Source organism: Schistocerca americana, chromosome 8 (genome assembly GCF_021461395.2).
Source record: "Schistocerca americana isolate TAMUIC-IGC-003095 chromosome 8, iqSchAmer2.1, whole genome shotgun sequence".
NCBI lineage: Eukaryota > Metazoa > Arthropoda > Insecta > Orthoptera > Acrididae > Schistocerca > Schistocerca americana.
This window is the reverse complement of record NC_060126.1, coordinates 232,054,492-232,198,670: the sequence shown is the minus strand read 5'-3', so window position 1 is coordinate 232,198,670 and position 144,179 is coordinate 232,054,492. Positions and strand designations below refer to the sequence as shown.

Below are 144,179 nucleotides of genomic sequence, written 5' to 3'. Positions count from 1 at the left end.
ATGGACCAATTTTGTTCCAATTTGAAGGTGCGGCCTAAAACTTTTCTCTCCCCTTGAATTTCGAGTCTCAAGTTTCAGGTGCGGCTTAGATTTGGGAATTTTTTTTTTCCTTGATTTCGAGTCTCATTTTTCAGGTGCGGCTTAGATTCGAGTGCGGCTTAGATTTGAGTAAATACGATAACTTTAACCCATCCATTTCCCTTTTTAAATTTTCTAACCTACCTGCCCGATTAAGGGATCTGACATTCCACACTCCGATCCCTAGAACGCCAGTTTTCTTTCTCCAGATAATGACATCCTCTTGAGTAGTCCCCGCCCGGAGATCCGAATGGGGGACTATTTTACCTCCGGAATATTTTACCCAAGACGACACCATCATCATTTAACCATACAGTAAAGCTGCATGCCCTCGGGAAAAATTACGGCTGTAGTTTCCCCTTGCTTTCAGCCGTTCGCAGTACCAGCACAGCAAGGCCATTCTGGTTAGTGTTGCAAGGCCAGATCAGTCAATCATCCAGACTGTTGCCCCTGCAACTACTGAAAAGGCTGCTGCCCCTCTTCAGGAACCACACGTTTGTCTGGCCTCTCAACAGATACCCCTCCATTGTGGTTGCACCTAGGGTACGGCCATCTGTATCGCTGAGGCACGCAAGCCTCCCTACCAACGGCAAGGTCCATGGTTCATGGGGGTAGGAAGAATGAAATAGGTATCAAAAAAGGCAAGCAATGGAAACTTGATCTGGCAGTTGCAGGTGAGACTGTTCAGGACCGTACACAAATCTGTGAAGCGTTTAACAGTCACTTCATAAATCCGTGTAAAACTAATGAACTTTCACTGCCAAACATGTACCCTGCTTCCAGTCATAAAGTCCTAGAAGAATTTAAATTCTGTAGGCTTGGATGAAATTCCTATAAAAATAATAAAGGCAGTCACCCACAGTATATCCTCCGTCCCTTATAATGAATCAATCTTTCAGGGAAGGATGTTTTCCTGATAGACTGAAGTATGCTGAAATATGACCCATTTACAAAAAAGGCAGACACGATGAAGTGAGGAATTATGGACCATTCTCATTGTTATCAATATTTTCCAAAATATTTGAAAGAGCTGCATGTAACCAGATAGTTAACTATAATAATCTGCATAATATTATCCAGAACAATCAGCATGCTTTCCAAAGAGGACACTGCACTGTGCAAGCCATTAATAAACTTATTAAAAAAATTAGTAGCAGTCTAGACAAAAATATGAATGTATCAGGCATCTTTTGTGACCTAAGTAAAGCCTTTGTCTCTCTAGGTGGCGTTGCTTTGACACAGATCACAAACTACTACCTTGCAAAGCTACAAGCATATGGTTTTCATAAAAATTCGCTGAGACAGATGTCATCTTACCTATTAAACAGGAAACAAAGAACAGTAATAGAAGAAACTGGTAAGAGATTCTTCTCAAGTTGGAAAAGGACAGAACAAGGTGTGCCACAAGGATCTATCCTTGGGCCAGTATTGTTCTTGTATTATATAAATGACCTGCCGACTAACATATATTCTGACAATATTCTTTATGCGGATGACTCTACAGCAATAGTCTGTTGCAAGAAAAGTGAAAATTTAATTAGTCATCTTCAGCAGTCTTTGGCTGAAACTGAGGCCTGGGTGAGAAATAATGGTCTGGAATTAAATCTAACAAAGACACAAATCATTCACCTTAGCACAAAACCAGCTGTACAGGATATACTAGAAATACCATATGAGGACAATCACCTAGCCACCACAAACTATACCAAATTTCTAGGTGTAATGCTGAACAAGAATTTATCATGGACAGACCCTGTATAAGCCTTGTGTCACCATCTAAATAGTCTAATATTTGCAATGAATGTTATAAGCAGTGTAATAGAAACACCAGTCAAAAAAGTTGTATATCATACATATTTTGTATCTGAGATTAGATCTAGTATAGTTTTCTCTGGTAATCAAAAACTTACAGAAAGTCTTTAGGCTACAGAAAAAAATCGTTAGAGCCATGGCAGGTGCGGAAAAAAGACAATTGTGCAGACCTCTGTTCAAGGCTCTTGACCTTAAGACTGTTCCTGGCCTCTATATCTATGCGACAATTAAGTTTACTAAACAAAATCCACAACTTTTTGAGGATAACCTGTTTAAGCATGATTACGAAACAAGAAACAACTATCAGTATAAGTTACCAACTCATAGGGTAAAACTGCTGGAGAAGACACCTTACTATATGGATATGAGGCTGGGAAATAAAGTCTGTTTAAAATTTAAAAATTATGAACTAGAAGAATTTGGACATCATTTAAAAAATACCTAGCAAGTAAGTATTATTACAGTGTAGAAGAATTTATGACTGACTGTCTCAAATAACTGTCCCTGATGTAACTTCATTTTATTCTGTCATGCTAAAAAAATATTTTAAGTAAATACTTATTCTTAATTTTACTTTATTTGCAACATGATTATTTTAAATTATTTTGTGGTACTTAAAATTACAAAATACCTGTGATTATTCTGTATACTTACAATTAGAAGTAGCTTTAAACTGACGAGTCACCTAGGTCCCAATCATCTGATTGTATATAACGTGTTATGTGACAATAAAGCTCCTATTCTTTGCTGTTCTGGTACAGATGATGCAGATTTTTCAACAATAGAGGAAGAACTAAATACCCTGAATCAACTACAGAGATACGTGTTAGTCCTGTTAAGAAACCGTGGTCAGTGAAGTCGAGTCACAAGCTCTATGCATCAAGAAAGCGCAGAGCAATTACTAAAGCTATGGATGAATACACTACAGCAAAACTGACCACACTCTTCAAAGTAGAAATTCCACTCTTGCACCTCTTGCCAGGAATTTTTCACAAATATCAATTCAGCTGTTAAATATTGTGCATCCTACAGTGAAAAGGTGCAAGCTTTAACTATTATTCCAGAGACATTTTCAAAGAAAACAATTTTGAACCACATTCCATCAGTATCAAAGTACATGGAAGACAAATCAAGATGTGTGAGGTCTGTAAAAGGAGTCTTTGGAAGACCAGATCCCTATTATGGTCATCCTGGAGAAGCAGCTCAAGTTCAAATAGTGCAGTCTTTTTATCTGGAAGATAAATGGGCCTGTTCTCGCCAGAGTGCCAACAAAAAAGTCACTATAAATGTAACAGTTGAAGGTACAAAAGTGGTGAAAGTGAAGAGGTACATGACTTGCAATAATAAGGAAACTTTTTCAATTTATAAGAGCAACTATACAACTTCACATAGCGGAAGATCAAAATTTTATGCACTACAACCAATGTGGGTAGTTTGACACCCATCTAGAGATGTCTTTTTATGTGTGTACTGCATGAATTTTGGACTTTGTGTGGTAACTTTGAAGAACTTACTGGAGCATGTGACATATGACACCTTGGTTGGGTGTGTGAAGTCCTTAGTAATCTGTGACATAAAGCTAGAGACTTGTTTGTTTGAAGAATGTGGTGACATCCCTGGAAAGGGAGGAGCTGTCTTTACAGACACTTGGCCTGGAATACACAGTAGATAACTCTGCAGAAATTATATATGCGAGATGGGAGGAAAATAAATTAATTACGAAAACTGTTGCCTTAGGAAGATATAGCAGATAACTCTGCAGAAATTACATATGCGACATGGGAGGAAAATAAACTAATCAAGTTTCATTGATGAACTTGGTAAATGGTCAGTGAAAGCAGTACTACATCAGCAGTTGAAGAAATTGCAACAACACACTACAGAAGTGAAAGGGTGTGTACAGGAGGAAGAACTATGTTTGGTGCTTCACTGTGATTTTGCTGAGAACTGGTGCGTAATTCTCCCACTAGAAGTAGAAGGGTACCATTGGAGTAATGACCAGGTTTCAATTTTTACAGGAGCGACATATTTCCAAAACAAGAACACAAGTATTGCAGTTATAAGCGATGACACAGGACATAACTCAGCACATGCTTTGCTAGCAATGTGCAAAATTCTTCAACTGCAGACAGGAGCAGAGATATCATTATTTTCGATGGTCCTCCTGGTCATTTTAAAAATCGTTACAAGCTGTTTCAACTCTGTAAGTTGTTTGTGCCAACTGACTGGGTATACAGTGCAACTGATCACAGGAAGGGGCCTTGTGATGGTGTAGGAGGCCTGCTGAAGCACCATGCTACAAAACATAAACTTTCCAGACCAAATACAGCTGCAATTCAGAATGCTGAGGATTTTACAAGAGTCGTGAAATCTTACACATCCACAGCCCTCATTCTTTTAGCCAAAAAGGAAATCGAAGAATTCCATTAGCAGTAAAAAGAAAAATGGTCCAAACAAACTACTCCTGCAAAAGGAATTAAGAAGACACAGTTTTGGACCCAAAGTGATGGGCGAACTCATATTGCTTGCACTTTAAAGAGCAAGAAATTTTGTTCATTCGGCCAACACCTCAGAAACAGCAGGATAATATTCAAATTCACAACCTTAGAAAGGGGATGTTTGTGGCGTGCCTGTATGACTGTAACTGGTGGACTGCAGAGATTGTAGACACCAGTTATGAGTTAAATGAAATTGTAGTGAACTTTATGCTACCACATGGACCAGCTGCTGGATACAGGTTTCCAGCTGAAGGACAGGAACAACGCCATCAGTGCTCACTTCCTGTTCACAATGTTTTGAAGATTGTAAGTGCTCCAGTTCCTATTGGTTCAACAGGAAGGCATCACTCTATATCAAAGAAAGATACTGAAGCAATGGAAGACATTTTTAGTTCATTGACTGTCTAATTTCAGTACAAAACAGAGTGCATAGATGTTGTATAAATTGAAATCTTTAAGTATTTGGACCTTTCATATACATTTTGGAACCATTTAAAATGCTTGAAAAATAAGTATTTTACTCATCTTTCAAAACTGAAATAATGTTAAATAAGGCTAGGTTTTGATTTTCATGAGCCTCTTATGTGATAATAAAACAGGTTTTACGTATGGCAAAAATTTCAGTTGTTTATAAAACCTGTTCAACCTTAAAGTGGGAGCTCTCCTTTTCAGGGAATGTAGAACTATACGGTACTAATCAACAGAAAAAAAATCAAAATTTTATGGATAGGCATTTATAAATTTTTTTTTCATAAATTATAAAAAAAAAGTTCAGAACGCTATAGTAAAAGAACTTAGATAAATAAGTCCAAATGGAGGATTTCATGGTGATCATAAAGGAATAACCTTTAAATTACAAAGAAACCAACAAAATATCTAGAACTGTTCCAGAGGTACAGCATTTTAAATTTTTTTCAAATTCCGTATCTTCAAAATGGTATGCGCAGTGCCATCTTTGGAGGGCTGTTATCTCGGAGCAGAAATTTTTTTGGAGATAACAAAAAAATGTGCGTTCCTTACTCAGTCCTTCATTTTAACATATGCTAAATTCAATAACATCCGATATTATGAAGGTAAGATCTTTTCTTAACCTGCCTGAATTGATATGGACTATGCCAATAACAGAAATTCTTCTAAGTAAAGTAAAGAGTTATCAATGTGAAACTTCCCAAATGTGTTTTCAAATTTTACTTAGCTGTATATCAGAGATTTTATATCACTGGGTAAATGATTTTCTTTTAACTGCATGGGCTATCAGTCGTGATAATTTATCAAGATTTGTGTGTCTGTGTGTGTGTGTAACAAATAATGGTTTTAAATTTTTCTAGAGAAAGTAAAACAAACCACTGAAATTGCAAGGATCTTGAATAAATGCTTTTGACCTAACTGAAATTTTAAGTGATTAAACTTATAAAAGAAACATTTCAATCAATAGTATTTTTAAAAAAATGAGTACCAGGCAAACATCCTCCAATCCTCTCATTTGCTTAAGTAGGCCATCCAACAGAATGGTATATTAACAAGCTATGTATCTTGACAGGATCACATTTTCTCCTCTCCCAAAAGATGTCAGTTTCAGTTCCCTAAAAAAGCAAATTGTTTAAAGTTATGGAAACTTCTGATTTGCGAAGTATTCTGCAAGGTCAGCATGTGTCTTACTTACAGACTTTTCAAAAATAAAATAAAATTTATCTTTGTGAAGTTAAAATCACAAAAATGAAATACAAATGATGTACATAGCATCTAATTTCCTAAAGAGTAGTTTGTAAAATTTGCTTTTGTGCATATCTGTTAACTGTCATTTCTATGCCATCTCAGTTTTTCCATCACTAGTTGCAAAGAATGACAACTTGGCAATGTTACTCAAATCACCTTGATGAAGACATAGGTAAAACATAGAGGTAAAGTCTCCAGCACAAGCCCTAACCATACTATACCAATGTGGCTGCAGGTAAAGTGCCGTCCTATCCAACGCAACGCTATGAGGAGAATTGGCCGGACCCTCACCCCAGCTGCCCTTTTCCTTGTTTTGACAGCAGACTAAGAGGATCTGGGGCTGTCCTGGATGGACTGGAATAAGAAAAAATCTCTGCCTCTATCCGGAATCCAACTCAGGACCTCAAGGACTGGAGACTGATCCTCTACTTACTAGTCCACCTGGGCTTTCATGAAGATATTGGTTTGTAAAATTAACTTTGCTTTTTATTGGCCTGCAAACTAAATTTATTTATTTGTTTGCCTGCACAGCAATCATTAACTTGGGTCTTTTTTAACATCTGGTTGTGTTTCCTCGATGAAATTAGTCACAGTTTCTTGCATGCTGTGGAACATGCAGACATTGTCTTTCATTTCATTAGATGTAACAAAGATATTTAATTAATCCTTCACCATTAGTATTTTTATATTAATTATAGCATGATATACAGGCAAGAGTCCGATGTCAAATGGTATCACTGAGCTTCATCCTGCATGGTTAAAGAATGATTTCCACTAAAGCGCATTGATAATGTTGCAATGTTTACAAGAGATGATTCTTCAAGTGCCTAATAATATTTTGATTGAGACTTGGCAATGCAAGAATGTGGAACAAGTTTTTCCAATTACGATGAAAGACCCTCAATAAAGTCAGGGATGTTAGTAGTATATGAGATCGTATGTGTTACTTTCTGACAATTGAAATTTATTGATGAATATCAGTAGTTTCACCTGCAGTGCAGGTTTCAATTTCTTTTTTTTCCCCTAGGGAACACAGTAGCATTCCTTTGGGAATGTAGTCATGGCATCACTGTAACATGCGTGCAGAGGTCAGGTTTGCACATACAATTATTTTTGTGAGAACTTTATAGTTTTCTTTAAATGCCGGTGTGTTTGTGAGAAAAAATATGTTCTGTTGAGTGGCGCAGATACATACTGATGGTATTATTAATACCTGCTAAAACAAACCATATGGAGTGAAGTGAACCTATTTTAGAACAACCCACTTTAATTCCTTGATATTCACTTTGAAAGTATGAATAAATTTTAAGTAAACTGCCTAAAATCAACTATTTTTATCTACATCTTTTTGCTTGTGCTTTCAACATATTTTACACCTGGTAAATCTCCAGACTGTTCATTACTTTGGTAAAAATTTGTCATTAAATGAATTAATTCAAGTTTCATACTCTCTCTTCTTTTTAGACTTGGTTTCATTAAGAAAGTTTTTTCTTTGAATTAATTCTGTGCTTGCCATGCTGAGTATTCAGAAACTTTGAAACTAAATTTGTATCAACTTTGTGGTGTGGTGTAAATTGTTCCAAGTGTTATCATCTGTCAAGTTGACATCCCATTACAATATGTAGCTTGCAGATATTCAGATACATGGTACTTTGGGATAGGCCTAATCACTGAATCAAATACAACAGAAAATGTTGTTACCATATAATTTCATTGATACATTCTTCAGGACCTTAATCATTTGTTTACTTGTGTTGAATGTCCTATAACACTATCTGGAAGAATTTACCAGTTTTCAAAGGTGTGTATTTCCTCTATTCAGAAAAAAATGCTACTGTTATACATTGCATCTATTGTATTTAATGCTGTTTAAAAACTGAATTAACTAGAGCCTTTCATATACTGTTGGTTGAGCATGTTTCTTTTATATGTTATCATTTAAAATTTCATTTATGTCAAAGGTCTGTTATCCAGGAACCTTGCAATTCAATGGTTTCTTTCAGGTTCTCATGACAAAATTTAAAATTATTATCTGGTACTAAGACAACAAAAGATCAAAAAACATTAATTTTATTTGTCCAAGTGACAGCCCATGCTTTGAGGGTTATTTTGGAAAAAAAGCTACAGATTATCCTTTCTCTTAATGTGACATTCAATGTAATGTAGAACCATGTTTTTTGCAAAATAAAATGTAGAAATATAACTATATGTTTTTCCTACTTTGGTGGTTTTGCTTGAGGATATGAGGTATTTTTTTTGTGGCCCATAAACTATAGAATATGCCACCTAGCTATGGATGAGGGGGAGAAAAATTTAATTTGTTTTGAAAATATTTGCAAGTGTAGTTTTGTGCCATCAAAATTTAAAAAACAACAAAAGTTCTATGCTATGATCTGAAAACAAAGTGACAAATGCTAAAATCTGAAATGGTTCCTTACTCCCATAGGGAGAACAAATAAGCGAAGTTTCATCCAAATCTGAGATTGTGGGTAAGATGACCTGCACGATTTGATGTGAACTGACAGCAAAAAATATGCAAAAAACAAACAGAAACTTATGATAATATATCACATTTCATCAATGGATAGCAGATAGCATAATAACTAACAAGAGAAGCAAATTTGTTCAAGCATTCCAAGTTTCAAGGATGTACCTAGTCCCAGCCAGGGGAGTGCAGTTCCCACCCACCATCTTTCTCCAGAACAATGGAAATATGCTCTTCATAAACTGAATCCAAATCCTGCCATGCCACACAGACAAACATATTAACTTGGTATGAGCCAAGACAGCCATTTATGGATAATGATCATTACGAAGTGTAACAGTAGCAGTTTGTCATAAAACCTCAAAATCATGTCACCATTCACTGCCATTCTCCTTACAATTGAAAAGGTCAGATTACTCAGAGTAAGAGTCCAGTAGTGTTGTAGCTTCAGTCTCTAATGATTTTTCTTATGATAATCAACAATTTAAAAAATACTAAAACTGTAAATATAGAAAAGCCGTCGACTGGCAGTGAAGTGTTATGGCAAGTAAAAATTCATATAAACTATACTCCCTTAGCTAAACACATTGGAAGTTGAGGTCCATATTATAAATTAGTAGTGTTACTGTGTTTGGTGGTTAATAAACAGTTTTCAAATGATTCTGAGCTTTATTTAGTAAGAAATTATGATTCACTTCCTTCTCCATTCTTCATCTTTCCCAACGAATCTCCCACTGTCAGATCCCATGTACACATCTGCCTAGATGTCTTTAACTATTTGCACAGTTCAAGAGATGTATTGGAAATACAGGTAACTGATAATCCAAATAAATACATTCTGAAAATAATAACAATTTATGTGTAAAAGACATTCGAGATATGAAGAAAGAAAAGGCCACTGGAGGTGATGGTGTTTCAATGGAAAGGGTTAAAGCTGGATAAACTTGAAAAATTGTTCAAAGAATATTTGTGAAAGAATTCAGTGCTCCAAAGTCGGAAATAAGCTGAAATAATTCTACTTCACAATGAAAATAAAGAGCCACATTTCGCAATGTATTATGTTCACTAAAGCAATTAATCAGGAAGAGAAGTATGCTGGCTTTATAAATGGATATGAGGACAATAGGCCATTTGAAAATTATGAAAGAAGTCAAAGAGTGAAGCAATGAATTTGAATTACCAGTACTACCAGTATTAAGATACAAAGGTCTTGAGAAAGCTTATGAAATTCATACTAACAGCCCTTGAGAAATAGCGTATTTATTCAGAATGTGTTAGTATAGTAAATATGTCAATGCTAAAGCTTCCATGGGACATCATTAGAATGGAGGTCGATTCTGTGTGTCCGGAGTGGAGCCCATATTTTGAAAACTTATTCTTAGCAGTCTTAAACAACGCTTCTAGATTCTTAAACTGGGAAAATGAAGACAAAACATGTGTTAATGGAATACACATGACCACCTTCATTTTGCTAATGACGTTGTACTGTGAGTCTCTACGGCAGATAAACTTCAGCAACGAATATATGAACTTGCATGTTTGAAAATAGGCCTGAAAGTCAGTTATAACAAGACTAACATAATCTACAAGTACTGTTACAGAGCCACTTAATGAGTTTTTATATTTAGGTCAGTTAAAGGTAATGGACTGGATGGAAAGAAAGGCCTAAGCATAAAGAGTAAAAATGGTGTGGTATTATTTAGATAATGTAATAGACTTCCAATCTGATAAAATAAACATTGTATATTACCACGATTTTGACCTGGTACATTGACACACAGGTTAATGTAAAAACCATTCAACAACTGTTTTCGTCAATATGCATTAGAGTACGACAATCCAACAGATGTTGAATATTTGACATTAGCATGAGGAACCTTTTAATGATTTGTTGTCCAAATCATTAAAAGGTTTGACGTTGGCATGAAGGAGCAATATGACTGCATATTTCTTAAAAACATAACGCGTGGAAAAGTCCAGATGCGCCGTATTTGCTGAAATGGATATCGGATGACTAATGATTAATGTTTTCTCGCGTTTCTCAATTCATCGGCTTTACATCTCGGACATTATTAACGTGAAGTGCCAACGCGCGAAACGGTATACTTCTGTCACTTTTGGACGAACGAGCACCCAGTAGTCGGGCAAGCATAAGTGCCGGGCAAGTTGGTACGGTATATATATGTAACTTTTAATAACACATTATTAGTAGGGCCTAAAGACCCATCTAGCCCACTTCAACCTCATGCCTAAAAGTGACAATTGTTGTCCGCCATCAATATCGTTAATTGAATACATCATAATTTGCCAATGAGAAATGTTACGTCGCATGGTCGATCTGCTACGGAACGACATCGTTTCACATTGAAGAAATTTGAAATGTAGTCATGCAAAGTTACTTACGCCATGGTTTGAGGTAAGATAGCTGGCAAGTCTTCGACAGTTTAAAGTAAATTGTAAAATTAAACTAAATGTTTGTTTTTCCCGTTGCTACGGTGACAGTCAAATAAATGAAAGCCGATAACGTTCAGAAAATACAACACAATTCGAATAGGGTACGGTACCCTTGTTTGTTGTAAGACACGACCTAACTTTAATGCCATATGCGTCAGAAGCCTCAAATTCCGTTCATACGAAAAACCAGGGCTTCTAGCAGGTTTTTTTAACCTTTAAACGGCACCAATGCTGCTAGAGATACAGTATTGTCTCCGAGTACAGCATTTATGAATGGCTAGGCTTTTTACTGGTACGAGGTACGTATATCACAATACTAATTCTGTCCGCTCCTTCTTACTACGCTGTTTTATAATTCATAAATCGTCACTAAATAAGCAAAACCATGACACAATTTACGCTAGTCTGAAATAAGTACGAATACGTACTTGTCTCTTCATCTGCGTAACTATTTGTGTCTCCAGAACGACACGTCGTATGTCAAATGGTCAATTTTTAGTTTTTCGAGCAATTTCACTTGCACTGTTCCTAGTTCAAAATGAAAAGCCGTCACCACAAACTAAGGAGCTCTACCTACGCTACGACAATGGCACCATTACAGTACACAACAATGATACGCTTCAGTAACAATATCAACGTGCAGGCTAAACCCTGTAGAGGGTTCTTCCACTCATTAGGGTTGTTCTCATGCCACTCTAGAGATGGGTCGAACTCATTCATTCAGCCGCGGCTACGCTCGCTTCGCCTAGGTCGTACAATAAAGCTTCGTAATACTTCATAATTTTACCAACAGATGGCCGAACTATGCAGTAACGTGCACGCAACGTTTTACGCTCTTACAGCGTCTGAGTTAACTTAAAATATAGCATTGTCGAAGGGGACAAAGGGATGATAAACAGAGAAGCCTGTCACATACAAAGAAGATATTACATTTAATCTTCCTCGACATTTTCTCATGAAGCGCCCAAAAAAGTCTTTATCTGCCAAGTGAAACCTCATTTGTTGTATTCATGGACTGAAAACTAGGGCTACCAACGAAGTGCAGTCCAATTTTATGTTCCTTTTAAAATTTAATCCAAAATAGAATGAGTATGTTTACCACTGTCACAAAGTCTATATACCTACGTTAAGTAATTATTCAAAAGTTTTTCTGTAGATTTTATTTTTGTTGATAATAATAACCCTCCAAATTCAAAACGTAAACTGTCACCTGTACTCACTGTTACTATTTCAGGTAAAATCCCTCTTTATTTTATTCGGAAAGCAGTTTTTGTGTCTGTTCACCCTTATACAATGGCTAGCAACCCGCGATCGCGTAAAAGTAGGGAAATTTGGGGTTTCTTCGCCGATTTAGGTGATGGGAAAGCAAAGTGCAACTGTTGTTCTAAGTGTATTTCAAATAAAGGAGGAAATACATTTAATCTAGCCAGTCATGTTCGAGTGCTGCATCCATCAGTGTCATTGTCAGTCAGGCGCTTAGCGCCCCCTGCTCCTGCATCTTCCGATATTTCTTGAACAAATTACCCTCACAATCCGGAACCAACATCAGCAATTGCCAGAAGCGAACAGCAGTCAGTGACAGAAAATAACAGTATCACTTCATTACCAGGCAGCAGACATCAATATCACGGAACATTACCTATGTATTTTCCGAAACGTCTTTCGAACAAAAGAAATCAGGAGATAGATTTCGCACTTCTGGAGACTGTTGTAAAGGATTATTTGCCCTTCATCATAGTGGTAAGCAAGCATTTCCAAAGTTTTGTAGGCAAACTGAATGGTGCTTACAAAATGCCAGCTCGGAAGACCATTTCCAATACACTACTACAACAACAGTACACCATGAAAGAAATTGTGAGAGTCAAAATTAATTCCGCGGAAGCGGTTGTGCTGACAATGAATGGGTGGACCTCAACCACAAATGAGAGTTATTTGTCGGTGACATCACACTACGTTAAAGACCTGGAGCAGGCGTCTTCCCACCTAGAGTGCTTTAAATACGACGAAAGGCACACGTCAGAAAAACTTTCCGAAGAACTGCGGCGTGTCACAAGGGAATGGGGCATTCAAGAAAATGTCGCGTGTGTTGTTAGCGACAATGCTGCTAATATTGTGGCAGCTATAAGACTTAACAGCCTGGAAACACATCCCCTGCTTTGCACACACACACACAATTTAATTGTTCAGAATGGGCTTCTGCACATTCAACCCATTCTGAGTAAAAAAAAATGGTTGAATTTTTTAAAAGAAGTTCGCAGGCCTGCATGAAACTGAAAAAGATGCAGGAACAGTTAAAAGAGCCAGTTCTGACACTAAAACAGGACACTGTTACAAGATGGAATTCAACCTATGATAGATATGCTGCGAAGAATAATCGAGGTTAAGAATTCCCTAATGACAGTTATCACTCTGAATTATCTGGATCTTCCAAATCTGCAGAGGAGATTTCAAGTGTAACACAAGCCTGTGACCTGATGAAAATTTTCAGAAACTGCACTGAGGAAATGTCAAGTGAAAATGTTGTCACTGCTTCTAAAATTATACTCCTTAGTCGCTCGTTGAAAAAATGGTGTTGCACGTTTGTTAATAACACTGAAATTCATGTAAACGTGCAACATATGGCCGAAAAGTTAGCTGAAGACCTAAAACGACGATTTCGAAATATAGAGGAAAATTCCATTTTCTCAGAAGCAACTTCACTGGATCCCCAATTCAAATTACATGGTTTTTCTGATAAAAATTCTGCTGAGAAGGTGAAATTCAACCTCATCAGGCACTGTAGAAATTTGTGACGAACACATCCACTACTACTGCAACAATCTCAGTTCCAAACACTGAATCTACTTCTAGTCTCTGGCTCGAATTCGATGAAGTGTTTTCCAGGCTCCAGAGTAATCCACACCCGAGAGCTGCTGCTATACTGGAAGTGGACAAATATTTATAAGAGCCCCTGCTACAGGGACAAGGCAATCCACTTCGGTGGTGGTCTGAACGGCTGTCAGTATACTCCTCGCTCTTTGAACTTGCAAAAATACGACTGTGTATTGTTGCAACCCCCACGCTGTGTGAAAGAGTGTTCTCGAAGGGAGGACACCTTGTAACAGACAGAAGAAATCGCCTGACAGGAAAAAAGTGGAACAAATCATGTTTGTAACCGGAAATCTCTGAACATTCGCCAAATCCGCTGATGTTTATTCATAAATATATATGTATTTTTTTAAAAATTTAATTAGGACAATCCTCAAATTGACATTTAGTGTAATTATTTCAATAATGTGTACGAGATAAACATTCCAACATGAACGATTATCTTTCAAGCGTGGATTCCACGCATGCTTCAGTTTCAGACTCATAAGGTAAGCATTTTATTTTCATGTTGGCTGTGCGTGCTCGCACAGCCAGCCACTTCGTTTGTATCTTTAATATTCATTTGTCTGCAAGCGCTGCCAACGGTAGGCTATCCGTAGACGTGAAGTATAACTGCACAAATAGTCACGGGTAATGATGGCAGCACTGCAGGAAGCAGCTAACGTTGCCTTCCTCTCGCCCCTCACCGCCCCAGCCCCTCCTAAACCTGTCGTTCCCCACAAACACCGCGCGATTCGTCGACAGGCAGTAGAGGGAGGACTGAAGTGAATGGAGAATGAGTGACGTACCGCCGATGTAGTGGAGGAGGGAGAGTGGAAGGGAGTTAGTGAACCCAGAAAGAAGTGTGGAGTGTGCTATCTGTGAAGAAGAGTTTGAAGTACCAGTTCATTGAAATTGAGTGGTTAGTTCACACTTGAACAACTCATTAACGAGCTCCCCATCACTATGCCACTCGCACATGGAGCATGGGAAGAATAACTATCCAAATGCCTCTGTGCGCATTGTAATTTTGTCTTAGCAGACGCAACAGGAGCAAGCTATAGGAATATTCCTAGATTGCTTACTTTGTACAGGTCTTTGAGATACACTCATGTCCAAAAAAAACGTAAAACCTTGAACGACTAGAGATAAGACGTTCACATTTACAGGACATATACATCAGTACATCAGCATGTTCTGCTGAAATGATTTGCATTTCAGTCAAGCATGTGTCCTGTTGCCTAGTAGGCACAGTGTCCACCATGAGCTCTGATAAGTTGTTCCATGTATGATGGAATTGACACGTATGAGGTGCGAACGGCATTATGTGTTATAGCCACCCATTCTGCATTCACCTGCTTCCAAAGTACATCCAAGACCTCCTACGATACGTGGTGGCCTTGGTTCATCGGTGATGGCTGGCATTGGGTCAGGTCACAGCACTGCACCTGTCATTTCACCATATCCCACGTATTTTCGATTGGTGACATGTCTGGTGATCTCAAGGGGGCAGCGCAAAAGGCTAACATCCTGTGACACCAATAAGGAACATGTTCATACAGCAACATGTAGTCGTGCATTGCCTTGCTAAAAAATGGCATCTAGGGTATTGTGCAGAAAGAATATGGCTATGGGCCACAAGATGTCATTCATGTAGGTCACATTGGTCACTGTGTCCTGGAAATGCGCCAACTGTGATCTGTGGTTGTAGTCAATAGCACTCCTCACCATAAGGCCTTGAGATGGTGCTGTATGTCTTATGCAAATGCAGTCTCTGTGGCGCAACTCTCAATGTCTGTGGCTAACCAAAATGCGACCGTCATTTTCAAACATACAGAGCCTGGATTCGCCTGAAAACACTCTCAGATGCCATTCCTGTCCACTGCCGTCGAACATGTTTCTGCATATTCATCGAAGGTATGGTATGCGGACAAGTGGACAATGTGCATGTAACCCATGCTATAATAAAAGGTGACAGACTGTTGCCACTGATAGTGTGTGATGTGTTCCACTGTTTCGCTAGAGTCGAGGAGGATGCAGATCTGTTCTGCATTGCCATTCGAATCAGGTGTCGATCTTCTTGGGGAGGGGGGAGGGTGCAATCTCAGGCTTCTCATTGTGTTCTACGGCCTTCTATGAATCATTCTGCACACACCTGTTGCAATGTCTAAACACTTCATCCCAGATGAGCAGCAATTTCCCAGATGGATGCTTCACCTTCCCTCATGCCAATAATGCTCCCTCTTTCAAACTCACTGATTTGACGATACAGTTCACGCATACGACTGCGACGCTTCCTGCACGTCTGCTCAAGTCACACCGATCCATTACCTTTGATTTACAGCAACAACAAGAGCAGCGATGACGATGTTGACATTGAAAGCGAGGCCCAACTTGTTTCATTTGCTAATCTTTCTGCAGAACATACTAATGTACATGTCTTGGAAATATGAACGTCCTCTTTCTAATCATGCAAGGTGTTCTGTTTTTTCTGAACATGAGTGTAAGCAGGCCTACGCTTTCGTGCAACAGTTATCTGTCTTCAAGTGTTTGCCAGTTCAGCTTTTTTATTAGATTTGTGGCGTTCACTGTCCTTTATTGTAATCGCTCAGTATCCCCTGTTAGTCAGTTTTGGTATCGATGCCAAACATTTGATCAGTGTTCTTGGGTAGGTCACACTAGTGACAGATGAGAAATCTCCTTCTTAGACTGGTTGCATTTACCCAATATCCCCCCAATGAACTGATGTCTCCCATCTCCATTGCATATGACTGAACCTATGTAATCACTCGATTTCATATGCCCACAAATTCTTACACATAGGTCTATGTATTAGATGTCTGATTCCAATTGTGACTAGTTGATGTAGTCAGTTGTTTGGCTATCGCAAACAAAATAAAGCAGAACTATCTCAATATGCAGCTACTATGAAGGGTCCCACACATCACATCAATCTGTTACATGTGGCATCGCTGCAGCCGGTCGCTCACCTCAACCGTGCCACCACGACCATAGCCACATACACACACACACACACACGCACGCACACAAGATGGAGTCATGGGAAGTGGCAACGCCACGAAAACAGCCTACTACCAAAGTAGTACCATATCCAGTGAAATACGAACTGTGATCGTCTTGACCGTAACTGTTGCAAGATGATAGTTTTCAGTGGTGTGTCGTGCTGTTTGTGGCGAAATAACGATTTAATAAACTTTTGGAAATGTTCGCTCGCTGTATGTTTTAGAGTTTTCTGTGCATTGAAGTTGTTTAGTAAATTTCGTCCTTTAGTTGTCAGCTGACATTTATTATTGTTTCTAGTGAAACATTTCAGTAAAATTTTCATTCAGTGTTTTAACTTCGTAGAGTGTTCCAGTAACCAGTACGTTTTGTTGGTATTGGTATTAGTGGTGGTGTAGTACTGTTCATACAAGTAGTTGCTTTCTTAGTAGACAGAGAATTACGAGACCGATGTTGTTACTTCTATAAATAGTTCCACCGGTGTAACTGATCTTAGGTAATGTAGACGTATAGTTCTTTTCAGTAACTGTAAACTTTTACCATGAGTGAGAAGTGTGGGCTCTGTGATAGGTTTGTGAGTAGTGGGTTGCAGTGTGGGCTTTAATCAAAGTATTTTTATTAGGGGGAATGCAGTGGGGAAGCCAGTGGGCATTCTAGCAAGATCCACTCCTGGGAATGCAGAATCTGTAGTAGAAATAAGAACAAGAGGAACAGAAGCGTAAGATCTCTGCTCTTCAGGTGCAGTTACAACATGCAAAGGAGGAACTTGGTGAGCTGAGGAGGGTGAGGGGTGGTGGGAAATGAGAACTGGTAGCTGGCAAGAGGGCAGATAGGAGGAGGTATTTGGACAGTTACACTTTGCGTATATGCAATAGATTTGATCAACTGTCAGAGTTGACTGGAGAGGAGCCTCTTGTAGCTGTAGATGAAGGGAACATGCAGCAGTCCCCAGCAGTTAGGAGGCCTAGGTCAGTTACAAAGTCTAACAGAAAGAACAAGTTTCTGCTGCAAGGCATTCTGCACGGTAAAGGTGTGGGCCAGCAGTTGCAGGAAGTGTTGGGGAGAGTAAGTACCAGATCACCAGCATTGTGAAGCTTAGTGCAGGGTTCGCTCAAGTGACTGACTGAATAAGGGAGTTATGTAGGAATTTTACGAAGGAGGATAAGGTAGTGACAGTGGGTGGAGGAGGGAACAGTCCTGATGTTGTTGTTGTTGTGGTCTTCAGTCCTGAGACTGGTTTGATGCAGCTCTCCATGCTACTCTATCCTGTGCAAGCTTCTTCATCTCCCAGTACCTACTGCAACCTACATCCTTCTGAACCTGCGTAATGTATTCGTCTCTTGGTCTCCCTCTACGATTTTTACCCTCCACACTGCCCTCCAATACTAAACTGGCGATTTCTTGATGCCTCAGAACATGTCCTACCAACCGATCCCTTCTTCTAGTCAAGTTGTACCACAAACTCCTCTTCTCCCCAATTCTATTCAATACCTCCTCATTAGTTATGTGATCTACCTATCTAATCTTCAGCATTCTCCTGTAGCACCACATTTCAAACGATTCTATTCTCTTCTTGTCCAGACTATTTATCGTCCATGTTTCACTTCCATACATGGCTACACTCCATACAAATACTTTCAGAAATGATTTCCTGACACTTAAATCTATACCTGATCTTAACAAACTTCTCTTCTTCAGAAACATTTTCCTTGTCATTTCCAGTCTACATTTTATATCCACTCTACTTCGACTCATTTACTACTTTGAGTGTCTCATTTCCTAATCGAATTCCCTCAGTATCACCCGAGTTAACTCGACTACATTCCATTATCGTCGTTTTGCTTTTGTTGGTGTTCATCTTATAACCTCCTTTCAAGACATTGTCCATTCCATTCAACTGCTCTGCTAGGTTCTTTGCTGTTTCTGACAGAGTTACAATGTCATCGGCGAACCTCAAAGTTTTTATTTCTTCTCCATGGGTTTTAATTCGTACTCCAAATTTTTCTTTTGTTTCTTTTACTGCTTGCTCAATATACAGATTGAATAACATTGGGCACAGGCTACAACCCTGTCTCATTCCCTTTCCAACCACTGCTTCCCTTTCATGTCCGTCGACTCTTATAACTGCCATCTGGTTTCTGTACAAATTGTAAATAGCTTTTCGCTCCCTGTATTTTACCCCTGTCACCTTCAGAATTTGAAAGAGATTATTCCAGTCAACATTGTCAAAAGCTTTCTCTAAGTCTACAAATGCTAGATACGTAGGTTTGCCTTTCCTTAATCTAGCTTCTAAGATAAGTCGTAGGGTCTGTACTGCCTCACATGTTCCGATATTTCTACGGAATCCAAACTGATCTTCACCGAGGTCGGCTTCTACCAGTCTTTCCATTCGTCTGTAAAGAATTCGAGTTAGTATTTTGCAGCTGTGACTTATTAAACTGATAGTTCGGTACTTTTCACATCTGTCAACACCTGCTCTCTTTGGGATTGGAATTATTATATTCTTCTTGAAGTCTGAGGGTATTTCGCCTGTCGCATACATCTTGCTCACCGGGTGGTAGAGTTTTGTCAAGACTGGCTCTCCCAAGGCCGTCAGTAGTTCCAATGGAATGTTGTCTACTCCCAGGGTCTTGTTGCGACTCAGGTCTTTCAGTGCTCTGTCAAACTCTTCACGCAGTATCGTATCTCCCATTTCATCTTCATCTACATCCTCTTCCATTTCCATAATATTGTCCTCAAGTACGTCGCCCTTGTATAGACCCTCTATATACTCCTTCCACCTTTCTGCTTTCCCTTCTTTGCTTAGAACTGGGTTTCCATCTGAGCTCTTGATATTCATACAAGTGGCTCTCTTTTCTCCAAAGGTCTCTTTAATTTTCCTGTAGGCAGCATCTATCCGACCCCTAATGAGATAAGCCTCTACATCCTTACATTTGTCCTCTAGCCATCCCTGCTTAGCCATTTTGGACTTCCTGTTGATCTCATTTTTTAGACGTTTGTATTCCCTTTTGCCTGCTTCATTCACTGCATTTTTATATTTTCTCCTTTCATCAATTAAATTCAATATTTCTTCTGTTACCCAAGAATTTCTACTAGCCCTCGTCTATTTTCCTACTTGATCCTCTGGTGCCTTCACTACTTCATCCCTCAAAGCTACCCATTCTTCTTCTACTGTATTTCTTTCCCCCATTCTTGTCAATTCTTCTTTTATGCTCTCCCTGAAACTCTCTACAACCTATGGTTCTTTCAGTTTATCCAGGTCCCATCGCCTTAAATTCCCACCTTTTTGCAGTTTCTTCAGTTTTAATCTACAGTTCATAGCCAACAGATTGTGGTCAGAGTCCACATCTGCCCCTGGAAATGTCTTACAATTCAAAACCTGGTTCCTAAATCTCTGTCTTAGCATTATATAATTTATCTGAAAGCTGTCAGTATCTTGAGGCTTCTTCCATGTATACAGTCTTCTTTTATGATTCTTGAACCAAGTGTTAGCTATGATTAAGTTGTGCTCTGCGCAAAATTCTACCAGGCGGCTTCCTCTTTCGTTTCTTACTCCCAATACATATTCACCTACTACGTTTCCTTTTCTCCCTTTTCCTACTGACGAATTCCAGTCACCCATCACTATTAAATTTTCGTCTCCCTTCACTACCTGAATAATTTCTTTTATTTCATCATACATTTCTTCAATTTCTTCATCATCTGCAGAGCTAGTTGGCATATAAACTTGTACTACTGTGGTAGGTGTGGGCTTCGTATCTATCTTGGCCACAATAACATGTTCACTATGCTGTCTGTAGTAGCTTACCCGCAATCCTATTTTCCTATTCATTATTAAACCTACTCCTGCATTACCCCTATTTGATTTTGTGTTTATAACCCTGTAGTCACCTGACCAGAAGTGTTGTTCCTCCTGCCACCGAACTTCACTAATTCCCACTATATCTAACTTTAACCCATCCTTTTCCCTTTTTAAATTTTCTAACCTACCTGCCCGATTAAGGGATCTGACATTCCACACTCCGATCCGTAGAACGCCAGTTTTCTTTCTCCAGATAATGACATCCTCTTGAGTAGTCCCCGCCCGGATATCCGAATGGGGGACTATTTTACCTCCGGAATATTTTACCCAAGACGACGCCATCATCATTTAACCATACAGTAAAGCTGCATGCCCTTGGGAAAAATTACAGCTGTAGTTTCCCCTTGCTTTCAGCTGTTCACAGTACCAGCACAGCAAGGCCATTTTGGTTAGTGTTAAAAGGGCAGATCAGTCAATCATCCCCTGCAACTACTGAAAAGGCTGCTGCTCCTCTTCAGGAACCACACGTTTGTCTGGCCTCTCAACAGATACCCCTCTGTTGTGGATGCACCTACAGTACGGCTACCTGTATCGTTGAGGCACGCAAGCCTCCCCACCAACAGCAAGGTCCATGGTTCATGGGGGGGGGGGGGGGGCACAGTCCTGATATGGATGGGGAATATGATGTAGGTGGTGACCTGATAAAGGTAGCTACTCAAACTGGTGACACTAATGTGCTTTTCATGTATCTTTTTCAGCATTATAATCAGCCTCGTCAATGCAGCTGTTAGCCTTGTTAATATGAGGCTGGAGAGGGCGCTGGTGGCAGAGGCCATAGTTCACGTTTCAGTGGTGCCCTTTGGGTCTATCAGTAGATTGGGTTCACTAGGCATGGCCTGCACTTCAATATGTATGGGAAGAGGAGGCTGCCAAAGCTTATAGGTGACATTGTAGTGGGTGGTGATGGGATCACTCATTGAAAAATTCTTGTAGTAGTTGTTGTTAGAGCTGCAATTTTTTTAGACTGAAGTCAGCTGATAGGTACACCTGCTTAAAGGAAGTCCCTCTAACTAAGGGCTCACCTTCAGAGGCCATCATGTTTTCAAGTAGAGAAGGAATTAGCATATTTCATCAATATATAAGTGGTATTAGAGAAAAAGTTAGTGAACTGCTTATAGATGTTGACTCAGAAATTATTGGTATAACAGAGCACCACTTAAATAATTTGACAATTCAGAGGCTCCTTTTTCAGGATACAGATTAGCTGACTGTTTTTCAAGGAGTTCCAAGTGGGGTGGGGGAGTGGCTATGTACGTGAAAAACGGTATTCCATTTGAGTCCATAGATGTAGCAGGGCACTGAACTGAACAGATATTTCAATGTTGTGATGGCCTGATGCAGACTTTGTGGTTTTTTTGTTTGTTTTTTTTTTTTTTTTCAGCTAGGGCACAGGGAACAGTAGCACAGCAATAGACAATATTTTTATTCACTCTTCATTGCTAGATGGGCATTCTGTTAGTAAAAGGGTGAATAGACTTTTAGACCATCATGCACACATTATAACAATAAAAGGCTTTTGTACTGAACAATTGTCACATATACTTACATATTATATAGGAAAGTTAATCCAACAGCAATATAGAGCGTTTTATACATTGTCAAGGAACAAGAGTGGCTGGATGTTTGTAGTGGCGGTAACATTGATGATAAATATAAAGCTCTCCTTAACACATTTCTCGCGCTCTTTGACAGTTGCTTTCTGTTAGGATGTTCTACATGGGGCACTAGCAGTAATAGGCAGCCTTGGTGGCTGACTAGTTGGATAAGGATATCATGTAGAACAAAGAAGGAATCATATTAAAATGTTGGAAGTAGTCACAATCAAGCTACAGTATCCCATTACAAACGTTATTGTAGGGTGCTTAAAATGTTATTACGAAGGCTATGAGTATGTGGTATGCAACTACACTCCTGGAAATGGAAAAAAGAACACATTGACACCGGTGTGTCAGACCCACCATACTTGCTCCGGACACTGCGAGAGGGCTGTACAAGCAATGATCACACGCACGGCACAGCGGACACACCAGGAACCGCGGTGTTGGCCGTCGAATGGCGCTATCTGCGCAGCATTTGTGCACCGCCGCCGTCAGTGTCAGCCAGTTTGCCGTGGCATACGGAGCTCCATCGCAGTCTTTAACACTGGTAGCATGCCGCGACAGCGTGGACGTGAACCGTATGTGCAGTTGACGGACTTTGAGCGAGGGCGTATAGTGGGCATGCGGGAGGCCGGGTGGACGTACCGCCGAATTGCTCAACACGTGGGCCGTGAGGTCTCCACAGTACATCGATGTTGTCGCCAGTGGTCGGCGGAAGGTGCACGTGCCCGTCGACCTGGGACCAGACTGCAGCGACGCACGGATGCACGCCAAGACCGTAGGATCCTACGCAGTGCCGTAGGGGACCGCACCGCCACTTCCCAGCAAATTAGGGACACTGTTGCTCCTGGGGTATCGGCGAGGACCATTCGCAACCGTCTCCATGAAGCTGGGCTACGGTCCCGCACACCGTTAGGCCGTCTTCCGATCACGCCCCAACATCGTGCAGCCCGCCTCCAGTGGTGTCGCGACAGGCGTGAATGGAGGGACGAATGGAGACATGTCGTCTTCAGCGATGAGAGTCGCTTCTGCCTTGGTGCCAATGATGGTCGTATGCGTGTTTGGCACCGTGCAGGTGAGCGCCACAATCAGGACTGCATACGACCGAGTCACACAGGGCCAACACCCGGCATCATGGTGTGGGGAGCGATCTCCTACACTGGCCGTACACCACTGGTGATCGTCGAGGGGACACTGAATAGTGCACGGTACATCCAAACCGTCATCGAACCCATCGTTCTACCATTCCTAGACCGGCAAGGGAACTTGCTGTTCCAACAGGACAATGCACGTCCGCATGTATCCCGTGCCACCCAACGTGCTCTAGAAGGTGTAAGTCAACTATCCTGGCCAGCAAGATCTCCGGATCTGTCCCCCATTGAGCATGTTTGGGACTGGATGAAGCGTCGTCTCACACGGTCTGCACGTCCAGCACGAACGCTGGTCCAACTGAGGCGCCAGGTGGAAATGGGATGGCAAGCCGTTCCACAGGACTACTTCCAGCATCTCTACGATCGTCTCCATGGGAGAATAGCAGCCTGCATTGCTGCGAAAGGTGGATATACACTGTACTAGTGCCGACATTGTGCATGCTCTGTTGCCTGTGTCTATATGCCTGTGGTTCTGTCAGTGTGATCATGTGATGTATCTAACCCCAGGAATGTGTCAATAAAGTTTCCCCTTCCTGGGACAATGAATTCACGGTGTTCTTATTTCAATTTCCAGGAGTGTAGAATAGCTAACTCACAGGATAAAATTAAAACCATGTGGTCAATTATGAAGGAAGTCAGCAGCACAAGGTCGGTGATATAAAGTCAGTCTGTAGTCAAAATATTTTTAAAAAATGGTTCAAATGGCTCTGAGCACGTTGGGACTTAACATCCATGGTCATCAGCCCCCTAGAACTTAGAACTACTTAAAACTAACTAACCTAAGGACATCACACAACCCCCAGTCATCACGAGGCAGAGAAAATCCCTGACCCCACCGGGAATCGAACCCGGGACCCCGTGCTCGGGAAGCGAGAACGCTACCGCGAGACCACGAGCTGCGGACAAAAATACTTCTGTTACTGATAAATCAGATATATGTGCAGTATTTAACAATCATTTTCTGAGTATTGCTGGTACATTAAATAAACATTTAGTTTCTACAGGAAATCATGTAACTTTCTTGGCAAATGCCTTTCTGAGATTCATGTCTGAAATACTCCTCTGTGATACAGACAAGGGGGAGATTGAGTCAGTAATTAAATCACTGAAGACTAAGGACTCTCATGGATATGATGGAGTGCCTAGAGAATATTAAAGTACTGTACTGCACAAGTTAGCTCTGTGTTTAGCCATATTTGTAATTTTTCCTTTAGGAATGGTCAGTTTTCTGAATGATTAATGTACTCAGCACTAAAGCATCTTTATAAAAAAGAGAGAAAGAGATAATGTAGACATTTTTAGACCTATTTCTTTGCCATCAGTGGTTGCTAAAATTATCGAAAAGGATAACTGATCATTTGATATCACATGATTTGATATCAAATGTACAGTTTGGTCCTAGAAGTCGTTTAAAACTAAAAATGCTAAATTCTCTTTTCTCTGTGAGGTACTGGATGAGTTAAACAAAAGGTTTTGAACACTAGGCATATTTTTTATTTAACTAGGGCATTTGATTGTGTTGATTACAAAATATTGTTCCAGAAGTTGGGCCATTATGGAATACGAGGAGCAGCTTGCAATTGGTTCACCTGTTATTTTAGCAACATACAGAAAAAGGTCATTATGCACAATGGTGAGAATGGCTGTGATGTGGGGTCTGAGTGGGGTACAGTCAAGTGGAGGGTGCCCCAGGGATCAGTGTTGGGGCCAGTCCTGTTCCTTATTTATATAAATGATATGCCCTCCAGTATTACAGGTAACTCTAAAATATTTCTGTTTGCTGATGACACTAGTCTGGTAGTAAGGGATGTTGTGTGCAACACTGGCTCGGTTTCAAATAGTCAGTTCATGACCTAAGTTCATGGCTTGTAGAAAATGAACTAACACTAAAGCACAGTAAGACTCATTTTTTACAGTTTGTGATACACAATTCAACAAAACTTGACGTTTTAATTTCACAGAATGGGCATATGATTAGTGAAACTGAACAGCTCATATTTCTAGGTGTTCAGCTAGATAGTAAACTGTCATGGAAACCCCAGATTCAGGATCTTGTTCAAAGACTTAATGCTGCCATTTTTGCTATTCGAATGGTATGTGAAGTGAGTGATCATTCGACAAGAAAATTAGTCTACTTTGCTTACTTACGTTTGCTTATGTCATATGGTATCATATTTTGGGGTAATTCTTCCCATTCTAAAAGGATATTTTTGGTTCAGAAGTGGGCAGTTCAGGCAATAAGTGGTGTAAGTTCATGAACCTGTTGTCGACTCCTGTTTATGAGTCTGGGTATTTTGACTTTGGCCTCTCTATATGTATATTCCTTACTAGTATTTCTTGTTAACAATATTAGCTTATTCCTAAGAATAAGCAGCTTTCACTCAGTTAATACTCGGAAGAAATCAAACCTGCATTTGGATCAGACTTCCTTAACTCTTGTGCAGAAAGGTGTGCAGTATACTGCCGCATCCATTTTCAGTAAGCTGCCACTCGAGTTAAAACATCTTAACAATAATCCACGTGCTTTCAAATCGAAACTGAAGAGTTACCTCATGGGTCGCTCCTTCTATTCTGTAGAGGAGTTCCTTAAAAAATTTAAGCTGATTCTTGTTGTGTTGTTGATTGCTATTACTTAAACCTATGTATTGACTTTTTTCGGATTCATAAACATTTTATTTTTATCTGTAATCACTTTTACGTCGTAATTTCATGTTCTGACACTTCCATGACCTTGCAGATTTGTTCCTCAATTTGGTCCTACTGAACTTGATGTGTAAATAAATAAATAAAATATGCAACACCTAGTAAACTATATAACTTATAAATTTTAGAGTGTAGCAATCAGTCGACCTTTTTTAGATTTTACTGTGCAAATCCAGATTTCGACTAGTAGCTAGCCATTCTCAATGCACTATTTTCTATTCTCAATGCATGTAAGTCCCTGTTGTTTGGGCGTCAGTCACAGTTCTTTGAATACTACTAGCAAAACACTGGATTTGCGTAGTAAAATGTAAAAAAGGACGACTGATTGCTGTTCTCTATAATTTATAAGTCACTTAACAGTCGCTGAGTGCATGCACTTTCTGAATGGTAGATAACCTGATCTAGTAAAATGTTTTCCCTAGACGTCCAAAGACCGTTGATCTATTTGTAAAGGCGAGTTTTCATACTGATTTGTTATTGTATAAATGATATTAAAAGACAGTGTGAAGAGGCAGAACATATTACATGACAAAACACGTTAGTCCAAGAGATGAATACACTAAGCAGATTCAGAAGGACGTACGCTGCAGTAGGTACTGGGAGATGATGAAGCTTGCACAGTATAGAGTAGCATGGAGAGTTGCATCAAACCAGTCTCAGGACTGAAGCCAGCCGTGGTGGCCATGCAGTTCTAGGCGCTGTAGTCTGGTACCGCGTGACTGCTATGGTAGCAGGTTCGAATCCTGCCTCGGGCATGGATGTGTGTGATGTCCGTAGGTTAGTGAGGTTTAGGTAGTTCTAAGTTCTAGGGGAATGATGACCTCAGATTTTAAGTCCCATAGTGCTCAGAGCCATTTGAACCATTTTTTGAACCATCATGACTGAAGACCACAACAACAACAAACACGTTAGTAACATTTTGTATGTTACAGACAGTTTACGTGTATTATTATCCCGTAAAGAACATTTTGTAGATGCCATACAGATACATTGTCCCAGTATGTACAAGCAGTTGTCATTACAAAAGGGATAAGAGCTACATTGTAGGTTTCCTTTCTCTAGAGATAGAGACACATATAGAACAATTCAGAGTAGAAGCTAAATAATTTCCAAGAGATCCATGGCCTCTGAAAAACATTTTAAAGAGGACATTAATAACAATTAGTACTTCTCAGGCAAAGGAGCAGAAGTGCCCAAGAACAGTTCCAAGTTTTTTTTCTGATCCACTACATTATTTAATAAAGACCAACAAGAAACAGAGTCTAAAAACCATAAAGAAAGAATACAGTAACGAGATCAAGATTTTCGTAAGAGAAAAAGGTGGCTTGAAAAAAGTTATAAAAGCTTTATAGACATGTGTGAAAATTAGATTTTAGGAATTGAGGAGCTAAACTATACTGTAAGAAACGATACATTATGTTTCTACAAGTTATTAGTGGAAAGAAGTCCATAAATTTAAACAACTGTGAAGATTGACTATTGTAAAATTATTTCTTCCTTACACAGTTCAGCTGAAAATAAGTCATATAAACCTTCGTTCAAGTAATCCCATACCTTATTCTTCTATTTTTACCTGTTACTTTTCTGATGAAGAAACTGAGGCGGCAAGTAACCATAAAATGAAGTATATACCAGTTTCAAACAAAGCCATACAAATCTTTATCCTACCACAAAAAGTTTAAAACGCTGAAAATGTGTTCACATTATGCATATTTTCTCGTATTCCATATTTTTTTTAGATTTTTCTTTGACCAATTGCTTCTTGATATACGAGCACCTGGAATGAATCTACCAAAATAGCTCATCACAAGAGTGTTCTTTGTCAAACCAGACGTATTACTGTTCACACTGAAGAAACATACTGAAATTTCACTGAATTAAGTGATAGTATAATAACATTACATATTACTTTGTGTGTTTTATGTCTAATACATGATGGCTTTAGAGCAAGCAATGGAAACTCCAGGTTGTTGATCGCAATTTGACATCTTTTAGATTTGTTGCCAGGGAAAAATTGTTTTTAACGTGTTATGTTTGTGTATATCATATATTGCGTGCTAAATTAGTTTTACAGCTGCACAATGTTTAGTTTTCATATACCATAATTTTCTTCATTTTTTTAAAAGTCCGTTCTTACACATTTGCATGGGAACAGTATTACTGATTCGTAATATGCACATATGTTACTCAAAGTGTTGAATTTATGTATGAGTCTATGTCACGCTCTGTCATATACAGAACTAGATTTTTGCATTGTGCACAGTGTTCAGTTACCGTTTTTCATAATTTTCAACACTTGTTAAATTTACGTTTGAAGATATTTAAATAGGAAGTTATCATTGATTTGCTCTTGTGTACACGTCTTAAATGCGCAGCTGGATGTGTTAGCGAGTTATTTTTAATCCACAACGAGACGCCCATACATGCCCAGCCGTCTGGTTGACAGCTGCGCGGTATTGTCGTATTGAAGACTCTGTGTTGTGTAGGGTGGCCTGTGCCACCACACACAAGCAACTTGCCAAGCAATTTCAACCAGTATAATGAGAAGTTCTGCTACAGAAAATGAACTGCTAAGTTCAGCATCTGTTGCAGTTGATATACAATCCCCATGAATATCTGAAAAAAAAGGAATGGGCATTGTAATTTATTAAACTTGTTTTTAAACTTTTTTGGAGCTGCGAATAACTTCACAGAATATATTACATTTTTTACTAGCGCCAAGTGGGTAGCGTTAACCTTGCCTGTATGCTAAAACAATTCGTTTTTCGTTTATTAGTTTTCAATTTCTTTTTCATTCGTTTGTCCTACAGTTACAGTACACAATTTGTTCTGGAATGTCGTCGTGTTTCTAGAAATGTTGTCAATAGCAACACTGTTTATTACTATAACTCTTGTTACAAAATGTAAGAAGAAGATTTAGATAAGATTAAATGAGAAGGGATTTGAGTGTATAGGTGTGATAGATTTGCTTGAATATTTAAATTAAAATGTTCACTTATGATAATATTATGGAACATCATTCTGTTCAGAAGTTAAAAACTTTGATAATATGTGTGACTATTTCATAAACGAAATCCAACAAATGGAGCACAGCAGGAATGGATCATTCATAAGAGCCAGAGGAGCCTGGCCCGTCCAAACCTGATATAACTTTATTCTACATATTTTTCAGAATCATATCAAATACTTAGAGTATGATTAGAGTATAACACGAGTTTGGTGTACTATTGTTGACAGACATAGCTGATATGCACAATTTTATTCTGAGCTGCCTGTAGTGAGGCCAGGTCTTCATGCTACTTCTCCGTGAATCCCTCCTCAGCCCATCCTTCCACATCCTTTCCCACCCCATTCAGACGAGGGCTAGCGCCCGGTGGCCCCTATTCGCTCCACACTTCCAGCTCCATAGGCTTCTCTCATAGTACCATGACCAAGACGTTTTCCTTTCTCCACGTCGTCCCTTGCCATAGTGATGCTTGGGGCCATTTAGACTGGGACCAGTGGACAGATCAGCTCACAAAACCCCCCTTCTTACCTGCCCCTCAGTGAACCTTGCTGTCTCTGTTATTTTGTCACTCTTCCATTTGTCCACACCTGTACACACTATATGGGGCCAGCCAGCTTGGGTCTCTAGCCCGTATTTTCATATCACCTTCTTGTACATCAATAGGAAATATTGCAAACAGCAAAAATGGTTATATATACGTAATGATTCGCATTCTGGAGTTGTGTAGTTGAAACTCAAACATGCATACAGTAATTTTATAATTAATGAAGCAAATTATTAGCTAAAAATCCCTTTAAGTAGGTTTCTTAATGTCTCAACTTGATGAAAAGAAGGTTCTACAAAAAGTCGTGGTTAACAGTGAGTGAAGAGAAACAAAAGTTATTTTGGTAGTATTATGTGTTATTTCCTGCTGAAGGATTGCTTACAATTGTCAGACCTGAGATCTAAAGCATTTCAGTGATCAAATTAAAACATATGAGGAAAGTCGACTACATATAAAAAATGTTAGCAAATACAAAATGTTTGGCTCCATTAAGATTGCTACTCAGTATGATTCAGTGTATAAAATGTCAATCAATATACTCAACGAATTAGATAAAAGTATATACACATATTAAACAGCATAGTAGATTGCTTTGTGGAACATATGAGTTAGCATTAAGTGTCCTGTGTGCAAAGTATAAGATGAACACTTAAACAGCTGTGTACATCCATCTGTAACTATCAGTCACACAATATACAAAATGAACTTTTAGATGGTATGTCTCAAGTTTACATTGAAGAACTGATTAACGTTATTAATGCTGCAACTTTTGTTTCTGTGCTGTCAGATGAAACAACAGATAGGCGCAAAACTCAGCTTGTCATTATACTGTGGTACATTAAGGTGAAGAAAGCTGTTGAAAGATGAAACATTCCTTTCCTCTGGCACGAAAGACAAAAACAAATGTTATGTAACAACAGTTCAGATAAATTCTGTTCTAATGTTTATTAACTTTATATCTGGGCTCCACTGACAAAAATCAGCATGAAACACTGGGCACAGTGTGTTGTGACTGTTGGTATGAATCTCCAGTCAGTTCTGCTTCCACAGCACAAGCTTCAAAATGCTAATCACTGCAAAATTCAGAGGGCGTTTATTATTTTACATCTGAATATAAATCGCAGCTCTGACCTACATTTTACTTTTCAGTGTAGTTTATGGTCTCTGAATAACTATAACTGCTAAAGTAAAATCTTCCTCAACATGGACAAACCAAAACGAAACAATACTGTTCAACCACATTTAATATACAGAAAAAAGTTGCAGCCAATTGCCACACATCGCTGTTAATCTGTCAGGCAGTCATATTACATGCATGAAGTGCATACAATCCATCATACTGGTTTCTGTGTGATAAGCGACCAGTCAACATACGAAGTGAGTGCTCAACCATAGTGAAGGATTGCTGCAAGCTGTCGCTCGTGTGTGAAGTCCTTAAAAGTAGTTGCATTTTGAGACTGTCCTGTTATTTTGTTTGTGATATAATGTATGTGTAAAAGTAGTATTATATTGATATTCTCCCGTTTTAGTTTTGCAGTTTTTTTCCTAGCAGTGATCAGTCAATTCTCTACAACATGGAAATGTCATGGTTAAAAATTGTAGTTCAAGAGTCATGTATAAAATTTTTACAGATATTCAGTGCGCTAGATGAATTTTGTAAATGTCACATACGTGGCATATATATGACTTTTACAAAAGTGTCTTCTGCGAGGTCTTCAGATGAACATATATGGAGATGTAGACAGGAGAACTTACGGTGAGCTATAGAAAAGGTAGTTGGTTCAAAATGTTGAAGCTGAGTTAGCAAATCATAGTTATGCTCACCTGTTGTTTTTGTTATGAATATTCTGTTCCATTTGGCAGTAAAACGCAACAACCAGTTTAACAATTATAAGACTTGTGTGTGTACTTATACGACTGAGGGGTATTGGTGGGCTATAAAGTCTGATGTTGGGAGGGGTAAGACGAGATATTCTGTACTTCAGGGGCATTTGGGTGACAATTGTTGTTGGGATAGCTTTTCCAACAGGTTTTGTGTATTTCAAACCTTCATGAAAATGTTTAAGATTGTATGTTGTTAGTTTAGTGTGGGAGGATTTTCTGTTTTTCAATTTTTTCTTTTCAGTTTATGTTTTATGTTTTCTTTTATCCACTTGTTGTTTTTTTGGTTGTTTTTTTGGTTACTTGGCAGGTATGTTGTGGCTTGGTTTTGATTCGGAGCATTTCCATCGGTTTTGCTGGCTTCTATTGGAGGGAGAGGTTGCATTGCTTGGTTCAGATTGTTGGTTGCAGCTATTATGGAAACACGGGAGGGACTTATTTTAAGCATAGAATTTAGTTTTTCCATTAATGTGTTTCATCATTTTATTTATTATATATTGTGCTAATATTTGAACCGTTTTCATTCTCATTATATTTTCTGTGATTTTTCTGTTCTTGTTGGCAGCCTTGACCATTCACTCCTTTGGAGTTGCATGTTTCGTAGGTTGTTGTAACATATATATATTTTTTGCAGCATGTGTGAATTATTTTCTTTTCTGATACCTACTTATGGTGTTGATCTTCTTTCTACTGCAGAAAATAACAAACCTTGTAATTGATGACCTGAACTGACCAATAGAGGCCAGTTCTAGTTACAGATCCCTTTCTGTGGTTTTGTAATTGGTGTGTGCACTGATCTGTTTTATGATGTTTCTTTTTAGATTTGTAGTCTGTACTATTGTGAACACTAAAGAACCTTGTAACTGACAAATAGTTTTCACCTATTGAATTCTACTTGCCAACTCTGATGTCTCTTATATTTTCAATATGTTTCTGTAATGCTTTCACTTTACATTTCTAGTTTTTGGTGTTACTCTGTGCACGAATGTGAAAAATAGTGAAACAAGGAATAATTAGCTACAGTTGGGTATTTCTTGCTATTGGTTTCAAGAATTGCTGGTTACTGCATTTATACATTGGTACAAAGCCCCTATATCATACACTTAAATCTTTAGCCAATTAGTAATCCACACCTAATGCAAATGACACATAATAATGGAATGTAGAATCGACTATTACAGCGATACCAAATATGAAAAATCTTAAAGAATTCGTAGTACACATCTACTGCAATAACAGCAGTACAGAAGGCAACAACAAAACCAAATATCGTATAACAAACTAAGATGCATATCTACTGTGGAAACCCAAAAAACAATTAAGGTAACAATTCCAAGGTTTCGTATTTATTGCAGTAGTACAAAAACCAGCTACTGTTTTCTGCAGTAGTTCAGAGAGCAGCAGCAAAAATAGAAGTCGTACAACAGGCTCCTGCACATGCCTATTTCCAAAATAATAAAAATAATAAACCTTGGAATCGACAAATAGTTACTGATTCTGAGGGTTGTTAGTTTTCGCATCTTGGCAGTAGGAGAGTAGTGTGAATTCTTTCAGAATTTTCGTATGTGGCATCGCTCTAACTATTGGTTGCATGTTCCATTATTTTTTGTCATTTCCATTACGTGTGGACTGATGATTCAGTAAGGATTTAATTGAGTGGTATCATTTCCTGTACTACTGAAAAAGAGCGATAAATAACAAACCTCGGAAATGACAACCAGAATTGACATATATACTTGTGTAGTGCATTTTATTTTAGGTCCCTGTGTTGCTTTCTGCTGATTTCCTCTTAACGTCCTCCTTACTTTTCCTATGTGTCCAGTTTATTTCATTTTGTGGTTGTTGTCTTAGAATATAGTCTGTCCCTACCCTAAACCCACCAGTTTCTTGTGAAAATCCCATTAGAGTCAATATTTATTACTAATAATATTACAAGTTTGTGATGCATATTGTTATAGAGAACGTTTAAGGGTATCTGTGGATTTTTTGTTTACTTGGACAAACTTTAATAATAATTTATTTTACACATGTATATTTCCTCTCCTTTTGTTGCTATTTTCTTTTTCCTTATCTCGATTTCTTTGTAATATAATTCATGGCCACATAATTAATCACATGAACACTGTTTGTAAATTATTTAAGGTAGGAGTATTATATGTTTTTGTGTGATCCATTCATTTATTTACGAATAAGCCTCATTGCCTTCGCATATGGCCTTCGCATATGGCCTCCATGTAGTGCCTTTCACTTAGGTATGAAGTCATTGATTAAACCCAAAGTGGAATCAGACACTAGAAGTTATGCATATATCTGTGGTTACTGTTAAAATTTTCTCCAGTTCTGTAATACAATATATAAAAACTATTTTTGGAATTAATAATGAAGATAACATCAATTGTAAGCAAGTGTCGAAAGATTGCTGAATAAGTAAATGACATCCTTGCAATTACCAGTTTATATATATATATATATATATATATATATATATATATATATATATGTGTGTGTGTGTGTGTGTGTGTGTGTGTGTGTGTGTGTAATTTCTTCTATGAACAACGTTGTAATTTGTATATAGCTTTTTATTTGATGTGATACATATTTTATCTTCGTTAAATATTCTTGTATCGTATTCACACTAAAATAATACCTCTCATTTTATTCCTATATCTTACATTAACATTTTCCATCTCTGTAAATGGAGATACTCTGTACAAGCACTACTTTAACCACAAAATTTCATGTATTTATCCTCATACCTGATGATGTCATAACAGCTGAAAACTAGTTTGCAAAGTAAATAATAAATATTGTAGAATATTGTACCAGTGTTGTGTGTGTTTTCATTCATAATGGATATACATATACAAACAGGAAGAAACAACTGCAGATTTTGAAATGATAAACTGCTTGTGTAAACAAAACAAATTGTAATGCAGTATGTGAATTTCTTAGAATGAGCAAAACTTAAAGGAAATAGATCAAAAAGACTGCAACTTGTTCAAAGTATTTCTTAAGCTCTGTGTGTGTGTGTGTGTGTGCGTGTGTGTGTGTGTGTGTGTGTGTGTGTGTGTGTGTGTGTGTGTGTGTGTGTGTGAATTAAAAAGAAAACTATTTTTTGTTTTTTCTTAATTTTTAGTATTCTAATGCTATTAAAACATAATCAAAATATACACTAGAGTTTGATGAATGCAATAACAAAATTTCAAATGTAATTAGTTTGTTAGTTTACTTACTTCGTCTACTCGTTCTTGAATGTTAGGGCCAAATTTTCCGTATGGTTCTTCCATACAAAAAAAAAAAGGAGCATGATTCGAACACAGTAACTCTAGCGCGGTAGCCACAACCAGTACCGCTGCGCTACACTGATTTGCTCGGAATATACGTAATATTATGGATACACAAAGTGAGCAATGAACTTCAAAATAGATTTTCCCAAAAACCAAGACCCGCCGCTAAAAACCCGGATAGCCAGGTACTCAGGGTAAGTGCCTCTACAACATATTTGAAGAGCATCAAAATCCGTGATTTCCAGTATGGAGGGTCCCCTTGTCAGTTGCCCATGGCACCGGAGTCAGCATGGCTCCACTTCACTGTTGGTACCTTCCACAACGTCATTGACTCTCTCCCCGCACATCTCGCAGCGGTCCTTGCTGCAGCAGGGTCTTATTCACGCTTTTGACAGGTGACCACATTATGTGTTTGGACAGTACAGTAGCATAGGGCTATCCTCTTACTGTGTATACCGACAGAATCTGGCGTGAGGGCTCCCCCGTTGGATTTATAATTTGCAGGAGCCCATTCTCGCCGCCTTTCCCTCCAGTTTTAGCCCGTTTCTCTGATACTGTAGCAATATTCTTCACAGTCACCATTAAAAAGTGCTGTAACATTGGACTCCTCTTTTAAAGAGAGTTTCAATGAGTTTTAATAATATATCATTGCATTAAGAAACTAGTCGCTTCAGTAGCTCGGTTGACAAAAGAGTTAAGAGAGTAAACTGCACAGAACAATTATGTACTTCTTCGTCACAAAGGTCGTTTCGATATCTTGAACCGTTCACGGAATAGAACAGTTAGTCTTACTTGATTTTCTGCCTATATACTAACACTTACATTTCTAGAAATGTAGTGGTAATATGCCTGATTTATAGGTAGTTTCCAAAATAAAACTTAAGATTTATTTACTTTTTATTTTCATTGGCATTTTTTCGAGCCTTCGCCAATAACCTATATTCTCAAATCGAAAACGCCCAATACATCATATTTCCAGATACATACTGAAGAATGAAACAACACAAGGCAAGATATTTATTGATCCTGATTTGTATGTTATATTTGTGACATACTCTGCAGTATCAAATCAAAAGCATTTAAATATAAATTTATAATTTCCAAATACTTGTTAACAAATTAAATAGAAAAAATGTCCTCTCTGAAACATGAAAAAATCGTATGGACCTTTTTTATTTAGGTCTATGTTGAAAAGTACATATCCGGTACGGAACACAAGAGTTAATAGTAAATCTTTTCATGGGAAATGTAGGGTATCAGTTCTCATTCATCCATAGCAAAACGTGCAGAATGAAATGTTTAATGTCCCATGCGGGTTTTAACATACTTATCAATCAATAAACAGGTACAGCAGACAATTCACTTACAAAGAATGTTAGTGTAGGTAATGATGTTAACCCCACTAAAATGAAAATACATTGTTTCTGAGGCCAGAAAATGTAACACAAATATGATACACTATCACGAAATACAAATTCTCAGGCACTGTTATTATCGCAAGTAAAGCCATCTAATGAAGTTCAAGCAAAGAAAATCTTAGCTAATTGATACAAATATTTCTTAAATTACAAGAGTACACCCAAAAATTCTTAATTAATCAGCAGTGGAACCATACCATAAACAGGATGGCATATGTGATATACCTTCTAGAAAAAATTAAAAAATTCATTTGTGAAAAAGTTATCCACATTCTTTAAAAAAATTAATATTTGTGAACGCTCAGAATAGGCCAGCGAAAACCCAAAACCAAATCAGACACAGCTTTCTCTGATTTCTAAAAATAAACTCAGAATATCATAAGGCTTGATGAAATATAATGTAGGTTGAATCTAATATAATTGAAATTGACTGATCTCATCAACTGTAATTATACAAGTACTAGCTTAGTGCCCACTGCTTCACTTGTGTAGTCCCTATGGCCTCTAAAGGTGTTTTTTTGTTTTCATTTAACAGCATTTTTATGTTGTTCACAAATTGCAGCAACTTCTAAGCATTTCATGTTAATTAAGGCCATAAGCATTGTGTTTCCTTAGTGTACTTCTCACCGAAACATGATTCTGGTGGCTGGAGTCCCAAGTTGTTGTTAATCATGCCTTTTTACTTTTTATGAGGATATTTCCATAGCAACTTTCATTCCCTAACAAATATTTCTTTATATGTAATGGTGAAGAAAAATGCCAATTTTCATAAATGTAGCTCTAAAATATTTTTTAATGCAACGAAATATTTTCTTCAAAATTTTCATTTCTTCTTGCATCCCCTTAGGGGTTGAATTACCATAAAAAACTGGAACACATATTTTTTTTTATTTCTAACCAAGAAGTGAAATACCAATTGTCACAATTGCAGCCTAAAAATCCTTTAGTGGTTCTTTAGTAATTTTTTTTTTCAAGATAACTATCACCCGCTATTTCGTCCCGTTAGTGATTAAATTTCCAAAAATGCTGAAACACATATTTTTTATTTTCTGGCTGAGAAACCAAATACCAGTTTTCACAATTCTAGCTTCAAAATTCCCTTAATAACGACATACTTCCAAAAACCCTTTCATCCCCAATTTCACTGCTGTAGGAGTGGAATTTTGGACAGTCCCTTCTCAAACGATGTCTACAGAATAAACTTCACAACCCTCTCCTATCTTTGAGTTTCTATCCTTAAGAATTTCAAGCTTCTCTCCTTAGCGGTTTGGGCTAGGCGATGATGAGTCAGTGAATTAGACTGACCCTTTTTTCCCCTCCTTCCCCTTAGGAGTTGTATTTCCAAAAACAGTGAAACATGTGTTACTCATCCTTAACTGAGAAGCCAAATACAAGATTTCAAAAATTAATTTTAAAAATGCTTTTGCAATGAAATATGTTCATAAAATGTTTCACCCCCTTACTTGTTGAATTCCCAAAAATATTAAAAGACGAATATTTTTATTTCTAGCTAAGAACCTAAATTTAAATTTTCATAAATTTCGTTTTAATAATAATTTCGTAATAAATATACCCATGAAAAGTCTCATCCCCTATTTCAAACCATTAGGGGCTCAGTATTTGAAAACACTGAAACAGATATATCTTTATATGTAACAGAGAAGTCAAATACCAATGTTCATAGATGTATCTTTAAAAATACTTTATTAGTTCTTTAACACTGATATGTTTTCAAAAAAATCTTTCTTCCATTATTTCAGTCCCATAGGCTTAGTTTTCCAGAAATGCTGGAATACATGTTTCTTCATTCCCGACTGAGAAACCAAACACCTATTTTCGTAGGTCTTGCTTCGAAACTGCCTTAACAGTGACTTTTAAAAAAAAAAAAAAAACCCTTCATTCCGTATTTCACTCCCTTAAGGTTCGAATTTCGAAAAATCCCTTCTTAAACAATGTCTACAGCATAAGATCCACATCTTCTGCAAGTTTTATTATATATAGATCAGAGGCCTGTAGCACTGAAGAAACATAACATGAATAGTTTCTGAGTAATGATCAGGTGATTTTTCAAGTACACAAAACACATGGGGCTATTTTTAGAAATCTGTATGGAACTTTTTAGCAGTACAAAGCCAAGTTCATAATTGTATTAATTGACACAGGAATGATTTTCATAGCGAAATAAATAGTGATACCCTGCATCATAAAATTGTTTTGGGTCTGCCAACAATAATATTCATTGCATTACCTTAACAAATTGAGGAAATAAACAATTAAGTTAATTTAACTGGAAATGGAAACTGTTAATATTAATATTGTGTAACTTGTATAGCATTACTACATATATCAAATATTAACACTGATACAGGCCTAATATACTGTTAAAGAGTTTTGTTTATTTATTTTGTGTAACAGAAAAAATATATTCCTCCCATTGTTTCCAGTTTTGATTGCTTGTTTTCATTTTTCATACCTGACTAACTTGCTACAGTGATTCACGCGAAGCAAGAACTGTGAATGTATGATGTGTGTGTGTGTGTGTGTGTGTGTGTGTGTGTGTGTGCGTCAAACATTTTCGATCACTTATCACAACTATGAATTTGTGGTTTAAACAGTGCTTTATTCTTGAAAATCTATTATATCCTCAATCTGATAATAAAACAGGTATAAATATGTAAAGACTAAGCACCTCTTTTGCGTATATGAGTGGTTGCCCACATACAGGGATGCTGATGTGTGTATGCAGTAATACTAATGTGTTTTACTTAAGATGTTTCTAATCGAATAGACTTCATTCCCTTCAGCTACCTGTGTAGTAATTGGTTGGCGTTAGTTTACAGTTCACTGTGTATATCTAGCAGCATGTCTGTATACCTGATCAGACTCATACTGTATTACTTCCTAATGGGACACAAGCAGGGAACTGGAATTGAAAAACGCGCTCTAATTGTAGTTCTGTATCAGGGAGGCTATTCTAGAAGGACAATAGCAACAAACGTAGGCCTAGCGCAATCTACAGCTGTGTACACATAGTAGCAGTTCAAGCAGACTGGTCACAATGCCAGTGTTTTGTGAAGTGGAAGACCCCAGGTAACATCATACAGACACCACATTATATGTGTACAGAGTAAATGTCAGAGGACTCGTACCATATCTGAAATTCGTGAGGAAGTAAGTAGTATGTGAGCAGCTTCATTCTCTTAAAGAGGTGCACAGTAGTCAAAAGACCTTCATTACATAAGCAAAATGAGATGAAAAGATTGCAATGGCCACAACAACATGAAAGCTAGAGTGTGCAGCAATGGTCCAAGGTCTTGCTCATGAACAAACTTAAGTCTGAAGTATTTGGAAGCAATCGTCGAATGTTTCTTCATAGAATTTGGGGAAAATGTTTGAATTAGTGTGTGATGTCAACCGTGAAGGATGTTGGAGCGTCATCTTAGTGTGGGGACATTTTGTGAGTGATAAAGTTAGTAATCTAATGAGAATTAATGGAACATTGGAGAAGGAAGGATATGACAGCATACTGATCAAGAATGACATTCCATGTGACAAGACACTTGTTGGTCATGGGTTTATCTGCAGTGGGACAATGATCCCAAACATGCTTATGAATCGCTCAGAGGGTATGCAACAGGAAAGAGAAATGTGGAGAACTGAAGAATATGATTTGGGCAAGTCTGTCACCTAACTTAAATCCCATTGAACTCTTATAGTATGAACTGGATAGGGAGTTCAGAAAATTGAGCTTACTTAATATTGAAGATCTGCAGAATAATTTGCAGACAAGAATGAAATTTTCACTCTGCAGCGGAGTGTGCACTGATATGAAACTTCCTGGCAGATTAAAACTGAGTGCTAGTTCTGCAAGGTTCGCAGGAGAGCTTCTGTGAAGTTTGGAAGGTAGGAGACGAAGTACTGGCGGAATTAAAGCTGTGAGGACAGGGAGTGAGTCGTGCTTGGGTAGCTCAGTCGCTAGAGCACTTGCCCGCAAAAGGCAAAGATCCCGAATTCGAGTCTCGGTCCGGCACACAGTTTTAATCTGCCAAGAAGTTTCATATCAGCGCACACCCATCTGTAGAGTGAAAATTTCATTCTAGAAACATCCCAGAGGATGTGGCTAATGATCGGTTTACACTAGCAAGTTATTGCAGCAATTTACTTGCGCGGAGTAACTTGCCATGCGATTTGCGAGTGTAAACATGTCGCCAAGTCGACTTGCGACCGTAGCAATTTATTGCGGAAGTGGCTTGCTGCACCTTTTTCGCTTCCAGTTTGAACACCAAGCAAGAAATATCTGCAAGTAACTTGCAGCTTTTAGGATTTATTTCTATTTCCTGCAAGTAGGAAGCGCAAGTTATTGTGAGTATGTCGTCTGCATAACATTCATATTTAACATTTAACGTAATGTGGTGACTTAATTTTATGCAACCATCTTACGTATTATATGCAAACAAATTTCAGAAATGGAGGAGAAACGGGAATGGATGAAGCAGGATACAGAACATTTTATTGAAGCCATGGAGAGCTACCCCGAAATATGGAACGTGCATAACCGAGACTTTAAGGATAGAGTGAAGAAGATAAGCACATTAAATGAAATCTCGTCGATATTCGACACATCTGCGAAAGAAGTACAGAGAAAGTAGCATAACTTGGAGACACAACCCCTTTGCCACCTGCATCCACTCACTTGTTGTTTTAGGAATCTAGAAAAAGATGAAGTGTAATTATTACATGTTCTGTTTAAATAGCTTATCACTTTCCATTTTATGATCATTGGAAAAAAAACATTTTTATATGCATATCATTCTGCAAAATGCAGATTATTTCAATAAAAATTTAATTTCATTGTTTTGTTTTCACATACCTTCATATAATTTCCCCTTTCAATACGTTAAAAAGTGGCTCTACATACATCGGGTAAGGTCAGAGAAATCACGCTGACGGGAATATGAAACAAGTACATAGTATGAGTCTCCTACAAAGAAAAGATTTCAAAATTCAAACCTTTTTTGGTTGCATGTTTCACATAAATAAATGAAATGCCTATTTTATTCGTAGCTCACCAGTGGCTGTAAATTGTAGAGTGACTAGCAAATGTACCTTTGCTGAAATAGCAGTACGGAAGTTTGTGTCTCGTTTTGATATGACGGGCGCTATTAACATCAACAAATACTCCAGATCATTTGAGGACATTCTGTAAAAGTTTTCAAAAGTATCCATTCTCTTGATACTATGTTCTTGCAAAAGGTTATTATAGGCACCATTTTGCGATCTTCTCATTATCTCTTCTCTAACCCAAATACTTCTCTTTTTCTTTTTCACGTTTTTCATTACAATTACAATAGCTGCAGCAGATCTCAACTGCCTACTTGTCATTTTACACTTCGGCTGACACTCGTAGTGGTACTGAAAGCATATTTAAACAGTATCAGCAAGTCGTTGATGCAAGTTTCTTGCCAAAGAACTTGCGGAAGAATCTTGCTTAATTCTTGCGCTGCTGTGTAAACACAGCTGCAAGCAGCTAGCAATAAATTGCAGCAATAACTTCTGCAAGCGACTTGCTAGTGTAAATCCAGCTTAAGCCATATCTCCGCAATATCCTTCCTTCCAGGAGTGCTAGTTATGCAAGGTTCGCAGGAGAGTTTCTGTGAAGTTTGGAAGGTAGGAGAATTAAAGCTGTGAGGGTGGGGCGTGAGTCGTGCTTGGGTAGCTCAGTCGGTAGAGCACTTGCCCAGGAAAGGCAAAGGTCCCGAGTTCGAGTCTCGGTCCGGCACACAGTTTTAATCTGCCAGGAAGTTTCAATTTGCAGACAGTTGGACTGAAATATCTGCAAAAATACTGCAATATCTTATCTCCAGAATGTCAAGAGTTTATGTATCTGTTCTGAGGTGGAAGGATGGATACTTAGTTTGTACTTAATGACAGAGAGAGAAAATATTTTTTTTATCTATTTACTTTGTTTTTGCAGGAAAGGAACGCTACACTATGATAAAATTGTGTACAGGAAGCTGCCAATAGAAATTAACATAGACAATAACCTCATAAAATTAAAAGCAGCCTTGAAAGTGTGAAGGTAACTAATAATGAGAAACTCTTAGCTTCACTCAGTCTTGCATCCCATCCTTTGGTTGTCATCGTCGCTAATCAGATGAGGGTAGACTGCTCCATGATTGAGGTGTGTCTCTAATGACGATACACATGTTCTGCAAAGACAACCTCTGTTTTCCGTTGCTTGTAAGATTACTGTCAGCTCTTCTACAAAAATCGACCTATCTAATTTACTGGTGTCAGATTCTTGCCATGTCATACAGTCCCTTCATGACCGTAGTGCTACACAAAGCGTGCTGCGGCAGGCATCTACTCTTCGTTGCAGAGCTGCAAACGTGGGTGAGCTCCATCTACTCTTCAGCGCATTCTAAATGGTAGGGCTCATTGGGGTTTGAACCCCGGACCTCCTGCACCCAAAGTAGGAATCATATCCCCCCCCTTTTTTTGCCTTTTCTGGTGCAAGTGCTCTGCCAATATTTTTTAAGGACGCTCTCCGACTTTTTTTGGTCGAGAAAAGCACTGCAGGAGCAGAACGGCGGGTAGGGCAGGGGTCGATACACGAGCCCATCACCACACCCACACAACTTCCTCTTTGTTCTAGGATCAGGATAGGGAATAGGCAGCTTTTCTTTATTTTTTTTAAAATATAAGACGACCTTCGCTACAAGGAATCAATTGCAGCATAGTGACGACTTCAAGTTTGTCTTCTCGAAGAATTGCATTCCATTGAGTCCACAATCATGTCTGCTATGTCCTGTAAGTCGTTTTCCACATTAAGTTTATTATTTTGGCTTCTCGTAACTTGTCAAACGCCACTCGCCCGACGATGCACACTTGCAATTGCATCATCATTGCTCCAGATAATGACGAAAGTACTCCTATGGTTTTTTTTTTTTGTAAGAATGTAAGTCAAACAGAAATGGTGGTTTCGGGCATGCCTGTAGCCTAAGACCTAAATGTGCCTTTTTATTTCTCCAAAACACAAAACGTTATTCTAAAGGCACTAACCATACACCGTGCACTCATAAATAAACAAACAAACTTTCTGAAAATTTAAACATAGACGTTATGTGAATGTAGAGAACCTTGAAGATACACTTCTTCCATTTAGGATAAGAATGCTTGCGTTAAATCAAATTCCTTCTGTAGCGCGAGAAGGCGGGAAGACACGACTACATATGAAGACAGCGCTCTTTGCTTTATCACACTGTGTTCAAAACTGCTGGCAAGTAGCCACCCATCTGGGCCTTCCATTTTAATTGCTGGGAAATTTTCGGGCACTCTTGCATCAGGTCGTATTGAAATTCGACTAGAAATTTGCTCTTCCTTGCCAAGCAGAACTCTATGAACTTACCCAAGAACCAATAGGTTGAAAGTCGTTTCTGATTTGGATAAGGCCATCTTGTGGGAGCGAGCAGTTCTTCCACATCTATATTGTCATAAGTCGTGCCGTTCATTACAGCCCGTTTACGTTGTGTCCATAGCCATACCTCGTTAGCGGCGCCACAAGTAAAACGGTGAAATAGAGTATTAGTCGTCTGGCAGTCCAAGCAATGGTCTTTACTTGACAAGCCAATCTTAAAGAGATGCTCATTTGTACTTATGGTGTTATATAAAGCGCAATACCACGTAGCTCTTACATGTGACGATTTGGTTATAACATGAATGATTTGCCAAACTCGACTCCAAATGATTGTGAGGAATTTCTTCGCTAATTTGCTTATACACTTATCTCCCGTAAGTACTTAATAAACTTCCTTGCTTGTGTAGTTCCTTACCCTTTGTCGATTGTAGCTGTTCTCAATAATATATGTTTTAATATGCGACAACCTATAATTTATATGGCCTACCATAACTGGCACCCTGTTGTCTGTAGGAGACACTACATTCACAATGTAAGGTGTGAAATTTCCATCACCTGCCGCTAGGGCATTTGCCGTCCGAGATATCAACAGAGCTCTGCATTTGTCTCTAACATTGGTGAGACCTAAACCACCTCTCTTTTCGGGTAAAGTCAAGGTTTGATAATCTACCCTAAGGATTCGCCCTCCCCATATGAACCACGCTAGAGCAGATTCAATTCGTTTCCCTCTTGTTGAAGGCATAGGGAAAATGCTTGCGAGGTAGTACACCATAGGAAGTATAGCGAGGTTTGTCAGCGTGGTTTTTTGTGTCATAACTAGAGAACGGGTGGAATCCTCTCGTAATACCGCCCGGAGACTGTTGAGCTTCATTTTCCAATTGTAGGCTGCTGTCTTGACAGGACATTTGCTAAATCGTATCCCCAGTAATTTTATGGTATCCGCTTGTTCAACTGGTTCTGTTTCAATGAATCCTATCCCTCTGCTATCTGCCTATCTGTAAAATGCAAGATTTACTGACATTAATTTTAGCTTCAGAACAAGAACTATATATCTGAATCACGTCCTGTATCTTCATAACATCGGTCGGATCAGTCAGATACACGGCCAGGTCATCAGCATAACATCTGCAGACAAATTTGTTGCCTTCAATTTCAATTCCAGCGAGGTTCACAAGTAATGAACGTAAAAGCGGCTCGATTGATAACGAGAACAGCAGCATCGAGAGGGGACAGCCTTGTCGTATCGATCCTTGGATGGGAATTCCGCTTGCATTTGCCATGACAAGAATTCTTTAAATTGTATGAGTGTATCATCTCCTGACGATATCGACGAAAGAAGGTTTCATTCCCATTTTCGACATGATATGTAGCAGGTAGCTGTTGCGGACCCTGTCAAACGCTTTGTCCATTTCTAACGACATGATGGCCACTCTGCAGCTGGACGCCGGGGCGACAGCTGTTACATCACAGTATTCTTCCAGCGCTTGCTGTATTGTCCTCCTTGGGACGGCACACGACTGATATTGACCGATGAGGCGACCAGCAATGGTGGTCAATCCACGAAGCAGTACCATAGCAACTATTTTGTAGTCAGCGTTTAGGAGCGATATCGGACGCATGGTTGTCAAATCATTAGTACATGCACTTTTAGGGACCAACACTATAAGCCCTCCTAAAAACTCACAGGGAATATTGACAGACGTATGTAGTTCATCACACATTCCAGTCAGAGTACTACCGATTAAATTCCAGTAATTTAGGTAAAACTCTACGGGTAACCCATCGGGTCCAGGGGATTTGTTCCTCGGGCTTCCTTTCAACGCTTTGTACAGTTCTTCTTTAGTGATAAGAGCTTCTATTTCTGCGTTTTCTGAATCCGTCACTGTCGGGTCAATACAGTTTAAAAAGGCCTATCACATGTCATTGTCACCAGTGTCCCCTTCAACATACAGTCTCGTGAAATAATCCTGCTGGTGGATAAGTTGCATTCCATCACCATTTCGGAGAGAACTTATGTGCAGCCGGCGTCCTCTTTTGAATTCGGCCTGAAGGTGGAAAAGTGCAGCTTTTTCATTCTCAATGCCGCAGTTTTAACTCCCTCTATTTGCAGGCGTTTCAGAGCGGTTATTTTGGCCTTGATCCGTTTCATTTTCAAGCTGTGACGTGATACAAAAAATGGTTCAAATGGCTCTGACCACTATGGGACTTAACATCTGAGGTCATCAGTCCCCTAGAACTTAGAACTACTTAAACCTAACTAACCTAAGGACATCACACACATCCATGCCCGGGGCAGGATTCGAACCTGTGACTGTAGCGGTCGAGCGGTTCCAAACTGAAGCGCCTAGAACCGCTCGCCCACACTGGCCAGATGACGTGATACATTGTCTGTATCTGCGTATAGTTCCCTGAGGGATTGGAAGTAGAATTCCAGTTTGTGTCTTTCCCACTTTTTCTTTTCAAAAGTGTAGCGTTTGAATGAAGTTCGTATTTTAGGTTTTGCAAGTGTTACCCACTATTCCATTTTAGTTCTGTAGCGCAGTGTATTCCTTAAGCACATTTCCCAACCTTGAGTGAACTCGTGCTCAAGTCCGGTGTCCATCAGGTGTGAGATATTGAATTTCCAAACGTCCCTAGCCCGAAATGTCCTTTGCCTGGGCATGTTAATCGTGGCCACAACTGCCAAATGGTCAGAAAAACTCACTGGAGAAGTTTCAACTCTGAGAACACTATTTTTTAGGCGATGGGAGGCGTAGATGCGGTCTGTCCTACTCATGGAGTGGCTGGTAATATAAGTAAACCCTGGATTCTCTCTTGACTGGCTTTTCCAGGTGTCGATAAGGTGCAGTCTGTTCACTAAGTTTCCCAGTTCCAGGCATAAGTTAGGATTGGGCGTTTGGTCGGCAGCGGAAAGAACACAGTTAAAGTCACTAGAAAGGATGATGTTCTCGTTCGCGGGAGTGATTAACTCATCTGTACTTTCCTGAAAGAAGTTAGATCGATCCAGTCTGGCTTGCGAACCGGACGGAGCGTAAATATTAATAAGCTGAGCTGTGTCTGTTTCGACAGAAATTCCTCTCCCACTTGCTAACTTTTTAACACATCTAGGAATAATCCCGTCCTTGAATAACGTGGCAGTGGCGCTTTCAGGTCCTCTGTTGAGGATAACATTGTATCCTGTGATACATTCCGCTCTGTCTGTACACACTTCTTGCAACATGACTACGTCTATATCGAAAGCGTATATAAAATCACGTAGGCATTCAATTTTTGTCTAGTGACTCTGTTAATGTTAACTGTAGCTATGCTATACGATTGTAAATCAGTACTACTACAGATTTATATCAAACTCGCAGTTGTGTGTTAATAGAAGTTATCTTCCATGCCTGCATTAGCTCCACCGAGGTTCAATGTATCGCTTCCGCCACCGTGTGTTGCCAGCGGATTACACTCCTCCGTATCCTCCTGCCAAGGGAAGTTGTCCTGTGGTGTTTCAGACACGTCCATATTGTTAGGAGTGAGACTGTCAGTACGGCGATCACTACGTTCTGTGCCAAAAATTGCGAATTCGCTGCTTTGCGCTGTGTTACGAAACGTTTCTCCAGAGACGGTAGATTCAGCGTCTGCTGCTTGCAATGGGGAGTCTCGTGTTGGACAGAGTCCCGCTCCTCTTATTCTTCGTACCTTGCCTTCAGGTGTTGCCGCCACTGCTTGGTTTTGAATACCAGCGTCCTTATCCTCCGTCCAGGCCCCTAGATGGTTGGCTCTCCATGGATCTTTTTTCCCCATCGGTGCGTCTGTAGCATGGTTGTTCATGTTTGCTGCGCCTTTTTGAATCATTATGGTTTTTGTGGATTCCTCTAATTGTCCTGTTCCTCGATCTGACAGTACTGCTCTTCTTGATTTCTTCGACATTTGTTGATGTTCTTCCTGGCTGTCTGACGGCATGTCATGTAGTTTCTGTCGTACCTGCTGCGCTTTTTCTCTCAAGGCGGGCGCAATTTTTTTCACCTTCTTGATGGGCAATCCTACGTTTTTCTGTTTTCATTTTCGTTGGTGGAACTTTCTGGTGTTTCGTCGTTTCTAGGCTGCCCCTCATAAATACCAATGACCCTATATCCACAAGCGTTAACATAGGAGGGAATATGCTTTATCAAGTCAATTTTAACCTGCCGCACACCATTTAAGACCGGGAATTTATGTGCACCAGACCACTTCCCAGCAATGTTAGTTAGAATGGTGCCATAAGGCTTCAACACTGCATTAACCTGCTCTGAGGTTAATTCAGATGGTAGTTCGAAAACTCTAATACTTCTGATTCCAAGTCCTACGTGAGTAACTTTAACGTTACCGACATTGCCGTCAGAATGTTTGAACTTTAATTTGTTCCCATATAATTCTACAATTTGGTCACATTTTTCGGGATTCTTTAACTTAAGATAGACGGTACTACTACTGATCGACAGATGAATTCCAGTTATATCCTCAGCTGTTAACTACTTCTTCCAGAAAGTCCTCTACTTCAAACGATTTAGGTCATGCATAATTATTGTCAAACGTAAGCTTCAAAGTATCTTTCCTTTAGCCATTAGAAATCGAATCTGCTCTGCATGAATAAGTTACGAACACTCCATGGCGTTACACTCACCGACAACAACAGTGCACGGCCGCTAGCAGCAGAGACACAAACACGGTTCACTGCCGCACGCTACGGCCGCCAAGAGCTGACTGTAACTGAGCTACTCAAGCACGACTCACGCCCCACCCTCACAGCTTTACTTCTGCAGGTATCTCGTCTCCTACCTTCCAAACTTCACAGAAGCTCTTCTGCAAGCCTAGCAGAACTAGCATTCCTGGAAGAAAGGATATTGCGGAGACATGGCTTAGCTACAGCCTGGGCGATGTTTCCAGAATGAGACTTTCACTCTGAAGCGGAGTGTGCGCTAATATGAAACTTCCTGGCAAATTAAAACTGTGTGCTAGACCGGGACTCGAACTCGGGACCTTTTCCTTATGTGGGCAAGTGCTCTACCATCTGAGCTATGCAAGAACGACTCATGACCCGTCCTCACAGCTCTACTTCTGCCATTATCTCGTCTCCTACCATCCAAACTTTACAGAAGCTCTCCTGCAAACCTTGCAGAAGCAAAGATTATTATACATGTAACTTTGTTTACTTCCCATTAAAAATGTAGAAATGTTTACGTCATTGTTATTCCCAGCATTTTTCCTAAATTAAATTCTCTACAACTTCTATTGATAACTTTGCGCTGTTGTCTGGAATATAAAAAACAAATTGGGCCAAGTAGTTAATAAATTAAAAATTTTACGAAATTACTTCTTTGGTTCTCTGGATGTTCTGGAAAATTACTGCAGATACACGTCTAGGACACGATTAATAACAACAAAATAAATGGGAATTGTGCTTTATTTTTAACTTGTACAGTTTTGCAATGGCTTCATGTTAGCAAAGCTGCTAAATTTCAGCGAAAATCTTTTATTAGCCATAACTCCATAACTAAAAATTTGCTGACCTATGTTTATATCAACTTTTTTCTATAATTTTAATTGTAGAATAACATTAAAATATTTGCATATCTTCATGAACCACTCTGTATATGTTCTCTTTCAGGTCAAGTATCAGGAAATATGCAATTCGTACTAAATTTTTAATTATGGAACACATCCTTAAGCTGCTGTGACAATTCCATGTGCGTTGGTAAATATAAATTAAGCAAGTATTTTGAACAAAAACTAACCACATAGCAATGTTCCATTCGTTTCCGTGGTATAGAGGTTGTGTTGTGGAATTTGATGTAGAAGATAGTATGTTTGAACCCATGTCAATTCTTCAAATTTTTTTCCATTTGTTACTACTTTCTCTACTTTATTGGTTGTAATGGTAATTATAACTACATTACCATGCTATTCCATACTATTGAAACGATACCTCACTCTACTTTTTCTGAGTGTACTGGACCACTTTTGGTTAAAATTCTGTATGTAATAACCCTATGCGATATGAATGACATTGTTTCGTTTCATTTTCTTTACATATATCATAGCAGTCAGATGTGTCTACTGAGGACAATGGTAATTAGAGACACAAAGCTCCCCACATGTTCCATGAAATGGTGAATCCACTCTTTTGAGTTAAATAACAAGTAATGAGATCTGGTTTGGAGAAAAGTACGGTAGTGCAGTTGGAATTAAGGTTCTCAAAGTATTTTCGCTGTCCATAAGGTATCGGCCTTACAAGACAATGAAAGCCAACAGCTACTGCTCTCCAAACCTACACCTTGTTGGCCAGAGTGACTTTATCTGCCGTTATTTTACACTGAATTATATATCTGCTCTCTTCCCATCGTTTGTTTCTGTTTTTTAGCTCCTATTCTCATAAATACAACAGATTTTCTCCTGATGATCGGAGACTAGTATTTTCAAAACTTTTGCTTCACAATCACTGTTATCAGTATTGGTTATAATGTTGTCAACGGTTTCTGTCTTTAATCAGTCATCATCATTGGCACATTGATGGTTATTTTGATGATTTTCTGTAATAATGTTTTTTTTTAATTCTGGTTTTCCTTTTGATTCTTTGCACATGTCTATATTGTAGCTTCCACATATTATACTATCCACCATTTTTATTCTCTGTAATGCTTTTGTTTCTTTTTTTCAGATATGATTCAGTACTAGCACTTGGAAATCTATGGGCAATCAAAATAATTATTTCTTCATTCATTAAGCTAGTAAATTTTAACTTGTTTTCCTGTGAATGGTAGCAAGTTAATATATTTACGATACTCTGTATTTTGGAAGCTGTCGTTTTACTTTTAGCGTAATCTGCAGAAACGATTAACCAGATAATAGTCTCTTGCTATACGATTGCAAAGTTCTTCTTCATTTAACCCATGCTCACTAAAGCATAATACATCTAATTGTGTTTCACCCAGGATCAATTTTAGGTTTTTGTTGCCTCGGTGTTGAATGTTTTTGTAAAGGGTTTTAACGTTATTTTTCTTTATTGGAAATCTGCTTATATTCTCTCACAGTCCTCAGTCATCATTGGTTTCATTTCTTGTTATCCACCTTTTATGATTGATGTTGCTGAGTGTAGCTTTTTTGTACTTCAACATATTTCACTTTCTTCTAATGGTGGTGTACGAGCGCCTGGTGGTTGATTTACCACATTTAATGCGCAAACACTGGTTCTGGTGTTGAAATGATATGATCGTCCTGTTGATTTACAGCGCGATGTTTCTAATGCTACAGTTACTTCTGCACCAGTATAGCGAAATGCAGTATTCAAATCAGTCGAGCTGGAAGCTTCATTATTCCTTGTATTTGTCGAAAGTTGACAACATCTGTTTTATAATGCGAATTAAAACGATGTTTTCTGACTGACACTTTCTACGTCACATTGAAACCTCTCATTGGCAGTTTTCATTTGACCTGTCTTCAGCTTCCCGTCAGAAAAACAATGCTAAAATGGCTTCTGAATCAAAGGGCTACGTAGTAACTTAAATGACTGAAAATGCAACTATGTATGATATTAAACTTCCTGGGAGATTTAGACTGTGTGCCGGACCGAGACTCGAACTCGGTAGAGCACTTGCCCGCGAAAGACAAGGTCCTCAGTTCGAGTCTCGGTCCGGCACACAGTTTTAATCTGCCAGGAAGTTTCATATCTGCGCACACTCCGCTGTAGAGTGAAAATTTCGTGTGTGATATGCTTAGGGTATTGCTGTTTAAGGCCTATATAGGTGTTGCTATATGCATATATTTCCCATCCGGTAACTAGACAATAACCACTCATGCTACTTGTCCATCGTGTTTCACATAACTGTGAAATGTTAGTTAAAATTGGTGGCTTTTTTGTGCTTTTTAACTGAAAGGTATCGACTAATGATGGTTATGTAGACACTATCTTAGATGTTATGCGCTTTGGCCAATCGACGCGATTGTTTCCACTTTTCAAATATATGTTGACAACAGACACTTTGCATGTGTTTCAAAGTGTCAAGGAAAGTGATGTTCAGTTTGTTTTTGTAGTTGAAACCTTTAATATAATTTTAGTGTCGTATGATTTTAGTCTGAGTGTACTGCAGACGTATTAATCTATGGGAAGAAGAAAAATTATTATATCTGAGCAAAATGTCGAATGTTTTATGGTGGTGATTCAGGGTCTGACGTGACGTTCGTGTAGAAATTAATCTACCTGATGCGGTAATTTATTAACATCAATAGTACAGAATGTCCCACTTACCAGAGAGACGTAAGAAAAGCAAAAATTCCGGTATAGGAAGACGAAATTCAAATGCACTGTCAGGTTCTTCTAGCAGTTATGAGAAAGAATCTTCGGAGAACGATGGTCCTGTCCCTGTATCACTCCATTCTGGACATAGATCAAGTGACAAAGGAACAATACCTGATACAAAAGGTGAAACGACAGGAAGTAAATTCAGCAGTTATTTCCCCCTTACTAGTGGAGAGCCAGTGAAAGAGGTTCTAGGGTCGCAAGATACGCAGGAAGTTCTTTTGACGAGTTCAGATGGTGGCGTCGGTAGAGTACCGTCACCGTCGTCAGCATCGAGCGTTGCTTCTGCTCGACGCCTAGAATGGGATAGCGGTGCTGATGTTGGGTAAGTGACCAGTTGCTGTTATTTATGTACTTATATTAAGTTGTTTAAAGCGCTGTAAACCAGATCTGCGATAATGAGCCCACCATTAAAGAGTATTAGACACTGAAATGGTTTTGGTAATACCGGTCACGATTTAGTGTTTCCCGTAGATGGTTGTTAGGTAGAGACAATATTTTGCTAAATGCATCGGAAAACTTATATGTTACCATGACTTACAAATTTTCATAGGGAATTAATAGGGAGACACTCAGCAGGAATTACTTTTTCAAATTCATTAAAAAAACCTGCTTTTTTTCGTGCCCCAGTGACTTTGAAAAGTAAGTGCTGTTTTGTGACTTTTGCAACTTGGGTGACTTAGATTGATTATAAAGAAATTGATCACACGCACATGAGCAGTAGTTTAGGATGGACTGCATGACCAATTAGCAAGCAGTGCCGCTTGTGAACTTAGTGCATTTTTCCAGCTGAAGTTTGCCACCTGCTGTACATTTACTTGTGCTGTGTAATGATTCCATTTTATATTGCCAGGGATTGTTGTATACAGGTATTTTTAAGAGTTGACTAATTATAGTAGTGCTTATTCACATTGAAATCACTGTATATTATGTCGATTCGTTTTATGAAGTGCATATGCTATACATTTCTGTACATTTAAAGCAAGTTGTCTATCTTTTATCTCATTGAAACCTTATGAGGATATTTGTCCATCTTTTTTCAGATAGGCTAGTAGTTTTTTTTAGAGAACTGGAACATATTCAAAATGTCACAGGTTGCTATTAATATTGTGTACTAAGTCATTACTACATAATATGAATACAAGTGTCTCAGCACACTTTCTTGGGACTCCCCTTAAGTCATTTATTCATTTGTTTATGACTCATAATGCAAGATAATTTGCTGCCTCCTCCCAACTAAGAAATCCTGAGTTCCATCACAAATTTTGATTGATACCCCATATTTCCAGAATGAGATTTTCACTCTGCAGCGGAGTGTGCGCTGATATGAAACTTCCTGGCAGATTAAAACTGTGTGCCCGACCGAGACTCGAACTCGGGACTCCCGAGTTCGAGTCTCGGTCAGACACACAGTTTTAATCTGCCAGGAAGTTTGATACCCCATATTATTATACTTTCATTAATAAACACTGATGTGGCAGTGAGTCAAATGCTTTTTGGTAGTAAAGGAATACTGTATCCATTTGATTGTCTTGGCACCAGGCTTTCATGACTATCTGTGAGAAAAGCTCGAGTAGGGTTTCACATGTACTGTTTTTTCAGAATGCGTCCTGCTTCTATTCACAATAGCTCATTACACCTGAGCTAAGCATAAGTTACAACAGATAGATGTTGATGACATTAAGAGAGTAGTTTTGGGGGGTATTTCTTAGTTGGGAGGAGGCAGCAAATTATCTTACATTATGAGTCATAAACAAATGAAGAAATGACTTAAGGGGAGTCCCAAGAAAGTGTGCTGAGACGCTTGTATTCATATTATGTAGTAATGACTTAGTAGACAATATTAATAGTAACCTGTGACATTTTGCATATCTAAAAAAAACTACTAGCCTATCTAACTTCTACTACATGTGTAGTAGACAGGTGTGTGCTTTGGTGACTTTGTGTTTTAGTGCTTTGGTCATACTGGTGTTATGTTGTTGTTGGTGTTGTTGTTTTTGTTGTTGGTGTAGTTGTAGTTGTTGTTGATGATGATGAGGTGCCATACTCCGAGGAGGGTAGGGGACAATGCGGGAGAGCCGCACCACAGTACTAGGCAATGTCCTAGTGGAGGTGGTTTGCCATTGCCTTCCTCCGACCATAATGGGGATGAATGATGTTGATGCAGATGACAAAACAACGCCCAGTCATCTTGAGGCAGGAAAAATCCCTGACCCCGCCGGGAATCGAACCCGGGACCCCGTGCGCTGGAAGTGAGAACGCTATGCTACCGCAAGACCACGAGCTTATGTTGTGTCTGTAGCTGAATTATTTGTATTTATTGTTAATTACTGTACCTTTATCAGAGTGCTTAATATTGCTGGAGAAACAAGTAGCTTCCCTTAACTTCTTGTGTATTGAAACTGAGTGGACAAGTTTTACATGTGTGTGACTATTAGAATTCAAGTCCTCGGGTCAATGTAAGTGTCCGATTTCAACCTCTGCTTTGACACATGACATAAGGGTGTTGTGTATGATGTCATTATGGTGCGGAGTTTAAGTTGGTTGTGTTTGTAGATGTCGTCTTGTGTCTGTTGGTGATAAGTAATTGTTTTTTTGGGACTGTTTGTTATAATTTTCTGTGTATTTATTGTGTATTGAATGTCTTTTAATTTATGTAGGAGTGTTTGACTTTTGAATTTTTGTGATGATGTGGTTTTCGTTTTCTTTTGGGTCAATCCATACCAAGTGCTCCAAGAAAAAAATAATTTGTTGCTTGACCATCTCGGAAAAATTTTATATTTGCTGGGTGAATTCTCCAATGTTAAGTAGCAACAAAAATATTTTTTTAAAATAATTTATTATTTTGAAATGGCAGCCATATATGTTCCAGGCCACATGCGTTTTTTCGTATTTGCAGGCATCTACATTTTTTACAATTATTCATTAGTGGATTGTCCTAAGCCTTTCAGATAAAATGCATTTAGTTCAACACACTCTGGGCTACAAATAAACATCATTATCACTTAGCTGAATGTATTCTTTAATATAATTTTAATAGTTCAAAGTTATCAGCCACAAATTAAAAAAACTCAATTTTTGAACAGTAGTTTTCCAAAGAAAGATTAATTTCTCAGCTTCAATATTTTTTCTGCTATTACACTGTATAGTATAGTTACTTTTTATAGAGTATCAATGGTGAGCAGCTGACACTAAAAAAATACACTATTTTAAAAAATGGATTTTTTAAAAATTTTCCATTTTGTGGCCCGCAATATCTTTGTTGGGGACCAGATAAAAATCTGAAATTTTCACAGTTAGTAGACCTTTGTGATATCAAACTTAAATATAAATTTCAACTTTGAGATTCAATTGGAAGTTATGGAAAAAAATTACAAACACGAATCAAAAAAACTTTTTTTAACATCCGCTATATATAGCCTTATGGAATGAAATATATCAGTTACAGTATATAATTTAATCATATCAATGATTACTTACTTTATTGCAAATAATTCTACGAATTACATTATATTGTTCTCTTGTTATTTGTTTTTAGTACATCGCTCATTGAACATTTGAAAAAATTTGTTCACTCAACTTGGGTGTTGCATTATAAGTTTGCCCAGTCACAGTTGTAAATTCCATGGGAGACAGCTTCCTTAGTACATTTTTAAGTGGCATCCAAACTTGATCCTTCTCAATATTTTTAAAGGATGTACTTGGTCCTGGAGGGTGATAAAATACAACATGTAAATCTTGGTTTTGACAGTCAATATTATCAACTTTGCCAATCCACCACTGTTCTTCGTAAACACAAGCCACTATGTCTTTATTTTGAAGAACCAGTTGTACAAGTTTTCCACACTGATGAAGTTCACTATCAGGTGAAGTTGATGTGATCTTACACTTCAATAAGTTGTGTGAATGGGGTACAAAACATTGAAAAGATTGAGTGCCTTTAATCTTCTGGTAAGTGTTGTACCTTTCCTTCAAGACACTGTCATGGACTTATTGTATTTTCTCACATTGTATAAAAACATAGGTAATTCCTTTGATATGTTTTTTACAGAATTCAAACTTTTCTTGAGGTGTTATGATACAATTGTCATCGGTCCGCTGCAGACTTGCTTTTGTGACAGCCCGCTTTGTTGTACCCCCGACACCATCACAAGCATTCTTCCCATGGCATGAAGCGAAAAAGTGCCATTCTACATCAAACCCAAAATCTTCTTTATGAAAGGAGATATTAATAATTTTTTTGTTTTGTTTTTATATTGACGACTTGCTGCCCCATCCGAAAAGTAAATCTGTGTTTTTTTTTTTTTGTATGGAAGGGTGTTTAATGCAGTTTGTTAATTTCAGTTGAAAAATGTGCACTGCTGTAGTGTTGTGTTCATTGTGGTCACTTATGACCCAAAAGCTGTGACTCATTAGTTTATCTTCATCTTTATAATAGAATTCGAGTGGATGAATTGTGGCCTGTTTGTTTACCTAGTGGTGCCCTTGTACTTATCTTGAACAACAAAGCAATAATTTTCTGAAAAGTCAGCAAGAAATAAGCATTCATCAGCTGCCAAAGTTTGCTTTTTGTCTTTCAAAAATTTACTTTGAGCTTTTGCAATAAAATGATGCATTTACAGATTTTCAAGGTTACCCTCCAACACTTCAAAAAACTGTTCTCGTGATTTTATGACTGTCGCCTTTTCAGTTCTGTCATCTACATCTAAAACATACGCCGCAATCCACCATACGGTGCGTGGCAGAGGGTACCTTGTACCACAACTAGCATCTTCTCTTCCTGTTCCACTCCCGAACAGAATGAGGGAAAAATGACTGCCTATGTGCCTCTGTACGAGCCCTAATCTCTCTTATCTTATCTTTGTGGCCTTTCCACGAAATATAAGTTGGCGGCAGGAAAATTTTACTGCAGTCAGCCTCAAATGCTGGTTCTCTAAAGTTGCTCAGTAGTGATTCACGAAAAGAACGCCTACTTTGCTCTAGAGACTCCCACCCGAGTTCCTGAAGCATTTCCGTAACACTCGCATGATGATCAAACCTACCAGTAACAAATATAGCAACCCGCCTCTGAATTGCTTCTATGTCCTCCCTCAATCCGACCTGATAGGGATCCCAAACGCTTGAGCAGTACTCAAGAATAGGTTGTATTAGTGTTTTATAAGCGGTCTCCTTTACAGATGAACCACATCTTCCCAAATTCCTACCAATAAACCGAAGACAACTATTCGCCTTCCCCACTACTGCCATTACATGCTTGTCCCACTTCATATCGTTCTGCAGTGTTACACCCAAATATTTAATCAACGTGGCTGTGTCAAGCGCTGCACTACTAATGGAGTATTCAAACATTACGGGATTCTTTTTCCTATTCATCTGCATTAATTTACATTTATCTATATTTAGAGTTAGCTGCCTTTCTTTGCACCAATCACAAATCCTGTCCAGGTCATCTTGTATCCTCCGACAGTCACTCAACGACGACACCTTCCCGTACACCACAGCATCATCAGCAAACAGCCGCACATTGCTATCCACCCTATCCAAAAGATCATTTATATAGATAGAAAACAATAGCGGACCTACCACATTTCCCTGGGCCACTCCAGATGATACCCTCACATCCGATGAACACTCACCATCGAGGGCAGCGTTCTGGGTTCTACTACTTAAGAAGTCTTCGAGCCACTCACATATTTGGGAACCAATCCCATATGCTCGTACCTTAGTTACAAGTCTGCAGTGGGGCACCAAGTCAAATGCTTTCCGGAAGTCAAGGAATATGGCATCCGTCTGATATCCTTCATCCTTCTGTCTTGTGTTACCCGTTGGTTGTATTTTATATTGTCATGCATCAAATCATCTCCTTCGGATTCTTCAAACATGTCAAGTAAGTCTTGTTTGCCTGGACAATCTTCACATTTTCCCTTGATCATACAATTGTAACTGTCAATATTGCATACCATAACTTCCAAAAGGTCTTTATAGTCAATTCTAAGATTAGCCCCACCTATCGTCAACTTTACGTTCTGATGATACAAACAAACACAAACATTATGGGTGCCAGGTGCCCCTGCAACAATACACCATCTTGGTCTTAACTCGCAAAACTTTGATCTTCCAATTTTAATGTCAGGATTTTCTTTTTTAAATTCAGTGAATAGTTCATTTAAATTACACAATATTAACCTTTTTTGTCTTTGGATCTTAGAACCATTTTCTTTCACAGACACACAGTGTTTTTTGCCAGACATCAAATGGCTGTTATTGTCATTGTCATAATACTTAATAAATTTATTGATTGTGTTTTCATCTACCAAATTAGATGCTCTTTTCTTTTGTAATGCTGGTAGTCTTTTACTAATTGCTTTGTTAACTTAACAAGATGTTCTGACACATTAAATTCATCACTAACTTTTGCTCGACTCCAAGAATTTGGCAGTAAACTGATAGTCATAATTTTATCCTCTTCGTTTGAAATAATACATTTAGTTTTTAGTTTTTCTATCAAATCATCATATTCAAAAAACAAAGATGATGTGACTTACCAAACGAAAGCGCTGGGACATCGATAGACACACAAACAAACACAAATATACACATAAAATTCTAGCTTTCACAGCCAACGGTTGCTTCGTCAGGAAAGAGGGAAGGAGAGGGAAAGACGAAAGGATGTGGGTTTTAAAGGAGAGGGTAAGGATTCACTCCAATCCTGGGAGTGGAAAGACTTACCTTAGGGGGAAAAAAGGACGGTTATACACTCGCACACACTCGCACACACTCGCACACACACGCACACACACACACACACACACACACACACACACACACACACACACACACATATCCATCCACACATATACAGACACAAGCAGACATATTAAAAGACAAACCAGTGCTGGACTACTTGGTACGGATTGCCCTCTTTTTCGTAGTTGTAGGTGTTTGTTTTTTTGTATCAGTAGTTGTGATTGACCTATAAAGATCGAGGAAAATGTCCTATTCCAATTTTCGTAGTTTTATATGTAGGTATTGGTGTTTTGGTATCGTCAGCAGTTGTCAAGGGAAATGTCTGATTCCAATTTCCGTAGTTGTCGCTGTAGGCGTTGGTGTTTTGGTATCGTCAGAGCATCAGCAATGGTCAAGGGAAATGTCTGGACCTAATTTCCATAGTTTTTGCTGTAGGTGGTGGTGTTTTGGTATCGTCAGCTGTGGTTGACCTATATAGGTCAAGGGAAGTGTCCGATTCCTATAGATTTTTATAATTATTTGTTGTTCATCTTTTTGTCTGTTTTGGGATCATGATGGTTTTTTTTCCCCCTGTTATATTTAGCTTGTCCCCACCCAAAAAACCCCAATTTTCCATTGTTGTCCTGTTAGTTTGATTGTATTTATACATATCTTTGTGTTTGTTGCCGTGTATATGTAGTGACATCATAGGTGACATATTGGAGACACTTAGAGTAGCCATTTCTGCCATATTGATGACGTCATGCATCAGAGCAGACGGGTGGAATCAGACACTTCTGTAATCCCAAGTCTTCCAATTCTTTTCTTCAGTTGGAACTTTTCTGCACGTATTAGAGTTGTCGTGTAGTTTTGACGTGGCCTCAAAGAACACAAAGTTGATACATATCTTAGACATTACGAGAAAAACAGTTCACTCGCACTACCATTGGGATGTTTTGAGATATGCTGTTTTCCAAACAAGAAACCAGACTTACTGAGTAAGGCTGTCACTACTTATGTAATTTGTTATTTAGCTGAACATCTGTATCACATTTGTAACATATTAGGACTTGTAGGCCTAGCTCACATAACGTACTGTAATAAAACAAAATATTTTAATAAAACATGGAACACTGAAATATCAGAATGAAAGTAACACAGAAAAGAATAATAGACAAACATTACAACAGATTCCTCAATTTTCACATCTTGTTAATGGTCAAGGAACGAAAAGATGTTGGATGTGGTCTATTAACTAACACACGCTCATAAATACGAGGGTTGGAGCTTAAATAGTGGCAACTATTTATTCACTACCAATACAAAAGAGTTATGTGTTTGCACCTGTTACTGTCCTTCAAAGTAGTCACCAGCGTTGTGTAGAAACAGTTGCCAGCAACATGGACGGTGTAATATTCCATTAGCAGAGCCTGCTCTGTTGATGGTGCAAATGGAGTGGTCTACTGCTTGTTGAATCTCTGGAACAGTTCTGAAGCGAATGCCACAAAGTGGTTCCTTCATCTTCGGACTCAAATCAATGTCATAAGGACTTGAGTCTGGGGAGTATGGTGGGTGGTACAGTACTTCCCAGTCCCATCGACCGAACAGAGCAGCCACAGTTTGCACTGTATGCGCCCACGCATTGTCGTGCAGAATGATTGGTGAGTTGCGCAGAAAGTATTGCCGCTTCTTTCGCAAAGCTGGTCGCAGTTGATGCTTCTAAAACAAATCGTATGGTGTCAAGCACTGTCCACTAATGCAGCAACAGCAGTTCTTCTTCAGAAATGGCAGGCCGACCTGCCCGATGCATGTGCGCCACAGTTTGCCAACCTTTGTTGAAGGCTTTTACCCAATGTGTGACTGTTCTGTACGGCAATGCCGATTCCCGGCAAGCCTCTTGAAGACCTTGACGACACTGTCGTGCTGTACGACCTCTGGCACATTCAGTCTTGATCCAACTCTGTTGTTCCTGTTTCGAAAACATGGTGTCACTGTTACGTTAGACCGCTCACTCACAAGTGACTGTGTTTCCCTCGATTGTGGGCATGCCGGTGATGTGGGACGGGCAAGTCCATTTGCTCGGAGGTAAGGTAGGTATGTCAACAACGTGTGCTATCAGCGACAGTAGTATAGTCCATTCCATAGTGTCTCCACAGCGGTGTTGCCACTATTTAAATTCCAACCTACGTATTTATGGAAATCTGATAGTAAAGAAAGTATAACATCTGAAGCACCTATTTAACACAAGGGATGATTTAATCAGATAATATGCCAAGTGTACACTGTGTATGAGTGTAATTCCAAGATCAGACTCCCATGGACAGATACTAAATGAGGCTGTGCAATGTTTAGCTCACTGGGCTTATATTCAGGAGTAGTACGGCATGAAGTGCTGTCTAACCAATCAGCTTTGATTTTCTGTGATTTCTTTAAATTGATTAAGCTGAATGTCAGGATGCTTCCTTTAAAAAGGATGCAGCCAATTACTTATCATATTCTTGTTTTAAAATAACTTGTAGTCTGCCTGTCATGGCCTCATCATTGACAAGAGGTTAGTTGAACAGTAATCTTCCTCCTTTCCCAACCTGTTCACTTGAACAACAGTCAAGCAGACCGAAAGTACCCCCCCCCCCCCCCCCTTTTTCTTTTCTTTTATTTTTTTTCCCCTCCCTAGTTGGACGCAGTCTGCCACGAATTTCTCTCTTGTGTCAACTTCTTCATCACAGAGTAACATGTGTACCATACATACTTAATTATTTACCAATGAAAATAATCAATTTTGTGAAAATGTAAGTAACTGGATAGGTAAATCAATCTAATCATCAAGCGGCAACAGGAGACCACCCAAATAAAACCTCAGGCCCTTTACAGGGACTGAGACTTCAGTTCACAGAACTTCATATCCATTACAAATCATGCATCCCAACCTTTTACCTTCTTCCTAAGATCTACAAACCCAGTCACCATGTCTATCCCATAGTTGCTGGCTTCAAAGCACCCACCCAACATATATCTGCCTTAGTTGATAAACACGTGCAACCCACAGTAAAAAGATGTCCCTCTTGTATTAAAGACACCAGCCATTGCCCAGATCATCTGAAATCTGTGCACGTATCACTCCCACCTCACACACCCCCTGCGGGTTCGGGGGTAAGAATAGGCCCGTGGTATTCTTGCCTGTCGTAAGAGGCGACTAAAAGGAGTCTCACACGTTTCGGACTTATGTGATGGTCCCCTCTCGGGTTTGACCTCCATCTTTCTAAATTATTCTGAAGAGCAAGCCAATTGGGGAAGGGCGCCTTACATGGTGCACTGTATCCGTCGTGCATTGAGACCTTTAGCCGGCTTTCTCGTCATTGCAATGATGCCCCGCTCGTTTTCCATCTCTTGGGCATGGATACGTCCTTAGGTGTGATTACCACGCTGCACTGTGCAGTGTTGCTTTTAGCTGCGACGACGACCTTGGACATTTTTGCACCTAGGATCCAGCACGGTAGCCAGTCCGTTGTGGTGGGGCCGCCATGTACCCTGTTGGTTCTAGCCCACTGACAACACAGGGTTCGCTCTACTGATGCCTACGCCGTTAACTCCCCACGTATGCCAAGGAGTAGATGCCCATCTCCCTGGGGCATCGGGACTCCCGGCAATGGCCATCCTGCCAGGTGGCCTTTGCTGTGGCTGGGTGGCGCCTGTGGGGACGGCCCTTGGTCGGAGTAGGTGGCATCAGGGCGGATGACCCACAATGAAGCGTGGTACATCGTCTCTCGCTGGTGGCCAGCCGCCAGCAGTTTCTAAGCGTTCTCGGGCTCAATTTAACGCTCAGAAGTACAATCCGAAAACATTCCCCTCCCTGGCCACACTGTGGGAGGAACGTAAGTCTCAGGATGGCAGTAGCAGTTATTCGCCCCGATTCTTAGTTTGTACGAGACCTGATGGGGAGTCTTTTCTCTCCACAAAGCCTCAGTTCTTCGTCGTGCATTTAGAGGACAAGTTTGGGGAGTTGGAGGGCTTGTCCAAAATGCGCTCTGGATCGGTCCTGATACAAACGGCATCCTCTGCCCAGTCACGACGGTTACTTGCTTGTGACAAGTTGGGGGATGTTGCTGTTACGATCACACCCCATAAGAGTTTAAATATGGTCCAGGGAGTTATTTACCATAAGGACCTTCTTTTGCAGTCTGATGATGAGCTGCGCTCCAACTTAGAGCGCAGAGGTGTACATTTCGTCCTGCGCGTTCATCGGGGTCCAAAGGAAAATCAGATTGCTACTGGTGCCTTCATCTTGGCTTTCGAGGGTGATACGTTACCGGAAAAGGTCAAGGTGATGGTCTACCGATGTGACGTCAAGCCCTATATCCCTCCCCCGATGCGGTGCTTCAAGTGCTGGAAGTTCGGCCATATGTCTTCCCGCTGCACTTCCAGCCTCACATGTCGAGATTGCGGACGCCCAACTCATCCCGATACTCCATGTGCCCCGCCTCCCATCTGTGTCAACTGCGGGGAGCACCATTCGCCTTGCTTGCCAGACTGCAGAATCTTCCAGAAAGAGTGCAAAATCATGGAATATAAGACCCTGGATGGACTGACTTATACTGAGGCCAAAAGGAAATACGACCGATTACATCCTGTGAGAATGACATCTTCCTATGCCGCTGCTATAACACCTGTGCTCGCCCCATCAGTTTTGCGACTTCCGGCCGGATCGACGAGTGGTACAACTCCTCCTGCCCCCTTGCCAGTGGGGGGGGCTCTACACATCAGGTTGCTCCTACGCCACCTACCTCAGGAGCAACACCATACCACCCATCGGGGACGTCCGTCCCCACTTCTAAGCTGGAGAAGTATCCAACTTCTTCGGCTTCTCACGCTCGCAAGGGGTCCCTTGGGTCCCTCCCTTCCCAGGTTTCCACTGGCAGGAAGGCTGACGACCAACAGTGGCGTAAGTGCCCACAATCAGCTGGTCGAGGGGCTTCACGATCCTCCTCAGTCCCGGAGACTGAATCGGTGAAGGCCCCCCAGCCAGTTAAACCCAAGGAGCAGCGTGAGAAATCCAAGAAGAAGAGCTCTAAGCCCAAGGAACTCGCGGTGGCAGCCACCCCACCGCAACCTTCCAGCTCTGCGTCTGAGGACGAGGTGGAGATTCTGGCGTCCGCTGAGCACCTCGATCTCGCCGGTCTCTCAGACACCATGGATAGCACTAGCACAGGTGCTCAATCGGAGGCAGCAGGTGACCCAGCGGCGTAATCTGCCTTCTCAGTCCCGTCACGCCTTTCTCAGCCATGGACAATACCATCCTCCAGTGGAACTGCAGTGGTTTCTTCCACCATCTAGCTGAGCTCCACCAACTTATCAGCCTTCACCCTTTCTTCTGCATTGCTCTTCAGGAAACTTGGTTTCCAGCAATGCGAACCTCCGCCCTCCGTGGCTATCGGGGTTATTATAACAACCGGGCAGCTTATGAAAGGGTGTCTGGTGGTGTCTGCATCTATGTCCTTAACTCTCTTCACAGCGAGTCTGTCCTTCTACAAACAGCTTTGGAGGCTGTCGCTGTTCGGGTGTGGATGCCACAGGCTGTTACCGTCTGCAGTCTTTACCTTCCACCGGATGGTGATGTCACGCAGCATGTCCTGGCCACACTGATAGCCCAATTGCCGCCACCTTTCTTGTTACTCGGCGATTTCAGTGCCCATAACCCTCTGTGGGTTGGGTCGGTGACGACAGGTCAAGGTGCCACCATTGAGCATTTATTGGCACAGCTCAATCTTTCGCTTTTAAATGATGGTTCCTTCACACACTTCAGCGTGGCGCATGGCACGTACTCCGCCATCGACCTTTCGATCTGCAGCCCTAGCCTCTTACTGTCTGTCTAATGGAGAGTGCATGATGACCTGTGTGGTAGTGACCACTTCCCGATCTTTCTCTCACTGCCACAGCGTCACTCTTCTGGGCACCCCAGGAGATGGGCTATGAATAAGGCTGACTGGGACTTGTTTTCCTCCACTGCCGCTATTGAGCATCTCTCTAATGCCGGCATTGATGCGGTGGTTCACTCCGTTACCAACGTCATCGTTACTGCCGCAGAATCTTCCATTCCCCGTTTTTCTGGGTCCCCTCGGAAGAGGACTGTGCCTTGGTGGTCGCCTGAGATTGCTGAGGCGATTAAAGATCGCTGGCGGGCGCTACAGCGTCACAAGCAACATCCCTGCATTGAACACCTCATTACCATCAAACGGCTGCGTGCGCGGGCCCGCCGCCTTATCCGCCAAAGCAAGCAGGAGTGCTGGGAGCGGTATGTGTCCACCATTGGCCTCCATGTCTCTCCATCGCAGGTGTGGGCCAAGATCCGACGCCTCTATGGCTATCGGTCCCCTGTCAGTGTCCTGCGCTCTCACTGAATGGAGCAGTTTGTACAGACTCCGACGAAATTGACAACAGCTTGGCAGAGCATTTTGCTCTGAGTTCCGCTTCTTCCAATTACCCACTGGTCTTCCGCTCCATTAAAGAGCGGATGGAATGTCGGAGCCTTTCTTTTCGCACCCACCATCCTGAATCTTACAATGTTCCATTCAGTGAGTGGGAATATCGCAGTGCCCTCGCCGCTTGTCCTGATACCGCTCCTGGGCCAGATAGCATCCACTGTCAGATGCTGAAACACCTTTCAGTGGACTGCCAGCGACGGCTCCTTGATCTTTACAACCGCATTTGGGTCGAAGGTGAGTTTCCGTCACCATGGCGGGAAAGTACTGTTATCCCCATTCTGAAACCTGGGAAGAACCCTTTGGAGGTGGACAGCTACCGTCCCATTAGCCTCACCAACGTTGTTTGCAAGTTGCTTGAACGGATGGTGAGCCGGCGGTTGAACTGGGTACTGGAGTCACGGGGCCTTCTGGCTCCGTCTCAGGGTGGGTTCCGTAAAGGCCGCTCCGTCGCCGACAATCTGGTGAGTCTGGAGTCGGCCATTCGTACTGCCTTTGCCTGCCGTCAGCACCTGGTCGCTGTCCTTTTCAACATGCGGAAGGCGTACGATACGACATGGCGTCATCATATCCTTTCTACGCTTCATGGATGGGGTCTTCGGGGCCCTCTGCCGATCTTTATCCGCAATTTTCTGTCGTGTCGTACCTTCCGCGTCCAAGTCGCAGCCTCCCATAGTTCCTCTCGAGTCCAGGAGAACGGGGTACCACAGGGATCTGTCCTCAGTGTCTGCCTGTTTTTAATTGCAATGAACGGTCTCGCTGCAGCCGTGGGAAACTCTGTCTCTGCTTCCCTGTGTGCTGATGACTTCTGCCTTTACTATAGCTCTATTGGCATTGCGGCTGCTGAACGTCAGCTACAGAGGGCGCAATCTGCAAGGCGCAATCTTGGGCTGTAGCGCATGGTTTTCAGTTTTCGGCTGCCAAGACCCGCGTTATGCATTTCTGCCGGCGCCGAACGGTCCATCCTGCGCCGCGGCTTTATCTTGATGGCGAACTTCTTGCTATGGTGGAGACCCACAGGTTTTTGGTTGTACTTTTTGATACCCGGTTGACTTGGCTCCCTTATATTCGGCAGCTTAAACAGGCATGTTGGCGGCATCTAAATGCTCTGCGTTGCTTGAGCCACACCAGCCGGGGCGCCGACTGATCTACCCTGTTACGGCTCTACCAGGCATTAATCCAGTCTCGTCTGGATTATGGGAGCCTGGCTTATGGCTCAGCATCCCCGTCTGCGTTGCGGGTGCTGGACCCAATCTTACACAGCGGAATACGACTTGCCACTGCTGCCTTACGGACCAGCCCTGTGGACAGCATACTAGTGGAGGCAGGTGTCCCTCCCCTGCAGTTACGGCGCCAACATTTGCCGGCCACTTATGCTGCCCATGTTTTTAGCTTGCCCGGGCATCCAAACTATCGTCTCCTGTTCCTGCAATCGGTCGTCCATCTGCCAGAACGTCGGCACCTGTCAGGTTGTACGATCGCGGTCTGCGTCAAAGAGCTTCTCTCCGGGCTTAGAGTTTTCACTGATCCACCTCCTTTCCGGGCCAATTTGCGTACACCCCCATGGTGTGTTCCTCGCCCTTGCCTTCGGCTCGACTTGGCACAGGGCCCGAAGGACTCAGTCCCTCCAGAGGCCTTCCGCCGCCGCTTTTATTCCATCCTGGCCACATATCAGGGCTCTGGTGTTGTATACACTGATGGTTCGATGGTTGCTGGTCGTGTCGGTTATGCGCTAACTCTAGGGGACCATTCCGAACAACGTTCCTTGCCAGATGGCTGCAACGTTTACACTGCTGAGCTGGTCGCCATATTTCGTGCCCTAGAGTATATACGCTTCTGCTCAGGTGAGTCCTTCGTTATTTGTAGGATTCCCTGAGCGGTTTACGAGCTCTCGACCAGTGTTTCCCTCGTTCTCGTCTGGTGATGGCTATCCATGAGTCCCTGCATACTCTTGCCCGTTGCGGCCGCTCTGTGGTCTTTGTGTGGACCGCCGGTCAAGTCGGTATCCAGGGCAATGAACGTGTTGACCGCCTGGGCAAACAGGCCACCAGTGAACCCACTCTAGACATTGGCCTTCCGGAGACTGATTTGAGGGCAGTCTTACGCCGCAAAGTTATCTCGCTTTGGGACGCTGAATGGCACGGTCTGGCCACCCCTAACAAACCCCGTGCCGTGAAGGAGACGACGACTGTGTGGGACTCCTCCTTGCGAGTCTCTCACAAGGAGTCTGTCGTCCTCTGCCGACTGCGTATTGGGCACACACGGATGACCCACGGCCACTTATTGCGCCGTGAGGACCCCCCTCTCTGTCGCTGCGGCTTGGCATTGACAGTGGTCCACATTTTGTTGGACTGTCCACTTTTATCTGTGCTCAGGTAGACATTTGCACTGCCTGACACGCTCTCTGCCCTTTTAATAGATGACTCTGCCATGGTGGACTTAGTTTTGCATTTTATTCGGGCAGGGGGTTTTTATCGTTTAATCTGAGTGTTTATGTTTTTTAGTGTTGATTTTGGATTTTAGCCTCTGATTTTAAACTGAGTTTTTAATGTGTTCTTGGTGGTTGGCTTTTCCTCTTTTTTTTCTCTATGATCGGCCAACCACCGTCACACTCTGTGTGTTTTAATTTGTTTTGTCTGATCTCTGTCGGAGTATTTCTTGTCCTGTGTCGTCTGCTGTCTTTCCTGTTGTTCGTTTTTTATTCTCTTTGGGTGGTTTTAGTTTTTTTTTTTTTTTTTGGAAAAAGGGATCGATGACCATAGCAGTCTGGTCCCTTTAATCCCACAAACCAACCATTCCCACCTCACACTTTGCTTGTCACCATTGATGCCACCTCCCTCTATACCAACATCCCCCAAGTACATGATCTGACTGCTGCTGAACATTTCCTCTGACAATGCCCATCTGATTCCAAACCTACGATATCCTTCCTGTTGCCTGTTGCCCATAACCATCCTTATACTTATAAACAACTACTTCTCCTTTGAGGGGCAAACATACCAATAGATCAGGAATGCTGCAATGAGAACCAGAATGGCTCCATCCTATGCCAACCTTTTCATGGGTCAGTTGGAGAGGGCTTTCCTGGGATCCATAAGCCATCAGGCCCTAGTTTGGTTTATATACGTTGATGACATCTTTACCATAGGGACTCTTGGTGAGGCTGACCTGTTAAAATTCATGGAATCTCTAAATATTCTTCCAATTAAATTTCACATGCTCCTAATTCTGAATCCCTGCCACTTTCCTCAACATTGGTCTCATCCTCACCAAGGGTCAGCTACACACTTATGTTCACATTAAATCTACTGACAAAGAACAATACATCCATTTTGACAGTTGCCATCCTTTCCATGTCAAACATTCCTTCCCATACCCCAGCCTTATCCTTCAAGGCAAAGATACTTGTTAAGGTGCAGATTGTTTACAGCAGTACACACCATTCTCACATCCGCCTTCACTGGATGCAGTTACCCCACCAGCTTAGTTCAAAAGCAAATTTCCTGAGTCATCTCATACAACCCGGGTACTACTGATTCCTGCAAAAAGCAGCTTTGGAGTACATCAGTTGTCACTTAGCATTATCCTGGTCTTGAATGTATTAATCAGCTACTTTGACAAGGCTGTGACTTTCTGAAATCATGTCCTCTATTATGTAAAAACTGTTTGGTCTCTCTGTTAAGATGAATAGGCATAGGCAGGGAGTGTATACTGCCAACACACAATATCCTGTTGTAGAGCACAATCGTGACGTCTTGTGGTTGTTTCACCACACATGCCATCTTTGTTACTCCCCTCTCGGAACTCCGCTGGTGGGAAATGACGCTGTGTCCTTGGTTATCGCCACCCACCTGGCTTAATTTACATTAATTTCTTTGGTGTCAGCATTTCTTCACAGTAACTAGGCCTGTTTCTTTCTTCACTCCCTTTTGGTTTTCTGCAGCTTTCTTTTCCTGACCTCTATTTTTCGCCATCCCCCTCCCACCTCTATCACATATGATGCAGTTAGCTTTTCGCTCTTATTAACTCATGCACAATGTTCTAGCAGTAATCCCTGTCTTGTATATTACCCTATCTTCTACCTTTAAACTCTCAGGTTTTCAAATCTCATCTGGTGCAGTTCCCAACAACCATTCTTTCCTTCTCATCCCCTCTGGTAAGACTTCCTGACCCAGGGTTCTGGGTGTCTTTTACGAACTCTACTACTTTTCTTAAACCTCACCAGTCCTTTTCCTTCACCCCTCCTCCTTCCAATTCAACACATCTGCCAGAAGCAGCAGTCACTGACTCCAGAAGCTAGCAACCTTTTATTTACGTGTTCTCCTGCTGTCGCTTGGTGAATAGAATTTTTTACCTATCCTATTATTTATACTCAATTATTTGTTAGATGTGGGCTCTATTCCAGTTATGTCTTACCTTCCACGTTTTATCTGTCTCAGTTCCCACTAGTACCATGGAAGTTATTTCCTGGTCTTTACATGTGTTGTATCATCCTGTTCTTTCCTCTTCTCTGTGTTTTCCGTATGTTCCTTTCTTTGTCAGTTCTGCAGAGCACCTCCTAATTCTTTATATTCCATGTAGTTTTCAGTATACTTCTATAGCACCACAGCTCAGACTTATTTTTCTCTTCTTTCCCTATTTTCTCACAGTTCATGATTCATTAACCGTACAATGCTGTTCTCCAGGTGTACATTCTTAGAAGTTTTTTTTCCTCATATTAAGACGGAGCTTTGATACTAGCAGACTTCTCTTTGCCAAGAATGCTCTCATTGCCTGTACTAATCTGCTGTTTAGGTCCCTTTTGCTTCATCCGTCATATTATTTTACTTCCAATGTGAGAGAATTCTTTAACTTCATGGGCCCCTATTTTGATGATAAGTTGATTGCTGTCACTTCTGCTACTTTTCATTTCTTTCACCTTTTTTTTTTTGTTTGCTCTAAATCTCTATTGTTTACTCATTACACTGGTCATTCCACTCAATGTGTAGGCCTACCGTAATTCTTCTTCACTTTCCCTGTGGATAGCAGTGTCATCAACAGATCTGTTTTTTCTTTCAATGTATAGATTGGACAATAGGACAAAAGACTAATCAGAGCACTGTGGTCTTGGTCTACCATTCATATTGTTCCACCTGTATTCTGGTACATCTTGTGTATTATCCATCTTTCCCTATATCTTACTCTTATTTTTTTCAGAATTTGAAACTTCTTGCCCCATGTAGTATTGTTGGATGTTCTTTCCAAGTCGACAAATCCTGTTAATGGGGGTCGTAAGTTTTTTAAAGTCTTCCTTTCATTATCAATCCCATCGCCAGAAGTGCCTCTCTGGTGCCTTTACCTTTCCTGAAGCCAGACTTTTCCTCATTTAACAGATCCTTAGCTCTGTTTCCCATTCAGCAGCTTGAATGCACGAGCTGTTAAACTGATTGTGTGATAATTCTCACATTTATCTGCCCTTGGTTTCTTCAGGATTGTGTGGATGTGTAGTCTGTGGATGATATTTTTTCAGTCTGATGGCATGTCTCCAGACTAATAGTCTACACATCAACTAGAACAGTCACTTGATTGCCACTTCTCCCAATGATTTCAGAAATTCCAAAGAAATGTCATCCATCCCTTCTGCCTTCCGTGAACACAAGTCTTCCAAAGCTCTATTAGACTCTGGCTTTAACCCTGGTGCCCCTCTCAAATGTTATAAGGATCAGTACAAGAAAAATCTGAAAAACTTGAACATCAATCTGAGTAACTGTTTCACAATAGCAGAAGATCGAAGTCACTGGCACTCAGTTACCTCAAATGCTCTTCAAAACTTTGAGTTGGAACGTCAGAGAATGGAGAATGACAAACGCCGGAGACGTAAACTCCTCCAGGCTCAGCCACGTCCTCCACCTTCCATCAGCTTTAATGTATGTGGCCGCCTGTTCCATGCTAGGATTGGATTGCTAAGCCATCAACGACACTTCCACACCTGAACCGTGACAAAGGAAACCTCAGGAGAGAAATGAAAACTCGGATATGAGTATCAGCCGCCGCCGCCGCCGCCGCCGAACCCTGGATCCCATATGTCTTCCATATCAGCTTTCATTTCTTCATGTATCACATCATCAGACAAGTGCTCCTCCTCATAGTGACCTCCAGTGTAGTCTTTCCTGCACTACGCTCCCACCTAGCTGCACTTAACAGTGAAGTTCCCATTGCACTCTTAATGTTGACACCCACGCTTTTAATTTTACTGAAAGTCTTTTTGACTCTTCTTGTAAGTTGACTCAGCCCATCTGACAGACATTTCTTTTTTGATCTCTTCACATTTTTCCTGGAGCCCTGTTGCCTTAGGTACTGATGTTTGAATGTTGCTGACTACTATTTAATTTGTTTGAATGATTTACATCCACATTAAAGATTGAAATGAACCTAAAATATTAAATTACATTAAATGGCGTTTATTGTTTTCCATGGATCCCTTGGAGAGGAGTCTCTGGAATGTGGAAAGAGTCAAAGTTTTTTTTACTCAGATACATAGATATTGTACAATTCTAATGTAGACAGAGTTATGAGCTATAATCCTTGTGAAGATATTCATCGATGGAGTGGAAGGAGTTGGCCAACAGGAAGGTCTTTAATTCACTCTGAAACTGATCTTTATCACTTACATGACCTTTGATATGCTGTAATAAGTTATTGAATATATGGGTACTCATGTATTTGACTCGTTTTTGTACTAATGTTAAGTTTTTATAGTCCTTATACAGATTGTTTTTGGTTCTGGTAATATAATCATGTTTTGCACTATTTTGTGTAAAAAGGGACATGATGGAAATGACAAAGGGCATCAGTGAGTATATATACTGAGAAGTAGTAGTTAGTGTACCAAGTTTCTTAAAGAGGTCTCTGCATGATTTAGGACTGACACCAGATCTAATTCTAATGACTCATTTTTGAATTTTGAAAATGTTCTCTTTGTGAGAGGAGTTTCACCAAAAGATGATTCTGTAACTCATTAGTCAATGGAAGTAGGCCGAATAAACTAACTTCTTCATTTTTAAATCACCTATTTCTGCTATCATGCGTACTGCAAATGTAGCTGAACTAAGGCATTTCATTAAGTCTAGAGTGTGAGTTTTCCAATTTCGGTTGTGGTCAATTTGTAGCCCTAAAAATTTGACACTGTCTACAGCTTTAATTTCATTGTTCGAATATATTATACTCAAAGTGTCAGGTATTCTTTGTGAGGTACTAAACTGTATGTACTGGGTCTTGTCAAAATTCAGTGACAATCCATTTGCTGTGAACCACTCATCGATACTTACAAATATTTCATTAGCAGACTGCTCAGTGAGATCACAGGTACTGTTTTTCATACTAATACTTGGATTATCCGCAAATAAGACAAAATTTGCATTTTGTGACACTGCATATGGAAGGTCATTAATATATAATAGTGTTGTGACTCGCCGATCTTTCGAAGTGCCGCTGCGCAGTTACGCGTGTCCTATACATGCGGCGCTGTCTGCCAGCCATGCAGCAGCCACGCCACCTAAGCGGCCGGCCAGCCAGCGGCCGCTAGACTTGGACTCAGTGCTGATTTGACTGTTACTGTGTACACTTGTCTTACCTTGTCTACTTGCTCTGTGACTTACATGTGTTGCGTCGTTTTTTGAAATATATGTGTTCAACTTGACGTTATAACAAATAGGAACAACAAGGGACCTAAAATAGAGCCCTGGGGGATCCCTTGTCTGATGGTTTCATATTTTGAATGACTAGTGTTACGTGGTAAGCCTGTTACAGACACACATTGTTTTGTATTAAAAAGATGGGATGAGAACCATGAGCCTGCTTTTCTTGTTATCCCTTAATATTTTAACTTTTGTATAAGGATATCGTGCTTAACATAATCAAAAGCTTTAGCCAGATCACTGAATATTTCAAGTGGTCATAACTTTTGCTTTATTGATTCTAATATATCATCTGTAAAAGTGAATATAGCTTGATCAGTTGACAATCCTTTTGGAAATCCAAACTGATTGCGAAGGAGAATATTTTTCTGTACTAAGTGTTTATAAAGTTTATTGTACATAACCTTTTCAAACACTTTTGAAAGTATTGCCAATAATGAAATGGGATGGAAGTTTTCCTCTGATGATTTGTCTTCTTTTTTGTGTAATGGTTTGACAGTAGCATATTTAAGCCTATCTGGAAAAGTACCACTGTGGAGGGATTCATTATGTAAGTAAATCAGTATGTCACAAAGTTATGAGGAGCAACATTTAATTATGGTAGTGCTGATTTCATCATAACTACTGGAACATTTGTTTTTAAGAGAGCTAATAATATTAGAAATCTCTTTTGTTGAGGTAGGATATAGTTGAATTGTGTCAAACTTCTGCGGAAATGCATGTTTTAAATATAAACCTAAGTTGTCTGCTACTGAAAGGAAAAAGTTGTTGAAAATGACTGCAATTTTGGAGGTATCTGTAATCAACTCATTATTTACATTTAACATAATTTCCTCATTTGCCTGATTAGTTTTTCCTGTCTCACTTTATACTATGTTCCATATAGTTTTTATCTTGTTATTAGAGGCATTTGTTTTTTCTTGAAAATAAATACATTTTAAGGTTCTGATTACTTTGTTTAGAATTTTACAATATAATTTGTAATGTAGTTTAGCTCTGTAGTCATTATTTTCCCTTGACATTAAGTACAATCTTCTTTTTGTTTTGCAAGATACTTTTATTCCATTTGTAATCCAAGGTTTTGAATCATTTAATCTATCTGATTTGATTACTTTCTTAGGGCAGCAGTTTTCAATGTGATCTATGACCGTATTAGAGAAACAGTAATATTTTTCATTTATCCTGGGTGAATTGTATACATCTTTCCGTCTGTATTCCTGAAACAGTTTTTTATAACTTCAATTCTTGTTCCATTTATTATTTGTATAGTTTCCCACTTCCTGTTATTAGTTGAATCAGACCCCACTATATTAAATGTAAGCAACTGGGCATTAAATATTGCATTTATACTATGATTTGCTAGTGTGGTAGTATCTATGAAACTGTTATCAATAGCAGTGCTGCTGGTACCCATAAACCCGGTTGGGAACTGTACTAAGGGAATGAAATTATAAGAAATGGTAAGAGACTCTAGTATGGATCTTGAGTAACTATCCTCCAAAAAATTTAAATTAAAATCTCCGCTTAGTATGAGTTCATTATTTTTAGGACTTTAAAGAAATTCAGTACTGCATCAAGCTGTTTAGTAAATAGCTGGAAATTACCAGTTGGAGCACTGTATATTGTGACTAATTATTTTTCTTTTGTGTGTTTCCACTTATGTGGCACATGCTTCAAAATGCTGATCACTGCAATATTTAAGAATGTCAATGTTTTTATAATTGTGACCCCTTGTAATGTAAGTGGCGACTCCTTCTTTCTCCATCTCTTTTCTACAATACTTTGAAGCTAAGGTATACCCTTCCATATTAAGCATTTCAGTTTCTCTACCTAAATGATGTTCAGAAATACAAATAATATCAACAGGATTTGTAGACTGTAGCTCTAAAAACATCTGAAATTCATTGCTTTTGTTTTTTAAACCTCTGATATTTTGCTGTAGTAAATTTACTGTTACCTTTCTCTGTCTTAACAAATATTATGCTGAACATTTTCAGATACATCTTGTTTCAATATTTCTGGAGTGAATGGAGAGTGTTAAAATTAAAGAACAATGGTGTAATTTATATTGTAACTTGTGTTACAAATTTGGGACATCCTATTGATAATGTACATTTTAGGTCAAAAGTATTCTCAAACTATTAAGAGTATGGATCTGAGTTTTACCTCAGAAAATGCATAGTAGTTTGGCACTCAGATGACACAGTTACAGAGTTCTAAAAATACCTGTGCCTTGTAAAATATTGTAATATATTGAAAAGGGGGGGGGGGGAATGCATGACTCAAATGTTACGTGACTCATGTTACTTGCTACTTATTGTTGGAAAAACTTTTTCCTGTGAGCAGAGAAATGAAAATATGGCATTATTTACCAAATAAGACAAACTTCACAGTAACATTTCATATTTTAAACACTACAAAAAATTATAAGAATGTGACATCTGGGAAAATAAACTGTGAATTCAGTTAAAAGTCAGAGAACTGAAAATATTGTTTTGCATTGATGACATCAGGTGGATTAATTTTATTTACAATTTTGTCACATGTACAGAATTCCACCACATTTTGCAGGCCATTCCCAATAGTGACCAGCACCCATCATTGCACTGATTAAGTAAGAATTTCCAAAAATTGCATGTATTTCTCGAACATAGAATTTATCATCATATCCTACTTTGTACCAGTCTCCAATTTCCACACTTTCTACAGTTTCTTCAGTATGATGATCTGCAGCAGGGAAATCCTATATGTGTGTAGTAATCCTTTCTTGTAGTAAAAGCAGTGGATGCTTCTTAAGTTTGGTAGTGTTGATGCCGAAGAAAATATTGGAACCAGATTAAGTTTCCTTGAATTTCATCGGTAGACATATGACAAATCTGCATAATTGTGGTACTTGCAGCTGCCTGAGCAAAAGTTGATGCATCACCTACAATGAACTTTCACTTTTTTACTGCATTCCACACTTGGCGTTTCACAACTGCACCTATTCCATCTACAGCTCACTTACTGTGGGATGTAGCAGAATAGTTCCAATAGATTTCCATTTGGTGGAACGACTGAAGTTGAGGTACAACAGCAGTAATATATTTGTTTTTAAATCGTGAGGCAGGTCCAGCTGATTAGATTGAAACTACTTTTTTATTTTCAAGTGTAGTTGACAGTACCTTGCTGGTTTATGCAGTCAGTGTGTCCTCTTTGAGATGGTTGTAAGCTGCTGAATTTACTTTCCATACGAATATAGGCTCATGAAATTGTCCCGAAAATTGTGATGATCATGAAGAATCCAAATGCTGATTTGCAAAAAGTAAGGGAACTGGTGTTGTACAGTGACTGTCCTCCACAATACATTAAAACAAGATCTGTCTTCATAAAGGTACACCTTCAGACAGTGGAAAAAGCAGGATGAAATGTAGCAATAGTATTGTCACAAAATAAGCTTTTGGCCAACAGACACACACACTCATACAAACCATGCAAACGCAACTCACACTCACATGACCACAGTCTCTGGCAGCTGAAGCCAGACTCTAGCTTCAGCGTCTGGCTTCAGTTGCCAGAGACTGTGGTCGTGTGTGTGTCTGTGGGTGGGTGGATGGGTGGGGAGTCTATTTTGTGGCAGAGGCCTTATTGGACAAAGCGTATCTGCGATTCAGCATCTCTGCTATAGGGTGAGCAGCAACTATCCTTTCACAATGAAGATACACCTTCATAAATCTAACTCTGAAGTATTTATAATGTAACAATGCTGTAATTATTCTCCCTCACAAGATAGTGGACAGATAAGATGAAAAAGCTGTAGATCTATCAGCATCCTTCCTGCAGTGTTCAAGATATTTGCTAAAATTAACACCAACCACATAAACATTTTTAAAAGCAGAAAAAATCTTTCAGTAATCAATGTTGGTTCAACTTGGTGTCTACAATTTTCTGTCATTCCTTAAGAAATAGAAGACCACAGTTACCTTACTTCCATCTTCTGGTGAAATAATCTATTTAATATGGTGATAGGTACGTCAATTGGTTACAGATGAAGACTTATTCTGGGAATGTGTTAGACTGCGTCAAATTCTAGGGCTTGTTACTGTTTATCTTTATTGTTTCCAGTTTTCATCTAACATTGTCTGCTAGACTTACCTCTCCAACAGTTTTCTGTTTAAAGTGATATTGAATTGTTACAGGTACAACCTACATTATACAGATGATACCAGGAATGATGAGAAGCGCCTGAGCACAATTGAAAGGCTGGCCCTTGCACAAGGCCATTTAGCCGTGTTTCCAGAGAGGTCTGAGCCAGAAGGGAAATCTGGACCCACTGCAGTAATAAATACCACGACACCAGGGACAAGTGTTAAGTCTACTGCATCAAGAACTGCTGCTGCACACTCTACACCAATTGATACATCACAGATTAGAAGTGCTACCCTGTGTACAACTAAAAGTGAAAATGATATTACACCAATTATACGACTTGATAATAAAGTGCTTCTGCAGAATGTAAACCAAAGCTGTAGTCATTCTGATGCATCAGTTCAAGAAAACAAAAGTGAAGGAAGGAAAATGGAAATGTCAGAAGTCAAAGAGACAGTACAAACAACCCTAGAAAAGGAGGACAATAGATGTGCTGAGAACTGTAATCTGGAAAGAACAGGAAGCTGCTCATTGGTAGATTTAAGACCAAATCAGTTCTCGGATGAAAAAGTAAGTCCTAACCTCCATAGAAGCCAGAGTGACATAAATCTCTTGCTGAAACCTTCAGATTGCAATACACAGAAACCAGAGGTACAATTTGGAATTCATAATCCTCATGCCAATAATCTAGCTATGGCTGCAGCCCACTCAGCTTCATCATCTTCCATAGCAACAATTGTAAATAACAGACTTCCACAAAGAAAACCTGACAGTTTGAAAAATCTGGGAAAAGTATCAGTGTCCGTTCAGACAGATCACAACGCATTATCTCACAGTGGTAGCTCATCTCAGGCTAGTGATACCCCTGTAAGTAGTAGGAGTTGTAAAGAAAGATTAATGGCCTCCAACAATGTTGACAGAGTCTTGATTGGTGCAGAAAGTATTGAATTTGTGAAAGGAAAGCAGTATGTTGATGACAAGACTGTTAGCAATTTTGGAATACAAACTGAGTTATCTAGCAGCATTGTTCAAGTGCAAAGGGAGGGGAGAAAGTATGAAGATGATAAATGTAGTCACTGTCCAGGTAGAACTTGCAAAGGGGCTCACAAGAAAGTTCATGGACAACAGAGGCCAGATACAGACACTCTTGTAAAAGAACGAGACAGAAATCCATGCCTCGGTGGTGTAATTCAAACTGTACAGTCAGAAGCTTCAAGATGTGCCACAAATGGAGCAGAACAATCACATGAAACAACAGTGAGTGCTTCTAATATCAATCAAGCAATTTCTTCGGGAATGACAATTGAGGTGAGTGGTGCAGTTGACAGTGCCAACAGCTTTGAATATGTGCCAGGAGAAATTTATCAAAGGCATATAAACAACGGAGCTGATACTGTCAAAAACTTTAGCCCAGGAGAGGAGAGACCACATTCTGCTCCATCTGATGTGACATCAGCATGTACAAAATCTGATGTCACTGATAGTGGTGAAGTACAGGCATCTGGTGCTAGTACACTAGCTCGTGATTTGGAAAAGAGTGTTCAGATGTTGCAAAAACTGGTGGAAAATCACAAATCAGATGCTGCACTGCGGAAGAAGCTAGTACGATCCGTTGTAGACAAGCTTGTTAGCAGCAATTATGATGATGATCAAGATGATGATTGTGAGAGACCAAGTAAGCAGGTGAGTGAATAAAAATTAATTTTTACATTAGCTTAATGATCACTTTCTTTTGAAACCTTTATGCAAATGTAATTAGCTAGAATGCAGCTTCTGTGGTATTTTCAGGAGGTGTTGAGACAGAAAAGTGATATGATTTACATGGGAAATGTGCAAGAACAATTCCAGAGGTCATCTCGAAGTGTGGGTGTTGGCTGCTCTAGCAAGTCCTTGTCATCATCAAATCAGTCAACACAGTCACAGTCACAGACACCTAGTACAAGTAGATGTGTCAGGCAAGGTTGGTACAGTGCACATTCAATTTGAGTTACAGACTGTGGTTGTTGTTCAAAAGTGTATGGATGACTAGTGCTTTAGTAATAGTAAATCTTTCACTTTGTGAAAGTTTAAGGTTAATTGTATCAGTCCAGGTAATGAGGATAGTAGGAATGGATGAAAAAAGTGAGAGAGGAGAGTTCAGGTGAGAGTGCTTAGTGTGAAGATAGGGCAGGGAAAAAGAGATTTGAATATGCTTCTGCTGAGAAGGTTTCTTTGAACTGGTTAGAAAATTTGGAATTGTTATCTCACTGCTTTATGCAGCATTTAATTTGACATTTGTACCATGACTTGTAACTGCCCCAAATAGTTGCCTTCCCTTATTTTTCTTATGTTTTTCTTGCCATCCTCGTGACCTGTTTGACTTTGATACTAAGCAGTCTAATGCATATAACTGAAATATTCATATTACAGATAAATGTCACACATTAAAAAATATTAAAAAAATTGTACACAGTGTGGGTGTTTAATTATAAATCACACATTATTTGACAACATGTGGTCTGCATCTCACAACATTCTACAGTTTCAGTACTTAAAAGCATCTACAAAATTTAGAACGTACCTCTTTTTACAACTTACGTCATTCAAGCTTTCTGTATTTCCTTCCCTTCTCTTCCCATCCCATCCCATCCCATCCCATCCCATCCTATCCCTATTCTGTCCTTGGGAAGCTAAAAGGTTGTGTTCAGTGCTCAAAATAAACTTTCTACCAGATGTGTAGATAATACCTGTTATATTTTTTCAGTGTATATTTTGGGAAGGTAAGTGCATTTTAGGCATAGTAAGAAAATGATGGCAGTTTTGATGATATAATTGGAAGTTACTATTGTGTATTTTGTTATATTGTAGCTCTTTTGCAGGTGAACTAAGTACCATATTTTCAAATGCAGTGTGGCTTCAAATTTTTCCCAAAGGTGCATTTCAGCAAAATTTCTCATTTGTGATGCTTGAGAACAATCTGCAGTAGATGAGGATTTTTTTCCATGAGGTTAAAACTTGACTTTCCGAACTGTGAGATACATTAAATGTACTGTGGATTTTTGACACAGATTGCTATTCACAGGCTGTGTTCATAATTGTTTGAATGACATCATCTATATCTACATACATACCCCACAAACCACTTTATAGTATGGCAGATAGTATTTTGTATTATAGTCATTATCTTTCCTGCCCCACTTGCAAATAGAGTGAGAGAAAATGGCTGCTTGTATGCCTTTGTATAAGCCTTCTGTTTCCTTATTTCGTCCTTTAGGTGCTTACATAAGGTGGATGTTTGACACAGTAGAATTGTTGTGCAATCTGTTGGAAAAGAATTTCTCCGAAAGTTTAGCTATTTTCAAATAATGCTTTCTAAAGATAGAGAAACCATTTAAAATATGTTTTTAAATTTTAATTTAACCTTCCACTATCTTTAATTGATTTTGTACACTTTTAGGACGTTCCACTCTGAAGAAAGTGCACCCGATGGTGTCCCTCTCCACCACAAGTGGCAGTGTGTCATTACCTGTTCCTGCGGATAGTTGCACTGATGCAACACCTGGTGATGAGTATTACAGTTCCTCTCTTACAAATTCTTCAGCGAGTAATAGGAACCGAATGCACTGGAGACAGATGAAAACAGTATCGGAACAAGAATTTGACAAGCAGCATTCAAAGTCCGGTATCAGCAAATCTACAATTTATGATTTATTAATAACTTCATTAAGAATAGTGATCATTCTAATAAAGAGTTTCTCTCTCTCTCTCTCTCTCTGTGCAATTACATATTATATACTGCCTGATGAAAATGTTAGTCACACAGAAGGGGACGAGAAAACAAAATAAAACTTCACGGGTTGAAAGGCTATGTTATATTATTTTGTTGATTAAAAATTTACAAGGAACTTGGCAGTATGAGCACACTTATCAGTGGGATGCATGCACTGATTTGGTTGTGAAACATTTAATAAGAACAGTGTATCCATGCCTGAGGCAAACTGGGTCACAGTTGTTATAGCTGGCCCTTGATACCCTAGATACTGACAGTGGGACAGTTGATGTCTCAGCTGGTCTCACACATGTTTTATCACTAACAGATCTAGAGATCTTGCTGGCCATGGGAGTAGAACAACATGCCGACAATCCATAGAGACTTGGACCCTGTGTAGATCAACACTAACCTCTTGAAAAATGGCACCTCGATACTATCTCATATGAGGTAGCACATGGGGATGTAGGATATCTGTGATATACCATTGTGCCATGAGAGTTCCCTGAATCGCTACCAGCTGTGATCTGAAGTCATACCCAATGGCTCCCATGATGCCAGGAGTAAGACCCCTGTACTCTCCAGAACGTTGGAAAAGTGTTCCGTGCTATCCAGTCACGGCACCACTCCAAACACTTCTGTGTTGCCTACACATGGGATGGTAGTTTCCTAGTCCAATTGCTGCTAATCTCTGACCTGTGGTGTGGAGCTACACAGAATGTTACAGGGAATCCATTACTTGTTCTCAGAGGGCAGGCACAGATGTGAAGGGGCTACTACATGCTTGGTGTACAATACAGCAATACTCCGTTGTGATGGTCAAGTGGAACCCTGACGAGTATGCCTGCTCTCACAGTCCAACATTGTACCACTGTTGTGTTCAAATGCCCCACAAATATGGCTATTGCACTATCCGACCAGCTAGACAAATGCAGACCCACAGTAGATTCCTTTCAGACTCTGTCAGTTGCAAATAACCGTGTCCCACACAAATACAAGGCACCTCCATATCCTTCACAACAGTAATCACTCAACATCTCATGCTATTATTGTCATTTATGTACTCTACTAGGCCCAGTAAAAGCTCTAAACACGAACAACATTAATAAGATCTGGTGGTCATTCCACTTGTCGTACAGAATGGCAAGCCTATAATTTATGCATCCGTCGATTGTGTGTACGTGTATGAATTACAGTGACTTCCGATAATCTGCCAGGGCATGTGAACGTGTGTGTGTGTGTGTGTGTGTGTGTGTGTGTGTGTGTGTGTGTGTGTGTGTGTGAAATAATGTCTCAGTTTTCCAGTGGCTTCTGTAATTATGTGCACTCAGATTCCTTAATTATTCTTTAAAAAGTTACAGTACATAGCTCCTAACATATTTATTTGTTTTTACCACCAAGGGAACAAGATCACATGATATTAACAGTGTGACTTTATTACTGTGGAAAGATGAACTTTGATATAATGTGGCTTCCTTATGTAGTTTTCTCATAGTTGTGATAAGTTAGTTGAGTGTTAGGGTGGGTACTTCATAATTTTTTGCTTCATGATCTAAACTAACCCAGTGCCCTTTCTTTGCTGATGGCGTTCTCTAGGAGACAGACAATCATTAGATTAATAGGTAAGGATTTTCTAGTCCCGCTTTCTGCAACTCTAAGAAATGCACTTAAGTTGTTTTCACAAACATTCTCTTGAAGTGCATACCTTCAGAATCCAATTTATATGCATATCCTTTCTCATTTAAGACCATTTTATCAGTCTTTGATGATTTTATTGTTTGGGAATGTAAACTATAGGGTGTCTAGTTAAGGAGTCTCTGATTTCAAAATTAAGTATCTCGAAAATTAACATTGATAGACAAGTTTATTGTGAAAGCTGTAAGAATTATATGCAGGGATTATACAGAAGTTTAGAAATAGTTGGAAAAGCTGTTAACAAGTGGTGCTGTAACCACAATACGTAGTGCCTATAAATAGTGTCTCGCATCTCAGAGTGACTAGTTCTGCTGTTGAAATGTAAAAGGAGGATAGCGTACCAAAGGACAAGGCAGAAATTGTATATTCCATTGAACAAAAAGTTTTTCCAGTTCTGAAGCACCACAGGTTAGTACATAGCACTGCTGGAACATGGTGCAGTTGTCAAACACAATTCAATGTTCCAAAAGGACACAATGCAAAAGTCTTTTGCCAGCTCTTTGCCAAAATCCAGCAGACAGGCAGCATGGCTGATCTAGCACAGAATGTTGGCCCCAAGCAAACTGTAGTTACTCCTGAAAATGTTAACACAGTTTCTGGGATTATTCAGAAAAATCTGTGGAAAGAATTGAACTTAGGAGCTACCAACAGTGTGTCTTGAATGACCTTTCAGCGAATGTTGCTGTGGAGGCCCATACACAGCACCTGGTTCATGCACCTGTGTCGACTGCTGTTCATAGGTGATGAGGACTGGAATTTGCATGCCAGTACAGCAACTGGATGTCCACTGAGCGGGAACAGGTAGCCTTTTCGGATGAATTATGTTTATGCTTCATCAGACAGATAGTGTGTACATGCAATTAGTTTTTCCTTGATACAATGGCATTTACCAACAGGAGAATGCAATGTGTCACCAGCTCACAGTGTAGGCGTATGGTTCGGAGAGCACCAGGACGAGTTTACCGTACTCTCCTGGCCTCCAAACTCACCGAATTTAAACACAATTGAGAATCTGTGAGGCCACCTTGGTTGGGCTATTTGCATCATGGCTTCTCAGCTTACAAATCTAGTGCAGCCGGCTATGGCACTTGAGTGAGCATGGCTCCACATCCCTGTTAATACCTTCCAGATCCTCATTTACTCTCTTCCTGCACATCTCGCAGTGGTCTGTGCAGCAAAAGGTAGTTATTCAGGCTTTTGACAGCTAGTGACATTAATGTGTCTGGACAGTGTATAAGGTTAGCAGAAAATCGGTTGCTTCACATTTTTTCTGAATATTTTGCTGATCGACTGCAATTCATTGCAAATGCCTTACTCATGATTTATGTCTTAAAAGAATAAAAATGTTATTAGAAATTTTTTACTGAATTTGGCAGTCTTCCCAGTTTTACTTCATTTACACCAAAAACAAATTGAGTGCCGCCAGGTGGCATTTTTCACCTGAGAAATAAAAACAAAAGATTTACAGTGATACTACAAATGTATGGTGCAAAGTGACTACACAACTCAAACTTAAAAATGAGTGCAGGATTCCCATCAAATTCAAGTCCACTTTACCGTACTTTATACCCAATGGCTACACCTGCAATATACCAAAAACTGTGGTGTTTGATTTGCAAGTACAAAGAATTTCATGTGACAAATGCCACCAGGTGGCATTTTCAATAATTTCCAGGGCAAGACAGGCTGTAAATGTGTGAAGTGCCCATTATACAGAGAAAGTGTGGTGAAAAACTGGTGATGAAAAACATAATTTGATGACCTCAGAACCCTTGCAATGACCCCAGAACCATTGCCACATGTTCACTATATTAGTTAAAACTGCATTTATGCCTCAGACTGGGTATTACGTGCATATTTTGTGTGTGTAGGAATAGTAACTTTGACCCTCTGGATCTTGGTAATGGATCACAATATCGAAAAAGAGTTTCAAGGTTCTCATAAAACATCATCGTAAGAACAAATAGTAAAAATTTCAACAATCTGCCACCAATAAAAATTATAGAAGTGACCATCTGTACAAGTGGTATTTTTTGTACCCCAAAAAAACTGTTTTTGGATGGGGGGTCTCAGGAACTGAATGTAGAAACTGTCTAAGGTCACCACAGACAACAAGTAATGCAAAAGAACCAACTGATTTGCTCAGTTTGCCTGGGTTGGAGGAACTGTCTAATGTTTAAATTTTGACACTGTTCTGTAGGATATCCACAATATGCATATTCTTTAGATAGGCATACAAATGGTTGCTAGGTCAAGTGCTGTTCAAAACACGTAACCCCTTATCTCTCTGGTCAGTGTGACCCTTGAAAAATTGGCATTTTGCATGCAAGTTTTTGTAATGTATTGTTATCATGCTCTCTTGTGCATGAACTGATGAGGTATGATAGTGAATATGTTAAGACACTGGCCTCAGATTCGAAGGATGGAGGTTCATGTTCTGTCTGGCCAATCTCAGTAAAATTTTCCATGATGTTCCTAAATTATTTCAGTCAAATTCTGGAATGGTTCCTTGCAACTAGGTCAAGGCCAACCACCTGTAAAACATATCTGTATATATTTATGTACCTGCATCTATGTCTTTTATCCTCATGTTAAGTTGCCAGATTGTATATTGTTGGAAAAATGATCCCTGAATGAATGAATGAATAGACTAGAATAAAGAGTCCAATCTATTTTATTCATTAAGGGATAATTTTTACAGTGATATAGGAAAAAGGAAAAGGTAAAGTAATTATTGGTGCAGACATTCAAAAACATATAAATGTGTATTGCAAGTGGTTGACCCTGACCTGTTTGAAGGAACTATCTTGGAATTTGCCCGAAATTGTTTAGGAATATCACGGTAAATCTAAAACAGGGTGGCTGGACAGGGTGTGAACCTCCATCCTTCCAAATTTGAAACAAGTGTTTTAACAGTTGCGCTGAAGCAACTAATTCAGTTTATATCTATTGTCTAGTGCTCTTTTGTTTATACATACATGGAAAAACCTAGTTTAGCAAATAATTGTACACGTGCTTTGGGTCCCACAACACTGATCAGCACACACACACAATACACACAAACATGCACACCTGCAAATTCTTTTAGGGTTATCACGTTACCACGCCTTTGTAGATATATAAACGTTTATCATAACAAAATTTGTAGAATACTATTTAAAAATGTTTTATGGTCATACATTCGTGTTCATAAGTTTAATGTAATGTTTGGTGTAAGTCTAGTCAGTTGTTATTAGATTTAATTTAAATTATTAGTATTGATTTGCTAATCAGATTGACTCTTGCTTGATAGCTTGATTTTATGTTACTTGCAGATCTACGTCATGTTATATTAATATTTTACAGATGAATCTGCTTTGAAATCACAGCTGCTGAAATTTTGCGAAACAGAGCGAGGGAATCAACTGTCATGGATTCAGTTTGAAATCGAACATCTCTCTAATTTGAAACAGTTGAGTATGTTAGTCCTCTGTGATAGTATGACATTCAAAGGTTTAATATCATTTTTCTATTGTCTGGTGATAATGTCAAGGCTTCTTTCTGTTTCAAACATTGACTCGTTCATTGAAGTTATAAACTGCTGGAATTATGAAAAGAATGGATTGCTGCTCACCTTAAAGCGGATATGTTGAGTCTCATATAGGCACAACAAAAAGACTGTCAAACAAGTAAGCTTTCGGCCAAAATGGCATCCATTGGAACTAGACTACACACACACACACACACACACACACACACACACACACACACACACACACACACACACACACACACTCGTGACCACAGTCCCACTTTCTCTGCCTACTGAGGCCTGCAGTCTGGCCTTGGCAGCTGAGACTGTGGTCATGTGTTTGTTAGTTGTGTGTGTGTGTGTGTGTGTGTGTGTGTGTGTGTGTGTGTGTGTGTGTGTGTTTTGTCTAATTCCACTGAAGGTCTTTCAGGTGCTGTGCTCATCCAGTATCAGCATTCTCATTCTTAGTGCACAGTTTTATCCTTAGCAGCAGTAGTAGTAGTGACAGTATCAATATTCTGTGTTTGAAGATTCGCTAGTGTGTACCATCCTTACTTAATACCTGCAGACAGACATATACACTAAAGTGAACAGAAGAGAGCCCAGGTAACCAAATGACGGACATGTTGATTTCAATGTCTGTGAAACTAACGTCCCATATTTGGTGGTTTTTGTATTTTTACTTACATATTAGAAAAATACACACATCAAAAAAAGTTTTGCATCACCTCGGTTCCGAGATTCCAGAACCTGTACAGGAAATTGGAATAGAGATCAACATAAACATCATTTCTGCCCATTTTATTGGTAGTGAAAACCACACATTCCATGTTCTACCACCATACATCAAGGCATTCAGAGGTGGTGGTCCAGATTGCTGTACAGACCAATACCTCTAATACCCAGTAACACGTCCTCTTGAATTGATGCATGCCTCAATAAACAGTGCTTTTCAATCTACCCCAGCATGTTTGATAGGGTTCAAGTCTGGAGAACATGCTGGCTACTCTAGTCAAGCGATGTCATTGTCCTGAAGGAAGTCATTCACAAGATGTGCACGATGGGAGCACGAATTGTCATCCATGAAGATGAATGCCTCATCAATATGCTGCCGATATGGTTGCACTATCGATGGGAGGATGGCATTCACGTATCACACAGCTGTTACGGCACCTTCCATGACCAGCAGCAGTATACATCGGCCCCACATAATGCCACCCCAACACAACAGGGATCCTCCACCTTCTTGCACTTGCTGGACAGTATGTCTAAGGCATTCAGCCTGACCAGGTTGCCTCTAAACTCGTCTCCGACGATAGTCTGGTTGAAGGCGTATGTGACACTCATTGGTGAAGAGAACGTGATGCCAATCCTGAGCAGTCCATTCGGCTTGTTGTTGGGCCTATCTGTACTGTGCTGCATGGTGTCATGGTTGCAAAGATGGACCTTGCGATGGACGTCAGGCATGAAGTTGAGCATCATGCAACATATTGTGCACAGTTTGTGTTGTTACATGACATCTTGTGGCTGCACAAAAAGCATTATTCAACATGGTGGTGTTGCTGTCGGGTTCATCCGAGCCATAATTCATAGGTAGCGGTCATCCACTGCAGTAGTTGCCCTTGGGCGGCCTGAGTGAGGCATGCCGACAGTTCCTGTCTCTCTGTATCTCCTCCATGTCTGAACAACATCGCTTTGGTTCACTCTGAGACGCCTGTACACTTCCCTTGTTGAGAGCCCTTCCTGGCACAAAGTAATGATGGGGACGTGATCGAACCGTGGTATTGACCGTCTAGGCATGGTTGAACTACTGACAACACGAACCGTGTACCTCCTTCCTGGTGGATTGACTGGAACTGATCGGCTGTTGGACCCACTCCGTCTAATGGGCGCTGCTTGTGCATGGTTGTCTACATCTTTGAGTGGGTTTAGTGACATCTCTGAACGGTCAAAGGGACTGTGTGTGTGATACAATATCCACAGTCAACGTCTATCTTCAGGAGTTCTGGGAACCGGGGTGATGCAAAACATTTTTTTGATGTGTGTACATAGTTTTAATGATACACTACATTAACGGTCTCTCCAAAATGCATCATTTGTAGTGAGGCTTGTTCTGCTAATGTCTCAGGAAATGTGTGTAAATGTGAAATGTGTGTAGGTGAAACTGAATTGCAGTTCCAGCTTTCTTTAGCACTAGTTCAAAGTGTGGCACATATAGTCCATTAAATTTTGGGCATGCAGCTGCGCAAATAAAATTTCTTCCACTGATATTTCAGCTGCATAGCATCTGGCCATCCTCAGAGTGAGTCGCAAGACTGACAACAAGGTGCCATGTGTGGCCTTATAAGCTCCACTGAGGCGGTTCTGTGCATGTGTGTCACAGACACAGGTCAGCGGCAAAGAGATATGCTTGCTCACGCACCACCTGTGGTGAAGGTGTACAGACATTAGACTCGCTTATCGATGTATGTTCAGCAGTGGTGAAACCATGATTACTTCTGTGCAGTTTAATTACCCGAAGAGCCAGATTCCATGCTTTGTCTAAATTAAAACCGTTATCTCTATTTATTAAATTATTAGCTAATATAATCTTCCTTGAAGGCAGGATCCTAAAAGGAAGAGGTGGATGTTAAAATCTTCGCATCACTGTAGTTCATGGAATGCCCTGTATCAATGCAATGTTTGCTGCGTTGGATCGTATAAGGCCATGCTTGGCACCTTGTTGTCAGCCTGTTGACTCAGTCTGTGGGTGACCAGATGATATGTGACTGAAATATCAGTGGAAGAAATTTTATTTGCGCGGCTCCATGCCTAAAATTTAATGAACTATTCATTACGCTGCGAGTAGTAGTAGTAGTAGTAGTAGTAGTAGTAGTAGTTAACATATTTTGGTGGCTTTTCATTACAAATGAGGAGCGTCAACACTGTGGTTAATTTTTACATTAGTGATTGTTTCACATATTATTAGCTACTATCTATCAGATACTTTGATGTCTGCAGTGACATAAATGAAGCACTTCAAGGATTTTATTAAAGTACATGTAAGGGATACAATATCAATGAAATATGTTTAATTGAACGTGAAATATGCATACAACCTGTTACGTAGGCTACTTGATAAAATTTGATGTATAGTGTGCTATAAACGTATTTTACAGTGTTCATAGTTCACAGCACAAACACCAGATGTCAGAAACATGTTGTACAGCGGGGATACAAGGTAGTGCGCTTAGAGTGTCTCGATTGTTAAACAAAAGTGGTAGTTATGCCATAACATAGTGTATTGTATGGTATGCAAAATTTTTGAGTGTTGTAGAGACAAAGTGAGCTTTCAGATGTTGTTACTACATTAGATGTGTCCCATCACACTGAGACCTTGTTAAGGCAGTATGATAGAAACATGGAGAAAGATAATCAAGCCATGACTCAGAGTCAGTGAAAGTCACTCTGCTGCTTATCAGCAGAGCTGAATACACGATTCACAGTGTGTCGGAGGATCATTAGACGGTATCTTAACATGTCTCATTACCATATCAGTGTATGCAAGCACTGACATGGCTGAATTACAGATCTCAACTCCAATTTGTTATGATGATATGTGAGTGGCAGGAAGCGAACGATGAGTGATTAAACTGCTGAATGTTCCTGAATGAAGTCGCATTCCAAGTGAGTGACAGAGTCAACATGTATAACTACATCATTTGGGGAACTGAGAATTCACAAATCTCATACAAGCTCTTAAGAGCCAGCCCTATAATGACTGTGTGGTGCTCAGTGACTCACTACTAAGTCTTTGTCCCATTGTTTTTTGTGGAGGAAGCTGTTCACACAGTCAATTCACTTGAAATAATTGAGTGGTTATATAATCCCCCAACTACAGGAAGGTGGGACACTGGGCATCATTAACCTCCTAACAGTCCTGACCCAGTGCCTACAGATTGTTTTCTATGGGGCTACGTCAAGGCAGCAGTGTACTCACATAAACTATAGAATCTAGCCAATCTGCAAATGCAGATTACGATGGCCTTTCTGTCAATCACTCCAGAAATACTGCGCCCCATGTTGTGCAACATGAATGCTAGGTAGGATATGTGCCACATCTGCAGTGGCAGACATGGAGAGTGCTAATGTGCTGCGACACAAACTTCAGACACAAACTCCAGACCCTCCTACATATGTATGTACCATTAACAAGCCATAAATTTACAGTTTCTTGTATATAGTGTTTTAATTGTCGGACATCTCGAACAGATCACCATGTACAACTCATTATTTTTGTCTTCAGTAATGATTGTTCATATTTGAGAATGTCAGTGCCACTTTGCAGCACTATAATAATTACATCTTTTGGGTTTACTGCAGATTTTAGACAGGAAATTCCACTATGTAAACAACTGAAACATGATTACTTGAAATTGTCATTGTGCACCTCTCATGCAATGCAAAGTTGAATTCAAAACACAGCACTTCTTTCATTACACAGTTTTGAAATTTTTTATGCAATGCTCTGTCTATCCTATTCTTTCTTGGGATAATGTATCACTGCACTGCAGCATGGTAATGGATTTACTAGGTGTTGTCCTGAACACCGCAGCAGAAACCTCTGAATTTCATTGACATGTTTTTACCAGATCCACCATACAACCCAAGGCTTGTTTCATCAGATTTTCATCTCATTTGCTAGAGTAAGATTTTCAGAACGTAATCATTTGCAGAAAATTGAAACATTGAATTGTGCTCTGGGCAAAACTTGGGGGAGCAGGAGAAAACTTTTTATGTAATGTGTGGTCTACAGTGAAAAAAAAAAAAAAAATGCAGAATGACAGTGATAATTTTAAGGGTTAATTCATTCAGATTCAATGTTATCAATAAAGATATGTGTAGATTTAGTGTAGTTTTCGTATAACATAGTAGATTAAAAATAGGTGACATTAAATTGTGTGTCTAATACTCTATCAAGAACTTCTATTACACTCACAATATTAAACATAACAAAGAGTGTACTAAAATCTCAGTATGTATGATTACTTTTAAGAAACCAAATGCTTTACTGGAAAAAAGTCATTAAGAACATGAAGATCTCGATTCCAATGACGGACCAATAGACATCCTCAAACATTAGGTAAGGTTGATGTTTTGCATGTTACACATCTACATACGAGTTCATTGAGGAACATTGCATCGTACTTCTGAATAGCACAGGCACTGCCGTATCATATTTATTCACTGACGCCAGACAAATGACTTTCAAACAAAATGATGCCCCTGTACAGGAATATACATAATGGATGTACAGGTGCATTTTGTAGACACATGGTTGACAACATGTGGAAGTTTAGATCTGGCTGTGAAACAGACTTGGACAACGTATTGGTAAGGTGACCGCTCACAATAAGTGGAAAATCTGGGTTTGAGTCCCAGTTTGGCACAAATTTTCATTGTTGTCTTTCCATGACAGAACTGATGGTCTTCCATGTTCACTACTGTGAGTACATTTCATTCATTGAACATAGCTGCTAAGGTTCAGTGACCGTGTCGGAATTATATTGTAACAAATAAGCCCTCGGTCACAAATATTAAGTCAAAAATTGATCTGGTTTCGACGCTACCATGAGCGTCGTCTTCAGAATTAGACTAACTGTACTAAAACATTAGGTATATAGTACATTAATAAAATTAAAGTTTGTACTGACTCGAAAAGATGCAGTACTTACAAGTCACATGTTAAAAAAGATCTCAGCCGGAAAGGCGACGTCATGAACACTTGTCAGATGGCGAGCCGCTAAGGCAGGGCCGGCCAAACGCTGCACAGTGTGCAGATGCGCGGAAGTGCTGTACATGTGTGCAGATGTGCGGAACTGCTGCACATGTGTGCAGACGTGCGGAAGTGCTGCACATGTGTGCAGACGTGCGGAAGTGCTGCACATGTGTGCAGACGTGCGGAAGTGCTGCACATGTGTGCGGAAGTGCTGCACATGTGTGCGGAAGTGCTGCACATGTGTGCGGAAGTGCTGCACATGTGTGTGGAAGTGCTGCACATGTGTGCAGACGTGCGGAAGTACTGCACATGTGTGCAGACGTGCGGAAGTACTGCACATGTGTGCAGACGTGCGGAAGTGCTGCACATGTGTGCAGACGTGCGGAAGTGCTGCACATGTGTGCAGACGTGCGGAAGTGCTGCACATGTGTGCAGACGTGCGGAAGTGCTGCACATGTGTGCAGACGTGCGGAAGTGCTGCACATGTGTGCAGACGTGCGGAAGTGCTGCACATGTGCGACAGCGAGTGACAGCGACATCTTTTATTAGACATGTGTCCTAAACGAACGGCGGCGGCTCCACTTCTCTGTTTATGTAGTACAAGCAAGAGCGCAACATACCCAGTCTCGTTTACCCCTGGTGACCGTAACTTTAACAGAGAAGCACTGAGAAATGGCAGGTACTGTGAAAAAGCAAAGGACGGGAGATCTATGTCCTCAATTGTTTAAAAATGACTGGGAATTAGCCGCTGAATAATAGGCGGCCAGCGTAAGTTTTCAATTTAAAGACACTACAATACATATCACAGAGATGAGTGTAGTGTACTCAATAGTGAAGAATGGCAAGCAAAAGTAAATGTCCTTTAGAAAATGGATGAAACACATCAACTCGATTTTACTGTATGTCAAAGTAACTGATACTTCTTGAACTCTTAGTTTCTTGTGTTACATTTATGTCTATTTTACTGTACGCTGTACAATGTACTATTGTCAGTTTTCCCGAATGTCAACCACACTAAATCTTCACTGCGAGCAAGTTTTAAAATCACATTAAGAACTGCACAATCTGGGGAACCCTTTTCCGAAGGCGAGTTTGTGAAAGGGAGTCCGATTGATGCTGCAGAAGTTGTGTGTCCCACGAACATTAACAGGTTTCAAGAAATCAGTCTATCCAAACAAACAGTGACAAGAGGTATCAGTGCTATGGCCGGCGACGTGCACAGGCAACTAATAAATATGGCTAAAGACTTTGTTGCTTTCTCTGTTGCGCTCGATGAAGCAACAGATCTTACAGATACATCCCAGGTTGTGATATACATACGAGGTGTCGATAGCGCACTTTGTGTAACAGAGGACGTTTTGGACTTAGTACCTTTGAAAGAGACTACTACAGGCGCGGACTTACTCCAAGCTGTCGAGCAAGCGATTGATGGTGTCAGTATGGACTGGAATCGATTAGTCTCGGCGACCACAGATGGAGCACCATCAATGCAAGGCCATCAGAGAGGACTCATAGCACAGATGCGCGAAAAGCTAGGGCGCACAGACGAGACGTTGTATGGAATTCACTGCATTCTGCATCGAGAGGCGCTTTGTGCAAATTCAGTAATGCTAGAAAACGTCATGCACATTGTTGTGCGTACTATAAACTATCTGAAGACACCAAGGCTTACGCATTGCCAGTTTCGGCGGTTCTTGGAGGAATTAAGAGTGGAGTATGGCGACATACCTTACTATACCGAAGTACGCTGGCTCAGTCGACGTTAAATGCTGAAAATATTTTTGGATTTATGTTTGGTCATAGTGATGTTCTTACATGAGAAGGGAAAAAGTGAACCTATGTGGGAAGACCCTTGTTGGATATCAGACCTTGCATTTCTCGTGGACATTACGTCTCACATGAACAGCCTAAACGTCAATTTGGAAGATGAAAATAATTTAATTTCTGACATGTTGGAAAAAGTAAATGCCTTTAAAAGGAAGCTTTCCCGATTTTTGGACTGGTCCATGAAAGTGCTAGATTTCAAGAATATGTGTCAATAATTGTAAAAATTAAGTTACGAGTTTGTCCCCTGTCATTCACCTCTTTGCTCGACCGTTCTTGTCGCCAGTTGAAGATGCTCCGAATGATCTACAGATGGAACTGATCGACCTACAGTGCAATACAAGACTGAAGGACAAGTTCTTTGCAGTGCGAAGTACAAAAGAATTCTATGAAAATTTTTCACAAGAATTTTCATGCCTGCACCGAGAAGCCGTGAGAGTTATGCCCATGTTCGGGTCGACATATGTTTGTGAAACATTTTTCTTGGTGATGAAAATGAATACATCAAGGTTTCGAAGAAGCGTAAGTGATGAAAATCTTCGCAACTGATTGCGTTTGTCAATGAGCCGTGCTTTTGTGCCCGATATTAACTATATCATTTCTCATGACCAGTGATAAACGTGTTTGGATTTATTCCTTTCATAATTAAAAATTATTGTTTACTAACTGTGCATTATTGCCTCATTCTGCTCCATGTTACATTATTATCAGGAAAATTGGTCATTAAACCGATTGTTCCAATGTATACTTACATTTAGGGTTTTTTTTTTTTTTAATGTGTGAAGGGCTACGCTCAGCTGAAGTCGATAAAACATAACATTCATCTAATTGTCGGTTATTATGCAGATTTCAGACAGAACTGATGTAAGATATAGCTATAATGGTATTGAAATAACAGGTGGTCATTGAGAGGTCTGCGGTTATCATTCTGTCCAGAGGTCAGTGAGACAGAAACTATGTGGGTGTAACTGAGGGCACCGAGAATTAGTTATAGGAAAACTTGCAATAGTTTAATGCTAATTGAAATCATGAATAAGGTTCGTTGTAAGTCGCTAAGTGCTCTCTTTCTTAAATACTAGATCAAAAACATTACGGGTTTTTATGTGCCGTCAGTCAAGCTGCCTTAATAAAAACCCATGGTTGTTAACTGTATTACTGGGTTAAAATGTTAACATAAAAGTAGACATCTCAATGAGTAGACTGTGACAGTATTTTAAATGTTTAATATGCAAAATACCTTCCCATGGTTGGCTTGCAAGCTGTGGAAAGAGCACTAGAAGGCGCCGGTAAAGAGTATCCCAGCAAGTGGATAAAGTGACATCTGTGCGTAGAAACATGCACTACATGAACGCTGATGGCTGCGGTGTGCACGCTGCGCCCCGGAAGTTGCACATGTGCAGGAGCACCGCACGCGTGCAGAATTTCTGGCTGGCCCTGCCCTAAGGGCTACTCGTACTGTGGACAAGTCTCGTTGCAACCCTTGTCCACGGTACGAGCAGCCCTTATTGGCTCGCCATCTGACAAGTGTTCATGACGTCGCCTTTCCGGCTGAGATCTTTTTTAATATGTGACTTGTAAGTACTGCATCTTTTCGAGTCAGTACAAACTTTTTCGAGTCAGTACAAACTTTAATTTTATTAATGTACTATATACCTAATGTTTTAGTACAGTTAGTCTAATTCTGAAGGCGACGCTCATAGTAGCGTCGAAACCAGGTCAATTTTTGACTTAATATTTGTGACCAAGGGCTTATTTGTTACAATACATTTCATTCATTTGTGATGTACGTTTAGAATGACTATAAATTTCATTGATTCCTGGTATATACCATACTTTACTTTAAACAAAGTGAGAAAATTATGTTGAACATTTTTTACAGCGTATTCCATTATTTCACAATACCAAAAATGTATTTTATAGGTTTTTAATGGGCCAGAAGAGTTTAACAAGAAGCCTGGAAAGTCTGTATGAAAATAGGCAGAAATTACCAACAAGTCAGTTTACCAAATGTGCTTCTGCTACCCAAACATCATTCAGGTGAGTTTATTCTTCCATAATTTTTTTAGTGCATGTCATAATCATCATCAACTGAAGTATGATATTACCACAGGATTTTTCAAAGTGGACTGTAAATATTTTAGGTGGTGGTAATATTGACAATATAAAATTTCTGATTTTGTATGTACATGTGTCCCATTTTGTTTGAAAATACTGTTTTTCGAAATTGTATCAGATAGTTCTGAAGCAGGCACATGAATCTAAAATACAATTAAAATTTGCACCTCTGTTGTTTGAATCAAACAAGACTGCAGTTTCAAGCTGGCTGACTGTTAAGACAAGTACTGAAAACTGTATTACACATCTTCACCCATCTCAGTATCCTGGCATGGTATTTGTTTAGGAGGTATGTAATCGCAATGTGCTTGTGAAGAACACTGTTGACCAATTCATAGCCTCAGAATTTCAGATTCATAATTGCACTGTCATGTTGTCATCAACATTCCTGAGACAGTAGTCACATTTTTTCGGAGTATGCATTTGCAGAAAATATGGATTAAGTAGACACAACTCTGCAACTGATAGAATGAAAATCCTCAATAAGAACATTGGATGTCAGCATATATCAGTTTCAGATTGAAAATCCTCAATAAGAACATTGGATGTCAGCATATATCAGTTTCAGATAGACAAGTATGATTGAACATTATGTCAGCATATCTCGTATCCGTGACAATATTATGGAAAGGATAGATTAGTACTCACCATACAGCAGAAATGCTGAGTCGCAGATAGGCACAAGAAAAAGATTTTCAAACGCCTTGGACTACCACTATCCACCACCTCTACAACAACCTTAAGAACTCCCCCACACCCCCTCATAGCTGACAAACCCTGCCTTGCAGACCACTGCATTTACCCCACCCTCAAAAACTGCCTTCTACCATCATACAGAATCCAGAACCTAAACAGCCTCAAAACACAGTCATGAACTTTTCCTCCATAAATCTTAGCCCCACAGAAGTATGAGTCCTTTACAAAGGCCTCACCTTTTGCCCCACACCAAAATTCAGTCATGCAGGACTTGTTAAAGGCCTTCTCTCCTTCTCTTAGCCCCCATAGTGGAAACACTTTTTTGCCACAATTTCTACCAATCAGACTCAACAAAAGTCCAATGTTAAACCCTGCCTGACTCAGTTCACTCGTCACCCTCACTGCCCCCAAATCACCCCTTGTTAGCTTTCCAGAATTTCTTAACCTCGAACCTAGCCTTACCATCATTCCACAAATCCCTCAATATGCAAGCTAACCTTACATCTGTAGAAAGAACTGAAATCTACCACGAAAAAACTGAATGCAACCTTAAAATCCCACCCTCTGAGAAAGGCTCCACCACTGTTATTTTGAACCACAAAGATTACCTTGCCAAAGAACTCTACCATCTGTCAGATTCATCCACCTACAAACCCAGCCACAGTGACCCCATCCAGAAATGCAGCAGGATCTCCAGTCTCTCCTCAACTCCTTAGGCTCATCCTAGAACTTCTCTCTAGAGTCCATCTCTCACCTCACCCCTACCACTCCCCCACACACCTACCTTCTACATGCTTCCCAAAGTTCATAAACCCAACCATCCAGGATGCTCTACTGAGGCTGGTTACTGTGCCTCCATTGAGAGAATCTCTGCTCTTGTAGACAAACATATTCATCCTATTACCTGCAACCCACTCTCCTATATAGAAGATACCAACCATTTCCTTCATCGACTTTCCACAGTTCCTGTTTCCTTAACACATGGTGCCCTGCTCGTCACTGTTAATGGCACCTCTATTTGCACTGACACCCCTAATACCCGTGACCTTGCCCCTACTGACCACTACCTTTCCCAACACCTACCGAGCGAGGTGACGCAGTGGTTAGCACACTGGACTCGCATTCGGGAGGACGATGGTTCAATCCCGTCTCCGGCCATCCTGATTTAGGTTTTCCGTGATTTCCCTAAATCGTTTCAGGCAAATGCCGGGATGGTTCCTTTGAAAGGGCACGGCCGATTTCCTTCCCAATCCTTCCCGAACCCGAGCTTGCGCTCCGTCTCTAATGACCTCGTTGTCGACGGGACGTTAAACACTAACCACCACCACCACCCAACACCTGGCAGGTTCCAAATCTACAACTGCTTCCTAGTGGCCATGTTCAGCTATATCCTCACCCTCAATCACTTCTCCTTTGAAGGCATCACCTACAAACGAATCAGAGGTATGGCAGTTGACATCTGCATGACACCATCCTATGCCAACCAATTCACGGGCCATCTAGAGGAAACCAATTCATGGGCCATCTAGAGGAATCCTCCCTAACTACCGATAACCATAAACTCCAACCTGATTCAAATTCATTGATAAGATCTTTGTGATATGGACTGACGGTTTAGACACCCTATCCACATTCCTCCAGAATGTCAGCACCTTCTGCCCCCTCTTCAACCCAACAAGCTACCTCCCTCAATGCGGACCTCCACCTCAAAGATGCCTACATCAGTACCTCGTCCATGTCAATCCTACCACCAACCAGCAATACCTCCACTTCAACAACTGCCACTCATTCCATACCCAGAAGTCCATTTCGTACAGCCCAGGCTCACTTGACTGTCACATCTGTAGGTACGAGCAGTCCCTCCAGAAGAACACCAAGGGTCTCACTGAAGCTTTCACAGATGGTAATTACCCCCCCGAACCTTGTACAGAAAAAAAATCTTCCGTGTGTTCTCTCTCCAGTCATCCCCCCCCCCTCCCCCCCCCTCCCCCCCCCCCCCCCCACCTCCCAAAGTCCAACCGTCCGGCCACAGAGGAGCACTCCTATCATGAATCATTACCACCCAGCACTGGAGCAACTAAATTATAGTTTCTGCCAGGGTTTCGACTACCTCTCGTCGTGGCCTGAAATGAGGACTGTCCTACCTATTATCCTTCCCATCCCTCCCACAGTGGTATTCTGCCGCCCCTGAATCTACGCAATATTCTCATCCATACCTACACAACCCATGGTCGTAGCCCTTTGCCTCATGGCTCATATCTCTTTAATGGACGTAGACGCAAGACCTGTCCGATACCACTGTGCTGTGTTTTACATGGGCATGACGACCAACAAGCTGTCTGTCCATATGAATGGCCACCGACAAACTATGATCAAGAAACAGCTGGATACGCATTTGCTGAATGCGCTGTCCAACATGATATTCTCCATTTTAATGATTGCTTCATATCCTGTGGCATCTGGATCCTTCCTACCAACACCAGCTTTTCTGAACCACAAAAGTGGAAACTCTCCCTGCAGTATATCCTACATTCCTGTAACCCTCCTGCCTCAGCCGTAGCTACCCATCCTCCGGCACCCACTTATCCTCTTCATTGTTCAAACTCTGCCACTCCTCCTCCTCCCACCTGATATAACCTGGAATTAAAAATAATAGGAGATAGGAGATCCCGTTTAAGAATCAGAATTTAAAAGATCTGTGGAAGAATTAAAGATCAAATAAGGTAGAAAGGATAGATAATACTTCACTGGAATTTCTAAAGTCATTGAGGGAAATGGCAACAAAATGACTATTCATGTTGGTGTGTAGAATATATGAGACTGATGATATACCATTGAACTTTTGGAAAAACATCATCTACACTGTTCGAAACATAGCAAGAGCTGACAAGTGCAAGAATTATCACACAATCGGCTTAATAGCTTATGCATGCATGTTGCTGGCAGGAGTAATGTACAGAGGAATGGCGAAGAAAACTGAGGATCAGTTAGATGTCAATCAGCTTGGCTTTAGGAGAGGTAAAGGCACTAGAGCAGTTCTGACATTGTGATTGATAACGGAAGAAAAATCTAGACACATTCACTGGTTTTGTTGGCTTGGAAAAAGCATTTGGCAATGTAAAATGGTGCAAGATATTAAAAATTCAGAGAAAAATAGGGTTAAATTGTAGGGAAAGGTAGGTAATATACAGTATGCACAAGAACCAAGAGGAAACAGTAAGACTGGAAGACAAAGAATGAGGTGCTCAGATTAAAAAGGGTACAAGGCAGTGATGTAGTGTTTTGTGGCTACTGTTCAGTCTGTACATCGGAAGAACCACGAGGAAAATAAAAGGGAGGTTCAAGAGTGGTATTAAAATTCAGGATGAAAGGATTTCAGTGATAAGATTTGCTGCTGACATTGTTATCCTCAGTGAAAGTGAAGAAGAATTACAGGATGTGTTGAGAAGAATGAACAGTCTAATGAGTACAAAATATGAATTGTGAGTAAACTGAAGAAAGACGAAAGTAATGAGAAGTGGTAGAAATGAGAACAGTGAAAAACTTGACATCAGAATTGGGGATCATGAAATGGACAAAGTTAAGCAATTCTACTAGCTAGGCCGCAAAATGGCTGATGACAGATGGTGTTAGGAGGACATAAAAAGCATACTAATGCTGGTAAAAAGGCCAAGAGAAGTCTGCTAGTCTTAATTTGCCATTTGGAGTCCAGCATTGTATGGTAGTGAGAAATGGAGTTTGGCAAAACCAAAACAGAAGAGGACTGAAGCCTGCAGGATGTGATGCTACAGAAGAAAATTGCAATTCGTGGTGACTGGTAGGTAAGGAATGAGGAGGTTCTCTGGAGAATCGGCAAGGAAAGGAGCTTATGGAAAACACTGATTGGACATTTGTTAAGACATCAGAAAATAACTTGCACGGTGCTAGAGGGAGCTGTAAGGGTAAAAACAGTAGAGGAAGACAGAGCTTGGAATACACCCACCAAATAATTGAGGACGTAGGTTGCAGTTGCCACTCTGAGGTGAAACTATTGGCACAGGAGAGGAATTTGTGGCGGTCCGCATCAAACCAGTCTGAGGGCTGATGACTCAGAAGTGTCATCACCTGGATAAATCTTGCAGTCCTTAACCTGATTCTTGAATCTGTGCTTTAATGAAATGTAGTCACTCTGATATCCACTATATTTTTCTCGACAGTGTGGATCATCAAAAAGTGTGTTTGCTATGAGTATCTTTAGCCCATCACAGAATTCCTTTAACCTTTCCGCCACCCATTGTGCTTGTCAATACCGTGATTAAATTGTCATCCCCTTTGACCTATTTTACAAGTTCTTTAATATTATCACACACTTCAATTTCACAGTCCTCCATTCTGTGGTTGAAATTTATACCTGTGTGATTATAATGTCCATTCAGTATCCATTCAATTTGGTCATTAGTATTCTGTTTGCAGCACACAACCTTTTGCTTTGTTTCCGGTTTCCCTGTGCACTATTATTCCTGCTCTACCTTTATCAGACCCAGTATGATTAACCCTTGAGAGGGCGCACTGTGTATAAAGTATGCCAATCACAAAAATCATTATTTTCTACCATTCCATTGTCGTTTTACAGCTGTGAGCCCACACCTATTTCTTCGTTACTGTTTCAACTAATAAATTGGTGTGTTGTCACACATCCAACTGAGCAGCAGTAATATAAAATAAACAGCAAGCTAGGTGAGAAAAAAATTTACGATCCATGTGAGAAAATGAATCATTACCTGAACTACCTGCACAGTCACACACACTGAGGCAGTTATCTACAAGATAGTTAGTAATTAGATAAGCAGTTGCTCGGCCAGAGTGGCCGAGCGATTCTAGGTGCTACAGTCTGGAACCGCGCTATTGCTATGGGTGCAGGTTCGAATCGTGCCTCAGGCATGGATGTGTGTGATGTCCTTAGGTTGGTTAGGTTTAAGTAGTTTTAAGTTCTAGGGGACTGATGACCTCAGCAGTTAAGTCCCATAGTGCTCAGAGCCATTAGATAAGCGGTTGGCAGGAATCTGATGCATCTGTACTGTTAAATGCGTCCAGTGGGTCATTAGCAGGGGGGGAGGAACAGTGTGCCCGTTTGAGGGTTAATGAATAATCCTGTGTCCTCCATCCTCCAACCCTCCCTCCACCTATACTGCCTACACTCCCCCCCCCCTCCCCCCTCCCAAAAAAGAAAAATCCCTTGCCCTACATGCATACATCACCGACACACACACCATGTTGGTCTCTACAACTCGATCTCCATCTTTACCATTTCCATCTCTAGATTTTATAGATCCCCAAACTGACTTAGCATTCTAACATTTCAAGTGCTCTCCCTAATTAGCATTCTCTTTTTGTATAATAGTTCTTTCTGAGTTTTCCCAACCCAAAGACCTGAAGGAGATACTATTGTACATCTGGTATATTTTACTCTGGTGATAAGTCATGTCATTGTGTTGCTTAAAATAGTATGGTAGTCGGATATTGCCCTTGACAACTCCAGCAGCTGTGACTACTGGGGGGGGGGGGGGGGGGGGGGCTGCTGGTTTCCATTAGGATGAAGCTTCTCTGTGTAATAGCTGTCTTGGTGACTGCCTTGTCTTGTTTGCCTCACAGACCATTTTCAATCTCCACTGTAACTCTTGTAAGGTACTTGCAGCTGGTGCAGTTGAACCAAAGTATTTTGAGGAAGCTTTACTCTCCCATCACTTGTCTTTTAACATAGAAGTTCAAAGTTCATGTACAAGCACAATTCGTCAGTATCTTAAAGGAAACAAAGATTTATTAGTTTATTTTGTATGCTAAATTAATTTCATGGTGCCCCTGTATTGTATGAATGACAGAAAATGAAATACTTCATTTTGATTAATTTCGCTAGTCGTGCACATTACTGGACATTTTTAATTTTGCCAGTACTTGTACGAGGTAGGAAATGTGTTGAGCATGCTGTTCATGGGATAAACAAACACTATATATAGAGCTTCTGATCTTTGGAATATAGAAATGATTTGGGGACTCATTGTAAAATTAAGGTTGTCCTTTGTTACTCACTTTTAGAGCTGTGTACTTTTCCTGGTCTTTCCTGCACATAGTATCTTTCAACATTTGAATTCACACCACAATAAAATTAAGTTTACAGTGGCGGGAAGGAGATGTCACCAACTATTTAGACTTTATGATTGATGTTAGTAACCCATGTCTCCGCTAAATCCTTTCTTTCAGGAGTGCTAGTTCTGCAAGGTTCGCAGGAGAGCTTCTGTAAAGTTTGGAAGGTAGGAGACGAGATACTGGCAGAAGTAAAGCTGTGAGTACCGGGCGTGAGTCGTGCTTCGGTAGCTCAGATGGTAGAGCACTTGCCCGCTAAAGGCAAAGGTCCCGAGTTCGAGTCTCGGTTGGGCACACAGTTTTAATCTGCCAGGAAGTTTCATATCAGCGCACACTCCGCTGCAGAGTGAAAATCTCATTCTGGATAGTAATACCTACCTGTTCTCAGAAAAAAAAGAACTCTCCACTCAGGCTTCTATTCCATGATACCCTACCTGCTATCTATACCACAAGCCATACCGGATTTTGTAAATGAATTAAAAGTAAGTAAAGAAGTAGCATGCAACAATGCCTCTAGTGTTACCCTAACTGACAACACACTCAGTAGAAAGAAGAGACAGAGGGTAACAGCACTTCTGTATCCTTCTCAGAAGCCACTAAACTACACTGATAAGAAATGAGCCTCCAGGCAATATATATATTAAAAACAAAGATTCCATGACTTACCAAACGGGAAAGCGCTGGTAGATAGACACAATAAAAAAACAAACACACACACAAAATTTCAAGCTTTCGCAACCAACGGTTGCTTCATCAGGAAAGAGTGAAGGAGAGGGAAAGATGAAAGGATGTGGGTTTTAAGTGAGAGGGTAAGGAGTCATTAATCCCGGGAGCGGAAAGACTTACCTTAGGGGGAAAAAAGGACAGGTATACACTCGCGCGAGCACGCACACACACACACACACACACACACACACACACACACACACACACAAAAGCAGACATTTGTAAAGGCCTTTACAAATGTCTGCTTGTGTCTGTGTATATTCGGATGTGTGTGTGTGTGTGTGTGTGTGTGTGTGTGTTTTTCCTCTAAGGTAAGTCTTTCCGCTCCCGGGATTGGAATGACTCCTTACCCTCTCTCTTAAAACCCACATCCTTTCGTATTTTCCTCTCCTTCCCTCTTTCCTGATGAAGCAACCGTTGGTTGCGAAAGCTTGAATTTTGTGTGTATGTTTGTGTTTGTTTGTGTGTCTATCAACCTGCCAGCGCTTGACTTATGTCAATAGGATTTTTTATGATATCGAATATAACCAAAAGACAGAAAATTGACATTATTTGAAATTTTGGCTGTTAATAAACACCAATCAAAGAACGTGGACCTGGTCCTTAATGACAAAACAAAATTTCATTACACACTCCTACTGTAGTAGCAGCCACCAGTTAATATTTTCTCACCATTAGGTAATATGTTTGTTGCAACTATTACACAGCCACATTCCATAGACTCATTTCCCCCCCTCTACCTGACTCCCCTCCATTTCGATCTGTCTATCACATTCACCAGTTTTTCCATATAATGTAGTAGTTTGTTACATTTAAATTTGAGTATAGATAAAATTTATCTGTTCAGATCTTCTTTGTTAATTAAGTTATGCTTGTGTTTTTGTATCGATACACCAGGTGTAGAAGTATGAAAATGTAATTTCCTAGCAGATTAAAACTATGCTGGACCGAGACTCGAGCTCGGAAACTTCGCCTTTCACAGGCAAGTGCTCTACCATCTGAGCTACCCAAGCACGACTCACGACCCATCCTCACAGCTTCAATTCTGCCAGTACCTCATCTCCTACCCTCCAAACTTCGCAGAAGCTCTTTTGCGAACCTTGCAGAACTAGCAATCCTGGAAGAAAGGATATTGCAGATACATGGCTTAGCCACAGCCTGGGGAATGTTTCCAGAATGAGATTTTCACTCTGCAGCGGAGTGTGCGCTGATATGAAACTTTCTGGCAGATTAAAACTGTGTGCCGGAACAAAACTCGAACTTGGGACCTTTGCCTTTTCGCGGGCAAGTGCTCTGGAATTTCCTTATAGATTGTACTAGCCATCAGTATAAGGCCCATGAGACCGCGTCTGCAGCACCATCTGCTTCCTTTAATGGCTGATGACAGATGTCAGCACACAGTAACAGAAGTTCCAGACAACGGTATCTGTTTCAAACCCGTAAACATTTTGGGTTTTGTGCCTCCAAATTATGATTTGCGGACAGCACTGGTTTTCTGTTATCATTTGAAGGAAAGTGCTGCAGAATCACATCGAATGCTTGTCGAAGCTTTCGGTGAATGTGCTCTTGGGAAAACGTAGTTTTTCGAGTGGTTCAGAAAATTCAAAAGTGGTGACTTTGACGTGAGAAATGACAAGCTTGGGAAACCACCAAAACAGTTCTAAGACAATGAATTGCAGGCCTTATTGGATGAATGTTGTACTCGGACTCGACAGGAAGTCATGGAACAATTGAATGTCATGTAGAAAGCTGTTTTTTTTCAGTTGAAAGCTATGGGAAAGGTGCAGGTGAATGAAAGACAGCAAGCAAATCGGAAGACCACTTATGAAATGCTGCTTGCCAGATACAAAAGAAAGTCATTTCTCCATAGAATAGTGACAGGTGATGAAAAATGGATATATTTTGAGAATCCTAAGCATCATAAATCATGGGCGAATCCAGGCAAACCATCGACATCCACTGCAAGACAAAATCGCTTTGGAAAGAAGACAGTGGTCTGTGTTTGGTGGGATTACAAGGGTGTCATCTATTATGAGCTGCTAAAACCTGGTGAAACCGTTAACACTGATCGCTACCAACAGCAAATGATCGATTTAAATAGAGCATTGCATGAAAAATGACCAGAATATGGAAAAAAGCAACACAGAGTCATCTTGCTCCATGGTAACGCCCCAACACACACAGCGAAACGGGTCACAGAAACAACTGAGGCATTATTTCATGCTTTTTCAAAATCTTCACAGGTATTTGGGCAAAAGAAAATCACCATTAAAACAAATAACTCACTTTATAGCCATCATGACTACACTCCTGCACTACTTCCAATGAAAAGAATGCATCAGCATGTGTCTGCTCTCCTCCAAACATATGCTACATGCTCCACCAAAATTACAGAAAGTAGTTGCCCACCAAATACAGTAAATATACAATTTGCACAGAGTCTTTCGTTCTAAGATTAATCACAACTGTTAAATTTAGTATTTCTTAATGAAATACAATTATTTTGTTCTACCGATAGTGTAAAGTTCTCCATAATGTGTGGTGTATGAATAAATCACAATCATAATGCCAAATTGTTCAGAACTCCTGAGACAACTGATGTGTGCAACTAAGAGTCTCTTGTAGAAGTTAATGTTGTTGTAGGTGCTCAGTTATGCTATACTTTTGTAATAACAAAAAATTCCTTATGAGAATGAGCTGGCACAAATGGATTATCTAATAACCTATTCTACTGTGTTGAATATGAGTATACACCACAGAGACGACAGTATTTGTGTTATTTTTAGCAACTTTTCAGTAACCTCCACTCAAATCGTAAAATTGGAATTGGAGAGATGCTGTCTAGTGTTGTGTGTGTTCTGTTGTCAACTTTGATTTGAGTTAACTGAAATTAACTCACCTCTGATATCTCTTACATCCTCATGCCCATCTGTTTCCTTAGTAACTGTTTTTTATTTTTTTCTGTCCAATAATTTTGTTAATGATGACAAGAGCCCTTTCTTCAGCTCACTCTTCCTGTATGGATATATTAATTTCTGCTAAGTGTCTCTCTGTTCCTCTCCTTCCCTTCTTATCCCCTACTTTTCTGTTCTGCTACTGTTGCAGTCTGAATTTCCTGAATGTTTCGTGTGACACACTCAATCCCCATGTGGCGCTTGATGTGAAAAGTTAGCTGTATTGCTGACATAGGAATGATACGCAAGAATGCAAATGATCTGATGGGAAGCAAACGTATGGGGCCTCTATAAATGAAAAACACGGTGGGTCCAAAGAATCACTATCAGAATCGATAAGAGATGCCTATAAAGAAACGGGAAAGGTAATGGGCATAATGGTCAGAGAAAGAATACGCCATGCACAAGAAGGAAGACTGTGATACCTACATTGCATTTGTGAACATTTAGAAAGCCTTCTACTGTTCTTCGAGAGGGAGTAAGACTTGTATAATACTGAGAAGAATGGGAATTAAGTACGGATGTACTGAGTAATACAGAAGTCAAGTGGCAGTAATTTCAAAGTGAAAAATTGTGAAAAACAGGGAAATGTTTAGTTACCTTTTAATAGTTTCAAACTTAGTGATTTGTTTTTGTTTTCCAGATTATCACTAGTATAACCACAATTCATGCCTGTAATGAACACGCCGCGCAGGATTAGCCGAGCGGTCTAAGGCGCTGCAGTCATGGGCTGTGCGGCTGGTCCTGGCGGCGGTTCGAGTCCTCCCTCGGGCATGGGTGTGTGTGTTTGTCCTTAGGATAATTTAGGTTAAGTAGTGTGTAAGCTTAGCGACTGATTGACCTTAGCAGCTAAGTCCCATAAGATTTCACACACATTTGAACATTTTTTTTATAATGAACACAGGCTTTTTGCACTTTTTAAGTTAATATCTACTTACCATATTACCAAAGAAATTTGATTGGTGTGCTCTTTTGTAAAATAATACAAGGAATAGTTTTATGAATTTATGCATACGTTTTTGTGGATATGTGTTTTTAATGCTGTTGATATGACTTGGGAATAGGTAAGCATTATCATTATCTTTAAGACTTTGAGTCTCACATTCTTTCATTTATGACCACACTTGTAACCTTTTTATGAAATAGCACTAATTAAAACACACTGTTTCAGGACTGGTGATCATGAAGCTCCTTCTCGCAGTTCGTCACAAGACATAACTGGCGCTGAAAATGCAGACAAACCAAAATGTCATGTACATAGTAAAAATGTACCAAACAAATTAGCTCGGGAGGAGCTGAATGGAGGTGGTTTCTCTAAACCAGTGTCAGTAAATCAAGGTGTAAGACCCTATTCCCAGCAGAGAGGTGCAGGTATTTTAACAGAGAAGCAGCACATTCGTACAAAGCATGTGGATCTGGTAATTGATATGAAGTTGAAATCTGGAGATAGAACACTGGTTTCAAGAACAGAGAAACTTGAGTTGCCAGGTTCTTGTAGTGGTGATTTTGTTTCTCTGGAAACTCCTTCTCAGAAAACTCCAGTTACAGATGAAAGTGGAAGTGTGGAAAGAGGAAGAATAAATGTGTTTGTTCAAACACAGAAACAGGCAAAAACAGCAAACCAAATGCACGATATTTCCTCAGATTTTAAGAAATTAAACCATAAAGAAAATATACAGTTTGTGGAGAGCAATAGGCGACAAAACAGAGTTGAGAGAACTCCAATGTGCTGCTGTGAATGCAAAAGGGAGTTGGATCTTATAGCAAAAGCTGTGAAATCAGCAAAGGAAAACCATTTTTCAAAACACAAAGCAGCAGCAGAGTCAGGTATTTCAAAGAAGGAGTGCACACAGTGTGAGAATTCATATAGAAATTACAAAGTGGAGAAAGGAAGAGTTATCAATAAAGATGGCAGTAGTCAGAGTACTGTTGGCTCTTCATCACCAGTAATTTCAGATAACTCTTCTCACGCAGTTTTTTATCAGGGTGTTGGGCAGTTGGGGATGGTCTCAGGAGGCACTGATACAGCTGATAATTTATCTTTCGCTTCAGCCAAACCTGTTTTCTCTGCATCAAGAAGTACTAATGTGAGGAGAAAGCACTTAAATATGAATGGCAGTAAAAAGCCTTTGAAAATAGATAAAGGAGAACAAGTAAATGGGCACAGTTTGGGAGCTCCTGCTACATCTGATATCTCTGTGCAGGTTACATCTGATAGCATACTCAGTGGTTACAAAAATGCTGCAGGAAACGGAAGTGGTGGTTCAGGTGATCATGTTGTGGTATGTGATAATGAAACCAGTGAAAGTAAGCAAAGAAAAAATGCTCACTGTGATAGAGAGAAGAAACTGGATGATTGCCAAATGCCAGTAGAAATTACTGGTTTTGGACAGAAAAGACAAATGTGCCCTTGTTGTAAAAAAAGTGTGTCAGAAGAAAGTGTGTATGCATTATCACAACAATTCCTTGTGAATTCTAGTCAACAAAAAGCATGTCCTTGCTGCTATGTCCTACAGAAATATTCCCAAAAATCTGAAAGGGAAATAGAATCTCAAAAAACAGTTCATTTAGTTTCTGAAGATGTGCATTCAAACAATTCAAATCAGAATAATTCTGACAAAACAGATGAAATAAACAATAACACACAGAAAGAAAATGAAGAACATTTTGACATTGATGAAGTTTCGAACTCTCCAGATGGAGACTGTAAGCCGCTTGCTTACATTTTGGCGTTTGAACCTGCAGCTCCAAATGCAGCAAAAAGAGAGGAAGAAATGAGAAGAAAGTCATTGGAGGTAATAAAAGTTAAAGTTCCTTCGCTGCGACCACCCAAGAAAGGAGAAATTACAACTACAGGAAACCATTGGGGCAATATCCAGAAAGGAAAAGAAGGTAGCAATCCAATTAATGATGAAAAATTAGGTCATTCTGCTAGTTTTAGGGATAGGGGAGCAACAGAGCAGAAAATCTATAAGACGACATTGCAGGTAGTGTATGTATGAAGTATTTCTAAAATAAGTAGTGTAAAGGGCCTCTTATATGGTATGTCTCAGAATTTTGTGTTAATTTTGAAGCTAATCCACTGTCTTCCAAGAAGTCAACAATTGTAGTGTTGCTGACACTAACGTTTGGAGCACACATTGATTATGAACTCTCACTATAACATACTCTTGTTTTCTGTGAGCTGGAGGAATAAATAAAGGGAGAAGGGGGCAGACAGATGCAGAGGATAGAACTAAGAGAAATTCTAAATTTATTTGTGTGTATACCACTTAAAATATAGCTACTGTGTGGTATGACGTCCCCACACTGAAGTAAACGTACGAGGGCAATCCGAAAAAAAGTCTCCCATTTTATGGGGATGTGGAGAAACTGTTAATAAGATTGTTAGTCACACTGTTTTTAAGTGACACTGTTCCTGCTTCCAAATAAGCATTTGTGCCCTTCACTCAGATTCTCTGTCTTGGCATGGCAGCTATTCAAAATGGAACTTCTGTTGAATGCTACTGCAAGTGCAAAGTTCACACAGTTATTTAATTTTTGAATGCAAAAGGCACTGAACCAGCTGAAATTCTTTGCCATATGATGGAAGCATATGGATGCTCATGTATGGATGATAAAAACTTTCATAAATGGTGTAGAGAGTTTACAGCTGGTCAGACTGAAACTCACAATGCAGAAAGAGCAGTGGGCCATCAATTCTGACGATACTGTCGTGAAGCTTGAGTAAACCATGCACAGAGATCAGAGTATCACTTTGAATGCTCTCTGCATTTTGATTCATGAAATTTCCTGAAGCACAATCCACAGGATTTTAAAGGAAAAGTTGCAATATTGGAAGGCGTGTGCAAGATGGCTATCGCATATGTGTACAGAAGACTACAAAGGGCAGTGAGTTGATTCTTCCCATGGAATTTCTTCGCCACTTTGCACATGAAAAGGACAACTTTTTGGACCTGATTGTCATGTGTGACGAAGTGTGAGCATTCCACTTTACATCTGAGACAAAACAACAGTCATTTAAGTGGCGGTATCTCTTTTCACCCAAACCACAAAAATTCAAACAAGCACAGTCTGCTGATAAAGTCCTAGCGACTGTATTTTTGGAGCAGAAGGGGTTACTGTTGGTCGACATTCTGCCTGTTGGGACAGCAACAAGCACTGACAAGTACCGTGAAACACTGAAATAACTTGGAAGAGCAATTCGAAACTAGAGAAGAGGTACATTGAACAAGGGCATAAGCATTCTCCTAAATGATACATGCCCACGTCACCCATCAAACCGGTGATTTCCTGTAAAACTCTGGTTGGAATGTCATCACCCACGAACCATACAGCTCAGACTTGGTACCAAGCAACTACCACTTATTCCTTTAGTTGGAGGAACATTTGTCTCAATTGCAGTTGTGCTGTCACAACACAGTAAAAGATGAGGTTCAACATTTTCTGAAGGACGTGGTAGTGAGCTCTTATGACATGGGCATTGTAAAACTGCCACTGTGTCTACAGAAATGCATTGACCAAAATGGTGATTATGTAGAAAAATAAAGCATTCTTCACCCTTTAAAATGATGTAACTATTGTTTTCCCAATACTATGGTTTCTATATTTAAAAATATAGGGGATTTACTTTTGCGATTGCCCTTGTAGTTCGTTTACTTCTAGTCTGTAATATTTGCTCTGCATGCAGTCTAGGTGTAATGAATTCTTTTGCAATATTTTGGGCAGTGATCCTGATTCCAGAGCACAACTAACAAAAGACATTATCCTTGTTCATGAGATAATTACTCTTGTCATGGTTTGTAGTGTTACAATTACGGTTATACTGACTTAATATAACTACAAATATCTGTTTGTAGAAAAGCTTTCCCCTAAAATGCTAAAATTATTTTTGGGGATGAACTAATGTCACCATTCAATGTACGAATACAGACTATGCTGAAAAGTGATATTTTGATTTTAGAGTCAGTAGAACACAATTGGAAGCAACAAACATGAAATTTCAGTGTAGGAAAAACTTTAAAACAGTGATTTCATGGGAACTGTGTTACTGACTGCCAAATAAATGGTTACTGTTATTATAGTAGTATGAATGTTATAATAATGTTATTTATGAACAACTTTATTTTGCAGAATTAAAATGGCAAATTTGCAGATGATGTTAGTTTTTTCTCTTTCAGGTCCAGAACTGTTTCAAATCTCTAAGTATTGACTTCTGGAAGTTTTTGTGTTGCTTTACTTATGAACCATTTTGGTTGTAGCAGAATATAAAGAAATACGAGGGCAGTTCAATAAGTAATGCAACACATTTTTTTTCTCGGCCAATTTTGGTTGAAAAAACCGAAAATTTCTTGTGGAATATTTTCAAACATTCACGCTTCGTCTCGTATAGATTCATTGACTTCCGACAGGTGGCAGCACTGTACGGAGCTGTTAAAATGGCGTCTGTAATGGATGTGCGTTGCAAACAATGGGCAGTGATCGAGTTTCTTTTGGCGGAAAACCAGGGCATCTCAGATAGTCATAGGTGCTTGCAGAATGTCTACGGTGATCTGGCAGTGGACAAAAGCATGGTGAGTCGTTGGGCAAAGCGTGTGTCATCATCGCCGCAAGGTCAAGCAAGACTGTCTGATCTGCCGCGTGCGGGCCGGCCGTGCACAGCTGTGACTCCTGCAATGGCGGAGCGTGCGAACACACTCGTTCGAGATGATCGACGGATCACCATCAAACAACTCAGTGCTCAACTTGACATCTCTGTTGGTAGTGCTGTCACAATTGTTCACCAGTTGGGATATTCAAAGGTTTGTTCCCGCTGGGTCCCTCGTTGTCTAACCGAACACCATAAAGAGCAAAGGAGAACCATCTGTGCGGAATTGCTTGCTCGTCATGTGGCTGAGGGTGACAATTTCTTGTCAAAGATTGTTACAGGCGACGAAACGTGGGTTCATCACTTTGAACCTGAAACAAAACGGCAATCAATGGAGTGGCGCCACACCCACTCCCCTACCAAGAAAAAGTTTAAAGCCATACCCTCAGCCGGTAAAGTCATGGTTACAGTCTTCTGGGATGCTGAAGGGGTTATTCTGTTCGATGTCCTTCCCCACGGTCAAACGATCAACTCTGAAGTGTATTGTGCTACTCTTCAGAAATTGAAGAAACGACTTCAGCGTGTTCGTAGGCACAAAAATCTGAACGAACTTCTCCTTCTTCGTGACAATGCAAGACCTCACACAAGTCTTCGCACCCGAGAGGAGCTCACAAAACTTCAGTGGACTGTTCTTCCTCATGCACCCTACAGCCCCGATCTCGCACCGTCGGATTTCCATGTGTTTGGCCCAATGAAGGACGCAATCCGTGGGAGGCACTACGCGGATGATGAAGAAGTTATTGATGCAGTACGACGTTGGCTCCAACATCGACCAGTGGAATGGTACCGTGCAGGCATACAGGCCCTCATTTCAAGGTGGCGTAAGGCCATAGCATTGAATGGAGATTACGTTGAAAAATAGTGTTGTGTAGCTAAAAGATTGGGGAATAACCTGGTCTATTTCAATGCTGAATTTAACATCCCCTGTTTCAGAAAAAAAATGTGTTGCATTACTTATTGAACTGCCCTCATATGTAGCAGGCAGCCCAAATCTTTTCTTAAATGTGAAATCCACAATTACTGAGGGCTTTACATCTTCCTTCATGCTTTCCAACAAGAGTTGAATATGCTCTTGCATGCATGTTTCATATTCTTTTCAACGTTTTTATCTGTTATTGGTTACAAGACAAATTCTTTTTGCATTCATTGCAGTTATCATCATTTAACAATTATCAACAAAATACATAAATTCATTTCAAAATCATATTCTCCACTCTAAAAATAGTCTGTATAATGGCATAAGCCATACCTTGTGTATTGCAAGCAACATCTCTGCCTTGAGCAAGTAAAGTGTAACTGTTTCTTTAATTTGTTTGAGGTACTTACAGCCGTGATCCGCACTAAATATTACTCAATAAACATTCACAATTTATGAATTAGACTCATAATGTTTGTTGTGGCATACATTATGGATACAAGGAATGGATTCATTTATTTAATAAGAGTGCAGTATTTAGGATTGGATAGCTCTTTGGGAAGTCCAGGAAGGGATTTAGTTATTTATACACAGATAAATTGCTTCACACCAGACACGAAATGTACTGGACAGCAGAATGGTTCATAAAAATGACAATTTCTTGCTCAACTTTCAGAAAATAATTTCTTACTTACCTTTCAGAAAGTCCTCCTTCAAAGTGCAGGCATATACAAGCGCATATGTATGCACGTGCATGTGCGCGTGCACACACACACACACACACACACACACACACACACACGTATGTTAAGGAAATACTCCATCAAAAACTTAAGCACGTTATAATCTATTGCTGTGTGACAGTCAGCTACTCGACACTAGATCTGTTTATTGAGTAATGATCTGTGCTCATATGCACAATTAGGATTAAATGAAGATAGAAATTTTGTGTTGTTGCCAGAGGACAGCAGACATAAGCAGTTTTCTAGCAGAAAATACGTGAATTGAAATAGCAGTGTTTATTGTGTGGTGTTTTTTTTTTTTTTTTAGTTGCATATGGTTTACTTGTTTTGTTTGAAAAGTCACCATATGGTAAAATGTTGCAGAACATTACAGTCTGCTTGAAGATACACTTCTTACTGTATAATGTCTTATGTGTAGGAGTTACTACGGTCTCGCCGTCCTGATTATGTGCAGAATGCAGAAGAGAGGCGACACTGTGTTGCAGAGATGACACGTCTTCGTGAGCAGCGGTTGCAAGAGTGTCGTAATTTGCTAGCTGCAGGCTTAGCCCCTCCACCACCACCACCTCCATCATCGGTGGCATCAGAGGTTCTTGGTAAGGCAGCTGCATATGCTTTAGTATCTCTGGCAAATTAAGCTATGTCATCTACACTCAAATTTTTATATCAGCATAACATATTGATCCATGCCAGAATACAGTCATTATAAGTATAATTAAATCGCATATCTTTCCATACTTAAATTTGCTGTTATTCATACATTTTGGTGTTAGCGATTCTGAGCTAATATAGTGCAGAAATCTTGTGGATTAATATATGTAAGGTGCAAATTTAATTTTTAAGTTAGCACAGTGAGCCTTAAATATTGAGCAACTGATTTGCTAGAGAACAATGTGAATTAAGATAGACTGCTACTCATCACATAGAAGAGGCATCGAATAGCAAACAGGCACATTTAAAAGTTGGGTACTAGGTAATAAAGCTAGGCTGCTGGATATTAAAGCTATCAGCCAAAGTACACACACACACACACACACACACACACACACGGGAAGTGTGCACCTGGAGATGACAGTTGTAGTGTGTGTGTGTTTGTGTGTGTGTGTGTGTGTGTGTGTGTGTGTGTGTGTGTGTGTGTGTGTGTACACCTGACAAAGCACTTGATCTCCTTCATAATATTTGTCAATCAGTGCCTCCTCTGTGTGGTGTGTAGCAGTCTATCGTAATACATACTGTTGCTACTCTATCCAGCATATTCCATTGCTTGATTTGCTAGAGAGTTGCTCTTTTTAAAACCCACAGCTGACCTGTACAATAAATGTGTGTCTATGCATAATGGGTGGAGGATGGTTACACTTGGTTCAAGAATCATAAAAGAAGGTTGTATACATGGAAGAATCGTGGAGATACTAGAAGGTATAAGATACATTATATAATGGTAAGACAGAGATTTAGGAACCAGGTTTTAAATTGTAAAACATTTCCAGGGGCAGATGTGGACTCTGACCACAATCTATTGGTTATGAACTGTAGATTAAAACTGAAGAAACTGCAAAAAGGTGATAATTTAAGGAGATGGGACCTGGATAAACTGACTAAACCATAGGTTGTACAGAGTTTCAGGGAAAGCATAAGGGAACAATTGACAGGAATGGGGGAAAGATATACAGTAGTAGAAGAAGAATGGGTAGCTCTGAGGGATGAAGTAGTGAAGGCAGCAGAGGATCAACTAAGTAAAAAGACGAGGGCTAGTAGAAATCCTTGGGTAACAGAAGAAATATTGAATTTAATTGATGAAAGGAGAAAATATAAAAACGCAGTAAGTGAAGCAGGCCAAAAGGAATACAAACGTCTCAAAAATGAGATCGACAGGAAGTGTAAAATGGTTAAGCAGGGATGGCTAGAGGACAAATGTAAGGATGTAGAGGCTTATCTCACTAGGGGTAAGATAGATACTGCCTACAGGAAAATTAAGGAGACCTTTGGAGAAAAGAGAGCCACTTGTATGAATATCAAGAGCTCAGATGGAAACCCAGTTCTAAGCAAAGAAGGGAAAGCAGAAAGGTGGAAGGAGTATATAGAGGGTCTATACAAGGGTGATGTACTTGAGGACAGTATTATGGAATTGGAAGCGGATGTAGATGAAGATGAAATGGGAGATATGACACTGCGTGAAGAGTTTGACAGAGCACTGAAAGACCTGAGTTGAAACAAGGCCCCGGGAGTAGACAACATTCCATTAGAACTACTGACGGCCTTGGGAGAGCCAGTCGTGACAAAACTCTACCATCTGGTGAGCAAGATGTATGAGACAGTCGAAATACCCTCAGACTTTAAGAAGAATATAATAATTCCAATCACAAAGAAAGCAGATGTTGACAGATGTGAAAATTACGGAACCATCAGTTTAATAAGTCACAGCTGCAAAATACTAACACGAATTCTTTACAGACGAATGGAAAAACTGGTAGTAGCGGACCTCGGGGAAGATCAGTTTGGATTCCACAGAAATGTTGGGACACGTGAGGCAATACTGACCCTACGACTTATCTTAGAAGCTAGATTAAGGAAAGGCAAACCTACATTTCTGGCACATGTAGACTTAGAGAAAGCTTTTGACAATGTTGAATGGAATACTCTCTTTCAAATTCTAAAGTTGGCAGGGGTAAAATACAGGGAGCGAAAAGCTATTTACAATTTGTACAGAAAGCAGATGGCAGTTACAAGAGTCGAGGGGCATGAAAGGGAAGCAGCGGTTGGGAAGGGAGTGAGACAGGGTTGTAGCCTGTCCCCGATGTTATTCAATCTGTATATTGAGCAAGCAGTAAAGGAAACAAAAGAAAAATTTGGAGTCGGTATTAAAGTCCATGGAGAAGAAATAAAAACTTTGAGGTTCGCCGATGACATTGTAATTCTGTCAGAGACAGCAAAGGACTTGGAGGAGCTGTTGAATGGAATGGACAGTGTCTTGAAAAGAGGATATAAGATGAACATCAACAAAAGCAAAACGAGGGCAGTGGAATGTAGTCGAATTAAGTCAGGTGATGCTGAGGGAATTAGATCAGGAAATGAGACACTTTAAGTAGTAAAGGAGTTTTGCTATTTGGGGAGCAAAATAACTGATGATGGTCGAAGTAGAGAGGATATAAAATGTAGACTGGCAATGGCAAGGGAAGCGTTTCTGAAGAAGAGAAATTTGTTAACATCGAATATAGATTTAAGTGTCAGGAAGTCATTTCTGAAAGTATTTGTATGTAGTGTGGCCATGTATGGAAGTGAAACATGGACGATAAATAGTTTGGACAAGAAGGAAATAGAAGCTTTCGAAATGTGGTGCTACAGAAGAATGCTGAAGATTAGGGGGGTAGATCACATAACTAATGAGGAGGTACTGAATAGAATTGGGGAGAAGAGAAGTTTGTGGCCCAACTTGACTAGAAGAAGGGATCGGTTGGTAGGACATGTTCTGAGGCATCAAGGGATCACAAATTTAGCATTGAAGGGCAGTGTGGAGGGTAAAAATCGTAGAGGGAGACCAAGAGATGAATACACTAAGCAGATTTGGAAGGTTGTAGGTTACAGTAAGTACTGGGAGATGAAGAAGCTTGCACGGGATAGAGTAGCAATGAGAGCTGCATCAAACCAGTCTCAGGACTGAAGACAACAACAACACCACAACAACTATATTACCAAGTCACTAAGAGCTATTGATACAAAATTTGAAGTTGTGATACAATTCTTTACAAGTTTGTGTGTGTGTGTGTGTGTGTGTGTGTGTGTGTGTGTGTGTGTGTGTGTGTGTGTGAGAGAGAGAGAGAGAGAGAGAGAGAGAGAGAGAGAGAGAGAGAGAAACCAAAATCATACATTGTCATTCTGTTAACTGTTATATTCAAGAGACACATCACATGTAAAGTGAGAAGCATCTGTCACTTGTCAATAGCCAGAAATCAACTTCGCTGTGGAAGATTGATTTTCAGAAATGTTATTAGATAACAATATATAATAATGTTCTCTGAAAATTTAGAGACAGTTATGTATCATAGACGTACATTTAAAAAAGTATATATATACTGTTCAGTGTCTATTGAAGGATGCTTGTGTACCTTTATCATATTTCTTACTTCATGTCCCATTTGCTTATGGTCCATAGGAAGAATGACTGTTGGTATGTTGTTGTTAAGTCAGAATGCATCATCTTCTCCTACATATGTAGCATAAGAGCCACCGGAAGACTATCAGTACACACTCCTCATGGATTGTGTACACTCAGCATCGGAGTAAACTATTCTGTTTTGTATAACACTTCTTTCGTAGTCCCCCATTAGATCCTATTTAGCAGTACTCTCTTTGATTAAATAAATCCATGATGGAGAATAAGCTTGTTCTTGAATCTTCGTCTCTCGATTAATCCAACTTCGGAAAGCCCCCTTACTGACCAACATTACTTGAGAATTGCTTGGACGAGAGTTTTCAAACTAATGTACCCCACTGAGAGAACCACATCTTTCTCAGATTTCTTGCACACGTTCCTTGTTCCCAGATTTATGAGGGCAGGATGAAAAGTTCTCACTTTGATAATGAAAGGTACAAAAGTTCACTTATTGTTTTTATGTCCCCATTTAGACCAGTGCACTTTCTTCAACACTTCTCCTTGGATTAGATAATATTCCAGAAATGTGATTCTGTTGGATCTGAAAAACTGGCATCTGTGGCTGCCATACTCTCGTGTCTGTTTTTGTTTGTTTTGTACAGACAATTTGTTTTGTATTTACCAGTTATCATCTTACTCTTTGCAAGGTAATCTATGACATATTGCACAATATGAAGAACACAGGGTGACAAGACAATGAAAAACACCAAGTCAAAATTGTATAAAATAGTGGCTACCCCTATTCATATATATGGAAGTGAATCTTTGCCTTTAACTGAGAAAAATAAAAGAAAAATACTCTTGACTGAAATGAAATTTTTAAGGAAAGTTCAGTGATGTGCCCTCAGAGATCAAATACAAAACAATATGATAAAAGAACAACTCAGTATATACTGTATAATTGAAAAAAAAAAAAAAAAAAAAAATCAGAACAAGGATGCATAAAATGTGAACAGCATATCAATAGTTTGGGGGAAGACATTAGTTAAACAGGTAATCAATTATAAACCAATAGGAAAGAGAGATGTAGGATTATAGAGGAACAGATGGCTTCACTGAAGACAGGAGAAATTGTAAGCCTACTCCATGAGGTTAAGAAGAAGAAAAAGACTAAGAAGCTGTATCTGTAGACCTCTCAGCAGCTTGCAACAATGTGAATCATATAATTCTCCTCAAAAGTGTAAAACTATGATCAACTGCCATCTTGTCCACTTCCTAAGAAACTAGCTGTAGAGCACTAGTTTATTTCGTAAGCTCCAAGGGCAGTGATGCAGGGTTCATATGCCCTGTGAAATCAAGGAAAAATGCAGTAATTTTTTCATTCTGGAAAAACCTGGAAATTTTTTCATCTGAGAAAAGCCTGGAAGTTTGTAAGAATTCGTGGAATTTTTCTCATTTTTGTTTTCAGTTAATTTTTTGTAATTTTGCTAGTAAGAACTGATTCTCTAACAAAGAATTTTACTTTAGCCTGCTACTGCAGAATAATACTGCAATAATAAATCATAAATGAGAGAATAACACCAAAATAAAATTTTAGTTGCAAAGAAAATGCACCATTTGCAACAATAAAAGCACAATGCACACACAAGCGTCTGTTGATGGCAGCTAAATGTGTCAAAGGCTTTGGGATGAACACTGCACAACACTTCGTAACCACAACTGCTACATCTACACTTACATCTACATACATATTCCGCAAGCCCTGATATGGTACATGGTGGAAGGTATCCTGTACCACTACTAGTCATTTCTTTTCCTGTCCCACTCACAAAGAGAGTGAAGGCAAAATTCTTCTCTATATGCCTCCATTTGAGCCCTAATCCTTATAATCTTATCTTCATGGTCCTTATGCGAAATATATGTGGGTGGCAATAGAATCGTTCTGTTGTTAGCCTCAAATGTCGGTTTGCTAAATTCTCTCTCAATAGTGCTCCTTGACAAGAGTGTCACCTTCCCTCCAGTGATTCCCATTGAGTTCCCAAAGTATCTCTGTAATATTTGTGGTTTGTTTGAACCTAGTGGTAACAAATCTAGCAACGTGTCTCTGAATTGGTTTGATGGCTTCCTTTATTCCGACCTGGTGCGGATCCCAAATGCTAGAACAGTACTCGTCAATGGGTCGCATTAGGACATGGGGTCTCCATTACAGATGAACCACGCTGTCACAGAATTCTCCTAATAAACTGAAGTCAGGCATGTGCTTTCCCAGTTACAGTCCTTAAATGCTCATTCTGTTATATATTGTTTTGCAATGTTACACCTAGATATTTAATCAAAGTGACTGTGTCAGGCTGCACAGTACTAATGCTTCACTCAATGAGTGTGACGTAACAACTGTTTACATTTCTAACAGGTGGCAGAAAAACGTTGCGAAATGGTGGTTTGAGAAGTGTTACTTTCAAAGTAAATATCCTTTTATGAGAAATCAATTATGTTACATGTGATAATGTATGATGAATTTCGAAAATCACGGAGCATTTGACTTTCATTCAAAACGTAAAAACTTTGAGGAGGACCAGCCACTTAGAAAAATTTCATGTTTGTTGTATGTTAAAGAGTAACACATGCTAAAAAAGACCGAACTTCAGGATTCACTTTTCGTATTTATTTTAGTGCTTTCATAGATTAAAAATTATGCAATAATAAAGGCAAAAATTGTAATTATTCTGAAAAAAAAGGTATGAAGTGAATTATTGAGCAATATCACACGTAACTGGCTTTTCTATGAAAAAGTCGGAAGTGCTCGGCGGAACATATATTCAACCAGATAACCCACACAATGTTTGGTTCACAGCAATGAAATTTATAATCGTGCTTGTCAGAAATATTCAGCTGCTGCAATTTATGCTGTGCACTTCGGATCCCACCTAACCACATCCTGGGAAGAAACAGCAAAAAATTTTTGATGACCAGTATTATATGTGAAAGCTTAGCTTGGAGCTACACTGTATGTGTACTAACTTAAACCATTAGCTTTTCCTAGTTATGTTTCTGTACTACTTAACAGTGATGATGTTATTGGCTGTCTACATCATGTGTCCTATGCTCTGAATGTGGGCTGTCATTGGATGGTAAAATCATGTGACATAAGCTATGACTGGCTGACAAAATTGCATCACACAGTGCAATCTCAGTTTCGGTGCTTCGGAAGCTACCATGTTGTATTTGGTGGAACTTGTATTCATACTTTTGTAATATGGAAATAGGCAGTGTATATGTTGCCATACATCGAAGATCTTTCCAGATTGCATTGTTTTCTGTTGAGTTTCATTTCCTAAAGTGCTGGGAAGTTCTGTGCCGGTGCATAAAGCCTTTACCATTCAAAGGATTCATAGGTATTACGGCTGTGAGGGAATGTATATTGTTACTTAACACAGAAAAAATGTATGCCTGACATTTGAAGCAGCAATTGTGAAGAAATGACAGGGCACTAACATATGTGGCCCTTCTTTATTTTAATATCAGGTAGTACACAATCATCTAAATTCAAGAAATAGTTTATTAAGATAATTAGTGACACATACTAAAACACCTCAGCAAGCAAACCCAAAAGTAGCAAGCTAGGACTCAGAAAATTAATTAGTGGCGTGCTGGACAAGAGACTTCCTTTTGCACATATAGGGGTGTGGTTAACTTCTGAGAGTTAATGGTTTATTTCCACATATTACATTACATTAATACTCGCATGTATAGGTACGTCAGATTCAGTAATGCATGAAGAATGGAATACTAAACTAAGTTGAAAGTCTAACACAACACACAGAATTGCACAAGTCACAGAATATTTATGCCATGCTTGCCATCATGGAGTGAGGCTCTACAGAGTATTGGGCAACTTGGAAGACCTGGAGCATAGGCTGTTAAGCCTATGCTCCAGTGGCACCAGAGGCAGAGTCACTCTTGAGAAGTGGGGCATTTATGTGGTGTTCGTAGTGTGTGAGCGAGTGTGAAGAACAGCAGAACACAGACCATCTGCTACAGTGCAGTTTGTGCCCTGTCGCATGCATAACGGAGGACCTGCTCACCAGAAGCATTTGAAGTGGCCACATTTTGGTCAAAAAATTTAGTTTAATAATGTGAGGTGTTTGTTTTCTTGATATCCACTTGTACACATTTTAATCTGTTTTGTAAATGTGTTTTGACGTAATTAATAAATGAATAAATATTTATTTAGTTCATTCTGTGGTTCCCCTTTCTCAATCACAGCATGAACAAGAAGATGAGAAGTATTGAGATATATGCTAGCAACAGGAAATCAACTTAAATAGTTCAGTGGAAGAAATGCGATATTTACATGATTCTACGTAGATTATGCAAGAGAACTTGCTCCAGTTTTAGAAGCAGATTATTGTTGGTCATTGGCGAAATGGTACCATCCAAGCAACTGGAAAAAGTTGCAAGTCATTCAAGTTTTCAGAGTTAATGGACTGAAGAACATAATGTAATAGCGTGTATAGTTAAAGTCAATCCGTTGCAGGATCATGGAACATGTTGTATACTTGTGTGTTATGGCCTTCTTGGAGGGTGAAAATATCCTTTGTAGGAATGAAAATAGTGTAATGGGTTGTACTTTCCGGCTGCTGATAACCACACAGTTGAGTGCCTCACAAACCAGATATCATCATCATCATCATCATCATCATCATCATCATCATCATATCATCATCAGTTGTACTTTCGAAAGGTTTGGGCGAGCGATTCTCTGCTGGAGGTGGTTGGAGATGCAGACTATGTACGCAACTAATCTTTTTTGAAAAACTCTTTATTAACAACCACACACAAACATAGAACACAGTATCTGCAGCAGGCAGCGTGCAGGGATGAGTCAGGTGGTAGCCATGGATACGCTACGCAGGTAGGCAGGCCCAGCAGGACTATGTGGGTGATGGTCATGGAACTGCAGGCTGTAGAGTGGCTGCGGGTGGCAGCCGGCATAGAGGTGACTGGAACTCGGTGTGCAGGGTCTGTGATTTATTAGATTTAGGACATACTAGCAGACAGAACTATGTTTCAAGGGTGCTAGCAAGATAATTGTAAAATATGAAAGTAGCATTTGGTGCAATTCAAAGGAGTCTTCTAGGATCATAACTGTTCACACTGTATGTAAATGGTCAACTATTGTATACAGAAAAGTCCCAATGCCAGGAAATTGCAAGACCTACAGAGGATAAGCACTTGCAGCAGGAACTGGCAGTTGACCATCAAAATTAAACAAAAGTAACATATTGCACGTAAATACAAACACATCTTTCATTATATGATTGGCATTCAGTTGCTAAAAGCAGCCACAGCCATAAAAATGTACAAGTATGTGTCAAAAGTGATTTAACTGAAACTACCATATAAGACTAGTTGTAGCAAAGGAAAATGCCACACTAAGAATTATTGGTAAAATTGTAAGGAAATGTAATTCATCCACAAAGCTGATAGCTTAAAAAATTCTCAGTTGATTAGTCTGAATATTGATTGATAGTCTGGAGCCCTTACCAGGTAAGATTAGTAGAAGAGGTATAGAATATTCACAAGTGAGCACATTCTTGACTGGTTCATTCAGTAAACACATGAACACTAAAGAGATGCTCATCCAGTTCCAAATTCCAGTTGAACATGTTGCAAAAGAAGTATATCATAGAGAGTTCTGCTGTTGAAATTATGAGAATGCACATTCTGGACGGAGAAGCAACATAATGGGAAAAATCACAGAAATTAGAGTTCAAGCAAAGGGTTATTGTTCTTCCTGCACCTTGTTCACAGAATATGGATGAAAATGACAGTGACACATAAAGTACCCTCCACCTCACACTGTCAGATGGCTCGACAGTTAAATGTGTGTTTATTTAAATTGTTATTTGATTGTTTCAAAATTTATTCTTGACATTTTTGTGATTCATGAATGTGCACTAATTGATTTTGGTTTTTTTTCTCTCAATAGTTAATCGACGTCGAGTGTTCACCCAGAAACAGATGAAAAGTTTGACGAAGCGGCACTATCGTCTTTTACCAGAGACACAAAACAAAAATTCAGAACGAAAGCGTAAGCAAGATTTCCGCACCAATAGACTTATGGCTGAAATATTTGCCAGGGTTAGTATGGAAATTGCTTTTTATTCAAGTTTGTAGGTTTCAGACATGAATATGGCATCTTTAACAGCCAGAGTCTCATTCAATAAAACTCTTCTGGGTGAGAACATGTCATGATCTGCATGTCATCTACTATTCCAGGCATTCATTATCAGGGTGAACTTGCTACTGTTGGCATTATCATTTCATGGTGCAGTCACATGTCCAAAGAATTTTATCAGCATGTTTCAATACTTTCCCAAAGTGTACTTACACAAGTGTTATTCACATAGTTAATTGTTTTTGCATAATTTTGGTGGGATATGTAGACAAACTGTTTTACAGAAGCGTAAAAACATGCTGCGTGATTATTACTATGCTGGGACCAATGCATGTCCTGCTGTTGAAGAAGATTGAATAAATGCTTGTATAGGGCTAACTGTAACTAAAAGTTTGTCTGTCATAACCAGACATAACTAGCCTGCTTAGGGGCTGAAAATCACTAATGACCAATAACTTGGGGATGCAAAAGGTTATGAAAAATGTATTAATCCTCTAACCAAGGGTGATTTTCCAGTATTTCCGTACAAAATTGGGAGCCATTTTTGTTCAATAATTAGAGTAGTTGTAAGAATAAAATTAAAGGAATGTAACAAGAAAACCAAAAAGTTAATTTATCATTATATTTAATTGACATTTAACACACCGTGCAGTTTGAGGCGCATTGTCACGGATTGTGCAGCCCCTCCTGCCAGAGGTTCAAGTCCTTCGCCAGGCATGGGTGTGTGTGTGTGTGTGTGTGTGTGTGTGTGTGTGTGTGTGTGTGTGTGTGTGTGTGTGTTCTTAGCATAAGTTAGTGTAAGTAGTGTGTAAGTCTAGGGACCAATGACCTCAGCAGTTTGGTTCCATAGGAATTAACACACATTTGACTTTTAAAAAATAATGTGGGAAATGCGAAAGTCGTGTTCAGTGTTATAAAAGTGAGAATAAACTTAATAATAATTTTTGTGAGTGCTGTATATTTTCAAGCAAGGTTCCACAGACAAGCTCAAGAATATGGTTACTAATTTGCTGGTGTGAGAAGGTACATGTTAGAGTAAGTGAGTTAGACTGGAGAATGTATAAAACATGACTCCTGACATTTGAGATAGGAAAATAGTGACCTCTGATATTCTGGAGAAACAGAAAAAGATTTGATGAGAAAACAGCACCCTACTATGTTCCAGAGCAGCATAAAAGTATTCATTGGGAAAATTGTGGTTTCCAGCATGCAAACAGAGCAAAATTGTCTAGAAAGAGTGGAATGTGCACATTTATATCACCTGTGGCTGGAGGGTTAAAGACAAAAAATGCAGCCGCAGAACATACAATCTTCTAATATGTTTTATGAAGTTGTCCTCTTTCATTGCAGAATATTCCATAGGAAATTAGTCCTTTCTTTGAATCTCTGGATAGGATCTGTCTAGACTTGTTTGAACCTTTAGATAGGATTTTTGTGTAGACTTGTTTGGATCTCTGGGTAGGAATTGCTTAGTCTTGTTTATTTCTCTAAACCATACCTGTGTAGAAGGGATTTATCAAGAGGAAGTTGAATAAAGCTATAGTTCTATGAATGAGCACCTGGAATGCAGAATTTTGAATGTTGTGGAACATCGGGGGAATTAGAAGAGAGAGGTGTCCTTGCGCAAGTTAGATGTGGTACAGGTTAATAAAGTGAAGTGAAAAGAGAACGGTAGTGTCTGGCTAGATGGTTTTAAGTCAATAAAGTCAATAATAGTGCCAGCAAATGGTGTATCAGGTATTGCCTTTGTCACGAATAGAAATAAAGATATCAGTGTGCGTTGTATGAGTAACACTGAAGTCAAATGATTTTACTGGGTATTGAAACAAAGTAAATGCCCAAGGGATTGGGTGATATTAACTGCAGAACGTACCAAGATGAGGTGGTCAGATTCAAATCATAACCTATTAGTGATGAACAGAAATGTGAACGTATAGAAGTGGAATATTGTAAGCTCAGGACAGGATTATATAAAGTGAAAATTATGAGTGTCAGTGAGCAATGACGCAAGTAAGTCTTCAGCGTTTGTCAATAGAAGAGGAGTTATGTAAAATGTGACCTATGAACGCAAATAATGGAGTTTATTCACAGCAAGAGATATATATACAAGATGCTACTAAGAAAAGTGCAAGCTATCTATAGTCTATATTCCCAAACAAATTCCAGTCCAAGCCATGTCAGAGTTCTATCTATTACAAATAGAGTCAACCGGAATAACACTGTAGCAAATATAACAACACTTGTGGCATGCACTCCACTGCTTGCATCAAGACATAGAGAAGAGAGTATCCTGCACTTGCTTATATGTTGGAAGTGTGGCATGATTCTTTCAAGGGTACATCTGAGGACCAGCACCATCTGAGTATTGGTGCCACAGAGGTTGATAGTAATGTTGTGCTGGCTTCTTGGTTTCCATGACAATGTCTGGTGGCACCACTACAGTAATAAAGCAGTAAATAATTATGGAAGAAAAGACCATTACAAGTGCAGTGAAATAGAGGTGAAAATTCACAAGTACCACCAAAAGAACTCCAGCTTATCACTCACAGAAGGAAATACGATGCAACTGGAAGAAGCAAATGTGAACGCAAAAGAAAAAATGAAAGTTCAACAGCATAGGTTGCTCATAAATACAGTAAATGGGAATTATAAAGAGTTTGATTCATAATTGATGAGAGAGACATATTAAGAAACAGATGTTCGTAAGAAAACTACTGCAACAGTGAAGTTTTGGAGAAGTAATATTGACCTATGGACTGCAGATGAGGAATGTTTTATGAGGACAGAAACAAGGGCATATGGATGCGTATAGATGGCAAGAGGACACCAGAGGTATATATAATAGAGAAGTACTGTTCCAGTGTGGTGCATGAGAGAGAGTTTGTTGTGGAAGCAACAGGTGGTCCTACAATGTCTTACAATTCACAACACATTGAAATATTTGACGTCAAGCGAGACAGTTAGGATCAAAGATACTGTTGGCATCACTAAAATCTCTTGGTTTCCTTATGCCCTGGTGTCAGAAAGTTGTGAAACAGGAACACAGAAAGAAAATGTAAAGGTGTGACCTTGTAGTTAGTAATTTACGGGGCATGGAGTGTTATAAAATCAGAATATTTTCATACAACTTGTTTACCTGGTGAAAAGGTGGGTCAATGTTCTAAATCCTGATATGGATGGGTGTAAAATACAGAAGTAATTAGTTTACAATAGAGGTAAAGATTGGTATACATGAAAGAAGTATTTTGTGAAAACTCCATATATAATGAAAGCATATGAAATAGCAGTTTTATATATAAATGTTTTATTAACTCCTGTCTTAAAATTGTTTTCAGCAGATCTGAAATCATGTGATATTTGATACCTTTTGGTAACAAATTAAGTACATAAAATAAAAATACATCATTTTAATTATGGAACAAGGTCAACATTTACAGTAACTTGATCAAGTCAGCATACAGTCCATTTTGATGACATAAATAACCTTACGACCATTGGTGATGCTGTATTCAGTCCAGGTTCTATGGTGATTTTTGGAGGAGATCGTTTGCAGACATTTCACTTCAGTGTACCTCTTTAGTAACATTCTACATTCAAATATTGTTTTTCTTTTTGTACAGAAACTTCAGAGGAGGGTCTTGAAAGGAGAAGTGAATTTATCAAACAGTGTCACTGTTATATCAAGCTCAGCCTGAAATTTTGCATCTCCTTTCAGGTAAGTATAAGGATGTGTAGACAATTGTCTCATTTAGTGAACCATGAACGATCCAAATTCAGTGATGATAATTTTAGTATCTATAATCCACATATGTTATTTAACTGCATAAATTAAAACTTTTTTATGTTGATTTCTGTCCAATTTTTACCTAATGGCATATAGATCATAAATTTGGTTCTCCACACAGCTATAATATGAAGTCTGTTCAAAAAATTCTGGAGCATTTGTAATTTTGCGCCAGTGGTGTGTTGGAGCAAAATGCGGATGACATCCCTGCATGCACCTGTGGGTAATATGTAACTGCTGAAAGTTTCATTTCTGCATGTGTGTTAGTTATTGTTCCATGGTGTATTGAGTTGTATCACATGGTTTGCAAATTTCAAGATGGCAGAGTTAGAGGAGCAATGCATTTGCATTAAATTTTGCGTGAAACTCAAGGAAACCTTTACAGAGACACACCAAATGGTACAGGAAGCCTACAGTGATGAGTGCTTAAGCTGTACTCAGTGTTGCGAATGGTTTACATGGTTTAAAAATGGCTGGACGGAAGTTGAAGATGACTGTTGTTCAGGACACCCTACTATGTCTGCTGACGACGCGTATGTCAGGAACATCAACAAAAGTGTGTGTGTGAATTGAAGACAGACTGGCCGAGAGAGTGCAGAAGAATGTAACATTTCAGTCGGATCGTCATAAAATCCAGACCCAGCATCTTTGAATGCATTGCGTTGCTGCCAAGTTCATCCCATGGCTCATGAGTTAAGACTAGAAAGACCTTCACCTCAAAATCTGTGAAGAGCTTTTGGATCGTGCAAATGATGATGAGCTGCTGCTCAAGAGAATCATAATTGGCGATGAGATGTGGGTCTATGGCTATGATGTTGAGACCAAGGTTCAACTTCACATAGGCTGGGGAAAGTTTCTCTGAGAACAAGAAAAAGCTCATCAGATCAGGTCACATGTCAAAGCCCTGCTGATAGTTTTCTTTGATTTTGAAGGATTAGTTCATCATGAATTCTTACCACAGGGACAAACTGTTAATCAATGGTACTATCAGGACATGTCGCGATGCCTGTGAGAAAGCATGGTAAGGAAATGGCCTGAAATGTGGTGAGCCAATTCATGGCTCTTGCATGATGATAACACACCCAAAAATCCATCCCTGTTGGTGCACGACTATTGTGCAAAAAATGGAATCACTGTGCTACCTCTTCCTCCGTACTCTCAAGACCTGGCCACTGCAGATATTTTTTGATTTCCAAAATTGAAAACTCTGTTGAAAGGATGAAGATTTGCAATGATATACAAGATAAAAGAAAATTCACTGACAGCACTTCACACAATCCAGCAAGAGGCATACCAAGACTGCTTCCGGAAGTGGAGACGACGACGGGAGCTGTATATCAATTGTGCAGGAGAGTATTTTAAGGGAGACCATGTACAATAAATAAAAGATAAGCATAGAAAAATTTGGTGGACAAAGTTCTGGAATTTTTTGGACAGACTAATTAAGAAACTGAACTTTTGCATAATTTTTTATTTGGATCACAGATGTTTAGCCCTTGATATTTTCAGAAACTCCCTTCCTTTATTCAGATTGGTCTAAACAGTATTTCCTTTCACTACCATGTCTGCTGCTGGCAAGCTATCTAAATCTAAACATTCTTCTTGTTCAGCTGCAAGAGCATGCAATAACCATATAATATATGATGACAGAAAGACACGTTTTGTGTCAGAAAGCTTAATGACAGATAGATCAAATCTTGATTCTGAGATCTCACTAACATACTGCTAAAGAAAACAACATATTAACTGTAATCCTTACTGTTGAACAAAGTGAAGAACGTTAAACATTTCCAGAAGGAAGATTGGTTAACAATTTCATTTTGATTTTTAAAAATGTGATTTTCTATTGAACTAGTTTCGGGAAAAAGTCGTGTCCAAATGTGGCTCAGTCATGTTTCTCTGGCAGATATTTACAATTTAATTTTTCTGGTATGTGGATGAGCTCAGTCCAAATGTCTACATCTACATTGATACTCCGCAAGCCACCCAACGGTGTGTGGCGGAGGGCACTTTACGTTTTATGTTTTTAAGGTGAGGTACAGTGTTACAGGAAAACATCATTTCTCTTTGTTAAATTTCATACACTATGTGATCAAAAGTATCCGGACACCTGGCTGAAAAATGACTTAAAAGTTTGCGACGCCCTCCATTGGTTATGCTGGAATTTCTATATCGTGTTGGACCACCCTTAGCCTTGATAACAGCTTCTACTCTTGCAGGCATACATTCAGTCAGGTGCTGGAAGGTTTCTTGGGGAATGGCAGCCCATTCTTCATGGAGTGCTGCACTAAGGGGAAGTATCGATGTTGGTCCATGAGGCCGAGCACAAAGTTGGTGTTCCAAAACATCCCAAAGTTGTTCTATAGGATTCAGGTCAGGATTCTGCGCAGGCCAGTCCATTACAGGGATGTTATTATCATATAATCATTCCGCCACAGGCTGTGCATTATGAACAGGTACTCGATCGTGTTGAAAGATACAATCGCCATCCCCAAATTGCTCTTCAAAAGTGGGAAGCAAGAAGGTGCTTAAAACATCAATGTAGGCCTGTGCTGTGATAGTGCCACACAAAACAACAAGGGTTGCAAGCGCCCTCCGTGAAAAATATGACTACACCATAACACCACCGCCTCCAAATTTTACTGTTGGCACTACACACGCTGGCAGATGACGTTCATAGGGGATTCACCACACCCCTACCCTTCCATTGTGTACCTTGATTCGTCACTCCACATAACGTTTTTCCACTGTCCAATGTTTACACTCCTTACACCAAGCGAGGCATCATTTGGCATTTACTGGCATGATGTGTGGCTTATAAGCAGCCGCTCAACCACAAAATCCAAGTTTTCTCACCTCCCTCCTAACTGTCATAGTATTTGCAGTGGATCCTGATGCAGTTTGTAATTCCTGTGCGATGGTTTGGATAGATGTCTGTCTATTACACATTACGACCCTCTTCAACTGTTGGTGGTCTCTGTCAATCAACAGGAGATCGCTGATATGGCAGTAGGTGGCAGCACAATGCACCTAATATGAAAAACGTATGTTGTTGGGGGTGTCCAGATACTTTTGATCATATAGTGTATGTCTGTTTGATAAACTGTTCCCAAAACAGTCTAATGTGATATTCGGTTTGTTGATTTGTATTAACAGGGACAGTAAATTGTCATGTGCCAGTAGCAGACAGACATACAGAATGGTACAGGCTGCCAATTGGTATGGAGCACATTGAGCAAGTGAGACTGGGCAAATGAAAATTTCTGATATGGTAATAGTATGATGACACTGGAACTGATTCATTAATTCCAAAGCTTATCAAAATCTATTGAGTATTATACAGTTAGGAATACATAAAATGTCTTTAAAGTAATACTGTATGACGCTGTCTGAGCAGTGCCTTGATCAGTCTCTAATGCTGTTGATAACAACAGCAGCGGACGTCAACAGGTTGGTAAAAAATATTTGCTACGACTTTCTTGATTGACTTGCCCTCTCATATATGCTGACTTGTCCCATGCCATCTGTCTGCTGCTGCCATGATATTTTGCTGCTGAGGTATTGGTTGTTCTTCATGTTATTTTTTAATGTGCAGTGTTAAAGCAGTTGTCACACTACACTAATTTGGGACAGTTTTGTTTTTGATGAGAAACAAACTGATGCTGCCCACTGACACTGGGTATCATGTGGAACATGTGACGAGTACCGAGCGAGGTGGCGCAGTGGTTGGCACACTGAACTCACATTTGGGAGGACGAAGGTTCATACCCATGTCCTGCCATCCAGATTTAGGTTTTCTGTGATTCCCATAAATTACTGAGGCAAGTTGCAGGATGATTCATCTGAAAGGGCATGGCTGATTTCCTACCCCACCCTTGACACAATCCGAGCGTGTGCTCCGTCTCTAATGACCTCGATGTTGATGAGATGGCCAACCCAATCTTCCTTCCTTCTTCTTCCTTTGTTTGTAGTGACTTCATATACAAACTGCAGAAACTAAATTTCAAATATCTGCTAAAACATCAGATTAATTGCCTGATGAATCTTACGAAGGACATCCAGCATAAATTTTCTCCTTAAAAGAAAAATGCTATTGAGTGTTATGAAATTTATCTCGTACAACTTGAAATGTCAAAGGAGTCACTTAATTCTATAATAACATGAATTTAAAAGAAAGTTTCACACAAGAAGCACAGAAGTGAAAGGATTAAATACAGTCTATTGAGGTAGTTACGTTCTTGTGCAGTGGGATGACGCTCCTTGTGAGAGATTGCCTTCAGTTGCACAGTTGTCTGGTAGGTGCCAAATTGACCATGTTCATTCCAAATGATCTATCACAGCAAGTTGTGTCCACTATTTTCTGGGATGCAACTGTACTTATTATTAAAATATAAATTAATAATGAATTACTACTATTTAAGCTTTCTGAAACAAAAAAGAAATCTTATTTCATGAGGTTTTTTGACAGTGGGAAAACTGAGGTATTTGAAGTACAGACTGTAATGTCTATCCTTTTCATAGGATTAAGGTTGTCTGACTTTTGTCTTATTTCTGCTCATTCCATTACCTAACGAATGAAATGTTCTGAGGCCAGTTAAGAAGGCATGTCAGTGCAGAGGTATCTGAATATTTTGCAGACTGTCCAGAACTGCACTTCGTTGATAGAATCTACTCACTGGAAGAGTATTGGACAAAGTTAATTGAACTGAAACAGGGCTGTGTTGAAAAATAAGTGCATTTTCATCTAAAAACACAATCTTATGCTGCCAGACCAAGAGCTTTTTATCTAGCCCCATGTACCTACTTTGACAGAACTAGACCTTGCCTACAAGAGAAGACTGATATAGGAATGCATGGTGCAAGATTAGTTTCCAAGTTGGATGTTGAGTTGATTCGGTTCTGTTTTTTTGATGAGGTTATGGTGATCGTATTCTGCAAAGACTTTCGTTTGAGAACTCGCATCGGCTTGAACTGACGTTGAGTACTTTTATATAATATATTAGTGACATTTGCTATTTCAACTATGTCACACGTCTATGATAGGTGTAGAGACTACCATACCCTGTGTTTCCTCTATTGTCTGCTCAATCGTTGCAGTACATCTTATTTCTCTCCAGCTCTTACACCACAACACAACATAAATACTTGTCAACAAAGTAAAATACTCTGTTCCATTACATAACTCAAACAGTTTCTCAAAATCCTTTTCTGTATCAGGAACCTGACTTTGGGATGACCTTCCTCAAAACATCAAAGAAATTAAATTTATTTCAAACTTCAAAAGACATCTAATGGTTTGTCTTCCATCACAAGAGCTATGTGTCCCGTTTACTTGTCCATACCTCACTCTCATTAACAGTCCCTCCCCTCCCCTCCCATCCTCATCCCCGCCAAAAACAGTCATCAGAGTCCTGTTATTCCTTTTGTTTCTGATAATACTAAACACAACTCCAGACATTCTTAGGTAAGGAATATTATTGTTCTTCTTAATGTCCTTTATTATCTTTATTATTATTATTAATGCCAGTGTTATTGGATGCATGTTGGTATATGTTGATAGTGTTATTCCTGGTCTGATGGAAAAGAGGGCCTTAGGTGAAATAAAAAATTATAAATTAATTAAATTAAACCAAGGATGACTTCTTGAAATACTAATGCCGCATTTCTAAAATTATAACTATTAAATATTATACATTCTTTTTAAATATATCTGTCTCCAAAGGAATATTTAGGTTCTTTTCAGTACTGTGAATATACTGATATAATGTGCTCCCAAGACCAGTGTGTGAAATTGAATTACATGTGGATTCTAGACTAACTTTGCATGCTGTTAGAGTGTTCATCTGTTTGCTAAAGGCCTTATAGGCAATTGCACGGTTTGGTTCTATAATTTTCATGCCCAGTACTGGAAAGAGACAATTACTTTCTGTAAACTGTATGTTTGAGGTTTGCGTGAGACTTAATTTAGGGAAGGGGGAAACTGTGAATTGGATTCAGCTATACTGTCATAGTACAGTGGAACTAAGAGTTTCTTTCAAGCACTGAGTTGAAAGCACTGAAAGACAGCTTTGTTTGAAAGCTTTGAAATTTTCCATCTTTTCTACATGCCTGTCAACTATTTTTTATTTCTTCTATCTGATAAGTTCTGATCCATCCCAATGTAAATATTATTTTCCATCCTGGAGTTTCCTTTGTCACATATTACAAAGTTCAGCATTCTTTCAGCAGCATGTAGCTGTGTAAATTTTAAATAGATTTGTGTAACTCTTGTAATATGAGAATTCAGTAATTATTGGGTATCATGAGAAACATCTGTGGAAAATGGATCTATGATATTACGATCACATCTGCATATATTATTGCACAATATGCAGATGTAAACCATGCTGGGAACTGCAGGAGTTACAATGGCAGACTGAAGCTTGGATGGTTCAGATAGAATGACAGTATCTTGCAAGGCATGGATCTGAATTTTAATTCTGATTTGGCTTGCAGCACCACTGCACTTTTTAATTGTATAATAGTGGTTGACATTTTTGTGTTGGTGAGCAGATATCACAGACGTGAAACTAAATGTTTCAGTGAATGGCAGAACAATTTAACTTCATATCAATAAGAGTAGACTACAGGGTGGACAAACTATCATTACATATTGCTGACTGTACTTAAGAGAATGAGTGAGATAATGCAATGATTAATAGGCTGAGGTCTTATTCAGGAATGTAGTTCCAGTGTGTATCTAGAAATTATGATACACATTTTCTGTCATTTCTGTAAATCACATTAGATGGAGGCTGGGGTTATTTCTTTGGTGAGGTCAAAACACTCTCAGTACCATCTCTTATGACCATGATAGTTTCTCATCAGGACTGTGTGTTGTGATTGTATTCCAACATGGAGTGCACAACATATGCTTCTCTTCGACGTGCATTTTTATTATTTCTATTAGTAGTATGCATATAAAATTAACTAAACTACTTAGTTCATTTTTAATAGCTTCAGTATTAATAATAGTTGCACAAAAATGAAGAAAAAGTGAAAAGTTTACATATTTTTTGCATCTTATTTCAGGACATACCTACCAACTCGTATGTTAACTGTCATTCTGGGCTTCCAACATGGAAACAAATTAATGCTCAGCTAAGCTGTGTTCTGCTATAAAGAAGGCTATTTGTTTATGTTAGCTTGGAGAACGTCAACAAAAATGTTTTGTACAGCCATATTCATTTGTTATATCATCACTCATTATGACTATTATGTTATTACATGACTCTACAATATTTTATATGACTTTATGGATTAAAGAATCATGTTACTGGAAGACATTTATTCTTTGTTTCTTCCATATCTTATTTTTCCCCTGATGGCAGTTTGGATAAGTGACATGGCTATATTTTTAAATTGTGGAAATAACCACCACTGAAATCAGTTTGTGAGCATGTATCACAGAATCTTGAAAAGCATTAGCTATGGTGTTGTTACGTACTTTGCACCCAAACTCAGCCTCCAGATTGAGGTAAGTTTTTACTTTATAGCAGGATGGTGGTGGTGGATGGGGGGAGGTGGTAGTGCTCACCGTGTCCGTGGTATTTTTGATAAAGCCAAGTGCCCCTCCTCCCCCAGGTTGTTCTAAATGGTAGGCACCTCAGAGAGCTCAGCTTTCATTTGCTGGATACAAGATTGGCGAAGTTAGTTTCAAGAGCTAGGGACTGGTGAGTGCCACTAGTCCTCTGTAACCATTAGCTTTGTGTATGCTTCAGTGACCACTGTGGTGGAATGTTATGTGAACACACAGAATCGGGGATCTTGCCTTAACTGACTGGGTCATGAGGATGGTAGAAACCTCTATAAAAATGCCTCAATCTTTAGGTGTGCTGCACAGTTGTGAGAGACCTGGCTTTGAGGTGCGACAGCCATTAGCGGGCAACCTCTGGAGATCAGCCACACCTCAGTTGTATAAGGCTTGTCCAAGTGTGCAGGGGTCTGGGTGGTGTGTTATTTACCTAGCTGCTTGTGGGACTGAGATGGAATCCTCGGACTTCTTCTTTCAAACTCCCAGTGAAATGGGTGAACCATTGCTGGGTATCAACAACCAACCTAAGAAGAGGGCTCATGTCATCAGTCCTCCCGCCATGGGATGTAATTCAAATATTTACGTTTGTATTAACAGAACCCATACTGCTAGACAAAATGCGTTTTTAATATCTAAAAGAAAAGATGGCAGTTTTGAGTAAGTTTCACCTTTCTACGTACAAAAGAGTTCAGAGGGCATTGCAGCCACTTTAAAATTAATTATTGGCATTTTAAAATCTGTGAGTTGATTATGGAATGGGACCCTGTTGGTTGAAACTTATAGTTCACAACAAGTAACAAACTTTCAGAAAGCTAAATTGTTCTGGGAATATGCAATCAGAAAAGGACCACACAATCCTTTGAACTACACGAAGGTGTTGTGTCATGCAGAAACAGTGCAGATATTGCCGAAGAGGAAATGGCAGATGAAAAGGCTTATGAAGGTGTTGTGGACACACAAAATATAATGAAAAGGGTAATGTTGAACTGGTTGAATTGGATTCTTTAATCCTTACATTCAGTAGTACAACAACACTTTCAAAGCATACAAGGCACACATGTGTTTGTCAGAGCAGTTGGGAATATGCTGTTATTCTGAAGCCATAGCCCCCTCCCACCAACCCCTGGAAAATTAGAAAAGGCCATGGTTGTTGATATTGGGAAACTTCTAGTACCTCAAAAGACAGGGCCAGGTAAACAGATCAACACTGTTGCTACCACTATCACTATTGCTGCCATCATTCCCACAAAGCGCTTTATTGGAAACAAACCAGATGGGAAATGCTAACTACAGAAGAGACAGTTTGTAAATCATCAAGACCATGTACACCTCATTCTACCTTATGGTTCTAACACTTTGGTTCCAGAGATGATGGAATACAGCATCGCCCAGACAATAGTAGAGCATTTCGTGATGACTACTGCCAGTGCCAACAAGGATCTAACATTCCGCCACTGCTGTGCCACCGTGGAGAGGGATGTTTTGAACTTCGGCCCAATGAATCCTTCAACTGTTCTTTCTCCATTTGGGAGCTGGATTCGGCACTGTCTGAGGTTCACAATACTTCATCTCATTGTTGCCAGATCTGATACATCATGCTGCAAAACTTGCAAACAGTGTCAGAGGACATCCTCTTACAACATTTTAATTCTGTATGGCAGACAGGATAATTTCCTAACTCATGCAGAGGTGCAATTTTGATAGCTGTCCCTGAGCTATGAAAGGACTAAACGTGTGCCAATAGTTACTGGAGTGTTGCCTTAATGGGCTATGTAATAAAGACCTCAGAGCAAACGATCAACCATCATTTGGTTTGGATATTAGTGACCAGGCAGTTCCTCAACCACTGTCAGTGTGGGTTTCAGAGATGTGCCAAGGCATGACAGCTAATAAACTCCTCCACCAGCTGTAGCAAAGAGTTTGTTCTGTGGGTGTCAGGGCTTGACTGTGCTTGGAGGCCAAGGAGCAAAGCAGCATATGCAAGAATGTAAACAATTAAAAAATAGTTGAAAGTTGGTTACATAAAAATGTGATTCATTGATTTAATGAACTTGACAGCTGATGTTATAGCAAGCCATATATATATATACGTGTTGTAGTCTGTCATTGAGCTACGAAGTTAGATAGATCTGTATACATGCTATTGTAAACAAACCTGTACAAGAATAATATTCTATATAAAATACAGAAGAGTTGACACTAAATCATATGCATCATTTGGCAGCTTTAACAGATTAAAGCTCTCTTCTGGCATCCACACATTGCAACAGATTGAAGAAGTCGAACAACACTGCTCCACGATGCTGCATTGCAGGATCAGAAAAATGATTAAATGGAAGAACGGCAACCAGAATTTATTTATAAAGTAAAGTGGGTGACAGATTGTTCGTGAGGCGCAACGTTTTGTTAGTCCAGTGCTACGAAGGACCTCAATAAGGACATTCTTTGACACCAGTGAGGCATATGACACCACTTGTAGGCATATTATTGTACGACAGCTCTGTCAGTGGGGCTTTCGTGACCATCTCTCTATCTACATTTAATCCTTCTTATGTACAAACTTCTTTAGATACAAATTTAGTGACATGCTGTAAGTTTTCAGCAAGAGAATGATGTTCTCCATGAAGTGTTTTAATTGTCACCCTCTGAACTACATCTATTAATAGTATAACACCTGTGGTAAGGAGTCCTGTGTAATGCTCCTTATTTGTGGACGATTTAGGAGTCCCCCCCCCCTCCAGCACTGCCTCAGTGACAACTTACAGTGAAGAGACTGGAGGAGTGGTCTGCAGAGATGGGGGTTTCAATTTTTTACAGATAAGTGTGTGTCCATGTGTTAATTGTAAATTGTACATGTCATATTTTTAATTTACCCGGCTTGCATATGAGGGATCCCTTTCTAAATTTTAAAAACTCTGTAAGATTTCTGGGCCTCATTTTTGGTTCAAAACTGTCATGGCTCCACACCAAAGGACCTGAAGGCAAGGACACAGGATATGCTTAATATCTTAAAGTGTGTTAGCCACACATCTTGGGGAGCAGTTAGTGTGTGTTTGCTCCATTTTATAGGGTTTTTGTGTGATTGTGGCTACAGTATTGCTGCAGTGAGACCTTCTTACCTGAAGATCATAGATGCTATCCACCGTGAGGGACTCAGATTGATCATGGATGCTTGCAAGACTAGTCCCATCCACAATCTGTGCTGAGGCTAGAGAACTGCTGCTCACAATCTGGGCAGCAATTCGTTACAGTGCATCAAGTGTATAAGCCCGTCACTGCTCCCAATTTACCAGCATACCATACTGTTGCTCATCCAGCTATGGAATACCTTTTCTCCAATTGTCCACGAGGTATAAGCCTGCTTTGGATCTGTGTGAAGTGAGTGCTGGAATCACTTGGTGTGGGTAAGTGCAGGCAGCAGGTAAAGTAGTCCGGATATGCGGAACATCCTTTTCCACTTTCAAAGGCTAGGGAAATGATGTCTTTCTGCTGTGTGCCAGGGCATGTGGCTATTGTGGGAAATGAAACAGCAGCTGTAGTGGCCAAGGAGGCATGTCACTATCCTCGTGTAGTTCAGTGTGCCATCGGTCTGGATGCTATCACCCCACTGCTGAGGGACAGAGTTGCACGCTGATGGGAAGAAGAGTGGCTGGAAGTGACAGAAAATAAGGTGCATGTGGTAAAGCCTACTTTTCGGCCATGGCACTCATCCTTCCAACCATGCAGATGGGATGAGGTCCTTTTTACTAGTCTTCGCATACGACACGCCCCTCTGATGCATGGCTGCCTGCTCCAGCAAAAGGACTTTCCAGTGTGTGGTGCTTTTGGTGTACATATCATAGTGTGCCACACTTCAGTAGACCGTGTTTTATATTCATACCAGAGGGCAGTAGCTCATTTGACGACAGCTTTGTCTTCTATTTTGACTGATAATCACACAGACGTGGTACATATTTTAAGGTTTTATGGAATATTCGACTTGTTCCCTAAAATTTGAAGGAGATGTTTTTATTGTGTTATCGAGTTGTCAGTGATCAGCCAGTCACATTTCCATGTGTAATTATTTTAGCTTTCCTCCTGTAATTGCCACCCTTTGGGACTCAGGGTTCGTTGGCTTGGCGACCCCAGGGTTCCTGAGCTGGGGACTGGTAGGCACTGCCAGTCTCCTGTCACCGTAAACTCTGGCCATGTTACAGCAACCACTGTGCAGCATGGTGGTGGAACATTGTGTGTCTCAGGGAATGGGGATCTTGGCTTGACCGCCCGGATCGCGAGGATGGAATAAACCTTAAAAAAAAAAAAAAAAAAAAAAAAAAAAAACCACCACCACCACCACCAACAACAACAACAACAACAACAACTCAAACTTAAGGTGTGCTGCGTGCTGAGGAGATGGATGACTGCTGAGGTGGAACGATCATTAGCAGGCAACCTCTGAGGAACCTGCCACACCTCAGTTGTATAAGGCCTACTCAGCCATGCAGGGCTCTGTCTGAGTGGACCCTTACTTCCCTAGCTGCTTGTGAGACAGAAATGGATCCTCCAAAATCTTCTTTTCCTCCTTGCAGTGGAAAGGGTGTGCCGCTGGAAGGTTCCAATACCCAGCCTATCAACCAGGTTCGTGTGGTCAGTCCCCCTGACACCAGCACTTCTTTGACAAGTCCAGGCTCTAGTGACAGAATGCATTCTGGTCCTCAGAATGTGTTTCTCACAGTGAAACGGAAGGAGGGTGGTTTTGAGAATGTTTCACCCTTCTATATAAAAAAGAGTTTGGAGGGAATTTGTGGCTCCTTAAAATCAGTAAAGCGCTTGTGCAATGGGACCTTGCTAATGGAAACTTCCACTTCCCAGTAGGCAGCTAACCTTCAAACTGCTAAATGTCTTAGGGAATATGCCATAGACACTGAACTGCATAGCACCTTGAATTATAGCAAAGGAAGTGTGACATGCAGGGATCTGGCTGACATTCCCAAGGAGGGACTGCAATGTGAGTGGGCTGTGGAAGGTATAGTTGATGTGCAGCATATCATGAAGAGGGTTGATGGCACTCTTATCAAATCCAACTCCTTTATTCTGACTGTCAGTACATGAAACTTTCTGAGCATGTAAAGGCTGGCTTCCTTCGCTTTAGTGTGAGGCCTTATTTCCCAACCCCAATGTGCTGTTTTAAATGCCAGCATTTTGGGCTTACCATCTTAGGGTATAAAGGCAAAGTGACTTGGGGCAACTGGTAAGGCCGCTCATGAAGGAGTTGGTTGCTTGTCTTCAGCCAAATGTATCAATTGCTCTGGAAACCACCCTGTTTGGAGTAGGGGCTGCAGACTCTGTTTAGAGGAACACAAAGTCCAGGGAATAAAAACAGCCAAGCATATCCCCTATGGTGAGGCCAAAAGGATCTACAAGTCTATGCAGTCTTCCACATTTGCTACGCCTTTTTCGTCAATGGTCCAGAAGCCTAATCCAAAAGCGGATGCCTCTACACAGATGGAAGTGGTGAGTGTTGGTACTAATACCTGCAGATGTCAGTGCACTTGCAAGGCGACAAGTGTTTCAGAGCCTGTAGCCTCTACTTGAACAACAAGGGTACAATGGCCGACTTGGGCCAGCCCCTGGTGCCTCTAACTTTATAGCCAGTTGGCCCAGTTCAAACACTGCGAATGTCAAAGCATGGGTGGATCATATTACCACAATGGTCCACCAGGCCACTGCAGCATCCATTCCACAGTCCACGGGCCACCAGAAGAGGCAACCTGTCCCTTGGTGGAGTGTTGAATGCCACTCTGCAATCAGGACCAGGTGCGCGGCTCTGTGTAGGTTCCAGTGTCAGCCAACTGCCGAGAGTCTTGCAACCTTTCGGGTGCCGAGGGCAAAATGTTGCCGAATTATTTGAGAGAGCAAGAGGAGGTCATGGCAAGAGTTCCTGAACACCATTAATCATTCCACCAAAAGTTCCATTGTGTGGGAGACCATCAGGAGAATTTCTGGGACAGGAGGGGGTGCCCCATGGCTGCTGTAATGAATAACGGCACCTTCCACACGGATCCACAAGACATTTCCCAGACTATGGTGGCATATTTTGCCACAGTTACTGCAGCAGTCAGTCAGGATCACAGTTTCCATCGCCATAGAGTGGTTGCTGAGAGGTGTAGTTTGGACTTCCAGTCCAGCTCTAATGAAGTTCTTTGTTTGTGGATGATTTCTCTGTGTTTTGCTCTTCTTCAAGCCTTGCAATGACAACGTGTCAGTTGCAACATACACTTGGATGTTTGGATGAATGGGCACAGAAGAGTGGTTTTAAGTTTTCCACCGAGAAGTCCATGTGTGTGTTCTTTTTCACCGTTCTCATTTGATTTTAACCTTTCCTGAGTTGAGAATGAGGGACACTTTCCTTACTTTTACAAACAAAGTGAGATTTATGGATCTCATTTTTGAGTCTAAGCTTACGTGGTTATCACATCTTAGAGACCTGAAATGATGGTCACTTAAAGCTTTAAGTATTTTAAAATGTCTTAGCCACAGTACATGGGGAACAGACAGGAGTTGTCTTGTCCAGTTTTACAGGGCATTTGTGCGATCTTGGCTCGATTATGGGTGCACGGTGTATGGGTCTGCAAGACCTTCTAATTTAAATATGTTGGACATTGTGCACCATGAAGGGATTAGGTTGGCCATTGGGGCATTCAGAACAAGCCCCATACCAAGCCTCTGTATGGAGGCTGATGAACCGCCACTTCATATGCGGTGACAGATGCTTACGGTGTGCCAGGCCTATAAAACTATGTCCACACCATACACACCTGCATAGCATACCTTTGCTCAGCTTCCTCTGGCACGGCTTTCTCATAACTGGCAATGAGCAACGAGGCCCTACGGGATTCGTGCACAGGATTGCCTTTTCGATATGGCTATGGCTTGTCTTGATGTTTTACGTCAAGGTTGGAGCAGATTTCCACCTTGGCTCCTTCAGAGGCCCAGACTTATTTTAGATTTGACTAATTTTAAGAAATATAGCATGCCAGATTTTACATTCCAGTCTCTCTCTCTCTCTCTCTCTCTCTCTCTCTCTCTCTTTTTTTTTTAAAAAGTTGCATCACAGTTTTACTGTCATTTACACTGATGGCTCCAAACAAGGGAATTCCCTTGGCTGTTCTGTAGTGTTCCCTACCATGTCACCAAGATTCCCCTGCCTGATGAATATACCATTTTCGCAGCGGAGCTCCACACAATCCTGAAGGCACTGGGCCAGATGCTTCGTTTTCGGGGCAATTGGTTTCTCATCTGCCCCGATTCCCTTAGTGCCTTACAATCATTGCAGAAAATGTATCCATCTGAGGAGTTTGTCCAGCTGATATATGACCAACTGTACTTGCTCCAGTGGCGGGGTAAGCAGGTGTCATTCTGCTGGGTGCCAGGTCATGTCGGAATATGGGGCAATGAACAGGTCGATCGAGCTGCCAAGGAGGCCTGCAGAGAGCAGGATGTGGCACAGAGTTCTGTTCCTTTGCAGGCTGTTGTTTCTGCACTCCACAGGAAGTACATGCAGTTGTGGGAGGAAGAATGGCTAGTGGTGACAGCCAATAAGCTGCAGTTGGTGAAGTCAACCACTTGGCCGTGGTGTTCCTGCTGCTGGTTACTCAGGCGGAATGAAGTGACCCCATCCGTCTTCAGATTGGGCACTGTCCTCTCACACGTAACTTTCTATTATGGTGGAAGGATCCCCCATTTTGGGATGCTTGTGGTGTGCACATCTCTGTCCACCACATTTTAACGGAGTACATTTTATACTGTGATGCAAGGGCAGAAGCAAAAATTTGTAAGGATCTGCTGATGGTGAGATGAGTGTAAGTAGGATTTTAAAGTTTTGTGATGTGTCTGGACTCTGGCCTAAACTTTTAGGCTAGAGGTTTTAGTGTATTGCAGAGTGGCAGGCTCCTCCCTTTTTTTCCTTGCTGTCAGCCAGCCACTTCTATCTGCTGTATTATTTTAGCTCCTTCTACCACTTTACTGCCGACTCCATGCTTCGTCCCATGCTTTGGTGTGGGTACACACATAGTTTTTCACCATTTGTTAGCTGTGTTTTATGTTCTGTTTTCCCTTCCTGTTCTAGATATTTTCTTAACACCCACCTCAATCTGTTTTTGAGCAGGCACTGAAGACCTTGCCATTGTGCGCCCATACACACCTCTCCATCCATCCATCCATCATCCTTTAATTGGCAGTTTTTGGGCATCTGTCCATTTTTATGCTATCTTAAAGGATCTTAGCTACTGTGAGGCTGTGGATGACAATGAGTGAGCTTGGGAGAGAGTGTATATCTTCGTGTGAGACTTGCTCTTCCTTATTTACATCATTTTGACCTCACTTGTTCCTACTTGGCATTGAGTGCCTATAAACCACACACACACACACACACACACACACACACACACACACATTATCTTATATCAACAGGTTACCAGATTACTGATTACTATTGTATTCAGTTCAATGCAAATTGAAATTAACTCTGCCACATTCAACACACATCACTTTATTAATATAAGAGTATACAAATGTAAATCCAATGTTGCTTAGAAGTACATAATCCTAACCCAGTATTAGGGCAGCAAAGAATGGAACATGAAAATGGCAAGATGTCTTGGTGGAGAGTTGTCTCAAACTGTACATGTACTTTCGTTACCATGCCAGAAGTACACTCATCTGAACATGTACATTGTGTATGTAGCCCTCAAAGTGGTGTAGAGCAGGAACCATCATGGTAATGTTCATTTTTAACTTTCCCAGGGAGGAAAAATATGTGATAATGATGACTGTCCGCTTGAATAAATGGGAACACCTGAACCGTGTCCAAGAGTACAGTTCGAAGCTCACTGTGTTTGACTTTAACAGCTGCTTCAGAACCTGTCTTCTTAATCCCTTCTCAAGCCAACTTCTGTGAGCTACTTAGAAGTGAATTGTCATTACAAAACATACTTCGATCCTGCAAATCTCTT

General features: G+C 40.0%; 1 protein-coding gene across 4 annotated transcripts; it reads left to right on the top strand.

Moving 5' to 3' along the window:
* Positions 1–51,779: 51,779 nt before the first annotated feature.
* LOC124545070 lies at positions 51,780–134,934 on the top strand. 4 transcript variants are annotated; one of them, XM_047123876.1, is made up of 11 exons: positions 51,780–52,424; positions 77,156–78,788; positions 78,894–79,065; positions 80,542–80,766; positions 85,894–85,999; positions 95,562–95,678; positions 107,424–109,047; positions 113,977–114,154; positions 123,641–123,792; positions 127,450–127,544; positions 134,685–134,934. In XM_047123876.1, the coding sequence occupies exons 1-10, from the start codon at positions 52,036–52,038 to the stop codon at positions 127,522–127,524; spliced, it is 4,671 nt and encodes a 1,556-aa protein (XP_046979832.1). In that variant the 5' UTR covers positions 51,780–52,035; the 3' UTR covers positions 127,525–127,544; positions 134,685–134,934. The 4 variants fall into 4 exon arrangements, with proteins under 4 accessions (XP_046979832.1, XP_046979831.1, XP_046979830.1 ...); XM_047123875.1 differs by having other exon boundaries at positions 107,424–109,239; positions 114,013–114,154; XM_047123874.1 differs by having other exon boundaries at positions 107,424–109,239.
* Positions 134,935–144,179: the final 9,245 nt, after the last annotated feature.

Bases quoted from the DNA above. Each gene is read 5' to 3' on its own strand.
- LOC124545070 (XM_047123874.1), top strand. From the start codon at position 52,036: ATGTCCCACTTACCAGAGAGACGTAAGAAAAGCAAAAATTCCGGTATA. The intron at 78,789-78,893 runs GTGAGTGAATAA...TGGTATTTTCAG, and splicing joins GTGAGAGACCAAGTAAGCAG to GAGGTGTTGAGACAGAAAAG. The intron at 79,066-80,541 runs GTTGGTACAGTG...GTACACTTTTAG, and splicing joins AAGTAGATGTGTCAGGCAAG to GACGTTCCACTCTGAAGAAA.